We start from the raw sequence: 144,179 nt of genomic DNA on the forward strand, positions 1-144,179 counted from the left end.
CCCTCAAACCTGCTAAACTATGTACCAAGGGCCTGCAAATTAAATACTACTAGTGGACTGCAGCACTTATTGGGCCATCCACTAAAGTAGCACAATAAAACAGCAGTGCAGGAATAAAGAAAGGCACTGGCGGAAAGACTACACCGCCGAGGCTAAAACTAAGTATAAAGAAATGTTGGTCAGATATAAAGCTATGATTTTTGAGGCTAAGAAAAAATATTTTAGCGACAGAATTGAACTTGCAAGAAATTCTAGTAAGGCACTGTATGAAACTACTAAACAGTTAGCCGGCTGTTCTCCAAATCTAACCCCTCCACCCTCTCAGTCACTATGCGACTCCTTAGCCAAATTCTTCTATAGCAAAGTTAACGATATTTACGCTGCCTTTGCTAAGAACACCAACTCCCCTTTCAATTCATTGACTACCCCTCGGACTGGACCCACTCTTTCTCAGTTCAAAGACATCTCCAGCTCTCGGGTAGAGGATCTTATATCCACCATAAAATCAGGTTCAGCTCTGGATCCATGTCCTTTTAAAGTTTTACTTCCTGTAATTAAAGTGGTGTTGCCTATCATCACTTCCATCTGTAACTCAATGTTTACCACAGGAATCTACCCAACCACTTTAAAACAAACCCTCATTAAACCCCTGCTAAAAAAAACTCATCTCGACATGGACGACTTAAAGAGCTACCGACCAATCACCAATCTCCCAATCCTGGCTAAAATAGCCGAAAAGGCCATGAACCAACAACTGTCGGCCTTTTTAGAGGAACACCACCTCCTCGATGATTCCCAATTTGGTTTTCGCCAATATCATGGGACCGAGACGGCTTTGATCAAAGCTGCGGATGATATAAGATCCATCCGGGATGCTGGGGGGACCGCAGTTCTAATACTGCTGGACCTGTCGGCTGCTTTCGACACGGTCGATCATGTCACCTTGATCGGCCGTGTCGAAAACATTGGTGTCCAACACAACGCCAAAAAACTGCTGGCGTCCTTTCTGGCCAATAGAACACAGAGGGTTACATTGGGATCATTCCGTTCCCCTACTTTGTCGCTACCATGTGGAGTTCCTCAAGGCTCATCCCTAAGTCCGACACTCTTTAATATATATGTGTCGGACCTGGCCAATACCATTCGTGCCCACGGGATGAGCCTGACCACCTATGCCGACGACACACAGTTGGTTCTAGCCGTTAAGAATGATGGACACAAAAAAGCAGCTGACCTCAATCAAGGCATGGTGGCAATTGGAAACTGGATGGCTTCCAATTGTCTAAAATTAAATTCCGATAAGACGGAAGTAATCATTTTTGGTCATTTGATACCGGAATGGTCCTCTTGCTGGTGGCCCGTGTCATTGGGCCCTCCCCCTGAGCCCGTTGGCAAGGTAAGGAACCTCGGAGTCATTTTTGACGACCGTCTTACTTTTCTCCCTCATGCCAACCAGATCACATCTGCTGCCTTCCACAAACTGAGATTAATTAAGAAAATTCTTCCTTTTCTCCCAGACTCGGCAGGCAAAACATTGGTCACCTCTTTGGTATTGTCGACCCTGGATTACTGCAATGCTCTTTTCTTGAATGCTCAAGAAGGAGTCCTGAACAAAATGCAACTAATCCAGAACTCAGCAGCTAGGCTCCTGGGTAGAATTCCCAAATTTCATTCAGTCTCTGGGACCATTAAAGAACTGCATTGGTTACCCATAAGGAATAGAATAAAATTCAAAGTTTTATGCATAGTGTTCAAAGCCATGCATAACATGGGACCAGCGTTTTTTACTCAAAATCTGATCCCCTATTGCCCGCCCAGAACCTTACGCTCTTCTAGTCTGAATGATCTGGTCGCTCCACGTAGTAAATCCGTCTCCTGGGGAGACAGGAGATTTCTTGTCTCAGCCCCCAGACTTTGGAATACTCTGCCTCCCTCGATTAAATCAAGCCACTCACTCTGGTCATTTCGGAAACAACTCAAGACCTGGCTTTTTAATCAGTAGACCCTCCCTCCCCCTCCTTGGTTGAATTTTTGCAGATACTACAGCGCCGAGACGCCTAAGGGCCATTGTTCGCGCTTTAAAAATTTCATTAATAAATAATAATAAATAAAACATGGCTCCACACTCAGGCTGCCAATGCAGCCTGGGTGTGCAGTTTTAAAACTGCCATTTTGACCTTGCAAAACAAACCATTTGACTGGCCTAAATCTTTCTTTTTTATACTTAGAAATTCCCCTAAGGCAGGCCCTAAATACCCATTGGGCAGAGCACATGGTTTTAAAAATAAGACATGTATAAATTACTGCAATCCTACCAGTGAAAAACCTAAAACATTGTTTTTTATTATGGCAAGGCTCGCTCTCCCATAGGTGAACACTTGTTACACCATTACCCTTAATAAGTGTTAAATTCAAAACAGCTAGATGAATTGTTCAAGGACTCATTTTAATAGTAATTTAAAACCCAACTAACTGGCCAAGTCAAATTTTATGTGAATATTTTTAAAATGACACATTCAAAATGTGTAATATTCCCGCCTAAAACCAATAGGCTTTCCTTTCAGTGTCCAGGTGTCATCTGACCCACCAATAGCTCCCCTGTGGTGAGATGTGTATTGCTCCCAGACATAGAACAAAGGGCCCGGGGAGTGGGGAAGGGGGGCTTCTCATTTGACAGGATGGGGAGGGAGCTGTGCTCTTCATCACTTTCACAGCATACCTACCTTGTTAATGGCAGATAAAGCTCACACCAGACTTGCCTCCCCTTGCCGCCTCTCTAGTCAGGCTGGCACAACATCCAGTGGGGGTAGATGAACTGACTAGAACTGGTTTAGAGAGTGGACAAATACTTGCCCTCCACCAGCAGACTGGTATTGGGCATACAAGTGTACCTCACAGACCTCTCTCCAGAACACTTCTGGACCTTTGGAGAATCAGAAGAAAGAGTACCCTGCTGTCGGAAGAACTTGAAAGAAGACTAGATGTGCTTGCCTTTAATCCAGGACCCCAGAAGTGACTCCAAGAATCAGTTGGCTGATCCCCTGTTTGAGCTACATGGACTCAACATGCTTCCAGTGGCCTCTCTCCATGCAACTGCCCAGCTGATCAGTTCGAGCTGGAGCTGCCTTGTGCCTCCCTACTGGCTTCTGCTGGAGCTTGTCCTACCCCTTAAGAGGTGTCACCCATGTCCTGGACCCTTGACTGGTTTTAGAGTGCACTTTTTCTGTACCCCAACTGCAAGAAGTGGGACTTATTAACATTATGCTAACTTTCTACCTGGAACCCCCATATAAAAATTGAGGCCACAGTCAATGACATTGAATTCCTAGTCAGTCTCAGCTTGCTGACTTGCCCCGCTTAAGGAGATCTGACTTTCAGAAAGGTCCAACTCCGTATGTAGAACGCTTCACTCACACTGACGCTGAGCGGAAGCAATTGCACTGTGAGGCCTTCCTGGGCAAAAAACTCCAGACTTTGCCTGCTCTGAGCTTTCCCATCTTTCTCTGTGACTGCACCGGACACTGAGCTTCAGCTACCCACTGTGGTCAAGCCCCACTTCAGTTCAGTTTCATTTTCCCTGCAGACGACCCGTAGACAACCAGATTTTCTTCATAACAGTTTGTAAGTCTAAAAGTAAAATTTCCACCAGGACAATCCTGGTCCCTATATCCGACCCATGCTCCATTGTGGTTGGTTTAACTTTTGACTTTGACCCAGTCTAACACATTCAGATACCCGCTGTTTGCTTTTTGTGCTTTTTGGCACTATTTTTTAATTCAAACTTTCAAATGCATATCTCTGATTCTTCTTATAGGATTTTTGTCATTTTGGTGTAATTTTATTTATTAATATTTGCTCTATTTTTCTAAATTGGTTTGGGAATTTTTTTATTCAGTGTTTTGACTTTATTAGTGTTTGAGTGCTGCGTACATTCTTTATACATTGCCTCTAAGTTAAATCTGACTGCTTTTGTGCCAAGCTACCAGAGGATTAAGTACAGGTTTATTTAGGGACTTTAGTGGTTCACCCTGACAAGGATTGTGAATATTGTTCAAGGTGAGTTCTCAACACCCTTAACTAATAATTCAATTTCAAACAGTGGGGCATATTTACAAGGCCCTCTCGCCACCACAACTACACTCTCGGTGACGTTGCGATGGTGAGAAGGGCTTCGCCTTCTTTACAAGGCAGCATGAAGCCACTTAACGTTGTGGTGGGTGTTTCACAGCAACACCCATTGATTTTGACACTGCCGCCTATTCAAAAGAGCAGCGTAAATAGGAGACAGCACAAAAACCAAGGGGCATATTCACAAGGAGCTATTGCTGAATTAACTGCACTTTAGCGCAGCCAAAGTCGTGATAAATTTACCCCACCATTCACAAGCTGGTGCTAACAGCAGACATCATCAGAATTACTGCGATAACAGTCCCAAAACCAACTAACGCTAATGAGATGCAGAGTAGGCATTTCCATGCAGAAGAAACGCACGGAAAAACAACAACACAGCTTTCACAATAAAGTGACAGATCTGCAAAGCGAACCCAAAACAGGCGGTAAGCCGTAATAGCCCTAGGTATTTAACACCTGCCTCAAGCAGGTTTAAAGACGGGTGACTACCTGCAATAGGCAACGGAGCCCCGCACACAGCCACACCTGAAGAACAGAGGACGCCATGGAGCTACTCATCATGCAGCTCGGAGCCCCAACAGGGCCACAACACCCACTGCCACCCCCCCGGACGTCTACACCCCCAAGACCCAGACCCGCACCCCCGGACCACCACCTGAGGCATCGCTGAGTAAGACAGCGGACCTACTGAAAATGCACCACTCTCACAGACCTGAAGTCCAGGAAGTCATTGCCCACTACAGGCTCAAAAGGACAACCATTCACTGCATCATGACCCACATCGCTCAAAGGCTGATGGTCCCAACACAGCGGAGAACCAACATCCCTCTGCAGACAAAGCTGCAGTCTGTGCTGCACCTCTTGGCCTCTGGTACCTTCCAACCAACAACTGCCAGAGTCAGTGGGGTCTCACAGCAAGCCCTAACAAAGTTCATCACACCTGACCTGGATGCCATCCTCAGCTTTATACCCCAGTTCCTTCACTTCCCCAACACTGCGCAGGAATAGCTGGAGACATAGCAAGGCTTCTACGCCATAGCCGGATTCCCGGCCGTGTTGGGGGCAGTTGACTAAATTTTACCCCTACGCTATCCAACGCTTTCCCTACTGTTGCACTCACTGGAGTGGGAATAGTAATTTTTAACCCTACGCTATCCAACGCTTTCTCTACTGTTGCACTCTCTGGAGTGGTAATAGTATTTTTTACCCCTACGCTATCCAATGTTTTCCCTACTGTTGCACTCTCTGGAGTTGGAATAGTAATTTTTAGTCCTACCCTATCCAACGTTTACCCTACTGTTACACTCACTGGAGTTGGAATAGTAATTTTTACCCCTACGCTATCCAACGCTTTCCCTACTGTTGCACTCTTTGGAGTGTGAATAGTCATTTTTACCCCTACGCGATCCAACTCTTTCCCTACTGTTGCACTCACTGGAGTGGGAATAGTAAATTTTACCCCTACGCTATCCAACGCTTTCCCTACTGTTGCACTCACTGGAGTGGGAATAGTAATTTTTAACCCTATGCTATCCAACGCTTTCTCTACTGTTGCACTCTCTAGAGTGGTAATAGTAATTTTTACTCCTACGCTATCCAACGCTTACCCTACTGTTACACTCACTGGAGTTGGAATAGTAATTTTTACCCCTACGCTATCCAACGCTTTCCCTACTGTTGCACTCACTGGAGTGGGAATAGTAATTTTTACCCCTACGCTATCCAACGCTTTCCCTACTGTTGCACTCACTGGAGTGGGACTAGTGAATTTTACCCCTATGCTATCCAACGCTTTCCTACTGTTGCACTCACTGGAGTGGGAGTAGTAATTTTTAACTCTACGCTATCCAACGCTTTCCCTACTGTTGCACTCACTGGAGTGGTAATAGTTATTTTTACCTCTACGCTATCCAATGTTTTCCCTACTGTTGCACTCTCTGGAGTTGGAATAGTAATTTTTACTCCTACGCTATCCAACGCTTACCCTACTGTTACACTCACTGGAGTTGGAATAGTAATTTAAACCCCTACGCTATCCAACGCTTTTTCTACTGTTGCACTCACTGGAGTGGGAATAGTAATTTTTACCTCTACGCTATCCAACGCTTTCCCTACTGTTGCATTCTCTGGAGTGGTAATAGTAATTTTTACCCCTACACTATCAAATGTTTTCCCTACTGATGCACTCGCTGGAGTGCGAATAGTAATTTTTACCCCTACGCTATCCAACGCTTTCCCTACTGTTGCACTCACTGGAGTCGTTACAGTAAATGTAACCCTTTCGCTATCCTACGGTAAAAATATTGTATATGTTTTGTAAATAATATGTATATATATATATATATTCACAACACGCTCTCCTGGGAAAGCAATTTGAGACGCACACGAGACTTCTTTTTTGCCGCTTTATTATTTTAGTTGATTGAAACAGCATGTGGCATTTTCCTGACGCGTTTCGTTCGCTTCGAACTTTTTCAAAGGTAAGCCATTGTTCCTGGACACACCATTTGGCTGCTGCAGTTAATGTTATTTCAAAGTCGCTTCCTCTGGTGGAATTTAAATGTAGGGTCACTTCCTGTAAAGCGCTGCATTATGGAGCCTGTAGTGCCATAGGTTGTGTCACGTTTTAACCCTCCAGTGGGTAGTGTCATACACTGCTGCTTAAAATCTGATTACTATTCATTTTATGGGCTGAAGTCTCCCCGTGTCAGCTCACTTTGATAGCTGTCTCGGGTCCAATACCAGGGCAGGTCCTTGGCGGCACCGCATCCCCCTCTTCGTTTTCACGATGCAAACTGGAAAGCTCGGGTTGGAGGATGATGGCGCTCTTCTGGTGGTGCGTTACTCTTCGGCGGAGCCAGCCGATAATTATTCACAACACGCTCTCCTGGGAAAGCAATTTGAGACGCACACGAGACTTCTTTTTTGCCGCTTTATTATTTTAGTTGATTGAAACAGCATGTGGCATTTTCCTGACGCGTTTCGTTCGCTTCGAACTTTTTCAAAGGTAAGCCATTGTTCCTGGACACACCATTTGGCTGCTGCAGTTAATGTTATTTCAAAGTCGCTTCCTCTGGTGGAATTTAAATGTAGGGTCACTTCCTGTAAAGCGCTGCATTATGGAGCCTGTAGTGCCATAGGTTGTGTCACGTTTTAACCCTCCAGTGGGTAGTGTCATACACTGCTGCTTAAAATCTGATTACTATTCATTTTATGGGCTGAAGTCTCCCCGTGTCAGCTCACTTTGATAGCTGTCTCGGGTCCAATACCAGGGCAGGTCCTTGGCGGCACCGCATCCCCCTCTTCATTTTCACGATGCAAACTGGAAAGCTCGGGTTGGAGGATGATGGCGCTCTTCTGGTGGTGCGTTACTCTTCGGCGGAGCCAGCCGATAATTATTCACAACACGCTCTCCTGGGAAAGCAATTTGAGACGCACACGAGACTTCTTTTTTGCCGCTTTATTATTTTAGTTGATTGAAACAGCATGTGGCATTTTCCTGACGCGTTTCGTTCGCTTCGAACTTTTTCAAAGGTAAGCCATTGTTCCTGGACACACCATTTGGCTGCTGCAGTTAATGTTATTTCAAAGCCGCTTCCTCTGGTGGAATTTAAATGTAGGGTCACTTCCTGTAAAGCGCTGCATTATGGAGCCTGTAGTGCCATAGGTTGTGTCACGTTTTAACCCTCCAGTGGGTAGTGTCATACACTGCTGCTTAAAATCTGATTACTATTCATTTTATGGGCTGAAGTCTCCCCGTGCAAGCTCACTTTGATAGCTGTCTCGGGTCCAATACCAGGGCAGGTCCTTGGCGGCACCGCATCCCCCTCTTCGTTTTCACGATGCAAACTGGAAAGCTCGGGTTGGAGGATGATGGCGCTCTTCTGGTGGTGCGTTACTCTTCGGCGGAGCCAGCCGATAATTATTCACAACACGCTCTCCTGGGAAAGCAATTTGAGACGCACACGAGACTTCTTTTTTGCCGCTTTATTATTTTAGTTGATTGAAACAGCATGTGGCATTTTCCTGACGCGTTTCGTTCGCTTCGAACTTTTTCAAAGGTAAGCCATTGTTCCTGGACACACCATTTGGCTGCTGCAGTTAATGTTATTTCAAAGTCGCTTCCTCTGGTGGAATTTAAATGTAGGGTCACTTCCTGTAAAGCGCTGCATTATGGAGCCTGTAGTGCCATAGGTTGTGTCACGTTTTAACCCTCCAGTGGGTAGTGTCATACACTGCTGCTTAAAATCTGATTACTATTCATTTTATGGGCTGAAGTCTCCCCGTGTCAGCTCACTTTGATTGCTGTCTCGGGTCCAATACCAGGGCAGGTCCTTGGCGGCACCGCATCCCCCTCTTCGTTTTCACGATGCAAACTGGAAAGCTCGGGTTGGAGGATGATGGCGCTCTTCTGGTGGTGCGTTACTCTTCGGCGGAGCCAGCCGATAATTATTCACAACACGCTCTCCTGGGAAAGCAATTTGAGACGCACACGAGACTTATTTTTTGCCGCTTTATTATTTTAGTTGATTGAAACAGCATGTGGCATTTTCCTGACGCGTTTCGTTCGCTTCGAACTTTTTCAAAGGTAAGCCATTGTTCCTGGACACACCATTTGGCTGCTGCAGTTAATGTTATTTCAAAGTCGCTTCCTCTGGTGGAATTTAAATGTAGGGTCACTTCCTGTAAAGCGCTGCATTATGGAGCCTGTAGTGCCATAGGTTGTGTCACGTTTTAACCCTCCAGTGGGTAGTGTCATACACTGCTGCTTAAAATCTGATTACTATTCATTTTATGGGCTGAAGTCTCCCCGTGTCAGCTCACTTTGATAGCTGTCTCGGGTCCAATACCAGGGCAGGTCCTTGGCGGCACCGCATCCCCCTCTTCGTTTTCACGATGCAAACTGGAAAGCTCGGGTTGGAGGATGATGGCGCTCTTCTGGTGGTGCGTTACTCTTCGGCGGAGCCAGCCGATAATTATTCACAACACGCTCTCCTGGGAAAGCAATTTGAGACGCACACGAGACTTCTTTTTTGCCGCTTTATTATTTTAGTTGATTGAAACAGCATGTGGCATTTTCCTGACGCGTTTCGTTCGCTTCGAACTTTTTCAAAGGTAAGCCATTGTTCCTGGACACACCATTTGGCTGCTGCAGTTAATGTTATTTCAAAGTCGCTTCCTCTGGTGGAATTTAAATGTAGGGTCACTTCCTGTAAAGCGCTGCATTATGGAGCCTGTAGTGCCATAGGTTGTGTCACGTTTTAACCCTCCAGTGGGTAGTGTCATACACTGCTGCTTAAAATCTGATTACTATTCATTTTATGGGCTGAAGTCTCCCCGTGTCAGCTCACTTTGATAGCTGTCTCGGGTCCAATACCAGGGCAGGTCCTTGGCGGCACCGCATCCCCCTCTTCGTTTTCACGATGCAAACTGGAAAGCTCGGGTTGGAGGATGATGGCGCTCTTCTGGTGGTGCGTTACTCTTCGGCGGAGCCAGCCGATAATTATTCACAACACGCTCTCCTGGGAAAGCAATTTGAGACGCACACGAGACTTCTTTTTTGCCGCTTTATTATTTTAGTTGATTGAAACAGCATGTGGCATTTTCCTGACGCGTTTCGTTCGCTTCGAACTTTTTCAAAGGTAAGCCATTGTTCCTGGACACACCATTTGGCTGCTGCAGTTAATGTTATTTCAAAGTCGCTTCCTCTGGTGGAATTTAAATGTAGGGTCACTTCCTGTAAAGCGCTGCATTATGGAGCCTGTAGTGCCATAGGTTGTGTCACGTTTTAACCCTCCAGTGGGTAGTGTCATACACTGCTGCTTAAAATCTGATTACTATTCATTTTATGGGCTGAAGTCTCCCAGTGTCAGCTCACTTTGATAGCTGTCTCGGGTCCAATACCAGGGCAGGTCCTTGGCGGCACCGCATCCCCCTCTTCGTTTTCACGATGCAAACTGGAAAGCTCGGGTTGGAGGATGATGGCGCTCTTCTGGTGGTGCGTTACTCTTCGGCGGAGCCAGCCGATAATTATTCACAACACGCTCTCCTGGGAAAGCAATTTGAGACGCACACGAGACTTCTTTTTTGCCGCTTTATTATTTTAGTTGATTGAAACAGCATGTGGCATTTTCCTGACGCGTTTCGTTCGCTTCGAACTTTTTCAAAGGTAAGCCATTGTTCCTGGACACACCATTTGGCTGCTGCAGTTAATGTTATTTCAAAGTCGCTTCCTCTGGTGGAATTTAAATGTAGGGTCACTTCCTGTAAAGCGCTGCATTATGGAGCCTGTAGTGCCATAGGTTGTGTCACGTTTTAACCCTCCAGTGGGTAGTGTCATACACTGCTGCTTAAAATCTGATTACTATTCATTTTATGGGCTGAAGTCTCCCCGTGTCAGCTCACTTTGATAGCTGTCTCGGGTCCAATACCAGGGCAGGTCCTTGGCGGCACCGCATCCCCCTCTTCGTTTTCACGATGCAAACTGGAAAGCTCGGGTTGGAGGATGATGGCGCTCTTCTGGTGGTGCGTTACTCTTCGGCGGAGCCAGCCGATAATTATTCACAACACGCTCTCCTGGGAAAGCAATTTGAGACGCACACGAGACTTCTTTTTTGCCGCTTTATTATTTTAGTTGATTGAAACAGCATGTGGCATTTTCCTGACGCGTTTCGTTCGCTTCGAACTTTTTCAAAGGTAAGCCATTGTTCCTGGACACACCATTTGGCTGCTGCAGTTAATGTTATTTCAAAGTCGCTTCCTCTGGTGGAATTTAAATGTAGGGTCACTTCCTGTAAAGCGCTGCATTATGGAGCCTGTAGTGCCATAGGTTGTGTCACGTTTTAACCCTCCAGTGGGTAGTGTCATACACTGCTGCTTAAAATCTGATTACTATTCATTTTATGGGCTGAAGTCTCCCCGTGTCAGCTCACTTTGATAGCTGTCTCGGGTCCAATACCAGGGCAGGTCCTTGGCGGCACCGCATCCCCCTCTTCGTTTTCACGATGCAAACTGGAAAGCTCGGGTTGGAGGATGATGGCGCTCTTCTGGTGGTGCGTTACTCTTCGGCGGAGCCAGCCGATAATTATTCACAACACGCTCTCCTGGGAAAGCAATTTGAGACGCACACGAGACTTCTTTTTTGCCGCTTTATTATTTTAGTTGATTGAAACAGCATGTGGCATTTTCCTGACGCGTTTCGTTCGCTTCGAACTTTTTCAAAGGTAAGCCATTGTTCCTGGACACACCATTTGGCTGCTGCAGTTAATGTTATTTCAAAGTCGCTTCCTCTGGTGGAATTTAAATGTAGGGTCACTTCCTGTAAAGCGCTGCATTATGGAGCCTGTAGTGCCATAGGTTGTGTCACGTTTTAACCCTCCAATGGGTAGTGTCATACACTGCTGCTTAAAATCTGATTACTATTCATTTTATGGGCTGAAGTCTCCCCGTGTCAGCTCACTTTGATAGCTGTCTCGGGTCCAATACCAGGGCAGGTCCTTGGCGGCACCGCATCCCCCTCTTCGTTTTCACGATGCAAACTGGAAAGCTCGGGTTGGAGGATGATGGCGCTCTTCTGGTGGTGCGTTACTCTTCGGCGGAGCCAGCCGATAATTATTCACAACACGCTCTCCTGGGAAAGCAATTTGAGACGCACACGAGACTTCTTTTTTGCCGCTTTATTATTTTAGTTGATTGAAACAGCATGTGGCATTTTCCTGACGCGTTTCGTTCGCTTCGAACTTTTTCAAAGGTAAGCCATTGTTCCTGGACACACCATTTGGCTGCTGCAGTTAATGTTATTTCAAAGTCGCTTCCTCTGGTGGAATTTAAATGTAGGGTCACTTCCTGTAAAGCGCTGCATTATGGAGCCTGTAGTGCCATAGGTTGTGTCACGTTTTAACCCTCCAGTGGGTAGTGTCATACACTGCTGCTTAAAATCTGATTACTATTCATTTTATGGGCTGAAGTCTCCCCGTGTCAGCTCACTTTGATAGCTGTCTCGGGTCCAATACCAGGGCAGGTCCTTGGCGGCACCGCATCCCCCTCTTCGTTTTCACGATGCAAACTGGAAAGCTCGGGTTGGAGGATGATGGCGCTCTTCTGGTGGTGCGTTACTCTTCGGCGGAGCCAGCCGATAATTATTCACAACACGCTCTCCTGGGAAAGCAATTTGAGACGCACACGAGACTTCTTTTTTGCCGCTTTATTATTTTAGTTGATTGAAACAGCATGTGGCATTTTCCTGACGCGTTTCGTTCGCTTCGAACTTTTTCAAAGGTAAGCCATTGTTCCTGGACACACCATTTGGCTGCTGCAGTTAATGTTATTTCAAAGTCGCTTCCTCTGGTGGAATTTAAATGTAGGGTCACTTCCTGTAAAGCGCTGCATTATGGAGCCTGTAGTGCCATAGGTTGTGTCACGTTTTAACCCTCCAGTGGGTAGTGTCATACACTGCTGCTTAAAATCTGATTACTATTCATTTTATGGGCTGAAGTCTCCCCGTGTCAGCTCACTTTGATAGCTGTCTCGGGTCCAATACCAGGGCAGGTCCTTGGCGGCACCGCATCCCCCTCTTCGTTTTCACGATGCAAACTGGAAAGCTCGGGTTGGAGGATGATGGCGCTCTTCTGGTGGTGCGTTACTCTTCGGCGGAGCCAGCCGATAATTATTCACAACACGCTCTCCTGGGAAAGCAATTTGAGACGCACACGAGACTTCTTTTTTGCCGCTTTATTATTTTAGTTGATTGAAACAGCATGTGGCATTTTCCTGACGCGTTTCGTTCGCTTCGAACTTTTTCAAAGGTAAGCCATTGTTCCTGGACACACCATTTGGCTGCTGCAGTTAATGTTATTTTATATATGTATTAAAAATATATATTTTTTAAAGTTACATTAATTATTTCTCAATTTTACGTTTATTTAAGTATTTTAAACATGTTTAATTTAATTTAATTTATTATTATATTACTTTTAATTTACTTTTAAGACATTTAAAAAGTTCGATATTTTGACAGTCTAAATTTTTTACACTCGATATTTTGGAGTCAATATTTTTGTACTTACCTGTTTGAAGATAGGAAGTCGATATTTTTGCAGTCGATATTTTGACCTCGATATTTTGTCCTCTCGATATTTTGTTTGTCGATGTTCTGTCAGTGACCCATCGGTAGACTATCGCATGCTACCGCCGTGTTGTGAATTCCATGTTGTCACGGTGTTCTTTTGCTGCAATAGACTGCAATGTTGAAAGTTGTGTTAAGCGTTAAGCTACTCTTGGGGTAGTTATCACACATTCTTGTGAATATACCCCTAAGACCACTGAAACCCTGGTCTTAACCAGGCGAAATGAGGAGAAATGCTTTATTTCTCTATGTTTTTGCTGTTTCCATGTGTGCTGCTTTGTGCAGCACTCATAGAAACAGCAAAATGCCAATGATTGTTTATGTGCAGGAACGTGCTTTTTCCTGCACATAAACAATCATTAAAAAATGCCATTTTGCAACTTCTATGAGTAATGCATTAAGTAGCACTCAGTTACAAAACAGCACTTAAAGATTGTTTATATGATGGGAGGGGGAACTTCCTGCACATAAACAATCTTCCGCTCGCCACTTTATTGTGAATATGCCCCTAGGTGTGCTGGAATCACCATCAAGTAAGCAACAGCCCATACTGCATTGTTCTACTGCTCACCGTTCATTTAAATTCGTGCTGTCGAGGAAGGGATGACCCAAAGTGACTTTTCACGAAACAGAGGGATACACTCTGATGGACTTGTGCGATACTGAGCTCATCAGAAAATGTTCAACGATAGTTCAAGTTCAAGTTCTGACATTTATAAAGCGCACTACTCACCCAGAGGGTCTCAAGGCCCTAGGGGAAGGGGTTCATTATTTGTCAAAAAGCCAGGTTTTAAGTTCTTTTCTGAAGGAGATGTGGTTCTGAGTAAGGCGGAGGTGAGTGGGGAGTGAGTTCCATGTCTTGGCAGCCAGGTAGGAGAAGGATCTGCCACCTATGGTGGATTTCCGGATGCGCGGGACTGTGGCGAGGGCATGATTGGATGATCTGAGTTGACGGGTGGGTTTGTAGAAGGACAGTCGAGTGTTGAGGCATTCGGGTCCTAGATTGTAGAGGGCTTTGTGTGCATGGGTGAGAAGGCGGAAAGTAATTCTTTTGTTAACGGGAAGCCAGTGGAGGTCTTTTAGATGTCTGGAGATGTGATCTTGGCGCGGGATGTCTAAAATGAGTCTCGCTGATGCGTTTTGGATGCGCTGGAGTTTTTTCTGTAATTTTGCTGTGATTCCGGCGTAGAGTGTGTTACCGTAATCCAGTCGACTCATGACCAGTGCGTGGGTGACAGTCTTTCTTGTCTCGAGGGGGATCCAGCGGAAGATCTTTTTGAGAATGCGAAGTACGTTGAAGCAGGAAGACGAGACGGCGTTGACTTGTCTGGACATCGAGAGAGAGGAGTCTAAGATGAAGCCAAGGTTACGTGCATGGTCTTTGGGTGTGGGTGCTGCGCCCAGTGTGGAAGGCCACCAAGAGTCGTCCCAAGCTGAGGGGGAAGAACCTAGGATGAGTACCTCCGTTTTGTCTGAGTTGCGTTTTAGGTGGCTATGTTTCATCCATTCGGCTACTTCTTTCATGCCATCGTGGAGGTTGGTTTTGGCGGTGTTGGGGTCTTTGGTGAGGGAGAGGATTAACTGGGTGTCGTCAGCGTAAGAGATGATGTTGAGGTTGTGTTGACGCGCGATGGAGGCGAGAGGACTCATGTATACGTTGAAGAGGGTGGGACTGAGTGAGGATCCTTGAGGTACGCCGCAGATGACTTCGGTGGCCTCTGAATAGACTGGGGGAAGTCGGACTCTTTGAGTTCTCCCAGTGAGGAAAGAGATGATCCAGTCCAAGGCTTTTCCTTGTATGCCAATGTTGCTGAGTCGATGTATAAGGGTGCTGTGGCAGACTGTGTCGAAAGCGGCGGAAAGGTCAAGTAGGATGAGGGCCACTGTTTCTCCGTTGTCCAGGAGTGCTCGGATGTCGTCGGTCGCTGCAATGAGGGCGGTCTCGGTGCTGTGTTTGGCTCGAAATCCAGATTGAGATGGATCAAGGGAGTTGTTGGATTCAAGGAAGGTGGCGAGCTGGCTGTTGACGGCTTTCTCGATGACTTTGGCCGGGAATGGGAGGAGGGATATGGGTAGGTAGTTTTTAAGTTCAGAGGGGTCTGCTGTGGGTTTCTTCAGAAGGGCGCTGAGTTCGGCGTGTTTCCAGCTATCTGGAAAGGTGGCAGAGTTGAACGAGCCGTTGATGACATCACGGAGATGGGGGGCGATGATGGAGTCAGCTTTGTTGAAGATGTGGTGGGGGCAGGGGGCGGTTGGCGAGCCAGAGTGGATTGAGTTCATGAGGCGAGTGGTGTCTTCAGTGGTAATTGGGTTCCAGGCGCTGAGGATGTTAGTTGGCGGAGTAGGATCAGAGGGGGGTGGGGAGGGTTGATTGCTTGGAGAGTTCTCAAAGCTGTTGTGGATGTCGGCAATTTTGTTGTAGAAGAAGGAGGATAACGCATTGCAGAGGTCTTGGGAGGGAGTGATGTCGTTAGATGCTGCGGTGGGGTTGGTGAATTCTTTGACTATGTTGAAGAGTTCCTTGCTGTTATGAGTGTTGTTGTCGAGACGATCCTTGAATGCTGATTTCTTAGCGGATCGAATCAGTTGGTGGTGTTTGCGGGTGGCAGAATTGAGGGAGGCCATGTTGTCTGAGGCTGGGTTTTTTCTCCATATCTTCTCCAGAGTGCGGCATAGTTTCTTAGATTTTTTAAGGTCATCATTGAACCAGGGAGCCTTTTTGCTGGCTGGATTGATCTGGTGCTTTTTCAGGGGTGCTAATTCGTCAGCGCTGTGGGTGATCCATTGCTTGAGTTTGGTGGCCGCTTGGTTTGGGTCCAATGGGAGGGTGGGAGGGTTTTGGTTGAGTGATGTGAGGCGTTGGATGGAGCTGATTTTGTTCCAGTTTCTCCGAGGGATAGGATGAGGGCGATTGTGGGTTAGGGAGGTTTTGTAGCTGAAGTGAATGCAGCTGTGGTCCGTCCAGTGAAGAACTGAGGTGCGATCGAAGGAGATGTGCTTGCTGGATGTGAAGATAGGGTCGAGCGTGTGTCTGGCTACATGGGTGGGGGTGTCCACAAGTTGTTTGAGTCCGAGATTGGCCAGGTTGTCCAGAAGGGTGGTGGTGTTGCTGTCAAGTTTGTTGTCAAGGTGGTAGTTGAGGTCTCCTAGAAGAATGTAGTTTTCGGAGGCTAGGGCGTGTGGGCTAACGAAGTCCGTTATGTCATCGCTGAATTGGGTGCGGGTACCTGGAGGCCTGTAGATGAGGGTGCCTCTCAGTGTGGTCCTGGGGTCGGTGTGGATCTGAAAGTGGAGATGTTGGGCTGTTGCAAGATTGTCGTCGGAGCTGGTTGTGATTTTGATGGTGTTCCTGTGGATGATGGCAATGCCTCCTCCTGTTTGATTGGTGCGGTCTTTGCGGATAATCTTGTAAGTGTCCGGAATGGCTATGGCAATGTCAGGAGCTGATGATGTGTTCATCCATGTTTCAGTAAGGAAGGCGATGTCAGGTGACGCAGAGTCGATTAGGTCCCAGAGTTCTGTTGCGTGTCTGTGGACCGAGCGGGTGTTGAGCAGGATGCACTTTAGGCGGTTAGAGTCGGAGTTGTGTTTGGAGGACGTGGAATTGGTGAGGGTCCTGAAACAGTTGAACTTGCAGGTGAGGCAAGCGAATGGGCCGATAACACAGGGAAGCACCTTAAGTTGAATTCTTCAAGGCTCTACTGCTGCCGGGTTGTAATGGACTGAACAAAACTGAAATACGCCATTTTAAATAATTCTCTATCGGCAAAACCCGTATGCTGCACGGTGGGTGTGTCGCTCGTGCGGCTCAGTATTTGTCTGCCACTGGTCACTTTCATGCGGTGTGCCTGTCGATTCTGTTCTTCCACGGTGCTAGGTAGTTGTGGTGTACATGTAGCCCTCTGCAGCTGGCCAGGGTGCATCTGTGGTACTACGCTGTTGTTGGATTTTGTTCTTTGGCTTTTTCAGTATGCTGTTTCTGTGCTTTTTCCCATATTGCGCATGTGCATTGCTGCCTTCGCACTGGTTGTCACTGTTTTCTTATCGCGCTTTTGCCCATCGCAGGTTTTTTTGCGTTGGGGTTTGTGTTTTTATCTTTGTCAAGGTGGGTCTGTTGCGGGCATTGGCCGCGGTGTCAGCGGACTATCGCATGCTACCGCCGTGTTGTGAATTCCATGTTGTCACAGAGTTGTTTTGCCGCGATAGACTGCAATCTTGAAAGTTGTGTTAAGCGTTACGCTACTCTTGCGGTAGTTATCACACATTCTTGTGAATATACCCCTAAGACCACTAAAACCCTGGTCTTAACCAGGCGAAAAGAGGAGAAATGCTTTATTTCTCCTTGTTTTTGCTGTTTCCATGTGTGCTGCGTTGTGCAGCACTCATAGTAGCACACATTGAAACAGCAAAACGCCAATGATTGTTTATGTGCAGGAACGTGCCTTTTCCTGCGCATAAACAATCATTTAAAAAAATACTGTTTTGCAACTTCTGTGAGTAATGCATTAAGCAGCACACATAGAAGTTACAAAACGGCACTTAAAGATTGTTTATGTGAAGGGAGGGGGTACTTTCTGCACATAAACAATCTTCCCCTAGCCACTTTATTGTGAATATGTCCCTAGGTGTGCTGGTATCGCCATCAAGTAAGCAACAGCCTATACTGCATTGTTCTACTGCTCACCGTTCATTTAAATTCGTGCTCTGACGAAGGGATGACCGAAAGTGACTTTTTACGAAACAGAGGGATACACTCTGATGGACTTGTGCGATACTGAGCTCATCAGAAAATATTCAACATAAACACAGGGAAGCACCGGAAGTTGAATTCTTCAAGGCTCTACTGCTGCCGGGTTGTAATGGACTGAGCAAAAGTGAAATAGGCCATTTTTTATAATTCTCTATCAGAAAAATCCTTTCTGCTGTCGCATGATGATCTTGCCAAACAAATGTTGGTGGGTAAAGAAATAGTAATTATCCGACAATGCCGCTAGTAGTTAGAGGGCAGGAATGAATGATCACTATAGTTTTTGTCTGTGGCAGGAAACTGTAAATTTGCTCAGTCAGCTTCATCGTTTTTTTCGCAGCTCAAAGCAATTTGTGGTGATTTCACGCAGTCTGACTGTTGCTTAGTGTATGTCACTTGGCTCTTGCATGTGATGGAGCTCTGGGTCAAGAGGTCCTTTTCTGAATATCACTAGAGCAGGTGATTTATGGTATTGTTGTTAATAAGTAAACACTTTAAGCGTGGAATGTAACCCGACCATAAATAAATGCCTGCACATGTGTCTTAGATGCAGCATAAAGAGACGTGAGTTTGGGAGGCAAAATATATATATTTTGTGATTGCATAACAGTTTTCACGTATAAATCACATGATTCTTCATGATGTGGTTTGAATATTCAGCATTTGTATGTCTTGCGCTCACGTTTTTGTGTGTCTGTTTTTTTTTTATGCCATCTTTTCATTTAGTACTTGCATCTATTGAAAGTCTTTAAATTGCACCCCAACTACAGTTTTAAAATACAGTACGTATATATATTACATATTTAATACACAAAATTCAGTGGCATAATAAACCTTATTTCACATAAAACTATGAAACACGGTAACTATTTCAAAGGTTCCTATATGACATTTGGAACATTTTTCATGAGGCCATGATTAATACGCATTTCATCATCATGAATGCCACAAACCCCTTGGTTTATCTTTTTCATTGTTCCTTTTTAATCAATTTTCTATTCATGGAATATTAACGTAACCTTTATTTTCTAATTTTAATCATTGCCCATTGGTAGCGGAACCTTGCAGAGGATAGCTTCAACATTCTCTCTTTTGTAGATTGTCATGGTCATTTAGAACTTGGCGGCATGGAATTTCCAACATAAAAGACAGAATTGTCGGTCTGCCAAACTCTCAGCTCCCTACTCATTTAGAGGGGGGAACACGGGGTTTCTGACAGAAGGCTGGCCTAGCCAATGGAACCCTTTTCTCTGAAGGCCCCTTCGAACTTAGGCCCATCATGTCAAAGTAACGGTCGCCCTACCTAATTTGGTCGCCATCACTAGTGAATGTCTTTAGTCAAGCTAAAATGAAAATTATATTGCACAGTTTCTTTAAACTATTTTTTTTTTAAAAAGAACATATACAATTTTCAAATTACTTCAAAGTAAAAATAGGCATTACAATACCTTAAAAATACTGTTATATAAGAGTCGTATATTTTAAATGAATGATTTTCCATACGTGTGTTTTATTTTAAAACACTACTGCTAGTAAACCTTTTTGTTATAGCAGTAAAAAGAAACATACTCCAGATAAAATACAAGACACCTCACAAAAACTGAATTTTTGCAAGTGGAAATTCCTATATTTTATAAAGAACTGTCTTATCCAGTATCTTCTTTCTTAAGCTAACAACTTAGAGGTAGAAATTAGGCGTCAAGGTAACTAAAGTGCATCAAGAGGACCGTCCCAAAATGAGTCTGCACAGTCTTAGTGTGTCTAAATGATCACTCCAGTGTAGTCCCATAAAGCAGTAGGAGAACTTTGTAGTCCTACTTGTTGCCCCTGTCAAACCCTTGTTTCATAGTACAGTATTATATCCGGGTTGTGCAGAAATATCACATTTTTTCAATTTGCGGTAGGTAAAGGTAAAACAGTGGGCAATCCACCATTTTGGCATGCGATTGCACCATACTGAAAAAGGGAGAAATGCAGTCAAAACTGACATTATAACAATAATTCACCGTACTGCACATTAAGGAATGCTGAGTACGGGAAATTCTTATGCCACTCATGTCAAGGTCTGGAAAATGTAATTACTAGGCCCAGATGAAAATGTCATTATGCAAGCCTAAATTGCGTAATATCAGGAAGTTTGCAATACACTAATTCCCAAAATTACACCATTACACAACGTCAAGTAATTATGCACCGTCACGTCAAAATGTTACAGTGAAAGCTCATCTATAAAGTGAATGGGTAGAATATGGCCAGAATATTAGTGGGTGTTGCTCGTGAAACTTGTGTTATTTTGGTATATCTTTATCGCAAAGAGCACCCTTTAATAAAAAATCATCACTCATTTTTCTCTAAAATATAGCACTAAATGATGGATTCGGATGTTTCAGAATGACAACTATTTAGCTTCATTTTCCTCAAATTTCTCCTAATTACATGAAAGCACATTAAATAAAATTTTCACGTGGATACTTATCTTAATCATAATCTCATTAAGACAGGTGCAATGGCAAGCCCTTGCAAAGCAATTTACCATCAGTGTAGTTTATTTGAGGCTATCGCCTGCGAGAGCTCCAGGAAGATGCTACAGGTAGCCATGGCAAATAGATTTCTCTGGGAAAGCTGATTTGAATTGCACTGTGAGTGGTCTGGACAAATGTTGAATCTATCTCATCAGATAATCAATATAAAGCACTGACGCAGGATCGGGGACCAAGCATGTATGAGGCAATGTGTTCCTAAAGGGCACCCACATACAGAAGAAAACTAGAATTTCAAGGGAATAAAGGAGAAATTAATCCTCTGGAGTCAATAGTGAAATGAAAATCATGAAGGTTTATTAAGTAATGTAAGGAGCAATACAGAAGGCAAATGATAGTCAAAATGCATAGCAAATCAATATAGGGAACTAGCATAAGGCTTAAACAAAAGCAGCAAGATGATGACATGAGGTCAGGGCAAAAAAATTTTAAGTCCTAAGGATGAGATAAACCGAATGATTGTATGAGTGACTGTATCGAAAACTGTATACTTCTAATAGTGATTTTATAACACACTAAGTATGAGTTACTATCTATGTGAATACATGAAGTGGTATTTGGATAAGTGTGTAGCTTAGTAAATGTAAGTATGATTAATTGTTTGCATAAGTGAGTAGGATGACTGCCTAATTGAATAGGATGTGTGCTGGTGGGTAATGTCGATGTTGGTGTATAAGTATATTTAATAATGTTCTATTGATCTTTATTAGCATGTATGAGTGAATCTTTGGGTAAGTGTTTAGATGTGTATGTAGATGTAGGAATCACTGTGTGGGATTTTAGAAACTTGTATTGGTGTGTCAATGGTTTCAAATATGGTTCCCAATAGTGAGAATGAGTGTTGAAAAGTTATACTAGTGTATGATGAATTGTATTAGATTGTCACGTGGATGATGTCATCAGTGATGTCATCAGGGATGCCATTTGAGATGTCATCAGTGATGTCATCAGTGAGGTCACTGACCATGTCATGAATGATGTAATATGTGACATCATCAGCAGTGGATTGCAGGTGCACGAGTTATAGTTAGTAGAATTAACTATAACGGAGGAATTTCAATGGTTTTGTACGAGTGAAAAGTCCTGCTAACTATAACACCCTGAAACCTATGGTTTTTTCAGTGAATTTTTAAGGTTTTTTAAATGGTAATTCCTAACTATAACTTGTCTGAAACCTATAGTTTTACAGTGGATTCCAAAGGTTTTTTAAATGGCCATTCCTAACTATAACATGTGTGAAACCTATGTTTTTTCAGTTTTGTAAATGACAATTTTTAAATGTATGTATTGTTTTTTTATTTTTTTATACTGATTTACTACATTTTTTAAACCATTTATTTTTAGATATTTTATTTTTTAAATTACATTATACATAACATTACAAAATATACTTTCTCAGAATGAATTACTTTAGTTTAAATACTTTGCAAATAGGCAATAGACTTTTATGTACAGTAGTTACAGTTGTTGTAATGCGCAACACATTTTCAGACACAATGCAACATTGAGCTCAATGTGAATTTCTAGTAAATGCAATAAATTACTTTTTGGATTACTTTTCTAACCACAAAACTGGCTCCTATTTAGTCCTGGGACAGCTCCTGTAAACAGTTGAGGAAAAGATTTTTGGTTACTGTAGTGATTTCTGAGGAATATTATTGTATTTTAAAAGTTGACACTTTGAAACTTTTTCACATAGAATCATCAATGTTACCCCAGGGGAGGAAATTCACTTATCAGGTCAGTAGTGTTAACATTACTTTTTTTCTTACTCAGTGGTGGATGCTGGATCCAGCCCGGGGGTGCATCTCCTGTAAACAGTCGAAAGAATGCGTTTAAGTCATACAGGCAATTTTTAAGGAGTATTTTTAGTTTGTGAAAATAGAGACTTAGAAACTTTACTAGTGAAAACCACACAATGGATTCCTATGAAAGGAAGTTACTGGTAAGTACGGTTAGAATTACTTTTCAGGATCAGTACTGGGCTCAAAGAAGAAGCACTAAGGTCACTCCTGATAACAGGTGAGTAAATCAGAATTTGTAGTTCTGCTGATTTTATAGGAATTTTTTAAAGTTCAAAAACTGCATACTTTTCTGCTGTAAACCACACAATGGATTCCTATGGAAGAAAATACAAGTTACTGGTAAGTTGCTTAAAATTACTTTTCAAGGTCAGTGCTTGGCTCAAAGATGCAGCACTGGGTTTTCTCCTGATAACAGGTGAGTAAATCGGAATTCGTAGTTCGGCTGATTTTAGAGGAATATTTGTACTTTTCAAACATTGATACTTAGAAACTTTTCTACTGAAAACCACACAATGGATTCCTATGGAAGGAAATACAAGTTACTGGTAAGTACTCTTTGAATTACTTTTCAGGGTCAGTGCTGGGCTAAAAGATGCTGCACTGGGTTCTCTCCTGATAACAGGTGAGTAAATCGGACTTCGTAGTTCGGCTGATTTTAGAGGAATATTTAGACAATGGTGAAGGAAGGGGGTGGGGCCTGAGGTGAAATGTGTGCAAACAAGCCCTGTGGTGCGTTTTAAGTTGGGAAATTAATTCTTCTTCAATCCTGCTGTCCCCTGGGAGTCAACTAGCCCACCAGGTACCTCCAGTATGCGCCAGGGAGCTGCGTTGCAGAGAGGTGTTCAGAGGCCACGGCCCATTTTACAACACTCAGCAACACAGCTACGGGGCGCTTACTGGAGATACCTGGTGGGCTAGTTGGCCCCTAAGGGACCTCTGAATTGAAGAGGAATTAATTCCTCAACTTAAAACGCGCCACGGGGCTGTTTGAATACATATCACCTTAGGCCCCGCCCTCTACCTTCACCACTGTGCAAACGCGCCGTGACATGTTTTAAGTTGGGGGAATAAGTCCCCTTGAATCCTGAGGGTCCCTGGGGTCCAACTAGCCCAATAGGTACCTCCAGTAAGCGTCACAGAGCTGCATTACAGAGAGGTGTATAGAGGGGCTTGGCCTCAGAACACCTCTCTGCAATGCAGCCCCCTGGCATATACTGGAGGTTCCTGGTGGGCTAGTTGGCCCCCAGGGACCCCCAGTATTCTAGGGGAGTTCGGTCCCCTTCTGCAAACGCACCAGGGGGCGCGTTTGCAGAGTCGTGCAAGTAGGGGGCATGGCCTCCGGCCCGAACGCGTTTTTTTTTTGTAGAAGGGGGGCTTTGTGGCCCCGCTTCCTTTACTGTTTTTGGGCCCTGGGGACCCAATCCCCCAGAGCCTCACTCCTAACTATTATTTTTTTAAATTCTTAATCAGGAAGGGGCCGTGTGGGGCCCCCTCCTGAGGCCATTTTTGGCCTGGAGACCCCATCCCCCGGGCCATGGCCACTTTATTTTTAATATTTTTAGCAAGAAGGGGGGCTGCATGGCCCCTCTTGAGGTTTCTTTTAGCCCCGGGGATGGCTTTTCCATATGGGGAGCAGCTAACATGCTGCTCCCCATATATAAAAGCAATCTGCTTTCTTATTTGGAAGAGAGAGCAGGTTTCCTGCTCTCTCTTCCAAATAGGAAAGCAGTTTCCAATAGCAGGGTGGGAGCCCCTCCCGTCCTGCCACAAGCTCCAGGGGTGGTGGTCCCCAGGGGTAGTGGGTCCTCAGAGCCCCCCCTTTACAAATATTTTTAAGCCCTGTGGGGTTCGCAGTCCCTGGGGCTGGGGGGGCCTCAGAGCTCCCCCAGCTAGTGTTTTAAAGCCCTCGGGGGGTGGTGGTCCCTGTGGCTGGGGGTGCCTGAGAACCCCCCCACCCATTTTAAACAAGCCGCAGGGGTGGCGGTCCCCGGGGCTGTGGGGGGGGACCCTGAGACCCCCAAATATATTAACTAAGAGTTCCGGGGGTGGTGGTCCCCGAGGCAAAGTGGGGGGATTTGGGACCCCCCACACTATAATAATGCCCCCAGGATTTGGCCACATGGGCAAATTACCATTTTTCCCGCGGAAGACCGCATTCCTTTTTTTTTCTATCGCTAGGATGCACGGATCCTACATGCATCCCACAATTAAAAAAATAAATAAATACACTTTTGGGCCCTGGGGGTCCTTGTGGGGCCCCCTGAGCAGGCCTAGGAGGTCAGGGTGTGTCTACCCTGCCCCCTTTTTGCCTTTTGCGGCGTTTGTTTTAGGTTTCTTGTACCTCAGGTCTACAGAGGCACAGATGGCTGCCAACACTTCCTGGTTTTGACTGTTGACAGCCAATTAAAATTCAGCTCGTGTACGGCAGGATGCTTGTAGGCTTCGCGTAGGGGGCGCGATAGATACGGGATCCACCGCGCCCATAGATATATATGTACTTTTAAATGTCATTTTCTCAGGAACTACTCAACGGATTAAAACCAAATAAGCAAAAGGCAAAAGTCTGAATCAAGGACTAGCTCTTTGCCAAATTTGGTGTAATTCCGTTCAGCAGTTCGGGCTGCAGCTGCGGCTAAAGGTCCTATGGGATATTGCATGGAGAAAATGCGTTTTGGGACCCCATTTTTGGCCGCGAGCCCCCCACATACATAACAATAAAGCCACCCCGTGAGCCCCCCACATACATAACAATAAAGCCACCCCAGGGGCTCCTGCAGGATGTGGGGAGCCGGCAGGGACCGTGGGGGGATTGGGGATCCCTCCACTGTCCCGATTGAGAGGCCAGGCCCCATGGGATGGGGTCCCTGGTGCCAGAAGTGGCCCAGGAGGGAGGCCACACAGCCCCCCTCCCCAAATTGAATATTTAAAAAAAAACAAAGGAAGGCCCGGGGAATGGGGTCCCTGGGGCCATAAGTGGCCAAAGTAATGTGTTTAAAAAAATGAGGCAGAGCCCCGGGGGATGGGGTCCCTGGGGCTAAAATAAGCCTCAGGTGGGGGTCCTTGCAGCCCCCCTCCCCATATTTTATTTTAAAAAAAATAGGGGGTATGCCTTGGGGGATGGGGTAAAAAAATAGAAAATGAAGGGGGGGCTACAGTGATGCCATTTGAGATCTCATCAGTGATGTCATGAGTGATGTCACTGAACACGTCATGAGTGATGTAATATGTGACGTCATCAGCAGTGCATTGCGGGCGCGCAAGTTATGGTTAGCTGAACTAACTATAACGGGGGAATTTCAATGGTTTTGTATGAGTGAAATGTCCAGCTAACTATAACGCCCCTGAAATCTATGTGTTTTTCAGTGAATTTTTTAGGGTTTTTAAATGCTAATTCCTAACTATAACGTGCCTGAAACCTATGTTTTTTTCAGTAAATATATATAAATATATATAAAAAAATATATATATCTATATATATATGTATATATATATATATATCCAAACACCTCCCTCCGCTTAGATATATATATATTCATTCACTGAAAAAACCATAGGTTTGACACATGTTATAGTTAGCTGGACATTTCACTCATATAAAACCATTGGAATTCCCCCGTTATAGTTACTTCAGCTAACTGTAACTTGTGCGCCCGCAATGCACTGCTGATGACTTCACATATTACATCACTCATGACATGGTCAGTAACATCACTCATGACATCACTCATGACATCATCTATTAAATGGGTTAGTTCTGAAAATTGAATATATTTTATATATGTATATCTGAAGGTTGGTGGAACAAGAATTGAGTATATAAGTATATAAATGGCTGCTTTTTTGATGAAAAATAGATTGTATAACGGACTTGTGGTAAATAAAGTATTGCCCTGTCATAATTTCTATACTTAAACAAAGGGTCATTAAATGAGAGGCAGAGTCTGTGGTGTCCGATTCAAAAGGGCTTTATTTCAATAACTCGAGTTAAGGGAGAATCGGTTCCATCACCACTAAGGTTCAGGAAGGGTCTTCTAAACTTTATTCACAGAGTACAATATTTATACATTCAATCTCGTACATAGGGAGGAGCGCTCCAGGCAGAGCAAGAGAAAGAGAGAGATAAGAGCATGTGGGCGTGCATGAGGGCGTACATGTGGGCGTTCACTTGAGGAGTCATAGGAGACAGTGGAGAAGTGTGGCTCAGGGGTTAGAGGCGGCAGACCTGGAGCTTGAGTTCGGCCCTGGACCAGGGTTCAATTCCCCGCCTCGGCGGGTCTTGGGCTCAAAAATTTCACGGACTCGATAATTCTCGCTCCGGTGCCTTCTCGATTCACGGGTTCACACTCTGCGACTCTGGGCAATAGCTTGCTTAATCTCCACAACGGCCCCTCGCGGTGGGATGCCTGGCTTTCACCTTGTGGATACCCTGCCAGGGTTATCTCACAGGGGAATACCAGGACGGGTTCCCTAAGCAAGCGCGGAGAAGCCCCAGGGTAAGTCGTGCGCTATATAAGTTTCATTCATTTCATTTCATTTCATAGGTGAGTCATAGGTGGGTGGATACATGGAGGGGGGTTGCATGGCTAGCTGGAACCTTTGCCCTACTTGTGTGCGCAACTTGATCATGACGTGCAACTGACGTGTAACTGGGGGAAGCTGACTTTCGGTCTAGTAGGGAGGCCTTCAGTGTCAGGGCGACCAGAACGTCTGGTATTATCTGATATCTTATGTCCAGGGATGTATTATCTGAAGCAAAGGTCGCTCATCACCAAGAGCCAGTATGGGCATATATTTCTTCGTTCATTGCGTGGGGGCCGTGGGCTTTCTATGGATGCGAGCTCTGCAAATCACTTAAACGGAGACAGAAAGGCTAGGCCCTATCTCGGCAGACGGGTTCTGTTTACCTTCTTCACCAGGCAAGAATGTGAGTAAGCAGATAACTATGTGCAAAATACTGTCTTGGCACCCCGGGCTGGGCCCCTCTCGGCTTAGCCAAAAGTATGCGAGGTCAGGGATACGGAGCTGCAGCCCTCAGAGTGCCTGGAGGCATGAAACCTTAATTCGGGTCCTGGCTCAGGCTGAGCCACAAAATGGGTTCATCTCGATTTAAAAAGTGCACAATGCAAACACATGGGCCACCTGGGCCTCAGTGCAAAATTAACGTTTCTTTCATGGGAGACTTGGTGACTGACATCCTAATGTGGAACGTAAATGCAGAGGCCTCATTATTCAGGCCACAAAGGGAAAATGCATGGGTGACATGCACATACACTAAACGTTGGGGTACACGCAGGGGACACATAGGCCATGTAAAATTTCATTTTCCTCATTCCCTCCTTGTCCCCTACTGTACCCTTCAGGACACATCTATTTTCATGAGACTGTATATTTGATCATACAGCATCATTTGTTCATTCTTGATCCTTTGTATACGTGGATGGGGGACACAGGCAGTCGCACACAGGCCGCAAATGGCCGGGCAACACTGCAGGCAGAGACAGCAGCCGAATATCATAAGCAGTATCATTCCTAGGAACGACAACACTTTCCATCCCCATGCCGATATTACACCCCAGAGCCAACTGGACCAAGTCCATGTGCCTGGGTCTTGATGTATATCATGAGCAATCTTGTGGAGCCTCGTTATTGCTGCGTACACAGATGGCGCGTTATTTGGAATGAAAACGCAGCAACTGGAGCCGATCACTCTACAGGCCCCGCCCCTATTCGCCAGGATGACGTTAAGAACAAGGCGGTTCTGAAGAACAACCAATCGCATGGCAGACTGCTCCTGGGTCAAGTTCGCCAGGGCAGATGCAGTCTCGTTCACTACTGCTTCCAGAGTTCTTGTTAACCTGCGTATGAGTTTACTGTTTTGGACGGGACTTATGAAGAAAAAGAATTCTCTATTGAAATCTGTATATTGCTCCCAGGCTGTCTCAGTCTGATCAATCACTGAGGCATCGGTCGCCCTTCTGTGTCTAACATGCTCTAGTTGTGAATCTCGATGATAATGGGATGGGGCTAGAAAGACGGGTGGCAGCAGGAACGCTATATAGCATGTCCCACCCCAGTCTAAGGGCAGATGTACATAGGCTGTCTGACCGCAAATGAAATAGGTATGGCGTGATGCTTTGAAAGAAGACTTTCCTTTATCATTAAACTCGACTACAGCATTACATTCGCTGTGTCCCATATGTACTGATCCTTTCTTTCTAACGCACAATTCACCTTTTACTGGTAGGACTGAAATAGTCGGTGGACCTGCATTTTGCATGGGCTGAACATTTAGCATTATAAAGTTAAGGGAAGCATTTCCTTGCTCGTACTCTTCATTCTCTAGATCGGTCCCCTTCCTTTGGGGGAGTCCGTCTTCGTCTGGAAAACATACCTCATTCATTACTTTATTCAAGTTTCCCCATATCCAGTCACCCTGGTAAACTGTGGACTTTCTGTCTAGTGATGACATTATGGCAAACCATGCTCCGCACGAACCATTGTGGGAGAACGGAAAAGGGAAGAAGGGCAGAACTCCCTTCGTCTTTTGATAAGGTGGCAGTTGGCCACATACCCAGCAATCTGTCGTATTGCTGGTCTGATGAGAACGGTGCAACATTCGAATAAAAGTATTGTTGCGCAGGGCCAGTCGATATGATAGTTCATGGGGTGGCAGATCACTGAATGTATGCTCTACGGTGTCATTAATGGAAGAATGTATACGTGAGGCAATAGGAGGAGAGAAAACATGTAGTGTTAAGCTGATACTGATTATGGTGATGCACAGAAGAGACAGAAAAATCAGTGATACTATACATCTACTTCGTAATATCTTGCAGTATTTCTCTTTCATTTTGCTCTTTTTACTATTCTGGTCTACGATCTTATACATGTCAGAATCCTGTCTAACCGATTCACCACCTAGTGGACTTAAATGATTAAACGCTGTCTCGCTTTCTAGATCGTAATTTGGACCTGTACTCTTGCTGTGGAGTCTTTTCTAGCAAAGGGGGCTCAAAGTCTTTAATGTCTTTATTCTTTACCAAAGTTCCAGAGCCTCCAAAGTACTTTTTGCAATGATGGGCATGGAGCCACCCTTTTCTCCCTTCGACCTTGATGGCTGTCCTCGTGGTTAGTAACACTAATTTCGGCGTCTTCCAACGCGGCTCAAGGGGGCTTGATCGATCAAAATTCCGGACGAGGACGTGGTCGCCTGGGACTATGGCGTGCTCCTTGACCTGGGTGTTGTCAGGGAAGGCGGCGGCAACCTGTGAACGACAAGAGAGTAGTGCAGACATCAAGGAAGCCAGGTAATCTGTCAGCATGTTACTGTCAACATCAGTTATTTTCTTTGCATAGGCGTACCCCACATATTTGGCGGTCTACCGAAAACCACTTCATATGGTGATAGGCCTGTTCTGGAATGGGCTACCATACGCATGTAAAAGAGGGCAACCGGCAAGGCTACCATCCAATCCACGCCTTTTTCTGCACAGATCTTTGCTAGTTTCGTCTTTATTGTCTGATTATGTCTTTCTACCAGGCCTGCTGCTTCAGGGTGTCGTACACAATGGAACTTCCAGGTATATCCTAACAGAAGGGACACTTGTTTCATTAATTCAGAAGAAAAAGGCTGACCGTTGTCTGAGTACACGACACGGGGCAATCCGTATCTAGGGAAGAATTCACGCACCAATTGCCTGGCTGTTGTCACAGCAGTATAATCTGGGACTGGATACGCTTCTGTCCATCTAGTCAGTGCACACACAACTACCAGCACATACTTGTAACCTCTACATCTGTCCATTTAGATATAATCCATCTGGAGGACCTCAAAAGGGTGGTCAGGAGGATGAAATCCGCCTTGTTCCACCGGGATGCCTTTACCTGGATTGAACTGGCAACAGATCATACATGTTCTTACTTTTTGTTTCGCTGCTGCACGCAGGTGCTTGTTAAACCAGATATTCTGTAAGCTGTCTCACATTGCCTTCTCTCCCAAGTGTGCTGGACTATGTGCTGTGTTTATGATCACTTGTACCATGGAATCTGGAAGGAACCATGTTGCTTTGCCCTTTGTCATCCAACCTTGGTCAGTCTTGACCCCTCCTTGTTCAGTCCATTTCTTTATTTCATCTGAAGTGGCATGTGTCTGTATGTCGAGTACATCTTGAGAAGGATCCCTGACTGTCATACTTTTTATCAGTAATGGTACTTCTGTCTTTGTCGTGTCTGTTGGTGTCTGGGCTGTAAGTTTAGCAGTTCGGTCTGCCAGGTCATTACCCTGGGAAATGGTGTCTGTAGCTTTCGTGTGTGCTATGCATTTCAGGATAGCTATGGCTGCAGGTAAATGTATTGCTTCCAACAGGGCCTGAATAAGCGGGCCGTGCTGAATTTTGGCCCCATGAGAGGTCAAGAAACCTCTCTCTCTCCATAATACTCCGAAGTCATGAACAACGCCAAAAGCATACTGTGAATCTGTATAAATGTTCACTTTCAAGTGCTTAGCTCTTATGCAGGCTTGTGTCAGAGCGATGTGCTCTGCTGCTTGTGCTGACAGTATGTCTATTCTTTGTGTCTCTATGACTTCAGTAGCAGTGGTCACGGCATATGCTGCCACTAACTCTCCTGAACTCGTTCTCATGCATGATCCATCTACATAGAGTGTCAGGTCAGGGTCTGGAAGTGCAATGTCTGTCAGGTCTTGTCTTGCTTTCGTCACTATATTCATTATTTCCACACAGTCATGTGGTGCGGTGTCTACTGTACTTGAGGGCAAAAGTGTAGCAGGATTGAGAATGGTACATCGTCTGATCACTATGTGTGGCTGAAATAACGTCAGTTCATATCCTGTCAGTCTCGCTACGGTCAAGTGTTGTGTCTGTGTCCTGTTCAAGAGAACTTTCACTGCATGCGGTACCTGTACTGTCAGGGGGTGTCCCAGCACTATGGAGTCACTTTGTCTTATGGCTAGGGCTGTTGCTGCAACTGATTTCAGGCACGCAGGCAGAGCCTGGGCCACTGGGTTCAGTGTACTAGAAAAATAAGCACAAGGCTTGTGTTTTCCTGCTTGATCTTGTGTGAGGACAGATAATGCTGTTCCATCCCGTTCAGTTACAAAAAGTGTAAAAGGTTTGCTGTAACAAGGAGTCGCTAAAACTGGCGCTTGACATAAGGCTCTTTTTAATTCTTCAAATGCCAAGGTATGTTCTTGTGTCCAAGGGAGGACAGTCGAAGACGCTGCCTCCTGTGTTGTCAACTGTATGAGTGGTTTGGCTAGATAGGCATACTGGGGAATCAACTGCCTACAGTATGAAGTGAGGCCAATGAAGGCCTGCACTTGCTTTTGTGTCTTGGGCTGTGAAAGGTTAGAAATTAACTGAATACGTTCTTGTGTTAGCTGTCTACCCCTCTTGGACAGCAAGTGTCCAAGGTACACCACTTGCTGTGCACAGAATTGTAACTTTGAAGGGGACACTTTGTGCCCCTTGTCTGCCAGAAAGTGTAAAACCGTCAGTGATGCTTCTTCGCAGTCTGTTTCTGATCGTGCTGTAATTAGGATGTCGTCTACGTACTGGAGCAGTGCTGTATTGGTGGGCATATTAATACTGTCCAGCTGTCTTTTTAATGCTTGACTGTAAATGCTAGGACTCTCTGTAAAACCTTGGGGTGCTCTCGTAAATTTAAAACTGCATCCTTTTAAACTGAATCCGAAGAGATACTGGCTGTCAGGATGAATTGGAACACTGAAAAAGGCATTCGTCAAGTCAATGACAGTAAAGTACGTTGCCTCAGAATCAATAGCAGTCAGTAATGAAGAAATGTCTGGGACTACTGGGTACTGTGGAACTACACATTTTTTTAATTCTCGAAGGTCAACAACTAGTCTGTAAACTGGTGATGCATTAGGGACTGATTGTTTAAGGATAGGAATAACAGGTGAGTTACATACATTCGAGTCAGTCTCCACCACCACCCCTTGTGCAATGAGTTCATCAATAATTTTCAATAAGGCCACTTCGGCATCAGGTGGTAACTTGTATTGTCGCATACGTGGTAGTACTACTCCTGCTTTGAGAGTGACACGGTGTGGTGTTATGTTCATGTAACCTACGTCAGTCAGACCTTGTGCCCATAGGTGCTATGGTATATTCTGGAGACTGCGGTCAAAATCTGTCAACACATAATGTCCCTTAAAATCACGTAAGAACAGTCGCACTCCCTCCGGAGAACAACAGATAACTGCTCCGAGTTCTTTTAATGTCTTTATACCAAGTAAGTTTTCTGGACATGACTTAGTAAGTAGCAAGTCTGTGGTACGTGACAGTGGACCGACCCCCAGGGAGACTGGTTTCGATACTTCATTAACAATCGGCTTTCCCGAAAATCCCAGGGAAACATTCTGTGAGCCCGAGAGAGGAGCCCCTGGAACCTCGTCATGGCTGATGGTAGTTCTGCTCGCCCCTGTGTCAATCAGAAACTTTCTGTCTTGTCCCAATACACAACTATGTACATAGGGACCCTCTTGATCTACAGGAACCTCAATAAGGGGCAAGCCAACTTCCCTCTCAAGGCTGTTTCATGAGTATGATTGGTATTCTGGATAGTCTGACTGTGTGTACTGATACATTTGTTGTGTGGCATGAACAGGCGGTGGTGGGGGTGGAAAAGTCGCTACTGTCTGTTGTGTGCTCTGTGGGGTGCTATTTTGCCTAGGAACCTGTGTTCGTTCTTTTGTTTTGCCTGTGGCTATATTGTGTTTCAGGACAGCACATTCCTTTACATAGTGACCTGGTTGTTTGCAATAATTACAGTTCCCCTTGATAGGTGTCGTGCCAATTTTGTTCGTGTTTGCCGGAACCGTTTGGGCAACCAGCACCTTCATTTTTGTCTCTTTCATGCGTCTCTTTTCCTGATCCTGCTCTTCTCTAATCCTGTTCTGGTGATATTGTAGCATTTGCAACATTTGTGAAGGGCTGTTTGCTTGCCAAGTACTCTCAACCTTCAGTACTCTGTTCTTGATCAGGGGTAGGGAATTCTCTACTAATTTGCTCACGAAAAGATGAGGATATGATTCGCTACTGGGCTTAAGGCCACTATTAATAGCAAAGCATTTCTCGAATCTAGAATAGAAATCACTTGTGTCCTCTTCTGGTTTCTGTTTACAGGCTGAAATAGCATCCCAATCTTCCTTTTTAGTAATCAATAGTCTCGGCAAAACCTGTGTTAGGACTTCAGGTAGTTCTTTAGCTTTGTCACCAAGACCAACCCCCGGGCCTCTATCTTTATCCTCTGTTTCCAATTCTGCCCTACTTAACTTTTTCTCTCCCACCTCCCAGTCTTTTTCCTTAAGCTTTTCATAAATGCCTGCAGGCAATAGTACTTTCAATAGTTTCAGAATGTCAGCGTACGTATAATCTCCGATGCGGAGAATGTCTTTTAATTCTCGGTGAAACCCCTCCGGGTCTTTATCATGGCAGGGCAACATCTTTTTCATTTCCAGTATTTCTAATTTCGTCAAGGGGGTGTAAACATACACCCGTTGAAGCTCATTGTTTGCATTTTTGACGGGATGTACCTCTTGTAGGGGGTTCTGTCTGTCTATGTATAGGTGCTTTCTGTCGTGGTGTGGGGTGGGAAGCATGCATGTCGTCAGAGAATTTAAGTACTTATGTCGTTGATCCAAGATGACGTTAATTAATTCAGAACCCAGACCTGTCCATCTGTCTAGAAGTATGTCGTCCAGTAATTTATACAAGTGACCAGGATCAGAATATTGACTCTCATACAACGTTAATAAATGTTGGACCATGTAAATACCTGCCAAACGCTGTTCATTCGGCGGAAGGCTCAAGAAAGTTTGAGCCACTATATCATTGCTATATATATTAGAATTGGACACCCACTGGGTGGCTGACCGGGCCAACTCCATTTCGTGTGGGGTGTGAGATCCCTCGCTCTCTGTCCATCGTTTCAGTGCTTTTTCAGTAGCTTGAAATAGATTCTCAAGGGAATATCTTTACTTTATAGCCGGCCCCTGTTTACGGTAGTCGAGGCACTTGGGCCTGTCAAACTGTCGTGCCTTGCCTACATAATTTATCTTGTCCTTCGCCTCGTTTTCTAACTCTAACTCTTCCGTTGATGACCCACTCTTCTCGTCAGACTCTACTCTGTGTATTGCTAATATTTCCTTTCGTATTTTCTTCGTCATGCTATCTGTCTGTCCCTGTTTATCATGCCGACCGTCATCTATGTTATCACTCCATTCTATCAAACCAGGCTTTACATCTCCGTCTCCTTCGTCTTGTTCTCTGATCAGGCAGTTAATAATAAAACGGAGGATGTTGTTCTTAACCCCTACCTTTCTGCTTTGCATGGCCTCTGCTATACTCTCGGGTCCCTCCCCCGTCCTAATGAAACGATACATTTTATCTAGATGTTCCTTCATATCTGGTAATTTGTCCAAATAGGCGACGGCTTGTCTTAGTCTTAGTGAAATCACGAGCATTGAGCCCTTTCCTGGTTCTGGATCGTATATACAGTGTGGGATTGCTACATCTACAGTCGGCCCCCCTCCCCCTACGGCCCCTTGCCCTACGTCGTCTTTCACGATCTGCTGGAACTGTTGGAGCTGGTCTGCTGGTGGGGGCGGAGGGAAATCTGCGTTTATGTAGTACGGTGGGGTCTCTTCTAGATAGGAGGAAATAAACGCCTCGGAGGCTGTCGGCTTTATTCTACGTACTCTATAGGGTACAGGTGGTGGCGTTCGCGACCTACGGGGTGTTTCTGAGGGGGTCACTTTAGCTAGTTCTTCTGAGAGGACGGGATAAATACCAGTAATGACGGCATTTCTTTCTCTATCAGCCTGTTCTGCTTTGACCCGTTCCCCCTCCTCCCGCAGTTCTTTTTCTTTGGCTTTTTCCGCTGCTTGTTTAGATCTCTCTGCTTGGTGGAATTCTTTCTCTGTTCTCCTATGTGACTCTTTGCGCCATAACTCAATGGCGTCTTTCTGAGAGGGTCTTGATTTCCTTTTCCATAGCGCTTCCTCTACTCTCATAATGCATTCAGAATCCCACGTTCCAGTGACAGGCCATCTGTACTTTTCCTCTAAATCCTTCGTGTAATCTATCCATCGTTCTAAATACAATATGGCATCTAGCCCATGCTTATTATACATAAAATGACCAGGTGTGTCTCTAGGCGGGATGTTAACTGGCTCTTCTAATATACCTTTCCTGGTCCCTATCTGACGTAATTTCGAAAACAGTGGCATGTTGAAACCAACGTAATGAAAACACAATACACACAAAAATCGACTGACTGAAACAATCATTCACACTACAACATTAAAACACTAAAACAGATACAGTTTAACTTGATACATGGAGTTAAACATGTACTTGAAAACAGTTAACTTTATGCACTGGAATACAGCACAACCATACCAGTCTCGTAAAGAGACACGTCTTTACCGTGTCCACGTTTACCGTGAACCCGTCTTTACCGTGTTCGTGTGAACGGACACGTCTTTACCGTGTTCAAATAAATGAACCTGTCTTTAATCTTTATGCGTTCCCAATAGTGGTACTCACCGGAAAGCAGAACTTGAAGGCCTCGGAAACTTGATACTGCGCATGCGCCGCGGAACAGGTGGACCTTCGGAAACCTCGGACCTTGCTCTCTCACAGGTTGGGCTCTGGTTGGGATGATCCGCGATCCTCACCGCCTCGTGTGGATGCCTGGTCGCAGTCCGTCTCCTCCGTGGGCCTGAGAGAGTAAGCAGGAAGTCCCGCTGGCGTGTACACTTTGAAGTCCGTCACGGCTGTAGAAGGGGGCAAGGGCTGGACCTACATCTCCGGCGCGTGGGGAAGGGGATTTGTCCCTATTCGGGCGCCATATTTATGTGGTAAATAAAGTATTACCCTGTCATAATTTCTATACTTAAACAAAGGGTCATTAAATGAGAGGCAGAGTCCGTGGTGTCCGATTCAAAAGGGCTTTATTTCAATAACTCGAGTTAAGGGAGAATCAGTTCCATCACCACTAAGGTTCAGGAAGGGTCTTCTAAACTTTATTCACAGAGTACAATATTTATACATTCAATCTCGTACATAGGGAGGAGCGCTCCAGGCAGAGCAAGAGAAAGAGAGAGATAAGAGCATGTGGGCGTGCATGAGGGCGTACATGTGGGCGTTCACTTGAGGAGTCATAGGTGAGTCATAGGTGGGTGGATACATGGAGGGGGGTTGCATGGCCAGCTGGAACCTTTGCCCTACTTGTGTGCGCAACTTGATCATGACGTGCAACTGACGTGTAACTGGGGGAAGCTGACTTTCGGTCTAGTAGGGAGGCCTTCAGTGTCAGGGCGACCAGAACGTCTGGTATTATCTGATATCTTATGTCCAGGGATGTATTATCTGAAGCAAAGGTCGCTCATCACCAAGAGCCGGTGTGGGCATATATTTCTTCGTTCATTGCGTGGGGGCCGTGGGCTTTCTACGGATGCGAGCTCTGCAAATCACTTAAACGGAGACAGAAAGGCTAGGCCCTATCTCGGCAGACGGGTTCTGTTTACCTTCTTCACCAGGCAAGAATGTGTGTAAGCAGATAACTATGTGCAAAATACTGTCTTGGCACCCCGGGCTGGGCCCCTCTCGGCTTAGCCAAAAGTATGCGAGGTCAGGGATACGGAGCTGCAGCCCTCAGAGTGCCTGGAGGCATGAAACCTTAATTCGGGTCCTGGCTCAGGCTGAGCCACAAAATGGGTTCATCTCGATTTAAAAAGTGCACAATGCAAACACATGGGCCACCTGGGCCTCAGTGCAAAATTAACGTTTCTTTTATGGGAGACTTGGTGACTGACATCCTAATGTGGAACGTAAATGCAGAGGCCTCATTATTCAGGCCACAAAGGGAAAATGCATGGGTGACATGCACATACACTAAACGTTGGGGTACACGCAGGGGACACATAGGCCATGTAAAATTTCATTTTCGTCATTCCCTCCTTGTCCCCTACTGTACTCTTCAGGACACATCTATTTTCATGAGACTGTTTATTTGATCATACAGCATCATTTGTTCATCTTTGATCCTTTGTATACGTGGATGGGGGACACAGGCAGTCGCATACAGGCCGCAAATGGCCGGGCCACACTGCAGGCAGAGACAGCAGCCGAATATCATAAGCAGTATCATTCCTAGGAACGACAACACTTTCCATCCCCATGCCGATATTACACCCCAGAGCCAACTGGACCAAGTCCATGTGCCTGGGTCTTGATGTATATCATGAGCAATCTTGTGGAGCCTCGTTATTGCTGCGTACACAGATGGCGCGTTATTGGGAATGAAAACGCAGCAACTGGAGCCGATCACTCTACAGGCCCCGCCCCTATCCGCCAGGATGACGTCAAGAACAAGGCGGTTCTGAAGAACAACCAATCACATGGCAGACTGCTCCTGGGTCAAGTTCGCCAGGGCAGATGCAGTCTCATTCACTACTGCTTCCAGAGTTCTTGTTAACCTGCGTATGAGTTTACTGTTTTGGACGGGACCTATGAAGAAAAAGAATCCTCTATTGAAATCTATATATTGCTCCCAGGCTGTCTCAGTCTGATCAATCACTGAGGCATCGGTCGCCCTTCTGTGTCTAACATGCTCTAGTCGTGAATCTCGATGATAATGGGATGGGGCTAGAAAGACGGGTGGCAGCAGGAACGCTATATAGCATGTCCCACCCCAGTCTAAGGGCAGATGTACATAGGCTGTCTGACCGCAAATGAAATAGGTATGGCGTGATGCTTTGAAAGAAGACTTTCCTTTATCATTAAACTCGACTACAGCATTACATTTGCTGTGTCCCATATGTACTGATCCTTTCTTTCTAACGCACAAATCACCTTTTACTGGTAGGACTGAAATAGTCGGTGGACCTGCATTTTGCATGGGCTGAACATTTAGCATTATAAAGTTAAGGGAAGCATTTCCTTGCTCGTACTCTTCATTCTCTAGATCGGTCCCCTTCCTTTGGGGGAGTCCGTCTTCGTCTGGAAAACATACCTCATTCATTACTTTATTCAAGTTTCCCCATATCCAGTCACCCTGGTAAACTGTGGACTTTCTGTCTAGTGATGACATTATGGCAAACCATGCTCCGCACGAACCATTGTGGGAGAACGGAAAAGGGAAGAAGGGCAGAACTCCCTTCGTCTTTTGATAAGGTGGCAGTTGGCCACATACCCAGCAATCTGTCGTATTGCTGGTCTGATGAGAACGGTGCAACATTCGAATAAAAGTATTGTTGCGCAGGGCCAGTCGATATGATAGTTCATGGGGTGGCAGATCACTGAATGTATGCTCTACGGTGTCATTAATGGAAGAATGTATACGTGAGGCAATAGGAGGAAAGAAAACATGCAGTGTTAAGCTGATACTGATTATGGTGATGCACAGAAGAGACAGAAAAATCAGTGATACTATACATCTACTTCGTAATATCTTGCAGTATTTCTCTTTCATTTTGCTCTTTTTACTATTCTGGTCTACGATCTTATACATGTCAGAATCCTGTCTAACCGATTCACCACCTAGTGGACTTAAATGATTAAACGCTGTCTGGCTTTCTAGATCGTAATTTGGACCTGTACTCTTGCTGTGGAGTCTTTTCTAGCAAAGGGGGCTCAAAGTCTGTAATGTCTTTATTCTATACCAAAGTTCCAGAGTCTCCAAAGTACTTTTTGCAATGATGGGCATGGAGCCACCCTTTTCTCCCTTCGACCTTGATGGCTGTCCTCGTGGTTAGTAACACAAATTTCGGCGTCTTCCAACGCGGCTCAAGGGGGCTTGATCGATCAAAATTCCGGACGAGGACGTGGTCGCCTGGGACTATGGCGTGCTCCTTGACCTGGGTGTTGTCAGGGAAGGCGGCGGCAACCTGTGAACGACAAGAGAGTAGTGCAGACATCAAGGAAGCCAGGTAATCTGTCAGCATGTTACTGTCAACATCAGTTATTTTCTTAGGCATAGGCGTACCCCACATATTTGGCGGTCTACCGAAAACCACTTCATATGGTGATAGGCCTGTTCTGGAATGGGCTACCATACGCATGTAAAAGAGGGCAACCGGCAAGGCTACCATCCAATCCACGCCTTTTTCTGCACAGATCTTTGCTAGTTTCGTCTTTATTGTCTGATTATGTCTTTCTACCAGGCCTGCTGCTTTAGGGTGTCGTACACAATGGAACTTCCAGGTATATCCTAACAGAAGGGACACTTGTTTCATTAATTCAGAAGAAAAAGGCTGACCGTTGTCTGAGTACACGACACGGGGCAATCCGTATCTAGGGAAGAATTCACGCACCAATTGCCTGGCTGTTGTCACAGCAGTATAATCTGGGACTGGATACGCTTCTGTCCATCTAGTCAGTGCACACACAACTACTAGCACATACTTGTAACCTCTACATCTGTCCATTTGGATATAATCCATCTGGAGGACCTCAAAAGGGTGGTCAAGAGGATGAAATCCGCCTTGTTCCACCGGGATGCCTTTACCTGGATTGAACTGGCAACAGATCATACATGTTCTTACTTTTTGTTTCGCTGCTGCACGCAGGTGCTTGTTAAACCAGATATTCTGTAAGCTGTCTAACATTGCCTTCTCTCCCAAGTGTGCTGGACTATGTGCTGTGTTTATGATCACTTGTACCATGGAATCTGGAAGGAACCATGTTGCTTTGCCCTTTGTCATCCAACCTTGGTCAGTCTGGACCCCTCCTTGTGCAGTCCATTTCTTTATTTCATCTGAAGTGGCATGTGTCTGTATGTCAAGTACATCTTGAGAAGGATCCCTGACTGTCATACTTTTTATCAGTAATGGTACTTCTGTCTTTGTCGTGTCTGTTGGTGTCTGGGCTGTAAGTTTAGCAGTTCGGTCTGCCAGGTCATTACCCTGGGAAATGGTGTCTGTAGCTTTCGTGTGTGCTTTGCATTTCAGGATAGCTATGGCTGCAGGTAAATGTATTGCTTCCAACAGGGCCTGAATAAGCGGGCCGTGCTGAATTTTGGCCCCATGAGAGGTCAAGAAACCTCTCTCTCTCCATAATACTCCGAAGTCATGAACAACGCCAAAAGCATAATGTGAATCTGTATAAATGTTCACTTTCAAGTGCTTAGCTCTTATGCAGGCTTGTGTCAGAGCGAAGAGCTCTGATGCTTGTGCTGACAGTATGTCTATTCTTTGTGTCTCTATGACTTCAGTAGCAGTGGTCACGGCATATGCTGCCACTAACTCTCCTGAACTCGTTCTCATGCATGATCCATCTACATGGAGTGTCAGGTCAGGGTTTGGAAGTGCAATGCCTGTCAGGTCTTGTCTTGGTTTCGTCACTATATTTATTATTTCCACGCAGTCATGTGGTGCGGTGTCTACTGTACTTGAGGGCAAAAGTGTAGCAGGATTGAGAATGTTATATCGTCTGATCACTATGTGTGGCTGAAATAACGTCAGTTCATATCCTGTAAGTCTCGCTACGGTCAAGTGTTGTGTCTGTGTCCTGTTCAAGAGAACTTCCACTGCATGCGGTACCTGTACTGTCAGGGGGTGTCCCAGCACTATGGAGTCAATTTGTCTTATGGCTAGGGCTGTTGCTGCAACTGATTTCAGGCACGCAGGCAGAGCCTGGGCCACTGGGTCCAGTGTACTAGAAAAATAAGCACAAGGCTTGTGTTTTCCTGCTTGATCTTGTGTGAGGATAGATAATGCTTTCCATCCCGTTGAGTTACAAAAAGTGTAAAAGGTTTGCTGTAACAAGGAGTCACTAAAACTGGCGCTTGACATAAGGCTCTTTTTAATTCTTCAAATGCCAAGGTATGTTCTTGTGTCCAAGGAGGACAGTCGAAGACGCTGCCTCCTGTGTTGTCAACTGTATGAGTGGTTTGGCTAGATAGGCATACTGGGGAATCCACTGCCTACAGTATGAAGTGAGGCCAATAAAGGCCCGCACTTCCTTTTGTGTCTTGGGCTGTGAAAGGTTAGAAATTAACTGAATACGTTCTTGTGTTAGCTGTCTACCCCTCTTGGACAGCAAGTGTCCAAGGTACACCACTTGCTGTGCACAGAATTGTAACTTTGAAGGGGACACTTTGTGCCCCTTGTCTGCCAGAAAGTGTAAAACCGTCAGTGATGCATCTTCGCAGTCTGTTTCTGATCGTGCTGTAATTAGGATGTCGTCTACGTACTGGAGCAGTGCTGTATTGGTGGGCATATTAATACTGTCCAGCTGTCTTTTTAATGCTTGACTGTAAATGCTAGGACTCTCTGTAAAACCTTGGGGTGCTCTCGTAAATTTAAAACTGCGTCCTTTTAAACTGAATCCGAAGAGGTACTGGCTGTCAGGATGAATTGGAACACTGAAAAAGGCATTCTTCAAGTCAATGACAGTAAAGAACGTTGCCTCAGAATCAATAGCAGTCAGTAATAAAGAAATGTCTGGGACTACTGGGTACTGTGGAACTACACATTTGTTTAATTCTCGAAGGTCAACAACTAGTCTGTAAACTGGTGATGCATTAGGGACTGATCGTTTAAGGATAGGAATACCAGGTGAGTTACATACATTCGAGTCAGTCTCCACCACCACCCCTTGTGCAATGAGTTTGTCAATAATTTTCAATAAGGCCACTTCGACATCAGGTGGTAACTTGTATTGTCGCATACGTGGTAGTACTACTCCTGCTTTGAGAGTGACACGGTGTGGTGTTATGTTCATGTAACCTACGTCAGTCGGACCTTGTGCCCATAGGTGCTGTGGTACATTCTGGAGTCTGCGGTCAAAATCTGTCAACACATAATGTCCCTTAAAATCACGTAAGAACAGTCGCACTCCCTCCGGAGAACAACAGATAACTGCTCCTAGTTCTTTTAATGTCTTTATACCAAGTAAGTTTTCTGGACATGACTTAGTAAGTAGCAAGTCTGTGGTAGGTGACAGTGGACCAACCCCCAGGGAGACTGGTTTCGATACTTCATTAACAATCGGCTTTCCCGAAAATCCCAGGGAAACATTCTGTGAGCCCGAGAGAGGTGCCCCTGGAACCTCGTCATGGCTGATGGTAGTTCTGCTCGCCCCTGTGTCAATCAGAAACTTTCTGTCTTGTCCCAATACACGACTATGTACATAGGGACCCTCTTGATCTACAGGAACCTTAATAAGGGGCAAGCCAACTTCCCTCTCAAGGCTGTTTCATGAGTATGATTGGTATTCTGGATAGTCTGACTGTGTGTACTGATACATTTGTTGTGTGGCATGAACAGGCGGTGGTGGGGGTGGAAAAGTCGCTACTGTCTGTTGTGTGCTCTGTGGGGTGCTATTTTGCCTAGGAACCTGTGGTCGTTCTTTTGTTTTGCCTGTGGCTATATTGTGTTTCAGGACAGCACATTCCTTTACATAGTGACCTGGTTGTTTGCAATAATTACAGTTTCCCTTGATAGGTGTCGTGCCAATTTTGTTCGTGTTTGCCGGTACCGTTTGGGCAACCAGCACCTTCATTTTTCTCTCTTTCATGCGTCTCTTTTCCTGATCCTGCTCTTCTCTAATCCTGTTCTGGTGATATTGTAGAATTTGCAACATTTGTGAAGGGCTGTTTGCTTGCCAAGTACTCTCAACCTTCAGTACTCTATTCTTGATCAGGGGTAGGGAATTCTCTACTAATTTGCTCACGAAAAGATGAGGATATGATTCCCTACTGGGCTTAAGGCCACTATTAATAGCAAAGCATTTCTCGAATCTAGAATATAAATCACTTGTGTCCTCTTCTGGTTTCTGTTTACAGGCTGAAATAGCATCCCAATCTTCCTTTTTAGTAATCAATAGTCTCGGCAAAACCTGTATTAGGAGTTCAGGTAGTTCTTTAGCTTTGTCACCAAGACCAACCCCCGGGCCTCTATCTTTATCCTCTGTTTCCAATTCTGCCCAACTTAACTTTTTCTCTCCCACCTTCCAGTCTTTTTCCTTAAGCTTTTCATAAATGCCTGCAGGCAATAGTACTTTCAATAGTTTCAGAATGTCAGAGTACGTATAATCTCCGATGCGGAGAATGTCTTTTAATTCTCAGTGAAACCCCCCCGGGTCTTTATCATGGCAGGGCAACATCTTTTTCATTTCCAGTATTTCTAATTTCGTCAAGGGGGTGTAAACATACACCCGTTGAAGCTCATTGTTTGCATTTTTGACGGGATGTACCTCTCGTAGGGGGTTCTGTCTGTCTATGTATAGGTGCTTTCTGTCGTGGTGTGGGGTGGGAAGCATGCATGTCGTCAGAGAATTTAAGTACTTATGTCGTTGATCCAAGATGACGTTAATTAATTCAGAACCCAGGCCTGTCCATCTGTCTAGAAGTATGTCGTCCAGTAATTTATACAAGTGACCAGGATCAGAATATTGACTCTCATACAACGTTATTAAATGTTGGACCATGTAAATACCTGCCAAACGCTGTTCATTTGGCGGAAGGCTCAAGAAAGTTTGAGCCACTATATCATTGCTATATATATTAGAATTGGACACCCACTGGGTGGCTGACTGGGCCAACTCCATTTCGTGTGGGGTGTGAGATCGCTCGCTCTCTATCCGTCGTTTCAGTGCTTTTTTAGTAGCTTGAAATAGATTCTCAAGGGAATATCTTTTCTTTATAGCCGGCCCCTGTTTACGGTAGTCGAGGCACTTGGGCCTGTCAAACTGTCGTGCCTTGCCTACATAATTTATCTTGTCCTTCGCCTCGTTTTCTAACTCTAACTCTTCCGTTGATGACCCACTCTTCTCGTCAGACTCTACTCTGTGTATTGCTAATATTTCCTTTCGTATTTTCTTCGTCATGCTATCTGTCTGTCCCTGTTTATCATGCCGACCGGCATCTATGTTATCACTCCATTCTATCAAACCAGGCTTTACATCTCCGTCTCCTTCGTCTTGTTCTCTGATCAGGCAGTTAATAATAAAACGGAGGATGTTGTTCTTAACCCCTACCTTTCTGCTTTGCATGGCCTCTGCTATACTCTCGGGTCCCTCCCCCGTCCTAATGAAACGATACATTTTATCTAGATGTTCCTTCATATCTGGTAATTTGTCCAAATAGGCGACGGCTTGTCTTAGTCTTAGTGAAATCACAAGCATTGAGCCCTTTCCTGGTTCTGGATCGTATATACAGTGTGGGATTGCTACATCTACAGTCGGCCCCCCTCCACCTACGGCCCCTTGCCTTACGTCGTCTTTCACGATCTGCTGGAACTGTTGGAGCTGGTCTGCTGGTGGGGGTGGAGGGAAATCTGCGTTTACGTAGTCCGGTGGGGTCTCTTCTAGATAGGAGGAAATAAACGCCTCGGAGGCTGTCGGCTTTATTCTACATACTCTATAGGGTACAGGTGGTGGCGTTCGCGACCTACGGGGTGTTTCTGAGGGGGTCACTTTAGCTAGTTCTTCTGAGAGGACGGGATAAATACCAGTAATGACGGCATTTCTTTCTCTATCAGCCTGTTCTGCCTTGACCCGTTCCCCCTCCACCCGCAGTTCTTTTTCTTTGGCTTTTTCCGCTGCTTGTTTAGATCTCTCTGCTTGGTGGAATTCTTTCTCTGTTCTCCTATGTGACTCTTTGCGTCATAACTCAATGGCGTCTTTCTGAGAGGGTCTTCATTTCGTTTTCCATAGCGCTTCCTCTACTATCATAATGCATTCAGAATCCCACGTTCCCGAGACAGGCCATCTGTACTTTTCCTCTAAATCCTTTGTGTAATCTACCCATAGTTCTAAATACAATATGGCATCTAGCCCATGCTTATTATACATAAAATGACCAGGTGTGTCTCTAGGCGGGATGTTAACTGGCTCTTCTAATATACCTTTCCTGGTCCCTATCTGATGTAATTTCGAAAACAGTGGCATGTTGAAACCAACGTAATGAAAACACAATACACACAAAAATAGACTGACTGAAACAATCATTCACACTACAACATTAAAACACTAAAACAGATACAGTTTAACTTGATACATGGAGTTAAACATGTACTTGAAAACAGTTAACTTTATGCACTGGAATACAGCACAACCATACCGGTCTCGTAAAGAGACACGTCTTTACCGTGTCCACGTTTACCGTGAACCCGTCTTTACCGTGTTCGTGTGAACGGACACGTCTTTACCGTGTTCAAATAAATGAACCCGTCTTTAATCTTTATGCGTTCCCAATAGTGGTACTCACCGGGAAGCAGAACTTGAAGGCCTCGGAAACTTGATACTGCGCATGCGCCGCGGAACAGGTGGACCTTCGGAAACCTCGGACCTTGCTCTCTCACAGGTTGGGCTCTGGTTGGGATGATCCGCGATCCTCACCGCCTCGTGTGGATGCCTGGTCGCAGTCCGTCTCCTCCGTGGGCCTGAGAGAGTAAGCAGGAAGTCCTGCTGGCGTGTACACTTTGAAGTCCGTCATGGCTGTAGAAGGGGGCAAGGGCTGGACCTACATCTCCGGCGCGTGGGGAAGGGGATTTGTTCCTATTCGGGCGCCATATTTATGTGGTAAATAAAGTATTACCCTGTCATAATTTCTATACTTAAACAAAGGGTCATTAAATGAGAGGCAGAGTCCATGGTGTTCGATTCAAAAGGGCTTTATTTCAATAACTCGAGTTAAGGGAGAATCGGTTCCATCACCACTAAGGTTCAGGAAGGGTCTTCTAAACTTTATTCACAGAGTACAATATTTATACATTCAATCTCATACATAGGGAGGTGCGCTCCAGGCAGAGCAAGAGAAAGAGAGAGATAAGAGCATGTGGGCGTGCATGAGGGCGTACATGTGGGCGTTCACTTGAGGAGTCATAGGTGAGTCATAGGTGGGTGGATACATGGAGGGGGGTTGCATGGCCAGCTGGAACCTTTGCCCTACTTGTGTGCGCAACTTGATCATGACGTGCAACTGACGTGTGACTGGGGGAAGCTGACTTTCGGTCTAGTAGGGAGGCCTTCAGTGTCAGGGCGACCAGAACGTCTGGTATTATCTGATATCTTATGTCCAGGGATGTATTATCTGAAGCAAAGGTCGCTCATCACCAAGAGCCGGTGTGGGCATATATTTCTTCGTTCATTGCGTGGGGGCCGTGGGCTTTCTACGGATGCGAGCTCTGCAAATCACTTAAACGGAGACAGAAAGGCTAGGCCCTATCTCGGCAGACGGGTTCTGTTTACCTTCTTCACCAGGCAAGAATGTGAGTAAGCAGATAACTATGTGCAAAATACTGTCTTGGCACCCCGGGCTGGGCCCCTCTCGGCTTAGCCAAAAGTATGCGAGGTCAGGGATACGGAGCTGCAGCCCTCAGAGTGCCTGGAGGCATGAAACCTTAATTCGGGTCGTGGCTCAGGCTGAGCCACAAAATGGGTTCATCTCGATTTAAAAAGTGCACAATGCAAACACATGGGCCACCTGGGCCTCAGTGCAATATTAACGTTTCTTTCATGGTAGACTTGGTGACTGACATCCTAATGTGGAACGTAAATGCAGAGGCCTCATTATTCAGGCCACAAAGGGAAAATGCATGGGTGACATGCACATACACTAAACGTTGGGGTACACGCAGGGGACACATAGGCCATGTAAAATTTAATTTTCCTCATTCCCTCCTTGTCCCCTACTGTACCCCTCAGGACACATCTATTTTCATGAGACTGTATATTTGATCATACAGCATCATTTGTTCATCTTTGATCCTTTGTATACGTGGATGGGGGACACAGGCAGTCCCACACAGGCCGCAAATGGCCGGGCCACACTGCAGGCAGAGACAGCAGCCGAATATCATAAGCAGTATCATTCCTAGGAACGACAACACTTTCCATCCCCATGCCGATATTACACCCCAGAGCCAACTGGACCAAGTCCATGTGCCTGGGTCTTGATGTATATCATGAGCAATCTTGTGGAGCCTCGTTATTGCTGCGTACACAGATGGCGCGTTATTTGGAATGAAAACGCAGCAACTGGAGCCGATCACTCTACAGGCCCCGCCCCTATCCGCCAGGATGACGTCAAGAACAAGGCGGTTCTGAAGAACAACCAATCGCATGGCAGACTGCTCCTGGGTCAAGTTCGCCAGGGCAGATGCAGTCTCGTTCACTACTGCTTCCAGAGTTCCTGTTAACCTGCGTATGAGTTTACTGTTTTGGATGGGACCTATGAAGAAAAAGAATCCTCTATTGAAATCTGTATATTGCTCCCAGGCTGTCTCAGTCTGATCAATCACTGAGGCATCGGTCGCCCTTCTGTGTCTAACATGCTCTAGTCGTGAATCTCGATGATAATGGGATGGGGCTAGAAAGACGGGTGGCAGCAGGAACGCTATATAGCATGTCCCACCCCAGTCTAAGGGCAGATGTACATAGGCTGTCTGACCGCAAATGAAATAGGTATGGCGTGATGCTTTGAAAGAAGACTTTCCTTTATCATTAAACTCGACTACAGCATTACATTCGCTGTGTCCCATATGTACTGATCCTTTCTTTCTAACGCACAAATCACCTTTTACTGGTAGGACTGAAATAGTCGGTGGACCTGCATTTTGCATGGGCTGAACATTTAGCACTATAAAGTTAAGGGAAGCATTTCCTTGCTCGTACTCTTCATTCTCTAGATCGGTCCCCTTCCTTTGGGGGAGTCCGTCTTCGTCTGGAAAACATACCTCATTCATTACTTTATTCAAGTTTCCCCATATCCAGTCACCCTGGTAAACTGTGGACTTTCTGTCTAGTGATGACATTATGGCAAACCATGCTCCGCACGAACCATTGTGGGAGAACGGAAAAGGGAAGAAGGGCAGAACTCCCTTCGTCTTTTGATAAGGTGGCAGTTGGCCACATACCCAGCCATATGTCGTATTGCTGGTCTGATGAGAACGGTGCAACATTCGAATAAAAGTATTGTTGCGCAGGGCCAGTCGATATGATAGTTCATGGGGTGACAGATCACTGAATGTATGCTCTACGGTGTCATTAATGGAAGAATGTATACGTGAGGCAATAGGAGGAAAGAAAACATGTAGTGTTAAGCTGATACTGATTATGGTGATGCACAGAAGAGACAGAAAAATCAGTGATACTATACATCTACTTCGTAATATCTTGCAATATTTCTCTTTCATTTTGCTCTTTTTACTATTCTGGTCTACGATCTTATACATGTCAGAATCCTGTCTAACCGATTCACCACCTAGTGGACTTAAATGATTAAACGCTGTCTGGCTTTCTAGATCGTAATTTGGACCTGTACTCTTGTTGTGGAGTCTTTTCTAGCAAAGGGGGCTCAAAGTCTGTAATGTCTTTATTCTTTACCAAAGTTCCAGAGTCTCCAAAGTACTTTTTGCAATGATGGGCATGGAGCCACCCTTTTCTCCCTTCGACCTTGATGGCTGTCCTCGTGGTTAGTAACACTAATTTCGGCGTCTTCCAACGCGGCTCAAGGGGGCTTGATCGATCAAAATTCCGGACGAGGACGTGGTCGCCTGGGACTATGGCGTGCTCCTTGACCTGGGTGTTGTCAGGGAAGGCGGCGGCAACCTGTGAACGACAAGAGAGTAGTGCAGACATCAAGGAAGCCAGGTAATCTGTCAGCATGTTACTGTCAACATCAGTTATTTGCTTAGGCATAGGCGTACCCCACATATTTGGCGGTCTACCGAAAACCACTTCATATGGTGATAGGCCTGTTCTGGAATGGGCTACCAAAGGCATGTAAAAGAGGGCAACCGGCAAGGCTACCATCCAATCCACGCCTTTTTCTGCACAGATCTTTGCTAGTTTCGTCTTAATTGTCTGATTATGTCTTTCTACCAGGCCTGCTGCTTCAGGGTGTCGTACACAATGGAACTTCCAGGTATATCCTAACAGAAGGGACACTTGTTTCATTAATTCAGAAGAAAAAGGCTGACCGTTGTCTGAGTACACGACACGGGGCAATCCGTATCTAGGGAAGAATTCCCGCACCAATTGCCTGGCTGTTGTCACAGCAGTATAATCTGGGACTGGATACGCTTCTGTCCATCTAGTCAGTGCACACACAACTACCAGCACATACTTGTAACCTCTACATCTGTCCATTTGGATATAATCCATCTGGAGGACCTCAAAAGGGTGGTCAGGAGGATGAAATCCGCCTTGTTTCACCGGGATTTACCTGGATTGAACTGGCAACAGATCATAACTGGCAACAGATCATACATGTTCTTACTTTTTGTTTCGCTGCTGCACGCAGGTGCTTGTTAAACCAGATATTCTGTAAGGTGTCTAACATTGCCTTCTCTCCCAAGTGTGCTGGACTATGTGCTGTGTTTATGATCACTTGTACCATGGAATCTGGAAGGAACCATGTTGCTTTGCCCTTTGTCATCCAACCTTGGTCAGTCTGGACCCCTCCTTGTTCAGTCCATTTCTTTATTTCATCTGAAGTGGCATGTGTCTGTATGTCGAGTACATCTTGAGAAGGATCCCTGACTGTCATACTTTTTATCAGTAATGGTACTTCTGTCTTTGTTGTGTCTGTTGGTGTCTGGGCTGTAAGTTTAGCAGTTCGGTCTGTCAGGTCATTACCCTGGGAAATGGTGTCTGTAGCTTTCGTGTGTACCTGCAGCCATAGCTATCCTGAAATGCAAAGCAAATGTATTGCTTCCAACAGGGCCTGAATAAGCGGGCCGTGCTGAATTTTGGCCCCATGAGAGGTCAAGAAACCTCTCTCTCTCCATAATACTCCGAAGTCATGAACAACGCCAAAAGCATACTGTGAATCTGTATAAATGTTCACTTTCAAGTGCTTAGCTCTTATGCAGGCTTGTGTCAGAGCGATGAGCTCTGCTGCTTGTGCTGACAGTATGTCTATTCTTTTTGTCTCTATGACTTCAGTAGCAGTGGTCACGGCATATGGTGCCACTAACTCTCCTGAACTCGTTCTCATGCATGATCCATCTACATAGAGTGTCAGGTCAGGGTCTGGAAGTGCAATGCCTGTCACGTCTTGTCTTGGTTTCGTCACTATATTCATTATTTCCACACAGTCATGTGGTGCGGTGTCTACTGTACTTCAGGGCAAAAGTGTAGCAGGATTGAGAATGTTACATCGTCTGATCACTATGTGTGGCTGAAATAACGTCAGTTCATATCCTGTCAGTCTCGCTACGGTCAAGTGTTGTGTCTGTGTCCTGTTCAAGAGAACTTCCACTGCATGCGTTACCTGTACTGTCAGGGGGTGTCCCAGCACTATGGAGTCACTTTGTCTTATGGCTAGGGCTGTTGCTGCAACTGATTTCAGGCACGCAGGCAGAGCCTGGGCCACTGGGTCCAGTGTACTAGAAAAATAAGCACAAGGCTTGTGTTTTCCTGCTTGATCTTGTGTGAGGACAGATAATGCTGTTCCATCCCGTTCAGTTTCAAAAAGTGTAAAAGGTTTGCTGTAACAAGGAGTCGCTAAAACTGGCGCTTGACATAAGGCTCTTTTTAATTCTGCAAATGCCAAGGTATGTTCTTGTGTCCAAGGGAGGACAGTCGAAGACGCTGCCTCCTGTGTTGTCAACTGTATGAGTGGTTTGGCTAGATAGGCATACTGGGGAATCCACTGCCTACAGTATGAAGTGAGGCCAATGAAGGGCCGCACTTCCTTTTGTGTCTTGGGCTGTGAAAGGTTAGAAATTAACTGAATACGTTCTTGTGTTAGCTGTCTACCCCTCTTGGACAGCAAGTGTCCAAGGTACACCACTTGCTGTGCACAGAATTGTAACTTTGAAGGGGACACTTTGTGCCCCTTGTCTGCCAGAAAGTGTAAAACCGTCAGTGATGCATCTTCGCAGTCTGTTTCTGATCGTGCTGTAATTAGGATGTCGTCTACGTACTGGAGCAGTGCTGTATTGGTGGGAATATTAATACTGTCCAGCTGTCTTTTTAATGCTTGACTGTAAATGCTAGGACTCTCTGTAAAACCTTGGGGTGCTCTCGTAAATTTAAAACTGCGTCCTTTTAAACTGAATCCGAAGAGATACTGGCTGTCAGGATGAATTGGAACACTGAAAAAGGCATTCTTCAAGTCAATGACAGTAAAGAACGTTGCCTCAGAATCAATAGCAGTCAGTAATGAAGAAATGTCTGGGACTACTGGGTACTATGGAACTACACATTTGTTCAATTCTCGAAGGTCAACAACTAGTCTGTAAACTGGTGATGCATTAGGGACTGATCGTTTAAGGATAGGAATAACAGGTGAGTTACATACATTCGAGTCAGTCTCCACCACCACCCCTTTGTGCAATGAGTTTGTCAATAATTTTCAATAAGGCCACTTCGACATCAGGTGGTAACTTGTATTGTCGCATACGTGGTAGTACTACTCCTGCTTTGAGAGTGACACGGTGTGGTGTTATGTTCATGTAACCTACGTCAGTCGGACCTTGTGCCCATAGGTGCTGTGGTACATTCTGGAGTCTGCGGTCAAAATCTGTCAACACATAATGTCCCTTAAAATCACGTAAGAACAGTCGCACTCCCTCCGGAGAACAACAGATAACTGCTCCTAGTTCTTTTAATGTCTTTATACCAAGTAAGTTTTCTGGACATGACTTAGTAAGTAGCAAGTCTGTGGTGCGTGACAGTGGACCAACCCCCAGGGAGACTGGTTTCGATACTTCATTAACAATCGGCTTTCCCGAAAATGCCAGGGAAACATTTGGTGAGCCCGAGAGAGGTGCCCCTGGAACCTCGTCATGGCTGATGGTAGTTCTGCTCGCCCCTGTGTCAATCAGAAACTGTCTGTCTTGTCCCAATACACGACTATGTACATAGGGACCCTCTTGATCTACAGGAACCTCAATAAGGGGCAAGCCAACTTCCCTCTCAAGGCTGTTTCATGAGTATGATTGGTATTCTGGATAGTCTGACTGTGTGTACTGATACATTTGTTGTGTGGCATGAACAGGCGGTGGTGGGGGTGGAAAAGTCGCTACTGTCTGTTGTGTGCTCTGTGGGGTGCTATTTTGCCTAGGAACCTGTGGTCGTTCTTTTGTTTTGCCTGTGGCTATATTGTGTTTCCGGACAGCACATTCCTTTACATAGTGACCTGGTTGTTTGCAATAATTACAGTTCCCCTTGATAGGTGTCGTGCCAATTTTGTTCGTGTTTGCCGGTACCGTTTGGGCAACCAGCACCTTCATTTTTGTCTCTTTCATGCGTCTCTTTTCCTGATCCTGCTCTTCTCTAATCCTGTTCTGGTGATATTGTAGCATTTGCAACATTTGTGAAGGGCTGTTTGCTTGCCAAGTACTCTCAACCTTCAGTACTCTATTCTTGATCAGGGGTAGGGAATTCTCTACTAATTTGCTCACGAAAAGATGAGGATATGATTCGCTACTGGGCTTAAGGCCACTATTAATAGCAAAGCATTTCTCGAATCTAGAATAGAAATCACTTGTGTCCTCTTCTGGTTTCTGTTTACAGGCTGAAATAGCATCCCAATCTTCCTTTTTAGTAATCAATAGTCTCGGCAAAACCTGTATTAGGAGTTCAGGTAGTTCTTTAGCTTTGTCACCAAGACCAACCCCCGGACCTCTATCTTTATCCTCTGTTTCCAATTCTGCCCAACTTAACTTTTTCTCTCCCACCTCCCAGTCTTTTTCCTTAAGCTTTTCATAAATGCCTGCAGGCAATAGTACTTTCAATAGTTTCAGAATGTCAGCGTACGTATAATCTCCGATGCGGAGAATGTCTTTTAATTCTCGGTGAAACCCCCCCGGGTCTTTATCATGGCAGGGCAACATCTTTTTCATTTCCAGTATTTCTAATTTCGTCAAGGGGGTGTAAACATACACCCGTTGAAGCTCATTGTTTGCATTTTTGACGGGATGTACCTCTCGTAGGGGGTTCTGTCTGTCTATGTATAGGTGCTTTCTGTAGTGGTGTGGGGTGGGAAGCATGCATGTCGTCAGAGAATTTAAGTACTTATGTCGTTGATCCAAGATGACGTTAATTAATTCAGAACCCAGGCCTGTCCATCTGTCTAGAAGTATGTCGTCCATTAATTTATACAAGTGACCAGGATCAGAATATTGACTCTCATACAACGTTATTAAATGTTGGACCATGTAAATACCTGCCAAACGCTGTTCATTCGGCGGAAGGCTCAAGAAAGTTTGAGCCACTATATCATTGCTATATATATTAGAATTGGACACCCACTGGGTGGCTGACTGGGCCATCTCCATTTCGTGTGGGGTGTGAGATCCCTCGCTCTCTGTCCATCGTTTCAGTGCTTTTTCAGTAGCTTGAAATAGATTCTCAAGGGAATATCTTTACTTTATAGCCGGCCCCTGTTTACGGTAGTCGAGGCACTTGGGCCTGTCAAACTGTCGTGCCTTGCCTACATAATTTATCTTGTCCTTCGCCTCCTTTTCTAACTCTAACTCTTCCGTTGATGACCCACTCTTCTCGTCAGACTCTACTCTGTGTATTGCTAATATTTCCTTTCGTATTTTCTTCGTCATGCTATCTGTCTGTCCCTGTTTATCATGCCGACCGGCATCTATGTTATCACTCCATTCTATCAAACCAGGCTTTACATCTCCGTCTCCTTCGTCTTGTTCTCTGATCAGGCAGTTATTAATAAAACGGAGGATGTTGTTCTTAACCCCTACCTTTCTGCTTTGCATGGCCTCTGCTATACTCTCGGTCCCTCCCCCTTCCTAATGAAACGATACATTTTATCTAGATGTTCCTTCATATCTGGTAATTTGTCCAAATAGGCGACGGCTTGTCTTAGTCTTAGTGAAATCACGAGCATTGAGCCCTTTCCTGGTTCTGGATCGTATATACAGTGTGGGATTGCTACATCTACAGTCGGCCCCCCTCCCCCTACGGCCCCTTGCCCTACGTCGTCTTTCACGATCTGCTGGAACTGTTGGAGCTGGTCTGCTGGTGGGGGCGGAGGGAAATCTGCGTTTACGTAGTCCGGTGGGGTCTCTTCTAGATAGGAGGAAATAAACGCCTCGGAGGCTGTCGGCTTTATTCTACGTACTCTATAGGGTACAGGTGGTGGCGTTCGCGACCTACGGGCTGTTTCTGAGGGGGTCACTTTAGCTAGTTCTTCTGAGAGGACGGGATAAATACCAGTAATGACGGCATTTCTTTCTCTATCAGCCTGTTCTGCCTTGACCCGTTCCCCCTCCACCCGCAGTTCTTTTTCTTTGGCTTTTTCCGCTGCTTGTTTAGATCTCTCTGCTTGGTGGAATTCTTTCTCTGTTCTCCTATGTGACTCTTTGCGCCATAACTCAATGGCGTCTTTCTGATAGGGTCTTGATTTCCTTTTCCATAGCGCTTCCTCTACTCTCATAATGCATTCAGAATCCCACGTTCCCGAGACAGGCCATCTGTACTTTTCCTCTAAATCCTTTGTGTAATCTACCCATAGTTCTAATTACAATATGCCATCTAGCCCATGCTTATTATACATAAAATGACCAGGTGTGTCTCTAGGCGGGATGTTAACTGGCTCTTCTAATATACCTTTCCTGGTCCCTATCTGACGTAATTTCGAAAACAGTGGCATGTTGAAACCAACGTAATGAAAACACAATACACACAAAAATAGACTGACTGAAACAATCATTCACACTACAACATTAAAACACTAAAACAGATACAGTTTAACTTTATACATGGAGTTAATCATGTACTTGAAAACAGTTAACTTTATGCACTGGAATACAGCACAACCATACCGGTCTCGTAAAGAGACACGTCTTTACCGTGTTCACGTTTACCGTGAACCCGTCTTTACCGTGTTCGTGTGAACGGACACGTCTTTACCGTGCTCAAATAAATGAACCCGTCTTTAATCTTTATGCGTTCCCAATAGTGGTACTCACCGGGAAGCAGAACTCGAAGGCCTCGGAAACTTGATACTGCGCATGCGCCGCGGAACAGGTGGACCTTCGGAAACCTCGGACCTTGCTCTCTCACAGGTTGGGCTCTGGTTGGGATGATCCGCGATCCTCACCGCCTCGTGTGGATGCCTGGTCGCAGTCCGTCTCCTCCGTGGGCCTGAGAGAGTAAGCAGGAAGTCCCGCTGGCGTGTACACTTTGAAGTCCGTCACGGCTGTAAAAGGGCGCAAGGGCTGGACCTACATCTCCGGCGTGTGGGGAAGGGGATTTGTCCCTATTCGGGCGCCATATTTATGTGGTAAATAAAGTATTACCCTGTCATAATTTCTATACTTAAACAAAGGGTCATTAAATGAGAGGCAGAGTCCGTGGTGTCCGATTCAAAAGGGCTTTATTTCAATAACTCGAGTTAAGGGAGAATCGGTTCCATCACCACTAAGGTTCAGGAAGGGTCTTCTAAACTTTATTCACAGAGTACAATATTTATACATTCAATCTCGTACATAGGGAGGAGCGCTCCAGGCAGAGCAAGAGAAAGAGAGAGATAAGAGCATGTGGGCGTTCACTTGAGGAGTCATAGGTGAGCCATAGGTGGGTGGATACATGGAGGGGGGTTGCATGACCAGCTGGAACCTTTGCCCTACTTGTGTGTGCAACTTGATCATGACGTGCAACTGACGTGTAACTGGGGGAAGCTGACTTTCGGTCTAGTAGGGAGGCCTTCAGTGTCAGGGCGACCAGAATGTCTGGTATTATCTGATATCTTATGTCCAGGGATGTATTATCTGAAGCAAAGGTCGCTCATCACCAAGAGTCGGTGTGGGCATATATTTCTTCGTTCATTGCGTGGGGGCCGTGGGCTTTCTACGGATGCGAGCTCTGCAAATCACTTAAACGGAGACAGAAAGGCTAGGCCCTATCTCGGCAGACAGGTTCTGTTTACCTTCTTCACCAGGCAAGAATGTGAGTAAGCAGATAACTATGTGCAAAATACTGTCTTGGCACCCCGGGCTGGGCCCCTCTCGGCTTAGCCAAAAGTATGCGAGGTCAGGGATACGGAGCTGCAGCCCTCAGAGTGCCTGGAGGCATGAAACCTTAATTCGGGTCCTGGCTCAGGCTGAGCCATAAAATGGGTTCATCTCGATTTAAAAAGTGCACAATGCAAACACATGGGCCACCTGGGCCTCAGTGCAAAATTAACGTTTCTTTCATGGGAGACTTGGTGACTGACATCCTAATGTGGAACTAAATGCAGAGGCCTCATTATTCAGGCCACAAAGGGAAAATGCATGGGTGACATGCACATACACTAAACGTTGGGGTACACGCAGGGGACACATAGGCCATGTAAAATTTCATTTTCCTCAGAATGATTAAGTATATCTTAATGAGTACATGGGTTAGTGAGTAATGGTTAAATATATATATATCTGTGTCAGTCTGTCAGTTTCTGTGTAAGTGGCTGCATGTGTTGGTGAGTAGCTATATGAATGATACATTATGTCTATATAGGTAATTGTTTGTTTGATTATTAGTTAGAGTGTCTGAGTGTTTAAGTGTTATTATGCTACATTAGGAGATCTTTCATAGTGCATACATGCATGAATGAGTGACATACTGTTTCTATGTGTTGTAGGCAGCATATGTCCTAGACTGTATGGGTGAATTACTGTGTGTGGGTAGTAGATATATAGGTTATTATTTCTTTCTTTTCTGTATGAATGTATATATCACTGTCTAAGTGAATAAATTATGTTTTGAATAGTGTTTTTCTGACTAAGTACATATGTTTTAAACTAATACATATAAGTTATGTGTGAGTAACTCTATGGTTGAGTGTTGTGTGTAACAGGATGATTTGGATGTATCAATGTATAAGAACATATGATGACTGAATACATATATAAGTCACTGTATTTAATATATGAGTGACTGTATATGTCTGTTGATGAATAAGTGGTTGTGTATATATGTTTTCAAATTACTAAATAGGTGTGTTCTAAGTGGCATTGGTATGCTTATTGTATTTAAAATGTTATTTTCTATTTTTGAGTGTGTGTAATAAAGGTTATATTAGGGTGAGTAAAGGTCTGCCACTCTTCTACAAGGATGATGTCATAGGTGATGTCATTTTAGATGTTATCAGTGATGTCATGAGTGATGTCACTGACCATGTCATGAGTGATGTAATATGTGAAGTCATCAGCAGTGCATTGCGGGCGCGCGAGTTATAGTTAGCTGAAGAAACTATAACGGGGGAATTTCAATGGTTTTATATGAGTGAAATGTCCAGCTAACTATAACATGTGTCAAACCTATGGTTTTTTCAGTGAATTTCATAGGTTTTGCAAATGCTATTTCCTAACTATAACGTGTGTAAAACCTATGTTTTTTTCAGTGAATTTCATAGGTTTTTTAAATGCTACTTCCTAACTATAACATGTTTAAAACCTTTGGTTTTTCCAGTGAATTTCAAAGGTTTTTTAAATGGTAATTGTTAACTATACCGTGACTGCAACCTATAGTTTTATCAATGAATTTCGGCAAATGTTTTTATCCGAAAAAAAAGTTTTGTTGACTGTCAGAGTTATTTAGGGACTCCTTGTAAAGCTCTAGAGGATTAGGGATTCTCCACCTTGCCTTCTTTTTAACGTTTTGTAACGTGTCAGTAAATGGAGGAGAACGCCTTTTTAAACTTTCGTGCGTGACCGGGTGCGCGCACCCCGCTATATTTTTGGGAAAATCATTGGGTTTTTCAACCCATCGAGATTCTTCATAGACCCCCAGAGAAGCTGTAATAGGTCAAGGAGTCTCTACCTTGCCTTCTTTTTAACCTTTTGAAACTTTTCACTAAATGGAGCAGAACGCCTTTTTAAACTTTGTGCGCGCACCCCGGTATTTTTTTAAGAATAAAAAAGGTTTTATAGTTTATCAATATTCTTCTTGGAGCCCCCTGAGAAGGTGTACAAGATCAGGGAGTGTCTACCTTTCATCCTTTTCACGTTTTGAAACTTCAGTAAATTAGACCGATACTTCCAAATGACGTACGTGACCGGGTACTGTCACCGTGTACACGTCCTAATGCGCGCATGTCAAGTCATGTGACTCGAAAACAACACTTCCTATTGGTTCATAGTAGTTTCTGTTCTGGAATTTTCCAGAACCCCACCCACTTTCCTCACTATCTTTTTTACTCTCAAGGGAGAAGAACCTTTCACATCTTTCCGAAGACTTTGCTGAAATGGCTGCCGCACAGAATTCATCTTCTGAATCTGAGGAAAATTATCGGCTACCTCTAACAAAAAGGAAGGAATCTTTCATCTGGCAATTTTTTACTTATCCTAAGGAACAAAAAAAAGTGAATGCCCCGAAAGTCACTTGCACAATATGTGAAGCAGTTCTTTCAAGAGGAAATCCTTCAAAAAAGTATTCCTTTTCGATACGTACGATGATGAGGCATGTCAGACAAGTGCATCCTGAGAAATTTGCACAGGCATCAACAAGAGCTCTGGCAACTACCATCAGCTGTGGCCAGCACATCATCTGGAGGACGACCTGCATCTCCATCCACTGCACAGTTGGACTTGAGACCATGTTTGTCATCAGTGCATATGAAATGCAACTTGTGTTCAGAAATTATTGTGTACCGAGAGCAGAGCCTCACTCTTATTGAAAAAAGAATGAATGAACATCAATGCTTCGACAGAAGATGATTTTTTTCAATTTATTTTGTTCCTGTTTCAGTTGTACAGTTCAAAATTTCGGTTCCAGTTTAAAAAATCAAAAACAATATAAAACTTGTCAAACATAAAAAAAACTTAAAACTACAACAACAAAAAAAGTTATTTTCAGAACTAACTCATTGTACCAAAAAGAGCTCTATTCACAAGCTGAAGTATCGCCGCTTTCTCAGCACAATTATTCAAAAACGCGGCGATACTTGGGGCATATTATGAAGGAGACGTGATACGTTATCGTCGCTTTTATCGGCAGGACACTGCCGATAAAGCGACGATAATGGCCTTCATAATATGTTCTATGAATTCCAATCGAAACCTATGTTAGATGTCTTTATATCTAACATTAGGTTCGATTGCAATTCATAGAGTATATTATCAAGGCTGTTATCGCCGCTATATCGGCAGTTTCCTGCCGATAAAAGCGGCGATAATGTTTTGCCTATCCTTGTAAATATTCCCCAGCACCTTATTGAAAACGGCATACAACGCCTGCCGTAAGACCACTTTGCATGTCTGCCGCACAGAAAGTTAATGACATGCAAAGTGGGCGTACGTCAAACCACATGCAAAATGTGGTTGGAGGGGAAAAGACCCTATCACGAAGACAGGCGTTGTAAGATAAAGAGCTGGAATAAACTTGTTTATCGTATGACTGCCAAGGCCTGCTCTGATAAAGCATTCGGCATCGTTAACATGGGGGTGTGAAAAATAAAACTGAATCCACCCCCTCCCCTAATTACAAGGCACACATTAGTGTGTGAAAACAATGCTTGTTTTCACGCTGTAATGTTAACTGCCGCCGGCTTTTACAGGATTTACTATCACATATGTTTTCACATTGATAATAACGCGCTAACACCTCGGAAAATTCCGGCGAAAGCTGGCAAAAGTCAAATGTGCGATCTTCGGGGCATATTACCAACAACTAGTGATAATTATCGCTATGTTGGTTTAGCGGCGATATTTTTATCGCCGAGCTGCGGCGATTTTTATCCCTTAGGAGCCTTGCTATTATCAAGGTTTATCTCCTAAGCCTGTGGTTCCCAAACTGTGCACCGCGACTCCGCAGTGCGCCATAATGAGGTGCCAGGGGCGCCGTGCACACTAGGGTGACCAACCGTCTGTAAATTCAACGGACGTCCCTACCCTGTTATCTGTAATTGTGGCCATCACAGGGAGCAGCGCTGCTCCCCTGTGAGAGGCCTCACCCCCACTACTGGAGCGGTCTCGCACTCCTCCAGGAGCAGAGGAGCAGCCCCTCCCACCCATTGAAATTCTGTATGGGGCTGATTGCCACTTACTAAATGAGAATGGGGCAGTCAGGGGTGTTCAAGCATGTGGTGCTCCTCCTGCCTCAACGTACAGAAGGGATTCTGTTAGATAAAAAAAAGTAAAACGCCCACGCTGCAATGTTAGAGAACACTTCATTTAAAGAAGCCTGTGAAATAAGTTTTAAAAAACAGGTTAACGTGCTTTCACTGTCTCATCATTTTTTAACAGAAGTATTTTCAATATTATATTAAACAATGCCATGGTTGCTGCTGTTTTATTTTAAGGAACTAGCAACCATTGCCAAAGCCAATAGTCCTGGCTTGTTGTTCGTGTAAAGATACTTGCTGTATTATATATCTGCATGCAATGACAGAAACAACATAACACCAGTCGGGCGCAACACTATGCTAAGCGCACATTTTTAGCCTAGGTGTTTTAAACTGCGTTCTGACTTACATCCAACACCCCCTTTGAAAAAACCCTCTCATTTTTTAAACACCGCTTAAAGCCCTGGAAACAACACCATTTTACAGTAGCCTCACATCCTGGCACTGTACATCATGTGTGACTCATGACTTCTACGTTTTCAGTCTGCCTATGTGCAGGGGCATAGTGAACTCTCCCCCACCGTAACCCACCCCTTGCTGTAGTTCGTTCTTGATAGGCCTCTTCTCCCTGCAACTCTGCGGACAAAGGCACAGCTCATAATGTGGAAAGGTGGGTGAGTAAATAAGTATGGAATGTCTGAATGGCTGGATGGATTACAGAAAGGATAAATGGATGAATGAAAGAGGAATGGATAGATAATGAAAGAAAGGACGGATGGATAAGCGAATGAGTAGAAGTATGGATGACAGAAAAGGTAAATAGATGGATGTATGGATGGAAGGGTGGATGGATGGGTAAAAGGGTGGATGGGTGTGTTAAAGGATGGACGGATGAGTAAAAGGGCACCTGATGGGTGGATGGGTGTGTGAAAGGATAGATGGATGGATGAATGAAAGGGTAGATGAAGGGCAAGTGAATGGGTGGATGGATTAATTGATAAGTGAAATGGTGAATGGATGGATGAGTGAAAGGGTGAATGTAAGGATTGATAAGTTAGTGAAAGGGGGTAGATGGACAAAAGGATGGATAAATGAGTGAAGTGAAAGGGTGGATAGATGATAGAGCGGATGGCTGGATGAGTCAACGGATGGTTGGATGAGTGAAAGAATGCGTCCCATTTACTTTAAGGAAGATAACAGGAGGTACATACCACCCACCCACCGATAAAAAAAATGGTGGGGAGCCACAGCCAACTGCCGATTAGGTCAAGGGAACCACAGGTCAAAAAAGTTTGGGAACCACTGTCCTAAGCAATAAAAATCAGTCGAAATGCATGAATATTGCTGTAAAGTCAGTGATATTCATGCATTACCGAGCTACTGCTCTTAGTCATGTTATCCACCTACCATTGGAAAACATAGCTAAGAACTGCTCAGGGGCAGGTGTTAGCTTTTGGAGATATTCACGCTTAGCGCGAATATCTCCAAAAGTGGGTAATAGGAGATAGCAATGTTAGCGACTGTTTCCAGTTGCTAGCATCTTGGCACGCCCACTTTGCATGTCATTAGTGATAAATATCACTGACAAGTCATAAAATAAAACAAAGTAGAAGTGAATGAGACAGAAAGTTAAAGAAAAAAAGACTGAGGGAGAGAGAGAGACAGAGACAGAATGTGTAGTATATAAATCAATGAGTAAGATAATTAATTGAAAGAGATAATGGCACTGAAGGAATGACCGTCTAAAGGAAAGTAAAGTGAGAGTGAAAATGAGAGTATGATCAGTGATAGTACACGAAACAAACAGTCTCTAAAAGAAACGGACTAAGAGTACGGGAATGTCTTAAGAAGATAGATAAAATAAAGGAAGAACACTAAGATAAACAGAGTGGAAAAGGGTGAGTAACAGAAGATGAACGGGGTAGAAACAGACAAGGACTGTAAGAGACAGATAAATAGCAATGAAGTAGGGTAAGGGAACAAAACTATAGATTTAAGTTTGGGAATTGAGCATAATTAATGAAAGCAGAGTAAGGGAACAAATATTAAGGTACGGTAAGACAAAGGAATTGAAATTCAGGAAGCAAAGGTGATACAGGGTCAATAAAGGTGAGTCACCATGAGACAACGGAAGTAACAAACTGAAGAGATAGATAGACTGAATGAAATAGTGACAGAAAAGATGTAAGAGAAACAGGAAAGAAAATTAAACAATGCAAAATGTGGATGAGTTAAAGAGAGTAAGCGTGACTGAACAGCACTGACAAAGGAAGGGGATGTAAGGAATTAAGAGAGAGGCAGAGGAAACTCTCGGATGTTATTAGTTGCACTTACCTTATAAATGTAATATCTGTGGAAGACAATAAACAAATCTGTTATAATAAATATTTCTAAATCCAATGTAACAAAATAACTTAGACAACATATTACATGGTTTATTTTTGCTATCCTCGGTATATATTGATTTTCACTATAAACAGTGATTTCAATAGTAATCATCATGTAACAGCGGGGAAAAAAAACTAAATCTAAATGATTGTGTTTAAAACACCCGTACAAGCTCTCTATACATAATATAAATACCTGAAAAAACATGTCTTAAATGTTTTTCTCTAATTTGCAATTTCTTGAGTAAGCACAGTATATATTCCACAGTTACAAACTAATTAAACCATACCACTTACTTTTAAATACCTCTCAACAAAGTACCGTGCAAGTATGTTCTAAAAACATTTATCTCAAGTACACATTTTGTTGTCTCATACTTTTCCACGTGGCCAAATAGTATGAGTTAACTCGTTATTTTTTAAATACCTCTCAAACAACTTCCTTTGCAAGTATGTTCTAAAAACATTTATCTCAAGTACACATTTTGTTGTTCCATACTTTTCCGTGTGGCCAAATAGTATGAGTTAACTTGTTATTTTCCCAAATTACTTAATCGTAGTCTTATCCATTCTTTTCTCAACCTTTCGAGTAAAAATTCCAACGTGTTCTGTACCATCAAACATTAAGTAAACCTGTACCTGATTCTCTCACTATGCCAAATACAAGTTTCATTTCTAGATTTGCACACCTTCAGTCACATGATATTTCTAAGCAACAGAGTTCCATATCTTTACAGTATTAATCTTCCTACACCAAGTAATTTTACTGAAATTTGGGTTGCAAAAATAGCAGATAAGAATTTGTTAAGTCAAAAGGCAAACGTTTCTTAAAAGTCAATTGACTATCATTGCAGAGTGTCCAGCCTGTTGGAGACTTCAAATAAGCTGTGCAATGTCCTGATGATGTAGAAGGCTCTTCATGTAAAATAATTGCTACAGTTACAAATGTTTTTCTAGAAATAGATATTTGAGAAGCCACAATATTTTTAATTAAAGTTGACAATTTACTCCCATCAGCTCTGCATTGTTGCAACATTAATATTAGATACTGTCCATATCTGTGGATAAATAATGTTGATAACATTTCTGAGTTACATTGAGAGCAGACCATGTTCTGATACGCATCTTTAACTAGTTTATTAAAGGACACTGCTTTACAGTCTGGTAATGTTAAATATATAAATCTTTCTGTGTGTATGTCAGTACTACTTGAAAATGAAGAATTGTCGCAGTTATCTTGCCGTTTATAAGAAAGGCCAAAAAGACTATCAGTATCTACACCTTCATCTTCCAAAACAATAAGCATATACATAATAAATTCCTGACAATCTTGCTGAATATTCTGAGAAAATTGATTTAGTCCTGCACATATGTCTAAAACATTCCTTAGTTCTGAAACATTTGCTACTTCACTATTACCACTGCTACATTTTTCAAAGACAGAATTTAACGAACAACAAAATGTTTCCTCCCGATTTTGTACAATCTGTTGCTGTAAATTTTTTAGAAAAAAAACTACATTAACCACTACATTTGCATAGCAGTTGACACCAGACCTGTTTTCAAATTTAAATCCAACAATCTCTCCAATACTAACCTTTTTCTTTCTGCTACCAATGACAGCTTCATCTTTTTTTCTTCGTTTCTCTACTACTTCATTACATTTTTCCTCATTTCTCCTTTTTTAACCAACCATACACTTTTGAATTAAAGGATATTGAGGTAAACTTGGAGCATATTCTCTTCTTAACCTATTATACTCCTTCACACAATTTAAATCTGCACTAATCTTTGTCTCATCAAAATCAATTAGATAAAGTCCAGATAAAGTTCTAACTCGAGATAAAGCAACATACGCCATACTCTCTTTGAATACAGTGCTTCCAATATTTACCAAAGCACAAACTACACCTAAACCTTGAGATTTGTGAATAATCACTGCATATGCCAAACAAATTGGAAATTGCTTCCGACGGACATATAAGTCTTTCACAACCAAAAAACGAGTTGAACCGCGACTGAATTGTTGAACTTCCTCAATTCCATCAAATTTGATTCTTAAAAATTCAATCTCATCTCTATTTGGGTAATTCACAAAACCAACAACATTACCCATTGCTCCATTCACCAAACCTCTTTCGACATGTAAATTTCTCCGTAAAATAATCCGACAATTTAATCATACATACAGATTCTTTTCTAAGCCAGCAGTTTTAGATATAGATTTCTGAAGAGAATCCAATTTCAACTTCAGCTTTTGAGACAAAACAATAGTACTTCCTTCATGCTCTATTCTATCTTTAGCTTCCAGATTCTTAATTTCTTGATTTTCTAACTTCAAAAGTTTTTCATTGAAAACCGAACATTCTTTTAGAGTTGGCATCAAGCATATGACTGACTTATCTTCTACCTCTTTACTATATGTTTTCTCGGGTACATTATCTTCATTGGGAAACAACTTGGAAAGTAATCGTGTTTGTAGAGTTTCTTTCGCATCTTCAGTTAGTTTTCCAATCCTTATATCTTGAAGAATATTTCCATATTTAGTATCCTTTGCCTGTCACATATTTTGAATCAGTTCAGTATATTTGAAATGTGACCATATATTAACATTTCCAATACTGCCCAGGCACTTTCTGGTGTCTTCATGTGTAACAGTTTCAAATACAGGTTGTCCTTTCACAGGAGTTAGCTGCAGTAGATCTCCAAAAACTATGACATGTTTGCCTCCAAATAACACATCATACTCTGTTTTAAGTATCTGTTGCATTCTTAAATGCACAAAAGCAAGCATTAAATTGGATACCATGCTTACCTCATCAATAATGAGAAGTTTAATTTTTTTAAGGATTCTAGAAACTTCACAACACGCTTCTACAGATAGCTTGTGATATTGTAATTTATTTTCATGTTCAATTGGCAGCATCAGAAAACAATGTAAAGTAATACCTTTAATATTATGGGCTGCCAATCCAGTTGGAGCAGTAACAACACAAGACAGTGTTGACTGAGTTCTTTGCTGTAGATATGTAGTAATTCCTTTAATTAGAAAACTTTTACCTGTTCCAGCTTCTCCACTTACATATAGTCGAATAGGTTCAAATGACATACATGAGCATTCTTTTTTCTCATGACGAAAACCATGCTCAATGTGCTCTGTCACTTCATCATATATCTGTCTTTGCTCAAGATTAAGTTGCTTCTCCAATTCTTCTAAGTTTATTACATCCTCTTGTGCTTGCTCCATTGCTCTTTCCACCTCATCCATGGCAGTGGCTGCTTCATTTTGGATAATTGGTTGTCCCAGTGGATCTTGACTCAACGAAGCAGAACTTTGACTATCTAGAGAACTGTCTCTAGCAATCTCCGCTGTAATTGTTGCTTCTTGCTCTATTTCGTCGTTCAACATTTGGAGATAATTACTAAAAACAGGACATTCTATACTACTTTTAGATGCGTTAAATGAATCTTCATATCTATCAAAGTCACCAAGTAGTTCCTCTTCTGTACGCCATGGTTTAAAGAGTTGCAAAAGAGCTAAATAGCAAAAATTCTCTTTTGTCAAGAGTTTCGCAACTCAGTTTTCGGTGATTAATCAAGTGTCCTTTTCTTTGTTTGACCAGACATCCTTCATGTCCAATTACAGCGTATACACCTTTATCAATATTCTCTGTAATATTCCTTTTAAAACTGTAGTTTTGAAGTATTTCATACAGACAAATGTTTTCAAGCAGAGTACTTCTATTTGGATAGTATGTATCCAACATATTTGTTTTCAGAATGTCTGTACTGTTTGGTTCTTTCTGTGCTAAATATTCAATTTCTTGCACAGGTTTCAAAACACGGTTTCGTGTTCCTGCAAGACCTAAACTCACCCACAGGATAGTTCTAGATTTCGCATAAAGACTTGCTGATGATAATCGATCACATCATTCATATGCTCCAATTTCTCGATGAGATAACCTCTTCAAACTGTAGGTATACAATTTCTTGCTTAGGCTCTTTTCATGAGAAATGTCTTCCCACATCTCCTTCAGTTCCATCTTTTCAGATTTGGTGATGTAAGACGTTACATATCGAGCCACAGCAATAGAGTTGTCTGCAACATATTGTATATCCATGTTAGCATTCCACATGGACAAAATGACTGGGTTATAGTCATTTATATATTTGGACTCTTCACCTCTTCTTAAATTGTAGGTGTTTTTGGGTGATCTCCTTGTGATAAAGATGACATAAAATTGTTGACTCTTCCTTTTTGAAAGTACCGGTCATGCAAATCCAAAACGACATTTGGTATAGAACTTATTCTTTGATTTGAATTTTCGCCGACAATATTTTCCACAACGATGGCTTTGAAAGCGTAACACTTTTCCTCTTAAGTCCTTATCAGTTGTACTATTAGGTATCTCACAAGTGGCATATTGTCCAATAAAAGAACAGTGTCATCCGAGTCTGTTCCAAATTTGGGAGCATCCTTGATCCATAATAGCATATGAATATGAGGAGCACCTCTCGCTCGATACTCTTTTCTCCAAAAGAAATCCAGAACTTCACCAAGAGGTGGATTTTTTTATGGTAATAAAAGAAATCATAGCTTCAAATCTATGATTAAAATATCAACATTAACCGGATCCAACGAACACAGTTCTCCAGGTGTCTTGTAAATCTTCCCAAGCATACTCTGCACAGCTTAGAGTTAAAAACCATGTAGGTGCTCCTAAGTTTCTTAGCATGCATTTCAAATCTCCATGACGACGGTACCAATACTCATTAGTACCACGCTGACATGCCATTAAATTAATTAGGTGAGAATCCAAAACACTGTCTTTCTGTTGCACTTTATCCATAAATTCCTTTGCTGAAACATTTTGCAGATGCACTCCACTTTTTAAGATATGGTTTACTGCATATGAAAGACCAGATAAGTCACTCTCAAACAGAAGATGAAACAAATATGGAATACATTGACGAAATCTCGGATCATCTGCATATAATCTTGTTGGCCGGTACTCAGATGCAGGAATCTGCATAGGTCCATCATCATATTGTGCACCTTGACCTGTAGTTAATAACTGTGGGAAACAACGACCTTCCAAACTTTCTTCCCAGACACTAATAGGACTTCCTTTTGCTTTTTCCTTCTGAAATAATTCAATAGCATTCCTCATTGCTTCTTTGGAATGCAGTGGATGAACACTGTAATGTTCATAAATTTCTTCACTTCTAGACAAGTCGACTTTTTCAATTTGTCCAATAGACAAATCATTATCCTCTTCTTCACTTACTTCCTCTTCTTCTACATATACATTTTTATAGTATTTATTGTTTTTGACTAAATACAACGTTGCCTTTTTGACTTTTCTAACATCCACTAAATCTTGCCAGATTTTCTTACTCTTTGTAGGTACACCATTAACTAGAATAACTAGAGGTTCCTCTTCTACATTTTCAACACCAATTGTCTCCATATTTCTTTTTAAATCAAGTGGCAAATATACAACTCTACCCTTTAATCCTTTTTGTTAAACTGAAGGATTTCATTTCGCCGTCTTAGGCTCCATACGAATAGTAGCCTGAAAAGGATGTACATATTGAATCAGAATAGTCTCATAAGTATTTAAATCCATCAGTTCCGATGGAATATTTATCAACTCAAGATTATTATGTACAGCTCTAGCAGGCATTCTATTTTCATTTAATTTATTATAACAATATTTACAAATACGTTGCTCAAAACCCAAATCAAAATAGTTTTCTATCAACAAATTAGTCGCAAAATCTTTCCACAGACTATTATTTTCATCTTCACTTTTTAAATATAAATCAACTAACCTAGTTTGACTTTTGTAATGAATGCGTCAACAACACACACAAGGAAAATTTGGTTTTTCACCTGCAATGACCTTAAACTTTGTTATTTCCTGTTCAACATTTTCAGTATTAAAATTTCCGACATTTTCAAACACATTTCCTTCTACATCAGTTTCTGCATTGTCTTCATCTGGACCAAAATAGCTTACCTCAAGTTCTGCACAAATCTTCTTAACATCTAATTCACATCCATGCAAAAGAGCACTATTTAACTGTTTAAGTTTAAGTGCTGGACTTTTTGCATAATACAACTTTCTCACTAATTTTCTCATTTTGGTATGATGCACTGCTAACATTCTGAAGTGATGAAAAACACTCTGGCATATTTTTTTAGAAAGACAAGCCAGAGAATGGCCGTGCAGACCTGTTTTTTCTCTCACTCTGCAACGGTCTAATTCTTGCAACATTACAATTTTTTTTTAGACTTTCTTTAGTGTACTTACGTAAGAAATTGCAAAAGAAATCAATTGAATCCTGTCATACACTGGAAATACTACTACAATTCCAACTGTAAACAGGAACATTAGGACGTCCCTATAAAACTTCTCCAGCTATCACCTCTTCTGCATTTCTAACCACAATTTTCTCTTTCTCAATAGGACAACCATCCTTCACTTCATATGCTCGACCACTGGTGCCAACTGCATGCAACAAATCGTTACTTTGAAAGTAACTCTCTTCATTAAAAAATGGCTCAGAACTTGAAGTATGCATCCATTTTCCAGAAAACACTTTACAAAAATGACTTCTATTTATGTGTCTCTTCCATTTACTCTTAGCTTTTAAAACTCTGATTGCCTTATTCAGTGTATTTATTCTATTAATTACTAAAATAAATTTTAAAAAAATGTGTTTCAAACGCGCGCTCAACAACATCCTCTATATATTTTTTCTTCTTATAAAAAGCAGATTTCCTTTTAGAAACTTTTTCCTTTTTTAATAAATTCGAAACTACTCTGTTATAAAACATACGCTTCCTGATTTCCGCAAACTGATTAGTACGTCTTTTACTGTACATATTTTCCTCACCGCTGATTTCAGAAAGATTTTTCTTTTTTCTCGCATTTCTCCTTGTAGATACTGACAACTATTTTTCCTTTTGAACATTTTCCAATTTACTTTTCCTTTGAGACAACTTTTTTATAAAGTCCTTGCTTCTCTTACTAGGAACACTTGTTTTTATCCGTCCTTTGTTGATTAGGTAATTCTTCTAATTCTTTCCTCTTCAAATGGTATTTCCGTTTATACAGCTTTCTTTTTTCATTTCTGGTCGGCATACTGATTTATGTTTCTGATAAAAATGACAATCTGTTAAGAAAAAAGTAAAAAAATATTATAGACCTCTACTAGCATATAACATACAAATTATAACCACTGGTTTATTTTATAAGTAGAATAAAGACAATGAAACAGTCTCTGAACAGAGTAGGAAATATTGTAGTGAATGTTGGTTCTAAATTTATGACAGTCCATAGCTGTGTCAGCTTTATAGACGTATTTTCTGATTCTAATTTTTCAGGCATATGAACAGTACACTGATTTTCAAGCACTGTAGTTGATCCTAGTGCTTTTAATTTTTTTGACTATAATCTCTTATACACTTCATGAAAACATTTATTCTCATTCTCAGAAAGCAGATCAATGACGAATAGTACAAGAAAACTGTCTTCAAGAATGTTTTTGTATCAAAAATATTTGTATTCATTTAAAAAATCATATTCTAAATGGACTTGTAGCATAATTTCATCAGGTTCTTCTTCATAAGCAAACATTTCATTATCCAAATTCTGTTCTTCCCCTTCCACCATTTCTAAGTAAGCACTGTTGAACGTATTGTCCATAAAGTCCTCATTTTCTGACTCAATTTCCTCTTCAAATACTCCATCTAGTAATTGCTCTATCAATTCATTAGCAATTTCAAAATGTAAATCAGTGTTGTCGGAGTAATTTTCCATTATAGGAATCTTTTTGTTTCTTCTGTATCCTTTTAAAAAAATATAAAGACTAAATTATATCTTTTTCATGAATAGATAACTAAAAACTACCTTTACTAATTTTTAAACTACATACATTTTCATGCTTTGTAACATATTAACTACATAGATTAAGATAGCACCTTCCCCTTGTTTGAAAACAAACTGACACTATGATCCTAGACATTAACACTATCCCTTTTAATTTTTCAAAAATAATTACTGCTGTAAAAAGACATCTTACTGTGAAATTTGTTTTTACGTTTTCTGGACTGTAGAACTGTTGATAGACTTTATAATTTATTTTTAGGGATCGATTTTTTGAGTTCACCACCACAAACTGCTATTCAAACTATATACAGTCTGAAGGGGGGTCTCACAATGTACAAATCAAAACATTCACTAAACAGATTACTACTTCTCACAGAGACAGTTGCTTTTACGTTTCAACAGCATACTCAGCATGTGAATTTCATAGCATGTACAAAATTTCATGCTAACCATGAGGAACCACATCATAATAGACCTCTGCAAATGCATATAAAAGGGTGCAGACAGATAGTACAGTCACAGATATGCAGAAAAGATGCCCATCACACCAACAGCCATATCATAATACACCTCTGTAAATGAAGAAAAACGACTGCACACAGATAATACAGCATGAGTTAGAGAGATAATGAAGACTTAGCAAGAATTAATCCACGTAAACAGCAAACTCTTACAGTCAAAGGATAGATGAACCAGAACAGCATAGAAAATAACACATGGACCAGGCCCATAAAAAGATAGTGCCAACAGACAGTGGAAACCTATGTCAAAATACATAACTAGTGCAAGTAGATACAGACATGGTAAAAATAGAAGATAAAATCCTCCAGCAAAAGAGAAACAGTGCAAATATTCTAAAAAATCGTGCTTATTATTTTATTCTGCACAAAAAAAATTGCCTTTAAAAATACCAACTCACCTGTAAAAAAGAATTTGATTGTTGAAAAGTCTATCAAGTAGAATACAGGTTGTTGCTTTTCAGCACCAAACACTATAAAAAAGAAAAATACGGAAATTTAATTAACATATTACAGACATACACCCCTTATAGCAAACAACAAGCCTAACAGATATATTCCCTAAGATTCTCTACCATTATATATCCTAAAACCTAACTAAGTTCAATAATTGTTTTTTAAACACATCAAATAACCAAATTTTTCACCCAGATTTATTTAAAATCAAACTTCATTTACAGTGTAATCTCCCACACATTTCCCGGATACTACATGCAATCTTTATGATTTGGACTGCTAGACAATCTTACTTAGCATATCTGTTACCCATCTTACTTGCCAAAATAAATCACCATGGAACACCAACATCACACTGTGATTAAAGCTTCTTTTTACATAATTTTGGGTGAATAATTTGCTTTCGAGTTTTATATTTATATTCTGCTAATTATAGTGATTTGTTTTCTTTCCAACATTTTGACAATCACTAGTTGCACAAAACTAATGACAGAGATGGAGAGATGTAGAGTAGGAAAGAGACACAGGGCAGGGGGGACACAGACCACAGGAGAGAGAGAGACTGTAGCAGGGAGATGAACATGCAGAGAGAGACCAGCATTGAAAGCACAAATGGAGAGAGAGAAAAGTAACAGGAGGCAGAGAAAAGTCAAAAAAGAGAGGGAAGGTACAAAAAAGAAAAATATGAACATGGACAGGGAGTCACAGAGTAGAAACAACAGACAGGGCACAAAGGACACAAATGGCAGGAGGCACAGGGACAGAGAGGACAGCAGGCAAACAGTACAATAGGGAGAGAGAGAGCAGAAGGAACGCAGAGATGGACAAGCAGAGCAGAAGGGAGAGAGAGATGGAGAGAGGTGAATAGGAGGGAGATAGAGATACACCACCATAGAGACAATGCAGGAGAAAGACTGAGAGCAGGAGACAGAGAGAGATACAAAAAGAGCACGGGAAGGAGAGAGAGATCACAAGGGAGAGGGAAGGCAAGAGCGTGATTCAGGCCAGAAAGGAAAAGAAGGACAGAAGGGAAAAAAAGAATAGTAAAAAGGACAACAAAGAGAGGGAGAGCAAGAGAAACAAAAAGAATAGGACAAAGAGTGAGGGAGAACAAGAACAGAACAGGATAGAGAGAAAATGCATGAGAGACAGGAAGGGTATAAATCAGAGGGTAGGCAACATGGAGAAAAACTGCACAATAGACAGAGATACAGAGGGCGATCCGGACACACTGAAATATATGAAGGAAGCAGCACAAAGACAGAGATGTTGAAAAAAGGGAAGGAGGAACACAGATATATGTATGCTGACTCCACTACCTTAGTGCATAAAGGCATCTGCTGCAGGAACTTCTGCATAACCTCATAGTCACAACTCTTTGTTTCCCTTTAGCCCCACCCCTTTCCCCTCTGACCTCTCACCCACCAGTGCAGCCCTCGGCCACAAACCACACTGTAAATGTTGCCCTCCATATCATTGCATGTAGGTATGGTACAACAAGTAACATCATACCTACAGCATCTGAGGACTATTGCCTTTGACACAGATTCATAGCTGCACAAGTTAAATAAACATAAATGTTGACCTCTCATTAATTTTCAGAAAACTTCAACTTACAGTCCAGGTGACGCCACAACAATATTCTTGTACCTGAGTTTCAGAAAAAGAAGGGAAATCCACACTAAAAATGACTCTCTTTAAAGAATTTCCCTTCCTTTACTAGACTCACCTACCATGATCTCATTGCGTCACTTCTCCACTAGTCACAACTAGGCAGTGTCAAAAGTATCAATACCACACATAATCTAACCTGCAGTTTCTGAACGTGTCTGTATCGGGCTCTGTTTTTTGCTCTGCCACTTTTTCTTGAACTACTGCAATAGCAGGCTGTCACTACAGGCCGGCAAAAAAAACAGTCTGCCTATGCCAGGGCTCAAACGTGGAGCCCGATAGACACCGTGCCTACCTTTAAGAAACTGCCTGTGCTGAGACCCGAAGAGACCCGGCCAACTTAAAGCCCTGAAACTATCTTAATGTCTCCTCTCTCTTTGCACCTTTAAATTTGACTTTCAAACCACGTTTGCTTTCCATGACACACACTTCTTTTTCGGTGTTCCATATTCAACGCCTAGACACTTTACCTTTTTTAGTATTAGAAGCCGCAGCTGCAACATGGCTAATCCTCAAATTAATTAGTCTATCTTTCGCGCTTTTTCAGTGTTCAAATTCCATAATTTATTTTCACATAAATAGATACGAGCGGCTCAGTACCTCCTACTGGCATGAACCCAAGTCGCTCCCTTTCACTTACAAATGCCTTAGAGACGGCAAAAAATTATATCTGTATAGAGATGAGTGTACTGAAACATGGGATTAGTCGTTTACATCCAGGCACTTCCAATTGCATGACTTATTTAACTAGAACCGCTGTAATGTTGCATGTGTTTTCAAAGGTACACCAGTGCCTGCTATAATGCCGACTTTTACCTTATTGGTCAACAGTGGTTATTTATTTTCAAGCAATGAGAATTGCTATGAGTTATTAAACGACAAACATTACGCTGTAATAGTCACACTGCATATGCTTCCCTGTAAGAATGTAGTTTATCCACCCCCGCATGGGAACCTTGATGTTTCCATCTGGCCGCGAATTCCGGCCTTGAATTCAATGTTCAATCACAAGACATGAACAAGAGCCTTATTGTCACAAAAAGAAGTTACCATAGCATCTGTTCACAAACATATCTCCTTCACTTAGCTAACACTCGCAGAGAAGTGCATACCTTATTAAATAGTGACCTTCCTTTACAATTTGCTGAGGTGACTCCCATAATCTTTAACGCATCCTCCACTTCAGGGCTGGCCTATTTTTTTTATAAGTACTAAGCAATGGTTTAGTGACTTCTTTACCAGAAATTATTTGAAGTCATTCTGCTACTCTTCACTCCATATTCTCCGACCTATTTTTGTGGACTTCCTGTTTTACTACCAGTGGCTGCTGCTTTTGTGTTCCTATTTCGTTTATTACAAAATGGATGTCCATCCTGTCTTCGCAAACGAGCCGGAGAACTTAGAACTGTTTCGCCACAGGATGCTTGAGTACTATGGCATCCTGCCACTCGCGACTTTGAGTGCATCATATGGATTATCATTTCGATTTTCCTATTTCACCTGTGTGCAGCCTGTATTTCATTGCCTGAGCTGTGATTTCATGTGGGCCCTAGACTTATGTCTCTGCAACTTGGTATCTCCTGAAGTGAATTACAATCATCTCATGAATCCGTTAATTGATCATGAACAGCTTTGTTCCGACGGAGGAATTATGGCCTCTGCAGCGATATATGGAGTTCTGGGTCATTGGAATATATTTGCAGCGACGCAAGATTTCTTGGCACACAGCTACATAGAAAAGTCGCCGAGTTGTCCTCTGATGGTACTAGAGGCTCCGGTAATTGAAGAGCATGTATGTTCTTTTCCTCTTTTCAATTGGATGGCTGACTTGTTTTCGGATGATAACAGTGACTTCCTTTTAGAACCGGTTGCTGCTTATTTCGCCTATTCAGTTGTTGGATGACTCTTATGCAAGCCATTGACGTCTTAATTTTTTTTTCCCTCCCTATCTTTCTCACATTTTTTGGACTTCTTTTTTTATATAAACAGACCTATTGGCTTTACTAACAGTGGACAATACAATTTCGTGCTGGTCAGATTTTCGTGTTTTATGTGGACTAAATTTTTTTTCCTCACCTACTCGATTTCAAACTAAACATTTCATTGAACTCTAATTTCAACAATTCAGTTGCTTATCTTATCTTATCTTATTTGAAACATACTCAGAGCAAGGCAGGGTAATATATGGTTAAATGTACCCTGATTAATGTGTAAAGTTAGCATGAGTTTTTTATAAGTTTAAACACCATTTTCCCTTTCTGCTGCTTATTTGCGCCTGACACACATCTGCTGCTTTACTTTTCTGCCTAGTGAAATATTTTCGATTTATACGAGAAAAATATGTTGTTGCACTGATATTAGCCTTGCTTATCGAGCTGTATCTGATATCGAGTACTGAAACCTTCAAAAGATATCTCAATACAGTAGTTGTTCTCAACACTGATTTTCGAACGTCCCTACAGATAACATACATGCAGCTGCAGCCAAGTTCTTGCTTTTGGCGCGTTTTTTATTTCCTTACACAATAGCATAACACAAACTTGATAGTGCTTCGCATGTAGAGAGCTGATTGCTAATGAGGTGATGTCTAACCACTCGCATTTTTATATATGGTTGCTGAACTTAAAGTCAAAAGACACCTTCTTAGATTTAATATAATTTAATATACTTTCTCAGGAGGGTGTAGAATATGTTTTGTTAAAAAGAGAATGGACACTAGTTTCTGCAAAAAACCAAATAGTTTTTTTATCGAGAACCCTCATAGACTTCCTGGAATTTTATCGTAGCGGTATATCTTTTTTCCGCCCCGTCAGGAGTCATGGCATAGTCATTGGGTCAACGATTAACGTGCAGGATGCCTGCCTCACCAGAGGCTACTTCTGGTGTTTACAGAAGTGTCCAGAAATAAAAAGTGGGAATGAAAAAATTAAAAATAATGACTAGGTCAAAACTATAAACTTTAATTTCAAAACAGGAGACTAGTCACTATAATTAAAACCGTTGTGATATAAAGGCAGTCGAGTTATTGGACTACCATATCGTTTTCAAAAAAGTGTCGACATGTTTCAGCTCTCGGGGCCCTACAGGGTCAGGGGAGCTTTCGTCAGGACAAGGACAGATAACAACATACAAAAAAGAGAGCACACACAATTGTTGTGTGGTTCGAACAATTGATGAATTGGAATTTCCAAGCTGTATATAAGAAAAAGAAACCAACAAGCAAAGTATGAGTTGGTATGTATGTGAGGTATGGCATTCTAGAGCACACATTATGTACAAAGCATAATTAACGCTATACACGACTACCCTTATTGTGGAGGTAATCTAGAAGAAAGGAGAAAAATGGAGAAACGGAAGGTCTAAAAGGGGTGGGATGCAGCCAGATGGCCGTCAGATGATCAATGTCTTAAAGACGGTTGTCATGCAGAAGTCTTTATATGATGACAGAGTAGGGAACAGAACATGGGGTAGTGATCATGTTCAAAGTTTTTTACACATAGTCGCTGTTCTGTAACCACACCATACATCAGGCAATCAGTGACTGTTTTAACCTGCCTTGTACAACGTATCCAAAGGATACCCATGCATTCATTAATGTTTTACCTTGTTAGTTGAGTTTTTTGGCATCAACAGGGACTAGGAGTCGCTCCTGGAGTATTACTGAGTGGGAGACAACAGAGCGTCTATGGTTATTAGCAGAGGCGGTCTTACCTGATTACTGAAGGAAACATCAGGAAACGCCATTCTTACCCATGCGGCGCGGATTTCGTGCCTAGTGCTGACTCTGCCCCTGGTTATGGGTGGGTCTTAACTCTCTGTGTTTATATACTGGTCATAGACACTAAAAAAGGACTAATAACTGGATAATCGGCAAGCACCGTAAGATGGTGGATTCGCTGGTGGAGTATTACGGTATCCTATGAGTGTACTGATTGGGTCCGTATGGTGATCACTCCTATGGTTGGAAGGATTAACTGAACTGATGCCATGGAATGTGGTCATTCATACCTACTACGTCGGTTCTCAAGCGATCGACCCATCTCTGTTCTTTGTTGAACAGGACTCGCTCAGCATTTTGGTCTTTGAAGTCTAGCATTTCCAGAACTGTCCATTTTAGTTCATCACATGTATGGCCAGCTTCTACAAAGTGGGCACACAGTTTGGTTGTGTTCTTTTTCAGCCTTACATTGCTCCGGTGCTCTCCTATACGGAGTTTGACTTTGCGGCAGGTCATGCCGATGTATTGTTTTTGACAGGGGCATGTGATTAAGTAAATCACATGTGTGGAATTGCAATTTGTATGACTCCTTTGGGTCCAGAGTAGATTGTCATTCAATTGAAGAGTTTTAGTGCTGGTGGTAAATTTACAAACCCCGCAAGTGCCACAAGGGTAATGTCCAGTAACTGGCATCATATTGATGTCTCTGATGTTCGACCTGGGTAGCAATTTTTTCGGTCTAGTGTGGACAAGAACGTCTTTTATGTTTTTAGTTCTTCTGTTTGCAAACCTTGGTTTAGGCCAATTCAAGTTTCCTGAGGTGAGTATTTGCCATTTTTTCTTTATAAGTTTTTGGACTTCATAGGTGGCTGGGCAGAAAGTTGTCACACAGGTCACGAGATCTTTCACCGGTTCTTTAGTGGTGCTTTGTAGGAGGCACTCTCTCGGCTGGTGTTTTGCTCGTTTCTCGCACTTCCTTATTATTGCCGGTGTGTAGTTTCTTTTCTTTAATTTGCGACTGAGTTCTTCGGCTTGTTTTTTGTAATCCGCTGTTTTGCTGCAGTTACGTTTGTGTGTGAGAAATTGGCTGTACGGAAGGTTATCTCTGAACGGCCGGGGGTGGTAACTGTAGTATGACAGTAAGCAGTTCTTGGCCGTGGGCTTCGTGTAGGTCTTAGTTTCTAGTCTTCCATTCTCAGAAAAAATGGTCAGGTCCAAGAAATCGATTGTTGTTCTGCTGGATGTAAAGGTGAATTTCAGCCAAGGATCTCTGCCATTAAGCCAGTCTATGAAGATGGTGAGATCCGATTGTGTGTCCCATATGAGGTACTTCGTCAGATGGCTCAGAAACAAGTTTCGATGGGTCTACACCGAGGAGAGGTCGGAATAACTTCAGATTCCAACGCCATTTTTTGATCTCCAAACCAACTTTACAAATTATATGGAAACGCTTCCAAATCACTCAAATAATTACTGTCTATTTTAAACATATTTTATATACCATTTTTTCAGTATACCAAAAATATATGCAAAACTATAATTCACACTTGAAAGAAAGTGAAGAAAGGGCACGCAACCCCCAATAAATTCACAGGACTTCAGCCCCCCCCCTCCCATCTGGTGCGGCAGCCCAAGATAACATACATCCCAGATACACACAGAGCTGCACCTGAACGTTTCACATCTCTGTAAAGAACCATGTGAATGTTAATTAGGCCTTGCAGTTGTTTTACCCCTTCTAAGACCCCTGCAGCTTTACTCTGCCTACTAATTAAACGTTCATGTCCCCGTAACAAAAACATTTTTGTTTGCCCCCCCTGAAATTTCGTTTCAGTTCCGTCGCTGACTGACAGTGAATAAAAAGAACTAACAGTAAGGGAATACATAAGAACATGACTGAAGACCATTGAGCTTAATCAAATGTATCAATCGAAATTTAAAACTAATAATTGCAAACAAATAATGTATATAAAGAGTGATGAAACGAAATGGAAGAATAGATGAAAAAATACAAAACAGTGCCAAAGTCAAAAATGAGGTTACTCAGAGATTGTGAGGGAAATAAACAATTATAGTGACTAAACCACATTTTACGGTACATCACAAAAGAAACAGTTAGAGACTCACCTTTACCAATGCTTTATAAGATGTAGAACAATGACAGTCACAAAACAGATATTCGTTTGACGGAACTCTCAATAATGCTTCTATCACTGCAACCAAAGATTAATGGCACAGATGTCCTCTCAATACATATACTCATATATGTCTCTTCAACCAATCATATTTGTTCCCGCACAATTTTAAAATCAAATTAACATTTCAATTGGTTGTCCCTTTCAATATTTTCAAAGTCACATAAAGGTCACCCTTCACCCTCTGCCTTCTCTGGCTGTTACCATGGTAATAATGCACCTGGCTGAAGGCACAGGTCAAAAGTTCATATCTCAATGTTCTAAATCAAAGCAAGAAGGCTGATTTCCCTACAAAAACACCTGCCTATCCACTGCTTTGTTACATTCATTTTTTTTCACAACCAATAGTAGTTTTCGTTTTAAAAAAACATTAACATGCAACATAGTCTTCAATCTTGAGGTATAAGAATCAACCAATCATTTTTAGTTTTTCAACCACACCAAACCTCATCGACTTTTTTATCCTGACTTTCAGCTTCTAACTGCCATTCCACTTCCAGAACCCATCGGAGTACTACTGCATCTGCCTTGAAAATGAAGGTTTGGCTTTTAGGACACAGCTATATTCACTGGAGTGAAAAATATGCAGCAAACAGACAAATTTCCAACCTTGATTTACCAAATGTGCAGATTACGTGGATTGGCCAGAGAGGATTGAGATGTCCCCAATTGGTGAAAACTTTTATGCATCTCCCAGAACCTGACCTTATAATTATGCACTGTGGTGGGAACGATCTAGGCACATTGACTGGGGTAGGTCTGGAAATGCTTCTAAAGGACACCTTTCGGCAATTGATGACACTTTTTCCTCGAACTGTCTTGGTGTATTCCAATATATGCCACAGACAGAAATGGAATTGGTCCAATCAACATTGTCCACAGATTGAGAAAGCAAGGAAACATGTAAATAAATCTGTTTCTGCTTTCCTCAGAGAATATAGCATGGGTTCTATATACCACAACAACTTGCGTTACAACATGGAAGGCATCTATAGGAGAGATGGTGTTCATTTCACGGATGAGGGAAATAGAATCTTCCTCTGTAACATGAGACTCTGCATCGGTACTTACTTATAAGTGCAGAAAAAACTCAATTAACACAAGGGCTCTTTTAAGAGCCACCTTACATCTAAACACTCAAACTTGTAATTTATCTCCATCTTTCTTTATTTTATTGTTCGCCGTGCGCGACAGGGTGCGCGCACCCCGCAACTTTTTTGCAAAAAAACGCAACTTTTAGACTTTCGGCGTCCTTAATAAACCCCTGAGGAAACCTACGAGATCAAACAGTCTCCACCCTGCTCCCTTTCCATGCTCTCCACTATAGTTTTTCACACTCTTGTAAATAGCGGTGCGCGACCGGGTGCGCGCACCCCGCAACTTTTTTGCAAAACATTTTTTTTTTCGCGTTCAGGGTCCTTACTGCACCCCCTGAGAAAACCTACACGGCCAGACAATCTCTACCTTGTCCCCTTTCAATGTTCTTACCCTTTGTTCTGTACAATATATTCACTCGCACTAACAAAATGGCGGTCAACACTTCCTGATTTCCTCTGAATCGAATGTTGGCAGACGTTAAATAGCAAATCAAAATTCCGGTCACGCACATCCGCACTAGTGCGCGACCCATGCACGCTTACAGATATATAATTGAGTTCAACTTTAATTTTCTCAGCAACTACTGAACGGATTTACACCATTTAAAGAAAAGCGTAACCTGCGATCCGGACTCTACCTTTTTGCCAAATTTCTTATAAATCCATTCAGCCGTTCGAGCTGTAGCCGTGTCTAAACGTCCTATGGAAAATAACATGGAGAAAACACGTTTTGGGACTCCCCTTTTATCTCAGCCCCCACTTGACGAATCCCCCCCAAAACTTTCAGGGAAGGAGCGCAGCGGACCGAGCCATCTTCTTTAAGAAATTCGCAAAGATTCGTCCACCGGGGCCAAAGTTAATCCAAATAGAATGTTGTGGATTTCCTATGGAAACTAGGTCCTAACTATAACTACCTACTGGCGACCGCCAGTAGGATGGATTAGGATGGATTAGGATGGATATGGATATATATATATATATATATATATATATATATATATATATATATATATATATATATATATATATATATATATGAGACGAACTCCGTAATGCAGCTTCACAACAAAAACGAAAACCGGACCCAGATGGAAAGTTGCATATTTATTTTATTTTCATCCTCGTGCAGAAAAACACGCCACCATGACGCGTTTCGGGACCTCAGCCCCTTGATCACATGACATGGTTTGGCATTCCACCAATCAATTTAAAGTGCAAGTGCGTCATCAGCTGACCCCTCAGCCTGTGGACATAAAAAACAGACTTCAGCCTGGTCCAGGATCGAATGCACGACACATTACATGTAGAATTCCAGTGCATAAATTAATCAGTCATGGTCCATATGTACTATTATACAACATGTACAGGTAAGAGATCAAACATTTAAAGAAAATTATTACTATTTCAACACATGTAGACTCTTTATCCTCATGTCACCCTCACGCATATTCCCATTAATTGAATTGATTCGAATATAAAATCAATTAAAAGAATAAAATCACACTGTATATTGCATGTTAAAATCATGACTAAAAAATACATTTCATTAATTCTGTGCAAATTCGCTCTATTCTGTGCAAATTTCGCAAATGGAAAAAAGCATAAGTATACTGCTGAGGAATTCATGTTGAGGACCATTTCTCAAAATTGAGCCCAAGTGGGCATACCAACTCCTGTCACCACTGCGTCCACACTGCTGTTTACTGGGAGAAAGCTTCTAATGCACTCTAAACAGCTTTAACTTTTTCTTTGTTTCAGTGAAAAAAACTATACCCCAGTGGTTAAAATAACACTATACCCATCACCAGCAAAATTTGTTAAAAAAGCCATCTAATGTTCGACATTATTTCATGTATATACAATCCACTTAAGCTCCATTACAGTACTGATGTTTTGCTAATTACAAGACCCCACAATTTTCATATTTAATACAGACACGAATGTAAATCTTCGGTTTGTTTCAGACCATTAGGAGTTTTTGAATTGAGCTCTAAGATGTATTGAGTCTCCAACATTCTAAGCCGGGCCTCCCTATCGCCCCCTCTTCGAAGGGGCGGAACCATATCTATAGCATAGTACTGGAGACACCCAATGTCGCCCCGTGGCATGAATTCACATGTCTAGCCACAGGGTAAGTCTCATCCCTGTTGCTAATTGCCCTTAAATGTTGAAGAATGCACTTGTGGACCTGCAGTTTCGTGCTGCCCACGTACCGCAGACCACAAGCGCATTCCAACACGTAAACTACAAAGTCTGATTTGCAGGTGATTTTCTTTTTGATGCTCATCACCTCGTCAGTGAAAGGCGTGGTATAGGAAGTACGACTTTTCCCTATCCTACATGCCTTGCAGACAGCACATTTAATAAAGCCCTTACTCTTCCCAAGCCAGTTGTCATCAGCCACTTCAGGACTACTGCTCACCAACATATCGCTCATAGATCTGGCACGACTGTATGTTATAGCTGGCCTATCAGCTAAGATCCCCCCAATGACCGGATCCCCCTTGATGACCTGCCAGTTCTTGCGAATTATGTTGTGTATCTGTTTGTGCTGCCAGCTATAAGCTGTTATCAACCTAGGCTGACCAGACTCCTTGTCTTCTCGTGCCTGTGTTGGTTCAACATTGGCAATCAGAGGGTTTGTTGGCACGTCTCATGGCCCCTTCCACCATTGCTCTAGAGTACCCTCTCCCCACAAATCTTTCCCTGCTTGCACTCTGGGCTCTGGCACAGTTTTCAACCGTACTACATATCCTCCTGATCCTTAGCATCTCCCCGTAGGGGATGCTCCGAATCTGGTGGGCTGGGTGATGGCTGGTGGCGTGCAAAACCGTATTGCCCGCTGTCTCTTTGCGGTGCAGATCCGTTACTATTCTTCCGTTAGCAATGCTAACCTCCACATCCAAAAAGGTAACTTTTGTGCTACTGATCTGACCAGTGACCTTAAGTTCAAATTGTTTTTGTTAATATCCGAAATGAACATGGATGCCTCAACCTCTGACCCTCTCCAGATAATGAAAAGGTCATCTATGAACCTATACCAGGCTATGATGTTACTAGCCACTGTTTTCTCATAGGTTCCCCCAAGGACCTGCTCCTCCCAAAGCCCCATGTGCAAGCACGCGTAGCTTGGGGTGAAGCAGGCCCCCATCGCATCTCCCCTCAGTTGTTGAAACACCTGCTTTTGAAACAGGAAGAAGTTGCTTTTCCTATGGAAACTAGGTTCTAACTACCTAACTATAACTACCTACTGGCGACCGCCAGTAGGATATATATATATATATATATATATATATATATATATATATATATATATATATATATATATATATATATATATATATATATATATATTACCTACTGGCGGTCGCCAGTAGGTAGTTATAGTTAGGACCTATTTTCCATAGGAAATCCTCAACATTCTATTTGGAATACCTTTGGCGCAGGTTTTCGAATCTTCGAGAAATATTCAAAACTGGTGGGCTGCTCGGGTCCGCACCTATTCTGAAAGTCTCGGGGGTGATTCGTGAAGCGGGGGCCGAGAAAAAAGGGGGTCCCAAAACGTGTTTTCCCCATGTAAATTTCCATAGGAACCGTTCATCGCGGCTACAGCCCGAACTGCTGAACGCAATTACACCAAATTTGGCAAAGAGGTAGTCTTTGGTTCAGACTCGTGCCTTATGGTTAAATGGTGTGAATCCGTTCAGTACTTCCTGAGAAAAGTACAATTAAACTTACATATATATCTATGGCCTCGGTGAATCTGACTATCCTGTGCGCACTCTAAGCGCACCGTCCCGATCACGCACTGAATGCTAATTGGCTGTCAAGTGGTTGTCAACATTCGAAACGAGGAAGTGTTGGCAGCCATTTTGTGCCTCGGTAGAATAGAGGATCTTGAAATCATTGGAACAAGTGTTCAAAACGTATAAAGGGGGCAGGTAAGAAATATTTTGACCATCTAGACCTGCTTAGGGGGTCCTACAAGGACTCCTAGGGCCCCAATTATTTTTTTTTTTAATGAAAAAACAGAGAGATGTGTGCTGGGTGCATGGATCCGCTGTAAAAAAACATGAAAACAAAGCACAGGCTCCTGTGCTTGTTAAAAAAAATTCGTTACCTGGAAGGGCCAAATCCCGGTGTCTAAAATATTACTTTTGATGGGGGGTTCAGTGGGGCCCAGTAGCCCAGGGACCGCCATTCCTCGGTGCTACAAAATTAATGAGTGAGAGAGTTCAAAGGTGCGTCTAAGCCCTGCGGATTACCACCCTCCAGGTCTTTTTATATTTTGGGAGGGGGCAGCTTGGTCTCCATTCCGGAGCTGTTGAAATCTTTGGGAAACACCACCCCCCAGGAGAGGCTCCTGATGTGTCTTGGGGTGCCTACCCTCGGGACACTGCTGTTTGCTATGGCAGGGCGAGATTCGAGGTTCCCGCTCTATCATAGCAAACTTGAGGACATATTATCAAGTTCCATTTTTCCACAATTTTCAAACAAAAGCCAAAAATTCGGTGAAAATTGTATCGCCCTATTTACTAGCCGAAGCTAAGATGTATTAATGCATGTTAGCAGCCGGTTTGCTTACGGCTCACCTCGTATCTCCAATGAGTTGCAATGAAGGCATTCCCAGTGGCAAGGTAGGTGTTCCTATGACAATATAACATGGAAGAGGGAGGTATGACAACAGCGTTGTATTTACAAGGCGGACCTGGATTTGAGGACCAATAGCAAAACTCTTAGTAATTGTGGTTTAGGTCAGATTATAACATCTGTTCTGAAGTAGACTTAAGCATGTTTAATATGAGAGGTGGATTGATATGTTAAGTCCACAGTCTTATATTAACAAGCTTTTCACTTGTGAACATGAATTATCGCTGTATTTCTCGTGATATTGGGGGCATATTTACATGGACAGTGTTAAAATTATCGTCGCTTTAACGTTAGGAAAATGCTGTTAAAGTGGCAATAGTGATCTTAATAATAGGCATTTGAGAATTTGTGAGAATTCCAATAGAAGCCCAGGTGTACACCAGAACATTTTAACGCTGACTTGTAAATATGCCCATTACAGACTCCTAATTTTACTGTAAAAAAAATGATCACCTACTCCTAATTTTTATTCTTCCTCTGAATCCCATCCCATATGTGTATATTCAACTTTGGGGAATGTGGGTGGACACCCAATGTCCTTCAGAAGCTAATATGCAGCTCCCCATGGGGAACATTTTTTTGCTTTGCATTTTAAAAGAGAGAGTAGGTTTTTGTGTTCTCTCTTTCAAACTGCAAACCAAGTTTGCATTGGCAGGGCGGGAGCCTCGCTCTCACCCTGCCAAAGCAAACAGCAGTGTTGAATTTTTTTTCCGATAAGACATCAAAGGATTTTGAAGTCCATTATCGCTGTTTTAGCTGTAGTTTGCTGCCGTTAAAGTGGCGATAACTTTAACACCCTCCTTGTAAATATGCCCCTAAGTTTTGGAATGTCGACAATCCTGTCTCCCATTTAAATAGGCACAAAGTATTAGTGAAGTGCACACTGTGAATCGTGAAGCAACAGTGTCTGATTGTGATTGATAAATAATTGCCCATTGTTGAGTACAGAGTAGGCAAATTGTGCATGGGGTTTGGTAACATAAGTGGCTATTCCTCGAGCCTTCTCTTGAGGTTAATTTGAAGAGTTGTGCACTTCTTTTGTTTGTAATATACATAGTGTTCTGTCATCTCAGTTTACTTTCCCCTCTGTCATGTAGAGGATCCTGGGTAAATATAGCGGCTTTTGTATAGCCAGTACCTTCAACCCTACCCCCAAACTGCTCAATGCCTGTTACCATAGTAATAGTTCATTGAACACTTAACTGAGCACACAAGTCACACATTGACCATACAATGTTGCTAATCCAAACATCAAGTGTGCTGGTCTTTTTAAAATTTTCCATAGGAACCATTCATCGCAGCTACAGACTCTGTTAAAGAGTTAGCCTCAGTATTATACTTCTAGTTATCAACATCATTTCTACTTTTTAAATCTTCTCTAAGCACATGATTATCACACTAAATAATAGTGAAATGTTGTCAGAAAAAGAAGACGTCTACACTCAGTTTTTTCAGAATTAACTTTTATTAAAACAAAAACAAATAAATAGAAACTTAACTTTAACATAACAGTATAATGAACAAAATGTGAGATGGACTCCAACGGTAGGAGCGTTGGTAACCTTCAAAGCGAAAATGAAAATTTGTTTTTAAAATTAGATCGATGTGATTGAATGAGGTGAGAGATTACATCTTTACGAAAGGCAACATCGTTTTTTCTCACATGCACACTCAGGGTAGTGCACCCTACCCCTCCTACAGAATCACCCTCAACAGGAGTCTGTAGGGCAGCGCTGCTTGTATGCTTAGGCCTATCTTATGGTATAGATGGTATTAAAATGAGATAGAGATGTGACTGAATGAGGTCAAAGATCACAAATTAACATAACACTTGGCAATATTGCTTATCCGCTCGTGTGCAGTGTGCCTGATACATCCCACCCCTCTCATAGGCCTGCGCAGGAGAGGTGTCTGTAGGGAAGAGCAGAGTACATATAACTAACTGCACACGTATATTTCTGCGTTATGCCTTTGGACTCTCAGGATACCGTCTTAAATCAACTTCCACTGCAAGGAGGTGTAGTCAACTTGCTGCACATTATTCAGTCTCTCCGCCCACAGATGACTTATCTTTGCTTCGGAAACATGCTTCTTTGCTTACCTTGTGCCATTGGCGTGATTCAAAGAGGGTCATCCACGTGTCGAACAGCCTTCTTATCCGTTGTTACGATGGCCACCCATCATCGCAGAATCCTCAAACATTGAGATTTGGAGGTGTTGGGGTGGCGGAACGTCAATTTGTGAAACATAACCTGTTAGATAAAAAGGAAGATAAGATTGTGCGTCACTTCTTTATCAAAGGAGTGAGGAAGTGAGAGACTGACTGAAAAGAATATTCACAGCTCACCTTTCTGTCACAAGTGTGTCTTCCACCACGTGCTGGGACATAGTGCACCTTGAAGCTCTACATCTAAAAAGATAGTAAAAGAAAGATGTTATGATTGGTAATTATTACTATCTTAATGTGGAGTAGAATAACATGCCCCCTTCACACACCTTCCCTCCCGCATTAAAAATACAACTATTTGAACAGTTCCAACTTGTTTAATGGGCTTCAATTTATGAAGAATTAGTAGAGTAGGAATGTTTTCCATCTGGTTATAGAGAATAACTGGTGCGCAGTGATCCACGTGGTTTCAATCATCACGAACGACTGAAAAGAATATTCACAGCTCACCTTTCTGTCACCGGTGTGTCTTCCACCACGTGCCGGGACATAGTGCACCTTGAAGCTCTACATCTAAAAAGATAGTAAAAGAAAGATGTTATGATTGGTAATTGTTACTATCTTAGTGTGGAGTAGAATAACATGCCCCCTTCACACACCTTCCCTACAGCATTAAAAATTCAACTATTTGAACAGTTCCAACATGTTTAATGGGCTTCAATTTATGAAGAATTAGTAGAGTAGTAATGTTTTCCATCTGGTTATAGAGAATAACTGGTGCGCAGTGATCCACATGGTTTCAATCATAATGAACGAGGGACTTTTGACCGACTATAAAAACTTTCCTGCAATAGGAAAAAAAATACAAATGCAATAATATAGGTTTATAGAAGTGCGTACACCTAAATCGCTGCGTTGCCTTTTTGTATCCAGCCTGCTACACCATATCTACTCCCTCTGCTGTGCACCTAGGCCTCACTGTTCACCTTTTCGCAGACAGGGTACCTTCTACATCATGCAGTCCCGCTCTGCCACCAAGAAGTCTCACATTTGGTGCTTAGTCTTGATATTACTAAGGCAAAGGACATACTCGTGCACCTATCTTCATCGCAGGTTCCTCACCCGTTCAGTCCTTGCGGTACCACTAACTCAGTAACCAAAGAGGCCACGCACGTGGAGGTGGGCCCCCTGTTTGGTAGTTCGGGCCTACATGCGGTGTCCGAACCATCAGGACGGGCCATCACAGCGTTTGCGATGGGAGCAACTCTAAAATGGCGTACAGCACGTGTTCCCCGTCTTTTTTATTGGTAGGGTAACGTGTGTTGTGGCGTAGTGCTGGATGGGTGCGGTGTGGGTGTATACCAGCCATGAGGGAGTGTGTTTGCTGTTCTGACAACTAGACCTGGAACTAAGAAATCACTACAATGAAATCTGGGCCATGTAGTGTTGTTGTGTTTTCCTGGAAGAGTAAGCAAAATGGGCTGGACTGACGTATGGCAGTGCTGTGCGAGGCTGTGAATGGTGACTCCAGAGCTATGGGCGTGGTTCCGTCGTGAGCTAAGTGAGAAATCAACTGATTCAGGTGTCTGTGTTGTAGTGCTGCTGTCACCCGGGTCTTACACGTAAATGTGCCATTATGTCTGTAAAGTCCCACATCATGGCCAACATGGAAGGTACGGGGAATCACTAACCCTACATTCATCCATAGTTGCACACATAAAAGATGGTGGATATTGACCCATTTCTGCGAATATGAATGTTTGTTGTACATTCTGTGGAGTGTTGTAGCTGTAATAATACTGGGCTATGAAAGCTTTAGGTTGCAGTTTTTGGCACATGAAGGGCAGCTAATATATACACGTATGTGGTCATTCGGCTATAGCGTCAAATTTGATGCTGGAAATCGCGTCCACATCCTGTTATTGTAGAGAAATGACGTAATCTACACTTGCCTGAAAATGTACTGTAAACAAGGTGCGCATGTAAATTGCTGATGTAGTTTTGGATCAAGTGTGCACTATATAAATATGCAAAACAAAATATTTGAGCAATAGCACACACTTATAAATTTACTATACACTTTGTTTGCAGTATTGTAATGATCCAGTTTGTACTTCGTATTTGTAGAATGAACGAGAGAAAGTTATATAATCGAAGTTTTTGTTACTGGCAGAGGTAAGATGGTTGCATACGCTACTTAGAGCACAATATAATATGGTAGGGCGCAGGAGCAGCATTTTTACAAACATAATAAATACACAGACACAGATAGATAGTTGAAGTGGGTACAGGCACGTGCGCTTGACTCCATTTTATTACGTTGCTGTTGGTGACAAGTATAATATTAATCATGATGTCATACACAGATATTCACTCATAAACGGTTTATGACTTCTGCTGTACAAAATAAGGAGCACTATATGTGAAATAATACACAGAAGATTCTATCGTAAAGGGTTCATGAGTTGTAGTGCACTGAGGTAGGGGCGCTTTGTGTGGAGCCTGCGATGATGAGTGGTTCAGGCAGACTGCACTGGTAAGAATGTCTTTTGACTACTGATTTTTGCCTTAATAAGGCTATGTGGCGATTGTATATGGTGTACTGAGTTAATGGTACGTCCGGTGTTTAGCGTGTGCTCACCCTGCGATGATGCGTGGTCTGAACGGGCTGCACTCAAAGCATTGACTGTTGCATTCTGGACTGCATGAACTTTAAGGGGAAAAAAACTACCATTGATGGTTATCAATTGCTCTGCAAACTAGATCTACTGATTGCTCCCCATAACAAATTAAAGGATTGCACGTCACGCAGTGCATTCTAACTTTTTCAAAATGGGGACCTATGTCTGGGGGCGATGTTGAAGGTGATGCTCCAGAGGTATTTGGTATTGCTGGTGGTGGAGGTACATTTCGGCGCAGTCTTCTACATTCTTTGTGAGCATAGTTCACTGGAAGCAGGGATTGAAGGTGATTGCGCATACTAGCAGTGCCACAGGAGTATTTTTTGTCTCTGCCTTAAATAAATCGAGGCTGAATTCAATCCTGTCTGTAGTATAAATCCAAGGCTGAATTCAAGTAGTGAACCCTAATGTCCACAATGTACATGGAAGGCAGTAGTTAGCACAGTTGTATAAGAATGTTTTTTTTCAATTATTTTAACAAAATCTAAATACATACAGTATGATTGTCTCTGCATTAAGTAAATCAAGGCTGAATTCCCTACTGTCTGTAGTGTAGACGCAAAGCTTATTTCAAGTTGTAAAACTGCTGTCTGCAGTCTAGATCTTAGACTGGACTGCATCATGTGTAATCACGATTGAAATAACAGATGAAACATGTATGGAATGCATTGTCGAAATATGTATGTTTTAGAGACATTATAGTTCAAATTGTGACCTGTGCGGCCTGCAGTGTAGACTGTCATTACGTGTGCCTTTGCACTTGCAGCGTGAATTTTATTATTCAACTAAATCTATAAGTGAAGTTTTTGAAGGAAGCATACTAAAGGGACATTGTATAGGTTTGATAGGTGTTAAACTTAGTTAGGTATTGTGCTCTGCAAATAATGAATCAACAGACTATTTAATTGTTGATGACCGCAGTGTAGGCAGGAGGCAGTGGTTAGCAAGAGCCCACAGCCACGTGGGGTTTAGTAGAGCTGCACAGTATTGGTAATTTAGCGTGTGTGCAGTCAGTGATGATAAGTGGTGCACTGAGTTAGTGGCACCTGAAACAGCAAGGTTCTGTGGAGCCTGCGATGATGCGTGATCCGGGCAGGCCGTACTGATAGTAATGTTTATTGTCTTGTGAATTCTGCCTTAGTAAGGCCACCTGGCGATGATTTTTGGTGCACTGAGTTAGTAGTACCTTTGGTGCTTAGCATGTACGTACCCTGCAATGTTGCGTGGTTGAGGGGAGGCACAGTAATTGGAGTAATGTCTTTTGTCGATTGAATTCTGCATGAATTCCATTTAAAAGTGATAGTATGCCTCATTGCTGACATAAAACTGTTCACTCTTCGTTGCGAGGATTTATGGTGCACTGAGTTAGTAGTACCTTTGGTGCTGAGCTTGTACATACCCTGCGATAATGCGTGGTCCAGGGTGGGCCAATTCGGACCAATGTCTTTTAACTGTTGAATTCTGCCTGAATACAGCCACGTGGCGATGAATTATGGTGCACTGAGTTAGTAGTACCTTTGGTACTGAGCCTGTACATTACCTGCGATGATGCGTGGTCTGGGCAGGCCGCACTGGGAGCAATGTTTTTTGCCCAGTGAATTCTGCCTCAATAAGGCCACGGGGAGATGACTTGTGGTGCAGCGAGTTAGTGGTACCTGAAGAACTCAGCGTGTGTGCACCCTGCGATGATTCGTGGTTCAAGCGGGTCGCACTGGTACAATGTCTCTTGCCTATTAGAATGCATCATGTGCAATCGCCATTCCACCTGAATCATGAGCCTTCATCTTCATTTAACACAATCTGAGGACATAGAATACAATTGTCTCTGCCTTAAATAAATCAAGGCTAAATTCAATGCTGTCCGTAGTGTAGATCCAAAGCTGAATTCAAGTTGATCGAAGGCAGTAGTCAACACAGACATCAAGAATTTTTTTTTGTCATATCCTTTAAATGATTTTTGTCACTTATTTTAACAAAATCTGAACACATACAGTACAATTGTATCTGCATTAAATAAATGAAGGCTGAATTCCCTACTGTCCATAGTGTAGATGCAAAGCTGAATTCAAGTTGTGAACCCTGCTGTCCAGAGTGTAGATTTAAGGCTGTAGTCGACACAAACATCGAGGAATGCTTTTTGTCACATACTTTGACAAAATCTGAGGACTGAGTACAATTGTCTCTGCCTTAAATAAATCGAGACTGAATTCAATGTTGTCTGTAGTGCTGATGCAAAACTGGTATCAAGTTGTAAACTCTACTGACCGCAGTGTAGATTGAAGGCAGTAGTCAGTACAGATATTGAGGAATGTTTTTTGTTGCATCCTTTAACAAAATCAGAGGACTGAGTACAATGGTCTCTACCTTAAATAAATCGAGACTGATTTCAATGTTGTCTGTAGTGCTGATGCGAAACTGGTATCAAGTTGTAAACTCTACTGACCACACTGTAGATTGAAGGCAGTAGTCAGCACAGATATCGACGAAGAATTTTTGTCACTTATTTTAACAAAGTCTGAGGACATAGAATACAATTGTCTCTGCCTTACATAAATCAAGGCTAGCTTCAATGATGTCCGTAGCATAGATCCAAAGCTGAATTCAAGTTTTGAACCCTGCTGTCCGCAGTGTAGTTGATACAAACATAAGTCTGCGTCCTGTATCGAGGAGGCACGTGGCATGGCGGCAGCCACATGTCAGAGTGAGGACCTTGGCTGTGGCAGAGTCTTTTCTCTTTGCAGAGGTGAACCACGCCCAAGGCGTAGGCTAATTATTTATACTCTTACGCTGGAGTTGCGTATGTTGGACCACCCCACTCTTCTTCTGCTTCCAGGGGGGGGAGACAACACAGCTACATGACCAAGATATTCCCCAGAGTCTGAGATAATATGGTTGCGTCCACTGTGCAGGAAACTACACGTATCAATAGTATATCTACACATAGAAACGTTTTTGGCTTGTATAGTGAGTTGTGTATAGCATATCACCGGTAGTGTTAGCATTGTGTATATTATTGTTGATGTGTGAGTTCCTTCCCTTATACAAAGTTAATTGCCACATCTCTGAACATTGAGCTAGTGTGCTGTTGAGGGAATATATTATTTTGGGAAGGTCCGTTGTCCTGTTTTGCGCTGCCAGTGGGATAGTAGAGGGGGAGGGGTCAGTAGGGGTGATTGTAGTAGTGGTGGCACTAGGTGTTGTGATTTTGTTGGGTGTTGGAAGTGTATAATTAGTACCTCTATTACATATTTGTCTTTAGATATGAGTGTGAGTTGGATGTAATTCACACAGTACATAGTCGACGTCCTTACAATAGTTAAATGTTGATATTAATTTGTTAGTGTTAAATGGAACTATCGCCTGTTTTTGTAGGTAGCATTGTAGATTTGGTTTGTTGTTGAAAGTGTGGGAAGTGGTGTTTTTTTGGGGTTTTTTCTTCGAGAATGTCTAGTTTGTATATTATTAACGTTAGTTGTAGATCTTGGTTTGTAGCGATTTTCTTGGAGGAAGGAATAAATTGAAGAGATGTAATATTTGACGTTTTTTCTACGTTGAGAACAGAAAGGTAGAAAAAACAGATATGCTTAATGAACATTATAATTAAGAATTATCATTTAAAAAACCTTTGAAATTCACTGAAAAAAACATACGTTTCAGGGGTGTTATAGTTAGCTGTCCTATTCACTCAAACAAAACCATTGAAATTTCTCTGTTATAGTTAGTTGTACTAACTGTAACTCTCGCGCCCGCAATCCTCTGGTGATAATGTCACATATTATATCATTCATGACATGGTCAGTGACATCACTGATGTTATGTTATGTTATGTTAAATAGGTCTTTTATAGCGCACGGCTACTCCGAGGAGTGTCCCGGCGCTTTATACTACATGACCTAAAGGAGGACGGACAAAACATAACAGTATAGATTGAAGAAAAGGCTCAACAAGGTTCAGAAACAGAGCAGGAGATCCCTAGCGGGCAAAGAGCCATGTCTTTAGGCCCTTCCTGAACGCGAGCAGATTAGATGTAGAGCGCAGGGTCAAAGGTAAGGAGTTCCAAAGCTGCGGAGCTAGCAGCCTGAATGAACGTCCGCCAATGCGGGCTTTTTTTATTCGGGGCACCACAGCCAGAAAGAGGGACTCCGATCTCAGGGATCGTGCCGGATGGTAAAAGGCCAGCCTCCTTTGCAAATATTGAGCTCCCGAGGCGTGCAGAGCCTTGTGGGCCAATGTCATAGCCTTGAATGCTATCCGCTTCCAGATAGGGAGCCAATGTAGCACTTGCAATAGGCTAGAGGCACTGGCCCGCCTATGGAGGCCGAAGATGGCTCGAGCAGCCGCGTTCTGGGCTACCTGCAGGCGTTGTAAAAGGTACTCCGGCAGGCCAAGATATAAGATGTTCGAGTAATCCAATCTTGATCCAATTAAGGCCTATACTGTCGTCCTCCTATGTTCCTCAGAGAGTAAAGGGAAGAACTTCCGGAGCATCCTAAGGATGCCGAAGCACGTTCCTGTAAGAGCCAGAACCTGGGATTTAAGCGTCAGCCCGTTGTCGATTTTAATTCCCAAGTTCTTAGCTGACTGGGACGAATGAGCTGGGGGGAACATGTCGGCGGGCCACCACCCATGCCAGTCCGGATCAGATGGACATCCGAAAAAGAGTATCTCAGATTTATCTGAGTTGCACTTGAGGCTGTTTAGGTGGAACCATTTAAAAACAGCCCCAAGGCACTCACGGATACTCTCTCCATCAAACTCTTCTCCCTTCCGGCAGGTGAAGAGAAGCTGGGTATCATCGGCATAGGATACGATCTGGGCCCCGAAAGACTCCACCAGTGTCGCCAAAGGGGTCATGAAGATGTTAAATAGAGTCGGGCTCAACACGGAGCCCTGGGGAACTCCGACTCCCAGTGGCGACATCTCGGCGGAGCCGGGGGAGGCCCAGACCGTTTGTCGGCGGTCGGCTAGAAAAGAGCGAAACCAGCTGAACACCGTCCCCCTCAGACCGATTTCATGGAGTCTTGCGAGGAGACCATCATGGGGGACGATGTCAAAGGCCGCCGACAAATCAAGCATGACCAACATAACCCTGCCTCCTGAATCCAGCGCCTCCTTGACGGCCTCCGATACCTCCAATAGCGCCGTCTCGGTGCTTAAATTGGTGCGGAAGCCAGATTGGGAGGCATGTAATAGCTTGTGAGACTCCAAAAAATTGGAGAGCACACCATGTACATGCTTCTCAAGGATCTTAGCCAATGCCGGAAGAAGCGAGATGGGCCTGTAATTGGCGGGGACTTCTGAGGCAAGGCTCGGTTTCTTAAGAAGGGGGATGACCATAGCCTGCTTCCATGTCTGCGGGATTACCCCCTGACTCAGGGAAAGGTTAAAAATTGGGTTAGCTAGAGGATTGACAATAGGAATTTGGCCGGACAGGGATCTAGGGTTGAGCCAGATTTGAGATTTGTCATAAGTTTCAGCGACGAAGGTATCGAGAGTGGCGGGAAAACAGCCAGGACTGGGCCTGAAGTAATTGGGTGGACTGGCCCCTCGGCCTAGTAGGAAAAGAATCCTGTATTAAACTGATTTTAGTGGTGAAGAAGTTGGCAAGGGTGGCAGCCCATGTTTCAGAGGGAGCAGCCTGAGCTGAGTTAGGGCGCAAGGTTGTAAATTCCCTAACAATCGAAAAAATCTCTTTACAGGAGTTGGCTGCATCCTCGATTCTCCTAGCGAAGGAGCATTTTCTTTCCTGAAAAACTTCCCGATGGTAGGCTTTGATCATTGATCTATAGGTAAGCCTTGCCTCTGCATCATACTGAGACCGCCATGCCCTTTCAGCCTCTTTACACTGCCTACGGGAGTGCGCCAACACTTTGGTGAACCAAGGGGCCGAGACCCGTTTCAAGGTGGTCCGAGGGGGAATCACAGGGGCTAGATCGTTCAACCTATCTACATGCCACATCTGCAGGGTTTCAAGATCTTTATCCAGATCACCGGTATAGGAGACGGGGTGGTCCTGTAGGGCCTGGGCCAGCATCTCCGGGGTCACCCGATGATACGCCCTTGAGGCTGTTCCCTGATGTCTCATGGCAGTGGTTGCTGGTTTCTTAGTGCCTAGTATGTAAAAGTAGGCTAGCCGATGGTCGGACTATAAGACCGGCAGCACTGCTGTCACCTCGACCCGGGATGTAGAGAAAACCTGATCTAGAGTGTGGCCTTTATCGTGGGTTGGTCCAGAAAGATAGGGGAGCAGGCCCAGAGAGGCCGTGATATCGATCATTTTGGAAGTATTCTGGTCAGAGCTGTCTTCCATATGGAAATTAAAATCTACGGCCAGTACACAGTGCTCTGCTCTTAGGGCCAATGTTGAAATTAATGACTGAAGTTCCTCAAAGAAAGATCCTGCCGGACCTGGAGGCCTATAGACTACGAGCCCCTTAAAAGATTGTTGGGATGACAGGGATATGGAGAAAGCAAGGGATTCAGCGCCCGTGATGGCCTCCGTGTGGATGATAGAACACGTAAAGGCTTTTTGTACCACGAGAGCCACACCCCCCCTCTTCCCATCACTCTGTCTTGCCTGAAGATGTTATATTCAGGGGGGATCGTGGTGGCAATGTCGGGGTGTGAAGACTCACTCAGCCATGTCTCTGTCAACATCAGGCATACAGGTTTTTCAGTAGCCAGGAGATCAAAGATTTCCTGGGCATGTCTGTGGACAGATCTGGTGTTAAGGAGTAAGCAAAGATGCTTAACGTTCCCCACCTCCCTGCTGGATATAGGAGGCGGGACACTGGCGAGATGCCAACTACAACCCGGACATTTGCGCTTGCCCCTAAAGGGGCCAGGGAATACCACATGACAGGCGTAAGAAGGTTTTTGGAAAGAGCGAAGCTCCAAAGACGAGTAGCGTATCATAGTAGTGCTGAGATAAAAGTATGTAGGGAAAGAGCCAATCTGCCACGCCGTACGCCACCGGGACGCTGGCGGGCGCAGACGGGCAGGACTCTGGCACGACTCCGGTGCAGGTCCGGCACGTCCACTGTACGCGTCCGCTGCGCGAAAGAGAGTATGTGCTTTTTATAGCGCTGATGAGCGGGTGGACAGCGAGGCCTACACCCAATATGGCCGCCAAAGTCAGATCCCAGCCCTCGGCGTCAATGCTCAGCCGAGGGCGTTCTGAAGATCAAGGAAGGGTGAGGGAGCAGAGAAGCGCCAAGGAGCGCTGGGAAGTCTCTAAACTCTAAACTCTGACGCTTATTAATCAAGCGCAAAGCAAAAACGGCACAACATTAAAAGTCAAATACACAAGTTTAAAAAGTGCAAAAAAAAAGGGAGACCTCCCGGCTTCCGCCTCAGAAGGGAAAAGGTCGTAGCAGTTGGTAATCCCTGAGCAAATAATCTATTTCCTTTTTATAGGGCTGCTAGAGCACGTGGACGGCGAGGCCTACACCCAATATGGGCGCCAAAGTCAGATCCCAGCCCTCGGCGTCAATGCTTGGCCGAGGGCAGTCTGAAGATCAAGGAAGGGTGAGGGAGCAGCGAAGCACCAAGGAGCGCTGGGAAGTCTCTAAACTCTAAACTCTGACGCTTATTAATCAAGCGCAAAGCACTGATGACATCTCAAATGACATCACTGATGACATCATCCACGTGACAATCAGATACACCACATCATACACTAGTATAACCTTTCATCACTCACTGTAAAGTATAGAGTACCATATTTGAATCCTTTGACACAGCAATACAAGTATCTAAAAGCCCACTCAGTGATTCCTAGATCTACACACACATCTAATCAATTACCTATAGATTCACTCATACATGTTGTCAATGATCAATAGAACACTATAAAATATACTTATGCACCTATATTGACATTACACACAAGCACACATCCTATTCAGTTATACAGTCATCCTACTCACTTTTGTAAACAATGTATCATATTTACATTTACTCAGTTACACACTTATACAAATAGCACTTCATTTATTCATATGGATAGTAACTCATACTTAGTGTGTTATGAAATCACTATTACCAGTATACAGTTATCTATACAGTCACTCATCCAATCAATAAGACTTATGTATACTTATTTATATACAACAACTGTCACATACACTGCCTTTTATTTTTTCTACTTTGTTGGACATGTACCATTGAGAAATATATTTGCTCATCACCACACCCATAAAGATATTCACTCACCCAAACAACTGTTATAACACATAGTATTAACGTCATATATCTACTGAATTAACTATTCACATATCTTTGGGCAGTAACAGATCCCCCACTGAACCACACACACAGTCACTCTCCCATAAAATAGTCAGTTTATTAATCAATAACTAATATAGACTTTCACATAGCTAGTAACTAACTGGTGCAGCAGTTTGCACAATAACTGACAAAGTAATACAGATATTCACACAGTTTATTCACTATCCAATATATTTATTGAGACAATTTAAATTTAGTCAAGTAAACAGTCAATCACACTGCTACTAAATCCTCCCTCAAGATAGGTATATATCCACTGATTCTCACCTGCAGATTGCTATATATATTACATATTTAAATAGCAAACCGAACCACATTCACTGGATGATGTCATCAGTGATGTCATCAGTGATGTCATTTGAGATGTCATCAGTGATGTCATCAGTGATGTCATCAGTGATGTCACTGACCATGTCATGAATGATGTAATATGTGACATAAACACCAGTGGATTGCAGACGCGAGAGTTACAGTCAGTACAACTAACTATAACGGAGGAATTTCAATGGTTTTGTAAGAGTGAAATGTCCAGCTAACTAAAACACCCCTGACATCGAGGGTTATTTTCAGTGAATATATATATATATATATATATATATATATATATATATATATATATATATATATATATATATATATATATATATACATATATATATTTACTGAAAAAAACATAGGTTTCACACCAGTTACAGTTAGGTGGAAATTTTACTCGCATAAAACCATTGAAATTCCACGTTATACTTAGTTGGACTCACTATAACTTGCGCGTGCAATGCACTGCTGATGACATCACATATTACATCACTCATGACATAGTCAGTGACATCACTCATGACATCACTGATGACATCCTAAATGACTTCACTGATGACAACATCCTTGTGACAAAGTGGCAGACCTCCTATCAGCATAAAATAACCTTTGACACACACATTCAAAAATAGAAAATAACATTCTCTTAAAAAAGGAGAAACCAATACCAATTACAACAACTTAATAGGTAATTCCAACATCTACATACACATCCACTCATTCACCAACAGTTCTATATAGTCACTCATGCATGTACTCACTCATCGTATGTACTCATACACCTATACATCCTGTTACACACTAATACTCATCCATATAGTTACTCACACACAAATTCACACATGCAAATAAACTATCAAAAAACTATTTACTTGATTATACTGCTATATACACACCACTACACATACTTCTACAGAAACGGAAACATATTTACTCTCTTAAACAATCAATTATAAAAACACATACTCACTAACCCACCCATACACACAATCATCCACCCATACAGTCTTGCACACATGCTGTCTTCAAAATACATACAAATAGTGAGTCACTCATTCATGCATCTGTGCTCTAAGTAATATCCCCCACCGAACCATACAGACTCTGCTACTGATACTCAAAAAAAGAACTAATAACCCATATACACACTCATGTAGCTACTCACCAACCCATGCAGCCACTTATACACAACGTGAGACACAGATACAGATATTTAAATATTTAAACATTACTCGCTAATATATGTATTCACTAAGATACATTTTAACCAATTAATTTTACACAAAAAAACATCAATTTAGACATTTATTTACCCATTTATTCTTCCATCAACCTTTAGATATACATATATATATATATATATTCACTGAAAAAACCATAGGTTATAGACCATATATAGTTAGGAATTCGCATTTACAAAACCTTATTTTACTCACACAAAACCATTGAAATTCCATATATAGTTAGTTGCACTAACTATATATCGCGCACCCGCAATCCACTGCTGATGATGTCACATATTACATCATTCATGACATGGTCAGTGACATCACTGATGACATCACTGATGACATCTCAAATGACATCACTGATGACATCTCAAATGACATCACTGATGACATCACTGATGACATCTCATTTGACATTACTGATCACATCACTGATGATATCATTCATGTGATAATACAATGAACCTCTTCAGACTCTAATATAACCTTAGATACAATCAGTGTAAACAGACACTCACAGACTGTCACTCATCCATGGAGTTACTCACACACCTAGTCAGTCATGCAAAGAATCAATCACACCTCCATTTCCTCAACTATACAGTTATACAAACTTTACTTATTCAAACATATACTAACACATATTTACTCTCTTATACAATCCCTGATACAAGTTCACAATGATCCATACAGCCACTCACACATTCACTGGCTCTTATGCACAGTTATTTATATATGTCAACTCTCACATGTACTGTGTTTTACATATGTACTTACTTTGACATGTAGCACTGAGATATCCATTCACTCACCAATACACTCATGCACACAGTCAACCGCCCATACAGCTGTTTCCACATGCACTTTTGAAACCATACATCTAGTGAATCAACTGCTCACACATCTATGCACAGAGTCATACACCTCCCAGCCACCCACACACACACTCAGTCTCCCATACAAATACTTGGGCAACCAATCAATAACCCATATAGTTACTCATCTAGCTACTTATCAACACATGCAACAGTTTACAGAACAACAGACATAATGATGCAGATGCACAAATTAAGACAGTTTAGTCACTAACCCATGCACTCAGTGAGACACATTTAATCACTCACTCATACAGTCAGTCATGCACCCACTAAATCCTCCATCCAGACACTTATACATCCACTCATTCTTCAATATGTAAGACATATTTTAACTTTACAGAAACATACAGTCACTGGATGTTGTCATCAGTGATGTCATCAGTGATGTCATTTGAGATGTCATCAGTGATGTCATCAGTGATGTCACTGACCATGTCATGAATGATGTAATATGTGACATCATCAGCAGTGGATTGCGGGTGCGCGATATATAGTTAGTGCAACTAACTATATATGGAATTTCAATGGTTTTGTGTGAGTAAAATAAGGTTTTGTAAATGCTAATTCCTAACTATATATGGTCTATAACCTATGGTTTTTTCAGTGAATTTTCAAGGTTTTGTAAATGCTAATTCCTAACTATATATGGTCTATAGCCTATGGTTTTTTCAGTGAATATATATATATACATACATATATAAACATGTATCATCTGTATATCTATATAAATACAAACATAAATGCATGCATACATATACTTATATGCATTTTAGGGTTGTTAGGGCGTTTTCGTGTGTATTATGTTGCTTTTTTAGGGCTTTTGGGTCAATTAAGTAGGGTTCCCGGAGCCTAGGGCTGAGGGGCCGGTTCAGTTTCGTGCGTATTGGTGTTGGCAAGGTTTTGAGGGATTTTGGCGGTTTTTGGTCGAGATTTGGCCGTTTTATGGCTTTTTTTTGTGTTTGCGGGGGGGCGCGTATTCGGGTTGAAATTCGTCCCCGTTCCAGTGGATGGATTGGGCTGACTTTTGGTGAGATGTTAGGGAATCGCTGGAACTAGTGTACAGCCAAGTTTGAAGCGGATCAGAGCAGTGGAAGTGCTTTAAAGAGCAATTTTTGTGCGGAGTAGCGAATTGCCATGTTATTCAATGGGAGTTTTTGGTGCGCATGGAGAAGGTGAATTTGGGGTGTTCCAGTTGCGCTAGAGGGACGGGGCTTGGGTGAGCTGTAGGGAGAGTGGATCGGCAGGTGTGCCGAATTTTTGGGATTTGTTGGCCGAAAGGAAGGGTGTGCTTGGGCAAAGTCGATTTGGTGAAAACGGTGCGTTATTTACATGAAAGTTGAAAAAACACTAATAAAAGCAAAGCTAAAAAGCCGCCTCATTACAAACAGAATGGCTTTAACTTAAACGAGGGCGAGATCTATTGCATTTTCAATGCTTGTTTACTTTGGTTCCATCAAGAAGGCATTCAGATGTGTCACACATTTGCCATAAATTCTGAATGTTAGCACTCTAGTTGCACATTAGATCACTGTAGTAAAGCTACTGCTCACCAGGGACGTCTGCTGCTGGTATTCAAAGTGCATGTTTCAGTCTGCATGTCAGAATTTTTTTAATGAAATAGAAGAGGATTTGAGAAGTCACTCAAATTGATCCCTAATTTTTCTTTCTGAAGCACTAATCATACTTTCTATGACAAAATTAACCCCCTCATGTTGTTCCTTTTTAAATTGAGTGTTTTCAGACTTACCACTTCATTCCAATCAAGATGGCTTCTGGTGTGCCATACTTTTGTCATAAGTAAGACTATTAGCGCTCTAGTTGTTCTTTAGAACACTCTGGGACATTCTGTCATTGGGCTATACTTGGGGTACATCTGGGTGATATTTGGGCTACATTTAGGCTCTTTTGTCTCTGGTGGCCATCTTGGGAGACTATGTCAGAATTTTTTTATGAAATTGAAGAGGGTTTGAGAAGTCACTCAAAATGTGCCCTAATTTTTCTTTCTGCAGCACTGATCATAATTCATATGGCAAAATATACCCCCTCATTTTGTTCCTTTTTAAATTAAATGTTTTAAGAGTTACCACTTTATTCCAATCAAGATGGCTTCAGGTGTGCCATACCTTTGTAATAAGTAGGACTGTTAGTGCTCTAGTTGTTCTTTAGAACACTCTGGGACATTCTGTCATTGGGCTATACTTGGGCTACATCTGGGTGATATTTGGGCTACATTTGGGCTCTTTTGTCTCTGGTGGCCATTTTGGGAGACTGCATGTCAGAATTTTTTAATGAAATAGAAGAGGATTTGAAAAGTCACTCAAAATGTGCCCTAATTTTTCATTCTGCAGCACTAATCATACTTTCTATGGCAAAATATACCCCCTCATGTTGTTTCTTTTTAAATTAAATGTTTTAAGAGTTACCACTTTATTCCAATCAAGATGGCTTCAGGTGTGCCATACCTTTGTAATAAGTAGGACTGTTAGCGCTCTAGTTGTTCTTTAGAACACTCTAGGAGGCTGCAGTAGAACACAAAGGAATCAACTGACAGTCTCTGTCCTTGTTGGATGTACATGTTTTACTGAGAATGTCAGACTTCATTTTCACATGACTGAGAAATATAATGTGAATTTACAGAAAATATGCTTTCAGTTTAGCTTATAGATCCCCTTCCAAACCACTGTGGGAAAATCATGAGATATTAGTTTTCTTTCAAACAATATTCATGATATCACAGCAGAAGGTTTTTTCACATGGTAAAATCACCTTAGAACCCACCACAATTCCTAAAACGAGTATGGTACCATCAACAAATGATTTATAATGTAACTAAAGTCCTAAAACCCTCTATTAACTACAATGCTTTTTAATGAGGTGCTATCATGTATATTGGTCCCAAGATGGCTGCCAACACTTCTTGGATGAAGTGCTGACAGCCAATCAGATCAGATGTGTGGTTAGGCTCCGCCCAGATATATATCTTTTTTTGAACCTAAATTACTCAAAATCCACTGGAGCACATATATTGAGACCTAGCAAAGGCACATCGGGCTAACAGTCCCTACAATTTTGCCAAGTTTCGTGCAAATCCATTCAGCCATTCGAGCTAAAAGTGAGGCCAACCGCCCTATGGAAATTAACATGGGAAAAACACGTTTTGGGACCCCCCTTTTTTCTCGGCCCCCCCTTGATGAAACCCCCCCCAAATTGTCAGGGACTGCTCAGAAACAAAATGTTCCATTTTCCTGAAAATTTCAGCCAATTTCGTCCACAAACGCCAAAGTTATTAGACATAGAATTTTCAAAAATCCCATAGAGAAAAAATCCTAACTATATATACCTACTGGCGACCGCCAGTAGGTAATATATATATATATATATATATATATATATATACATATATACATATATACATATATATATATATATATATATATATATATATATATATATATATATATATATATATATATATATATATATATATATATATATATATATATATATATGTATAAAATTTCTATGTCAAAATGAAACCCCTCATTTTGTTCCTATTCAAATTAAATGTATTAAGTGTTACCACTTTATTCCAATCAAGATGACTTCAGGTGTGCCATACTTTTGTCATAAGTAAGACTGTTTGCGTTCTAGTTGTTCTTTAGAACACTCTGGGACATTCTGTCATTTGGCTATAGTTGGGCTACATCTGGCTGATATTTGGGCTACAGTTGGGCTCTTTTGTCTCTGGTGGCCATCTTGGGAGACTGCATATCAGAATTTTTTTTAATGAAATATAAGAGGATTTGAGAAGTCACTCAAAATGTGCCCTAATTTGTCTTTCTTCAGCACTAATCATAATTTCTATGGCAAAATGAACCCCCTCATTTTGTTTCTTTGCAAATTAAATGTTTTAAGTGTTAACACTTTATTCCAATCAAGATGACTTCAGGTGTGCCATACTTTTGTCATAAGTAAGACTTTTAGCGCTCTAGTTGTTCTTTAGAACACTCTGAACATTCTGTCATTGGGCTATAGTTGGGCTACATCTGGCTGATATTTGGGCTACGTTTGTTTTTTTTTGTCTCTGGTGGCCATCTTTGGGCTACATTGGGCTACATTGGGCCACATTTGGGCTCTAACATATATATAGCCCAATGTAGCCCAATATATATTTTTTCAAAGGTAATTTTCGTAAAAACCACTGGAGCACATATCTTGAGACATAGCAAAGGCACATCGGACTACCAGTCCCTACAATTGTGCCAAGTTTGGTGGAAATCCATTCAGCCGTCCGGGCTAAAAGTTAGGTTGACCGCACTATGGAAATTAACATGGGGAAAACACGTTTTGGGATCCCCCTTTTATCTTGGCCCCCGCTTGACCAATCCCCCCGAAACTTCCAGGGAAGGACCAGAGCTCCGCGAGGCAAATTTGAGGACTTTTTCAGGCAGATTCGTCAACCGGCGACAAAGTTATTCACAATAGAATTTTGAGATTTTGCATTAAAAAAATCTTAACTATAACAACCTGCTGGCGACTGCCAGTAGGTAATATGTATATATATAAATATATATATATATATATATATATATATATATATATATATATATATATATATATATATATATATATATATATATATGTAGATATACATATATATATTACCTACTGGCGGTCGCCAGTAGGTATATATACTTAGGATTTTTTTGAATAGGGATTTCTGCAAATTCTAGGTTGAATAACTTTGGCGTTGATGGACGGAATTGGTTGAAATTTACAGGAAAATGGCACATTTTGTTTCTGAGCGTCCCCTGAAAGTGTGGGGGGGGTTCTTGAAGTGGGGGCCGAGAAAAAAGGGGGGTCCCAAAACGTGTTTTTAACATTGAGTTTTCCATAGGGCGGTTGGACTAACTTTTAGCTCGAACGGCAGAATGGATTTCTATGAAACTTGGCAAAATTGTAGGGACTGGTAGTCCGATGTGCCTTTGTTAGGTCTCAAGATATGTGCTCTAGTGGATTTTGAGTAATTTAGGTTAAAAAAAATATATATATCTGTAAGCGCGCCCCGGTACGAGCACCGGAGAGCACTCTGGGCGCGCTTCGCGACTTGCGCGCGGAAAGCTGATTGGCTCTTGGGTGTCTGTAAACATTCCAAACAGTCCGGAGCGGCCGCCATCTTGTGTCTCGGTAGGATCGAGACACAAGAGGTGGCCAAAACAAAGGGGGAAATGACCAAAAGGGGGCAGAGTAGATCTTCCCTGACCCCCTAGGTTTGATGTGGGGGCTTTAAAAAGGCCCCGCGGGGCAAAAAAAAAAAAAAATTTTTTCGGTTTTTTTTGCGGGGGGAGCGCCCGGGAAGCGCACCGGGAAGCGGTCCGGGGAGCGTACTATGGGGAAAAAAGAATGATAGACTTTTCAAATATTGTATGTTTATTGATTGTTCTTTTTGTTGTTTTTTTTTTGTTTTTTTTATTAAAGTAGCAACATGTAGGTACCAATGCAGAGTCTAAAAATTAATATACACCGTCTCCTTTGTAGATATCTTGCATGTTGTTTCAGTACTTATTGTGGTATATGGAATGCATACAATAGTCTTTCAGGAAAGCAGAAACAATATGGAGGCAGGAGATGATAAAGAGATGTTAAATACACATTGGAGATAATATAGTTGGAGAAAGGAAGTAACTATGAGCAAACTTACTATGTAACACAAAAAAGTTGCACAGTATATTTTAAGTCTCACTTTATATTATATCTTTTTGGGTACTATTTCATAATTTTCATATAAAAAAGAATAATAACTCAAACAATTTTAACTTTTAAAATTTAAATTTATTGTTCTGATTTTTCAAAATCTAAACAAATTTGTAACATTAATTCATCTGGTATGTTCTCCTTTTCATTCCATGATTCACATTCTTCAACACATTTAATTAATTCTTGGTCTACAGTGTCATCCAAAAAAGTCTATTTCTTCATTTTCTTCCTTAGGATTGTTTTCAATCTTAATTTGAAATGAAATATTATTTTCTTTTTGTTGTGCTTCCATTTTCTTGCTGTAAATTGCATAAAAAATAAATATATCAGTAGAGATAGGGCACTGTTGGGTTTAAGTTCAGACAGGTACTTGTGAGTTTTTAACAGTGAAGTTATCTTTGGGCACTGTATGGTTTCAGGCAGGAAGTAGAACTATTAAAAAGTGCCTGTGATGAAGCCTAAGTAAATTCATAATTATACCACAGAAGCCTAACTCAATCAATAATTTAAATAATTAAGCCTTTCTCAATGACTAACTCTTATAGAGGGACAGTATATAACTATCTGAAAACGTTTTCCTAAATTAATTTAAAGTGCATAACATAGTTCTCCTTTCAAATTTTTAAAATAACATCTTACCTTTCAAAAAGAAGTTTAAGTTGTCAGTGAAAAAGCTCTTGAAATGTACTTCAGGAAGTAGTAGTCAAAATGGCTGTGTTTCTCTCTCGTTCTTTATATATATTCAGGTACATAACCAATCAAATGTCATGGAATAATAGTAGAAAATGAAAGTAACATTTTAATTGGTTGTCAATTCTAACACTTCATATGTGTTTTTGTCATGTAATTTACCTTAGGATATTTAGTCAGGCCTACAGCATAAATGTCTCAATGGAATTCCATCAAATTTGGGTAAATGGTAGGGACTGCTAAGTAGTAGGGCCTATTCTATATTTGATGAAAGTGTCTCCAGTGGTTTTTCTGTAAATTACTTTCCCACCTTTTTTTAGCGAGCGCTTACCGGTGCGCGCCCCGGTACGCCTACCGGCAGCGTTACGGGAGTCCTCCATTTTGTGTTTCGGTAGAATTGAGACACAAGATGGAGGGCAAACAATGTTCGGAATGGGTAGAAGGGGGCACGGTAGACACTTCCTGACCCTCTAGGTTTTCTGAGGGGGGCTTAGGACACTCATATAGGCAAAAAAAAAAAAGAATCCCGTGGGGAGCGCCCGGTACGCGCACCGGTAAGTGTACCGGGGAGCGTGGTGAAAAATAGTGAAAAAATTTAGAAAAGGATAAACGTTTTGAATGATCAGAGGTAGGGTAGCTCTGAAAAGAGCTATTGGGTTCTGTGGCTGATTTAGGTACCTACAAGTAGGTTCCAATGCACAGTCTTAAATTCAGGAGGAATATTCTATTCCCCTCATCTGAGAAGTGCACACCATCTCCTCTGTAGATGTCTTGCATGTTGTAACGCAAGTTATTGTTGTATATTGAACCCATTCTAAAGTCTCTCATGTAAGCAGAAACAGATTTATTCACATGTTTCCGTGCTTTCTCAAATTGTGGACAAAATTGGTTGGACCAGTTCCATTTCTGTCTTTGGCATATATTGGAATATACCAAGGCAGTTTGGGGAAAAAGTGTCATCAATTGATGAAAGGTGTCCTTTAAAAGCATTTCCAGACCAACCCCAGTGCCCAAATTATTTCCACCACAGTGCACTATTAAGAGGTCAGGGTTTGGCCGATGCATAAAAATAATATATTAAAAACATATAAAATATATGTTTCATTTAAAAGAATAGTACATTTTATAGCTTTTGATATTTGCTATTAAAAAACCCTTGAAATTCACTGAAAAAACCATAGGTTATAGACCATATATAGTTAGGAATTAGCATTTACAAAACCTTGAAAATTCACTGAAAAAACCATAGGTTACAGACCATATATAGTTAGGGATTAGCATTTACAAAACCTTATTTTACTCACACAAAACCATTGAAATTTGCATATATAGTTAGTTGCACTAACTATATATCGCGCACCCGCAATCCACTGCTGATGATGTCACATATTCCATCATTCATGACATGATCAGTGACATCACTGATGACATCACTGTTGACAACTCAAATGACATCACTGACAACATCACTGATGACATCATTCATGTGATAATACGATGAACCTCTTCAGACTCGAATATAACCTTAGATACACTCAGTGTAAACAGACACTCACAGATTGTCACTCATCCATGGAGTTACTCATACACCTAGTCAGTCATGCAAAGAATCAATCACACATCCATTTCCTCAACTATACAGTTATACACATCTTACTTATTCAAACATATTCTAGCACATATTTACTCTCTTATACAATCACTGATACAAGTTTTCAATGATCCATGCAGCCACTCACACATTCACTGGCTCTTATACACAGTAATTTATATATGTCAACTCTCACATGTACTGTGTTTTACATATGTACTTACTTTGACATGTAGCACTGAGATATCGATTCACTCACCAATACACTCATGCACACAGTCAACCACCCATACAGCTGTTTCCACATGCAGTTTTGAACCCATACATCTAGTGAATCAACTGTTCACACATCTATGCACAGAGTCAAACACCTCCCAGCCACCCACACACACACACTCACTCTCCCATACAAATACTTGGGCAACCAATCAATAACCCATATAGTTACTCATATAGCTACTGATCAACACATACAGCAGTTTACAGAACAACAGATATATTTATGCACAAATTAAGACAGTTTAGTCACTAACCCATGCACTCAGTGAGACACATTTAATCACTCTCTCATACAGTCAGTCATGCACCTACTAAATCCTTCATCCAGACACTTATAAATCCACTCATTCTTAAATATGTAAGACATATTTTAACTTTACAGAGAAATACAGTCACTGGATGATGTCATCAGTGATGTCATCAGTGATGTCACTGACCATGTCATGAATGATGTAATATGTGACATCATCAGCAGTGGATTGCGGGTGCGCGATATATAGTTAGTGCAACTAACTATATATGCGAATTTCAATGGTTTTGTGTGAGTAAAATAAGGTTTGTAAATGCTAATCCCTAACTATATATGGTCTATAACCTATGGTTTTTTCAGTGAATATATCTATATATATGAATGCTCCTTTGCCATACCCAAAGATGAGTTGCACTCAAACGCTGTAAGGTAGCAGGCCTTTAATAAGCAATACAGACAAGATGATGCTGGTAGGTATAATTTGACAGCTGCAATCGCGATAAGCCTGACACGTTTCGAAGGCAAAATCCTTCTTCCTTAGAGGCGGTCGCAGTCACAAATGCGTGCTTGGTTCTGCATCCATTGCGGGGGGAGCGCCCGGGAAGCGCACCGGGAAGCGGTCCGGGGAGCGTACTATGGGGAAAAAAGAATGATAGACTTTTCAAATATTGTATGTTTATTGATTGTTCTTTTTGTTGTTTTTTTTTGTTTTTTTTATTAAAGTAGCAACATGTAGGTACCAATGCAGAGTCTAAAAATTAATATACACCGTCTCCTTTGTAGATATCTTGCATGTTGTTTCAGTACTTATTGTGGTATATGGAATGCATACAATAGTCTTTCAGGAAAGCAGAAACAATATGGAGGCAGGAGATGATAAAGAGATGTTAAATACACATTGGAGATAATATAGTTGGAGAAAGGAAGTAACTATGAGCAAACTTACTATGTAACACAAAAAAGTTGCACAGTATATTTTAAGTCTCACTTTATATTATATCTTTTTGGGTACTATTTCATAATTTTCATATAAAAAAGAATAATGTCTCAAACAATTTTAACTTTTAAAATTTAAATTTATTGTTCTGATTTTTCAAAATCTAAACAAATTTGTAACATTAATTCATCTGGTATGTCCTCCTTTTCATTCCATGATTCACATTCTTCAACACATTTAATTAATTCTTGGTCTACAGTGTCATCCAAAAAAGTCTATTTCTTCATTTTCTTCCTTAGGATTGTTTTCAATCTTAATTTGAAATGAAATATTATTTTCTTTTTGTTGTGCTTCCATTTTCTTGCTGTAAATTGCATAAAAAATAAATATATCAGTAGAGATAGGGCACTGTTGGGTTTAAGTTCAGACAGGTACTTGTGAGTTTTTAACAGTGAAGTTATCTTTGGGCACTGTATGGTTTCAGGCAGGAAGTAGAACTATTAAAAAGTGCCTGTGATGAAGCCTAAGTAAATTCATAATTATACCACAGAAGCCTAACTCAATCAATAATTTAAATAATTAAGCCTTTCTCAATGACTAACTCTTATAGAGGGACAGTATATAACTATCTGAAAACGTTTTCCTAAATTAATTTAAAGTGCATAACATAGTTCTCCTTTCAAATTTTTAAAATAACATCTTACCTTTCAAAAAGAAGTTTAAGTTGTCAGTGAAAAAGCTCTTGAAATGTACTTCAGGAAGTAGTAGTCAAAATGGCTGTGTTTCTCTCTCGTTCTTTATATATATTCAGGTACATAACCAATCAAATGTCATGGAATAATAGTAGAAAATGAAAGTAACATTTTAATTGGTTGTCAATTCTAACACTTCATATGTGTTTTTGTCATGTAATTTACCTTAGGATATTTAGTCAGGCCTACAGCATAAATGTCTCAATGGAATTCCATCAAATTTGGGTAAATGGTAGGGACTGCTAAGTAGTAGGGCCTATTCTATATTTGATGAAAGTGTCTCCAGTGGTTTTTCTGTAAATTACTTTCCCACCTTTTTTTAGCGAGCGCTTACCGGTGCGCGCCCCGGTACGCCTACCGGCAGCGTTACGGGAGTCCTCCATTTTGTGTTTCGGTAGAATTGAGACACAAGATGGAGGGCAAACAATGTTCGGAATGGGTAGAAGGGGGCACGGTAGACACTTCCTGACCCTCTAGGTTTTCTGAGGGGGGCTTAGGACACTCATATAGGCAAAAAAAAAAAAGAATCCCGTGGGGAGCGCCCGGTACGCGCACCGGTAAGTGTACCGGGGAGCGTGATGAAAAATAGTGAAAAAATTTAGAAAAGGATAAACGTTTTGAATGATCAGAGGTAGGGTAGCTCTGAAAAGAGCTATTGGGTTCTGTGGCTGATTTAGGTACCTACAAGTAGGTTCCAATGCACAGTCTTAAATTCAGGAGGAATATTCTATTCCCCTCATCTGAGAAGTGCACACCATCTCCTCTGTAGATGTCTTGCATGTTGTAACGCAAGTTATTGTTGTATATTGAACCCATTCTAAAGTCTCTCATGTAAGCAGAAACAGATTTATTCACATGTTTCAGTGCTTTCTCAAATTGTGGACAAAATTGGTTGGACCAGTTCCATTTCTGTCTTTGGCATATATTGGAATATACCAAGGCAGTTTGGGGAAAAAGTGTCATCAATTGATGAAAGGTGTCCTTTAAAAGCATTTCCAGACCAACCCCAGTGCCCAAATTATTTCCACCACAGTGCACTATTAAGAGGTCAGGGTTTGGCAGATGCATAAAAATAATATATTAAAAACATATAAAATATATGTTTCCTTTAAAAGAATAATACATTTTATAGCTTTTGATATTTGCTATTAAAAAACCCTTGAAATTCACTGAAAAAACCATAGGTTATAGACCATATATAGTTAGGAATTAGCATTTACAAAACCTTGAAAATTCACTGAAAAAACCATAGGTTACAGACCATATATAGTTAGGGATTAGCATTTACAAAACCTTATTTTACTCACACAAAACCATTGAAATTTGCATATATAGTTAGTTGCACTAACTATATATCGCGCACCCGCAATCCACTGCTGATGATGTCACATATTCCATCATTCATGACATGATCAGTGACATCACTGATGACATCACTGTTGACAACTCAAATGACATCACTGACAACATCACTGATGACATCATTCATGTGATAATACGATGAACCTCTTCAGACTCGAATATAACCTTAGATACACTCAGTGTAAACAGACACTCACAGATTGTCACTCATCCATGGAGTTACTCATACACCTAGTCAGTCATGCAAAGAATCAATCACACATCCATTTCCTCAACTATACAGTTATACACATCTTACTTATTCAAACATATTCTAGCACATATTTACTCTCTTATACAATCACTGATACAAGTTTTCAATGATCCATGCAGCCACTCACACATTCACTGGCTCTTATACACAGTAATTTATATATGTCAACTCTCACATGTACTGTGTTTTACATATGTACTTACTTTGACATGTAGCACTGAGATATCGATTCACTCACCAATACACTCATGCACACAGTCAACCACCCATACAGCTGTTTCCACATGCAGTTTTGAACCCATACATCTAGTGAATCAACTGTTCACACATCTATGCACAGAGTCAAACACCTCCCAGCCACCCACACACACACACTCACTCTCCCATACAAATACTTGGGCAACCAATCAATAACCCATATAGTTACTCATATAGCTACTGATCAACACATACAGCAGTTTACAGAACAACAGATATATTTATGCACAAATTAAGACAGTTTAGTCACTAACCCATGCACTCAGTGAGACACATTTAATCACTCTCTCATACAGTCAGTCATGCACCTACTAAATCCTTCATCCAGACACTTATAAATCCACTCATTCTTAAATATGTAAGACATATTTTAACTTTACAGAGAAATACAGTCACTGGATGATGTCATCAGTGATGTCATCAGTGATGTCACTGACCATGTCATGAATGATGTAATATGTGACATCATCAGCAGTGGATTGCGGGTGCGCGATATATAGTTAGTGCAACTAACTATATATGCGAATTTCAATGGTTTTGTGTGAGTAAAATAAGGTTTGTAAATGCTAATCCCTAACTATATATGGTCTATAACCTATGGTTTTTTCAGTGAATATATCTATATATATGAATGCTCCTTTGCCATACCCAAAGATGAGTTGCACTCAAACGCTGTAAGGTAGCAGGCCTTTAATAAGCAATACAGACAAGATGATGCTGGTAGGTATAATTTGACAGCTGCAATCGCGATAAGCCTGACACGTTTCGAAGGCAAAATCCTTCTTCCTTACAGGCGGTCGCAGTCACAAATGCGTGCTTGGTTCTGCATCCATTAATGCTTGCAGTACGCCCCCAGATGGGCGGGTCCAATGTCCCAGAGCATCATGGATATGTAGTCCCAAAATTTAAACCGCTGATGGTGCACTAATTTCTGTCCTTTTCGAGCCCACAAATGGGTCCCCACCAACAACCTGCCGTAGTCCGCAGTCAGCATTCCACTTGGGTGGCATGGCATATATCCAGCCGCATGGCCCCCTAGTTCTTGGGGTGGTGCAACTCGACGGCGGGCCGCTGGCAAAAATTAATGCTCCTTTGCCATACCCAAAGATGAGTTGCACTCAAACGCTGTATATATGTATATAAATATATGTATTCACAGAAAAAACATAGATTTCAGGGACGTTGTAGTTAGTTGGACATTTCACTCATACAATACAATAGAAATTTCACTGTTATAGTTAGTTGAGCTAACTATAACTTGCTCCCCCGCAATGCACTGCTGGTGACGTCACATATTACATCATTCATGACATGATCAGTGACATCACTGATGACATCTCAAATGACATCACTGATGACATCATCCACATGACAATCTGATGTACTTTATCAGACTTTAATATAACACTTGATACACCCACTCTAAAATACAGACTATATTTTTCGAAACCATCAACACACCAATTCCAGGTAGTAAACATTCACTGATTAATTCCCAGGACTACACACACATCAATTCATTCACCCATACAGTCACTCGTACATACAATCAGCCATCAATATCGAGTCACATATCTATACAGACACTCAGACACCGCCTCTCATTCATAAAATTATTTACACATCTAGTCAGTAGTGGAAATAATTAATCACAATTTTATTTACTCACCTGTACAGTTATACACATAACACCTCACTTATTTAAACATATACTAACACATACTTTCACTCTAATACAATAACTAATACAAGCACACACTTATCCATAGAGGCACTCTCACAATCACTCACTCTCACATATAGTCATTTATACAGTCCAACACTCACATATACTGCCTTTCACATTTGCAGTTACTCACGCATGTATGACTGAGGCCTCCATTCACTCACCAAGACACCCATACACAAACTCAACCAGACATGCAGCCTTTCACAGATACAGACTTGAACACAAATACCCAGTGAATTATCCACTCACACATTTATGCAGAAAAACACACCCCCACCCACCCACACAGACACTCAGGCATCCGAACAGATACTCAGACAAGCAATCAATAGCCCATATAGATCCTCATTTAGCTGCTAACCAAACCGTTGCAACCGCTTACACACCATATGACAACCTAAACAGTGTGAATGTCTGTATCAGTCGCCAACAAATGCATTAAGTAAGACACAATTAATCTCTCACTTATGCAGTCAGTCACACACCTACTTAATCATGCATCCTGACTCTTATACACCCATTCATTCTTCACTACACCTTGGCATATATATATATATAAAAAGAATTTACATTTTATAGAAACACATAGTCACTGGATGATGTCATCAGTGATGACATCAGTGTTGTCACTAACCATATCATGAATGATGTAATATGTGACATCATCAGCAGTGCATTGCGGGGGCGCGAGTTATAGTTAGCTCAACTAACTAAAACAGTGGAATTTCTATTGTTTTGTATGAATGAAATATAACGTCCCTGAAACCTATGTTTTTTTCTGTGAATTTTTACGTTTTTTTAAATACTAATTCCTAACTATAACGTCTGTAAAACCTATGTTTTTTTCAGTGAATTTCAAAGGTTTTTTAAATGCTAATTTGTAACTATAACATTCCTGAAACCTATGGGTTTTTCAGTGAATTTCAAAGGTTTTTTAAATGCTAATTTCTAATTATAATGTTCATTAAACATATCTTTTTTTTCCATGTTTTTTAATTATCATCCCATTCTCAACCTGGTGAAAACTGCAAATCTCACCACTGTTCCATCGATACCTTCCACCATCAAAATCGCCACAAACGAGAGCCACAACTTAAGCTAACGATATGCAAAGTATGCATTCTCGTGCAAAAAAACACAAAAACACTACTTTCCCATATTTTCAACAACCAGCCAAATCTGCAATGTGATCCAAAAAGCAGATGATGAGCCGACTTAACAGTAACAAACTAACATCAACCTTTAACTCTAATGCGCTAAACTAGTCTCCCCATATAACAAGTAGGCCCTGTCCCCTGCGCAGCCGGCACGCCAAAGGCGTGCCAAATGCAAGCCCGTCCGCTACAAGACCACGCCAGGGGCCAGGGATGCTGCCTACCTGCCATCAGTTTCATGCCCCAGGCTGATGTATTGGAGGGGGGTGCTTTTAGAATTGGGAAGGAGGAACCCACCGTGCTGTGATGGTGTTATAACATTGAAAGGCTGCATAGTAAGGGGCCCTCTGCCTGAACGAAGTGCTACATATGCTGCTTTGGAGGACAAGTGAGCAGTCACTTGGGCAGAGCAACTAGCGAAAACCCCATTAGAAGTAGCAAGCCTCTACAGGGTTTTCTCATTAACACTAGGTCCCTGATTAAGAATAACGTGGCGTTTAAAGACTTTGTTCTCTAACATTCCCCTGACTGGGTATTTATACCCGAAACTTGGGCAAATCAGTTTTCTGGTCCGGGGCTTGTAGAGCCTATTCCAGCCGGCTCCCGACTTTTTAGACTAGATAGGGAGGGGCGCCGGGAGTGGCTTAGGGATCTTGCTCAGGGATTCCTTCTCTTTTAGATCTGAACCTCTCACTTCGTCGCTGGATCCTTACCAGGCCTTATATTTTTCAATAAATTTTATCCCTACGGAGAGCTTTTCAGGGGTCCTATGTTATAGATCCCTGGGCTCTAGGGCTCTGTTTAGTCAAGACCTGTGCATTAGGTTAGAACCCTATTTGGAGAGAGCCAATTTCACTCTTCTGGGGGACATTAATTTTCATTTAGAAAATAAAGTGAACCTGGACACGCAAACGCTCATGGAATGCATGAATGGCTGAGGTTGTGCACAACTAGTTGAATTCCCCACACATTCAGTGGGCCACACCTTAGATGGAATTTTCTCCAATGATCATCAGGTGGTGGTGGGTGTGCCACTCCCGTTAGCATGGTCGGATTATTATGCCATTCCCTTTCAGCTAAGAGGCACTAGATCAGGCTTCTACAGCTCTGCCAGTAGGGAGGTGGGCGATAAGCGAAATTTCAATCTAGTTACTAATGAAGAGGTTGCCACTGCTTTTGTTGATTTTCAGTACTTGGAACATTTAAGTGCTATTGCAGCTGCTGACATCTTCTCTAAGAAGATCTTAACTGTGAGGGATACCCTGACCCCTATAAACCCTTATTACTCGGCAAGGAAGAAGGCTTCTGCACCTTGGTTCTCTGACCGTTTACGTAGGATGAGACAAGGGTGCAGAAGAAAGGAAAGGATTTGGCGGAGGGACTTGACACCACGGGGTAGAGATTCACACAAGCATTCCGTGAAAGCTTATAGAGCAACCATCATCGTAGAAAAGGCAAGCTATTTTTCTAAATTATCAGAGAGCCTGTTGACTTCCAAGGAGAGTTTTAACATCTTTAACTCCCTTGTTGCACCCACGGTCACAGATGTGGGGGAGCCATCCCAGGCGCTCTGAGATAGGTTAGCCTCCTTTTTTTGCTCCAAGATATCAGACATTTATGCGCAGTTAGAGATCTTAAATGTGAATCAGACACCCAGTGGTTTCCCTGTAACCGATGCCAGTGATAGTCCGAGTAAGGTGATTTCAGCAAGTCTCTCTTCTTTTCCAATCCTCTGTCCGGAATTAGTCGGGAAATTACTTTAGGGAGTTAAATAGGGGTCACCCCTGGATCCCTGCCCTCTTAAGGTCCTGAAAGCAGCCAAGGTGGCCCGTATCCCCCATCTTACTGCGGTCCGGAATTTAGCCATCTCACAGGGCCAGTATCCCCTAAGTTGGAAGGCAGCTGTTGTCAGGCCTCTCTTGAAAAAGCCTTCGCTAAACCCGTCTAACTGGACACATTTTCACCCCATTTCCATCTGCCGGTTCCAGCAAAAATCCTCGAACTCCACCTGAACTCTCATTTGAGTGCCTATCTGAGGGAACATCAGATTTTGGATAGCTCACAACATGGCTTTAGAAGGTTTCACAGCACGGAGACAGCCCTCACTTCAGTTGTTGATAAGATTCGAGTACAGGTGGATGCAGGGTACACCACACTCCTGATCTTACTTGACCTCACTGCGGCATTCAATACCCTATACCCCCAGAGTCTAGTAAAGCATCTCAGGGAGATAGGGGTTGGGGGCTTGGCCTTGGATCTTCTAACCTCTTTCTTGGAGGAGCGGTCCCAAATAGTCAAACTGGGAAGCTTCCACTCAGAGTCTTCTCCCCTAGTCTGTGGGGTTCCTCGGGGCTCCTCCCTGAGCCCCACCTTATTTAATATCTATGTACCCTCTGGCAGGTGTGGTAAAGTCCTTTGGGTTGGAAGTTCTGTCCTATGCGGACGACACCCAAATGATGGTGTCTATCACGCATAATGTCAAGGATTCCGCGCGCAGAATTTTAAGAACTTCATGTTAGCAGTCTCGTCCTGGATGGTGCAAAACTATCTCAAATTGAACGGCGAGAAGACAGAGGTCTTGGTCTTTGGAGATAACCCTAACATTTGGTCTAGGGAGTGGTGGCCTGATGCCCTGGGTGCCTGTTCTATCCCGGTCTCCCATGGTCAGAATCTGGGAGTTGTGGTAGATGTCTCCCTCTCCATGAATCTGCAGGTCTCCAGGACAGTGGCCACCTGTTTTGGGCTCATCCGGATCATAAGGAAAATCTCTCAGTTCCTCTCACTGGAAGCTTGTAAAAATGTGGTGGTTGCGTTAATACTGTCCAGACTGGATTATTGCAACGCCCTAAATTTAAGCATCAACAAAGGTTAGCTGCGACGTTTACAACTTGGGCAAAATGCTGCTGCCAGGTTGGTGATGGACATCCCTAAACATCATTTGGTCTCATCCTCCCTTAGGGCGCTGTACTGGCTTCCGGTGGACCGCAGATTTATGTTTAAAACCCTCTGCCTCACTCACAGCACATACTATGGCCTGGGCCCTCTGGGCTTAAAGACCATTTTTCAACAGTTATGTGCCTTCTAGAAACCTGAGGTCTGCAACAAAGAATCTGCTTGTGGTTCCTAAGGTTAAAAGGATGAGATGGGGCAGGAGGGCCTTTTCATTTGTAGCCACAAATGTTTGGAACTCTCTCCCGGACTCTCTTTCGGGGCAACAGGAATATTCACTTTTCCATACAGCCCTCAAGACATGGCTGTTCCCCTGAATGTTGGTTTAAGTAGGAACTCGGCTTTGCCTGTAGGATGTCTGTTTTAGCGCCTTGATGCCCTTGTGCTTAGTTTGCGCTTTAAAAGTCGCATATTCGACCCAACTCTCAGCCACATCTAAAGACCAACACATGATAGAGCTACTGATCATGCAGCTCCTACACCCAGCAAGGCCACAACACCCAGAGCCACCACCACCAGAACATCCCCCTGGGCCACCCCACTACTACCACCGATGCAGCACAATACAGGGCAACGGACCTTCCCAAAAGAACATGGCCCCTCAGCTGCAAAATAGCTGAATGTTGGGAGATGTGGCTACCAACTATATATGAAGAAGGCAAGTCACCAATCAATAATAATGCACACAATGCCAAGTGGAAAGCTGATGTGCTGCACAGACCTCACTATGCAAATTACAAACCTCTCCATGTGGAGAAAAACTATTGATACTTGTAGTATAGTGCACAGTGGATGCAACCATGTTACCTCAGGCAGTGGGGAAGATCTCGTCATGTAGCTGTGCTGTCCCCCCCCCTGGTAGCAGAAGCAGAGTGGGCTGGTCCAATGTACACCACTCCAGCGTAGGAGTATGAATAAATAGGCCAGGCCCTGGGTGTGGTTCACTTGTGGGAAGACCAACAAGTCTACAGAGCGCCTGCCCTCACTCTGGCACATGGCAGCAGGGTTTACAATTTGAATTTAGCCTTGATTTATTAAGAATTGTACTCAAGAAGAAGTGACAAAAAGCATTCCTCAATGTATATGCTAACTACTGCCTTCAATCTACACTGCCGACAGCAGGGCTCACAATTCAGATACAGTTGCGATTGCAGATGACGCAGTCCAGTTCGCAAGACACGTTGCTACCAGTGCGGCCTGCTGGCAACACATATCATCACAGGATGCACACACGCTGTGTGCTTCAGGTGCTACTAACTCACTGCACCATAAGTCGTTCTCCACGTGGGCTCATCAAGGCAAGACATTGCTCCCAGTGCGGCCTGCCGGGACCATGTGTCATCACAGGGTGGGCATATGCCGAGGACTCCAGGTGCCACTAACTGTGCAGTTCAACTCAAAGCCACGTGGCTGTGCGCCCATCCTGACCTCTGCCTACGCCCTACACTGGGGTTACACAGTTCACAGTTCAAGATTAGTAGTATTGACGCAAATTGTGTAAGAGACTATAATGGGTTAAGAAGATCAAATGCTCCCAATCTGTGCAACTCAAGTCAACCTCACCTGCACCTCACCTGCCTGTGAGCCTTTGCTGACCACTGCCTCAGGTCTACAGTGCGGAAGACCGGTGACACGTGGTGCCAACTAACACTCTTAAACAGAATCCGATCCCACATGTGTAACTGTGTCCTGAGTCCTGAATAGCAGTGACCCCCAACTCCGTGAGACAACTACAGCAGCAGACTCCCTTCAATCAGTGAGGCATATTGCCATATGGAAGGCTGGCGACACGTGCTGCCACTAACTCTGTTCAACACAAGCCGATCCCACATGTGTAACTTTGTCCTGAGTCCTAAATGGTAGTGACCCCAAGTCTGTGGCAGTCACCACAGCACCAGACTCCCTCTGATCAGCGAGGCATATTTCCATATGCAATTGCGGCAACACGTGGAGCCACTAACTCTCTTTAACACAAGCCGATCCCACATGTGTAACTGTGTCCTGAGTCCTGAATCACACTGACCCCAAGTCCATGGCAGCGACCACAGCACCACACTCCCTTCGATCAGTGAGGCATATTTCAAAATGCAAGGCCGGTGACACTTAGTCCCACTAACCCTCTTCAACACAAGCTGATCTCCCATGTGTAACTGTATCCTGAGTCCTGAACTGCAGCGACCCCAACTTTGTGTCAGCGACCACAGCACCTCACTCCCTTCGATAACTGAGGAGTATTTACAGATTTCTTGTTCTTTTCTTTAAAACCATTGTTCATATGTAAATCTATACATGACTAACATTCTTCTTTCTCCAACCGCACAGGGACACTTCCGGGCCCAAGAAGGTTGTTGAGGGTATGTTGGTTATGTGGGAAGAAGGTACGTTACCTGCTAATGTGGGGAGAGGGAGCGTCAAAGGGGCATCACTCACAGAAATAACTCCGATATGTTTCCACAAATGCCTCGGACAGATGCCAGCTGACGGACGGAATCACAAAATGTTTTTTTAATACTTGTGTAGTGTGAGTTACGAACAGTTCGGACCCAGGCTCGCAGAGGGACAGCTGTGGCCCGTCCACTCAACTTCCTGATGCAGTACTACGAGCCGTCTATGTCAGTGTCTATCCCTGCCCTGTTCCGTCATACTCCACACCACGCCACTCCAATTACGTTCCACCGTTGGCTCCACATAGCTACCTGTCGCAGGCGTACTCGCTGTTGGTGTGCATGTCAGTGGTCTAGTTCTCAACATCTCAAGGCCACTCCCTGAGGGCGGGTTTGCACACATACCACACCCAGCCGGCACATGCATCACAGACCATGCACTCCATCTGCTGTCAATCATTGACCACAGCGTCAGTCCCAGACAGCTGGAAGTTGGCTATTGTAACACCTTTGTTGAAAAAGGCTTCTCTGGACCCTCTCTGTTCGGCTAATTACAGGCCAATTTCGCTATTACCATTTGCGATAAAAATTCTCGAGAGATGGGTCACAAGAGCCTTATCCAACTTCCTGGAAACAAATCTATGTCTGGATGCTGCACAATTTGGCTTCAGGCCAGCGCACGGCACCGAGACGGCCTTGGTCACCGTGTTGGATGATCTGCGAACGCGAGTCGACAAGGGCAAGTCTGCATTCTTGGTGCTACTTGACATGTCGGCCGCGTTCGACACGGTGGACCATGAAGTACTACTTGGCCGTCTTCGGAGTGCGGGAGTGAGCGGTCTGGCCCTAGACTGGCTCACTTCCTATTTGGATAACCGACAACAAGCCGTGGCATTACCACCATTTCGATCAGCCACTAGACAGGTGAAACAGGGAGTCCCTCAAGGATCGGCAATTAGTCCGATCCTATTTAATATATATCCCCGTCCCTTGATAGCACTGATAAAGTAATTCGGCATATCTGTTGTCAACTATGCCGATGACACTCAGTTGATTTTTTAATTTGAGGGTTCAGAGTCTATTTCAAGGGATGCTTTTCACCGTTGTATGGCAGCCACAGCAGCATGGTTGCGAGCCAATGCGTTGCAATTCAATGGGTCAAAAACAGAGGTACTCCACTGCTCCTTGGACCGAACTCCCCGTACACTACCGGCCGATTTTTGGCCAGTGTCCATCCCGGGCTCGGTGGAGGCGGCAGAGTCAGCTCGCAACCTGGGAGTTCTATTCGAACCCAATTTGCAGCTTGATGCCTCCGTAAACAAAACGGCAGCAACGTGTATGGGTTTGCTCCATGCTCTACGGAAAATCTTGCCACTTCTCCCTCGGGGCTCCAGAGCTGAGGTAGTGCGTAGTTCCATTCTCAGTAGGATCGACTACTGCAACGCACTACTTCTGGGTGCCCCGAAGATTCTGGTCCTAAAGCTCCAAAGGATACAGAATATGGCCGCTAAATTGGCCTTGTCTCGACCGCGGTCCGCCTCCTCATCGGCAGCTTTGGCCGATTTGCATTGGCTCCCAGTCCAGCAGAGAATTGCGTTTAAAGCTCTCTGCCTTGTTTTTAGGGCCCTGCATGGACTAGGACCAATACCTCTTCAGACTCTTTTCCTCTGGTATCAGGCAGCCAGACCTCTAAGATCATCTTCGGCGTTCCTGGTAAAAGTCCCTAAAATCAATAGAATGAGAATGGGTGGTCGCGCTTTCAGTTTTACGGCTGCCACGCTGTGGAATACTCTCCCCCTGGCATTAAGGAGTTGCCCTGATCTGCTTACTTTTAAAAAGGACCTTAAAACTTACTTGTTCCCCAGAGTAATGTAGCTTTTTTAATAGATGCATGGTTAGGTCTCAGCGCCAGGATACCCTTTGGGTGACAGCTGCGCTCAATAAGCAATAAATACAATTAAATACAATGTGACCACGCAAATTTTATAGATCGACAACATCACATCCTTTATTGCCGACTAGTGCTGACTAGCAGGTGAACGCTCCATGGGTCTCAACCATAAAGAGTCCATAAAAAGTTGCACAGAAGGTTAGGTGCACCCTCAGCTGTATGGCCATCAGCAGCCTACAATCCCCTTGGCACGGACTTCATATGCATAGGGTCAGTGCCACCCCAAACTCATGTGGCCATCAGGAGCCTACCACCACGTGGCATGAACTTGAGTTTCACTGGCTTAGCAGCACCAAACCCTGAGGTGGTCTCCGCCATTGACGATTCAGGACTCAGCGACATGTGTGAGATCTGCTGGGCCGCCGGGAAGCTGTAGTGGTCTCCACCATTCAGGACTCAGTGACATCTGGGAGATCCCCGAAGAAGCTGATGTGGTCTCTGCCATTCAAGACTCAGGACTCAGCGACATCTGTAAGATCCGCGCAGAATCTGATGTGGTCTTCGCCAGTCATGACTCAGGACTCAGCAACACATCTGAGATCGGTGGGGTTTTGACAGGTACGTGGAGTCCGCCCACTGCTGCACACTCCCCTGGCACCAGATAATTATTTGCTCCTGGATACGCAAAGGTGAAAGTCTCTCTCTCTCTCTCTCTCTCTCACTTCCCTCTCTTCTCTCACTCTCTTCATTCCTTTCCTTCTATCTCTCTCTCTCCCTACTCCCTTTCTTTCCTTCCCTCTCTTTTTCTCTCTAGGTTGTTTTTCCTTCTCTGTTTCTCTCTCACAGTCTTTTGATATGCACTTTACCAGCATCCTTATTTTGTGTGTTATTATACAGGCTCTGTCATCGACATCCATGGTCCCCACAGGACTGTTCCACCTTGTTGTTTTCTATTATGTTTGTTAAATTTTGTTTATTGTTTAATTTTTATATATATATATTAGAAAAATACAATTTAAAAATAGTTTATGGTTTATATATGTTTATGATAAAATTAAGTTTGACAAAAAAAATTATTAACCTTTTCGGTTGTTTTCTTAACTGCTGTGTGACTATTTTTTTTTCTTATTACTGTTATTTGCTGGTATCCACCATGGTGTTTTGAGCATCGCAGCAATACGGGTGATCTCTGCAGTTTGCACCAACTTCTAAATACTTTGTTAGATTTATCTCAACTTTATTTGCATTAAAGCTAAATAGCCGTCCCGTACAAAAAAGACACAAGGTACACCTTTGCGATTTATTCCAAATACTAAAATCCTGTATTGAATTGCACTGAGGTAGTGCCTGCACTTACAGTGCACACACAAAATCAATGAAGAAATCTCATTGTATTTATATTGATTAGGAATAGTGCATCAGGTGCTGGATCTTGACGGATACACTGCCCAGTTTGTATGTTGTTCTGCACATGAAAAAAGGGCATCACAACTTTCACAACTGTAATGCGAAATTCATCCCGGCGATAACCCACGTTACCACCAGGAATTTTACACCTGCTTTCTGCTGGTGTTAAGCAGAATTACTACCTGCAGCATGAAAGGAAAGACAGCCAAGAGCCACTCCAGAACACCCACAAGTTGCAATAGAGTCAATTAGCATGATACAGGGATACCTATGAGGGCCACAAGGCTCATCGCAACAACACCAAGACCACCGAGGCCCCCCAAACCCACATCTGAGCAAGTGTGTCTGTGTGGTCATTGTGTTAGCATGATAGGCATGGGCTTTGCAACATCACAGTGTGCTGTCTTTAGCAGACGTTATCATGTCACCTCAGCATTGGCAGTGACCCTGGATATGTAGCTATGCATGCATCCTCCTTCAAGCACAACACACGTGTGCTGGTCCAGAGTACACAGGTCAGCGCAGGGGTGTGCCTATCTGACAAGGGAAACGGGGTGTTTCGGACATGTCCATGTGCAGGAAGTGTGGTAAGTGTGTCTCTGTGTTCCAGTGTGGCCTGCTACAAGGGCCACAGCAGACTATGTTGTAAAGTCGGATACACCACCACCAAATGGCACTCTCATGGTGTAGTTCCAACGCCGCAGGACATGCCGGAATAGGCATTACAATGCTGTGCCGTAAGACTGCACGGGATACAACAGCGTACCATACAAAAGTGTGTGGGCTCATTGGAAGGAGGAGCAGCTGTTTGGCAACGTAACACACAGTGAACCCCCCCCATGTGCCAAGTGCTGGGCATCTCATCCATGATGGCCACAGTCGCAGACATCCCACAACACCCACGGTCGGCCTTTGTACACATCCTGTATGAATGCAGAGTGGTTTTCACTTCCATGCTCGTTCAGTGGTGTGATGTTGTCAGGTTGTATGACTTATGCTCCTTGTTGGTGTGTTTCATTTTGGCCATTCTTTGTCTATACTTGTGCTGTACTTCATTGTACATGTGTGCCATTGTGCCCATATCCCCCGTCCCCCCACTCCCTGCTTCCTCCTATTCCTGCTGCTATTTCTATAATGTTGTTCCTCCACACATTAATACAAGTAAAGAACAAATTAGAATACTTCCTTCATTTTTTTACGTTTCAAAACTTATCTCTATTAGTTTCTTTTTAATTTTCCATATAAACATTTTTTTTCATACTCAACAACACATCGAAGTCAGCAGTGCAACGTATTCCATCAACACACTTTCTAGAACATTCTACAACACGTGCAGGTTAAAAGTTCATCAATTTTTTTCAGCCTAACGATATTTTTTTGCAACATTTTCTCGAACATTTAACGCACACGCAAGTTAAAAGTTCACAATTGTTTTAAGTTCGAACTGTGCATTTCAAATGCAAGTAGCAGGTGTGGTTGAGTTGAGCAAATTTTATCCTATAATATGTTCTCCAGGTTCAAACTGCTTTTTCTTAACTAATCACAAACATGCTTTTCCATAAAACGAATGTGCAACCTACTTTTAAAAAACAATGCTTTTCATCTCTCAATCAGGTATCGTTTTGAATGTGAAAAAAAACTAGTTCCCCATCTTTAGACATATCCCTTATTCTACGAAGGAACTGCATGAGCTACAGACATCTTTCCATACCTTTCAGCCATACCTTCAAAATGCTATTGTGGATCGTAGGACATAGCTATGTTTTCTGGTGCAAGAGGTATGCAGAACAGAGATGTATTTACTTAGAACTAGGTTTACAAAATGTGGACATTAAATGGTTTGGATGGAGTGGATCGAAGTGGCACCAATTGCTGCCTTTGGTTAAAATCTGTTTGCATCTCCAACACCCTGACCTCATGTTTGTGCACTGTGGTGGAAACGACCTAGGCACATTGAATGGGGTAGGTTTGAAAACTTTTTGAGATAATTGATGTTACTTTTGCCTCAAACTGTCTTTTCCTCTGGTATCAGGCAGCCAGACCTCTAAGATCATCTTCGGCGTTCCTGGTAAAAGTCCCTAAAATCAATAGAATGAGAATGGGTGGTCGCGCTTTCAGTTTTACGGCTGCCACGCTGTGGAATACTCTCCCCCTGGCATTAAGGAGTTGCCCTGATCTGCTTACTTTTAAAAAGGACCTTAAAACTTACTTGTTCCCCAGAGTAATGTAGCTTTTTTAATAGATGCATGGTTAGGTCTCAGCGCCAGGATACCCTTTGGGTGACAGCTGCGCTCAATAAGCAATAAATACAATTAAATACAATGTGACCACGCAAATTTTATAGATCGACAACATCACATCCTTTATTGCCGACTAGTGCTGACTAGCAGGTGAACGCTCCATGGGTCTCAACCATAAAGAGTCCATAAAAAGTTGCACAGAAGGTTAGGTGCACCCTCAGCTGTATGGCCATCAGCAGCCTACAATCCCCTTGGCACGGACTTCATATGCATAGGGTCAGTGCCACCCCAAACTCATGTGGCCATCAGGAGCCTACCACCACGTGGCATGAACTTGAGTTTCACTGGCTTAGCAGCACCAAACCCTGAGGTGGTCTCCGCCATTGACGATTCAGGACTCAGCGACATGTGTGAGATCTGCTGGGCCGCCGGGAAGCTGTAGTGGTCTCCACCATTCAGGACTCAGTGACATCTGGGAGATCCCCGAAGAAGCTGATGTGGTCTCTGCCATTCAAGACTCAGGACTCAGCGACATCTGTAAGATCCGCGCAGAATCTGATGTGGTCTTCGCCAGTCATGACTCAGGACTCAGCAACACATCTGAGATCGGTGGGGTTTTGACAGGTACGTGGAGTCCGCCCACTGCTGCACACTCCCCTGGCACCAGATAATTATTTGCTCCTGGATACGCAAAGGTGAAAGTCTCTCTCTCTCTCTCTCTCTCTCACTTCCCTCTCTTCTCTCACTCTCTTCATTCCTTTCCTTCTATCTCTCTCTCTCCCTACTCCCTTTCTTTCCTTCCCTCTCTTTTTCTCTCTAGGTTGTTTTTCCTTCTCTGTTTCTCTCTCACAGTCTTTTGATATGCACTTTACCAGCATCCTTATTTTGTGTGTTATTTTACAGGCTCTGTCATCGACATCCATGGTCCCCACAGGACTGTTCCACCTTGTTGTTTTCTATTATGTTTGTTAAATTTTGTTTATTGTTTAATTTTTATATATATATATATATTAGAAAAATACAATTTAAAAATAGTTTATGGTTTATATATGTTTATGATAAAATTAAGTTTGACAAAAAAAATTATTAACCTTTTCGGTTGTTTTCTTAACTGCTGTGTGACTATTTTTTTTTCTTATTACTGTTATTTGCTGGTATCCACCATGGTGTTTTGAGCATCGCAGCAATACGGGTGATCTCTGCAGTTTGCACCAACTTCTAAATACTTTGTTAGATTTATCTCAACTTTATTTGCATTAAAGCTAAATAGCCGTCCCGTACAAAAAAGACACAAGGTACACCTTTGCGATTTATTCCAAATACTAAAATCCTGTATTGAATTGCACTGAGGTAGTGCCTGCACTTACAGTGCACACACAAAATCAATGAAGAAATCTCATTGTATTTATATTGATTAGGAATAGTGCATCAGGTGCTGGATCTTGACGGATACACTGCCCAGTTTGTATGTTGTTCTGCACATGAAAAAAGGGCATCACAACTTTCACAACTGTAATGCGAAATTCATCCCGGCGATAACCCACGTTACCACCAGGAATTTTACACCTGCTTTCTGCTGGTGTTAAGCAGAATTACTACCTGCAGCATGAAAGGAAAGACAGCCAAGAGCCACTCCAGAACACCCACAGGTTGCAATAGAGTCAATTAGCATGATACAGGGATACCTATGAGGGCCACAAGGCTCATCGCAACAACACCAAGACCACCGAGGCCCCCCAAACCCACATCTGAGCAAGTGTGTCTGTGTGGTCATTGTGTTAGCATGATAGGCATGGGCTTTGCAACATCACAGTGTGCTGTCTTTAGCAGACGTTACCATGTCACCTCAGCATTGGCAGTGACCCTGGATATGTAGCTATGCATGCATCCTCCTTCAAGCACAACACACGTGTGCTGGTCCAGAGTACACAGGTCAGCGCAGGGGTGTGCCTATCTGACAAGGGAAACGGGGTGTTTCGGACATGACCATGTGCAGGAAGTGTGGTAAGTGTGTCTCTGTGTTCCAGTGTGGCCTGCTACAAGGGCCACAGCAGACTATGTTGTAAAGTCGGATACACCACCACCAAATGGCACTCTCATGGTGTAGTTCCAACGCCGCAGGACATGCCGGAATAGGCATTACAATGCTGTGCCGTAAGACTGCACGGGATACAACAGCGTACCATACAAAAGTGTGTGGGCTCATTGGAAGGAGGAGCAGCAGTTTGGCAACGTAACACACAGTGAACCCCCCCCATGTGCCAAGTGCTGGGCATCTCATCCATGATGGCCACAGTCGCAGACATCCCACAACACCCACGGTCGGCCTTTGTACACATCCTGTATGAATGCAGAGTGGTTTTCACTTCCATGCTCGTTCAGTGGTGTGATGTTGTCAGGTTGTATGACTTATGCTCCTTGTTGGTGTGTTTCATTTTGGCCATTGTTAGAACCGGCTGTCTCCAGTTGGCAGAGGTATACACTTCTGACAAATAGGGACACTCCTTTTCTAGTCAGGGCAAGGGGATCACACCCTTCGATAACCCCTGCTCACCCCCTTGGTAGCTTGGCAGAGCAGAACAGGCTTATCTCAGAGGCTGTGTGTTAAGCAATTATGACCACATACAGTAATACAGTGAATACACTACAAATGGACACGACACCGTAGTATTATAAAAATAAGTATTTTTATATAAGGCTTAGCACAAGACCAAAATAACGGCAAAACTGTACACAATCGGAATAAATACGTTCGGGAAGGAAAAAGGATAGTTCAAAGGTAGTTCTTCTTTAGCACAAGAGTCTTTTATATCAAGCAAATCTTCTTCTTGGAAACACAGTTCTTTAGCAACAGGGTAACTCACACGGGAGCTACACAACGCTGGGCAAAGATAATCCACAGGTTCGGCGTCGACCGCGAGGAGCGCTGCGTCGGGCCTGGAGCCACACGGACCTCCAACAACACAGTACCTTAGGAAAATGAAGCACACGATGATCAGCGGCGTCGAGCAATCCGGCGTCGCGTCTCCGGTGTCGATCAGGCCTCAGCAGGCGTTGTCGATGATGCAGTTGCACAGAGTGAGCAGCGCTCACGGCGTCGAAGGGCACACGGTTGATGCGATCAGCAGCGGAGCAGACACGAGGTCCCCTGGAGTTAGAGCCGTACTCCTACTCACTGGCGTTGCTGCTTGCGTCGGTTGGGCCCAGCGTCCGATCGTCGTGGTTGCTGGTTCTTTCAGAGATGCTGGATTCACACTTCCAGCAGATAGCACTTTGTAGCAGGTGAAGACCTTTAGCCCTGTGACTTCAGCAGGAGACTGGCACTCTTCCAGTCCTTGGAGATTTTCTTAGCAAGCGTGAGAGTACACACACAGTTCCTCTCTCCTGGTTCCTTGGCAAAAATAAAGAAGCGCTGCAGGATTCCCCCAACAACAGCACACTGGCAGAAGGGGTAAGCAGTCCTTTAGATCAGCAGGCTTCTTGTCCTTGGTTACAGGGTTCCTTGTCAGAAGTGATCTGATTTCCTAGTTCAGGGGTCCTTCTCTTATACCCCTTTTCGTCTTTGATCCCTTTGTCTATGCCGGGGATTTCCCAACATCCTGGGTCTGTGGTGGGTGGAGCTAGGCAGTAGCACCTGGCCTATTCATTGAGCCGGGCCGGGTCCTCAGACGCCCCGCAGGAGGTGGAGCCAGCATTGACACTGGCAGGAGCAGAGCTATCGCCCTCCTGGCAGGAGGTGGGGCTAGGATCGTCCATGGCAGGTACAGAGCCATCAGTCGCTCGGCAGGAGGTGGAGCCAGCATTGTATCAGGCAAGGCAGGCTATCAACAACTACTCTCCCCCTACTCTCAACGTAATGTCCCACTCATCCCACACTGACTCATCCAGACCTCTTGGAGCCACCCAGCTCCTGTCACATACACGCAAGACCAGCAGAGACCAGATATGGTTAGACAAGAAAATAGACACTTTCTAAAAAGTGCTATTTTCGAACCCAGAGTCCAAAAACCATCCACACCAACGGATGCGTAATTAAACCCCGAGTTCAGGGATACCAAACTCGACATTGCACCATGCTCCCCGAGCCAGCTAGGATTATAGCGTTAATAACCCCGGCGGCCCATTCTATCCAACGGAGAGCAGGCTACCTCGCAATAGTGAAGCCCTAAGATGGCGGCACTTCACTATCAGGACATGCCAACTTGGTCAGGCTTGTCCTACCTTACACTTACAATGCACCCTGCCCACGGGCCTACCATAGGGGTGACTAACATGAAGCTAAGGGAAGGTTGGAGGGGCTGGCAGGTAGGTATACCTGCGCAGCCGACGTGACAGTGCAGGACTGCACGTGGGTCTCGCAATGACCGACCCGTAGACATTCGTTTGCAAGGCCGCTCCTGTGGGTGGCACAACACGTGCTGCAAGCCCACGAGCGGCATTTGTATTTACAAGCCCTGGCACTCCTGGTGCACTAGACTAGGGACTGACAGTAAACCAAATAAGCCAAACATGGATACAATAGATACATCATTTTAACAGAGGGAGCACTTGCGCTATGGCACTGATCAGCAGTGACACGGCGCCCAAAGCATATACCAGCAAAACATCGTAACACAGTAGAGGCAAACAGAAAAAATGGAGGAGAGACTCAAGCCAATGATGTCAGGTCTAACACGTGTCCCCTCCAGCTGAAATGTGGGGAGAACTACCCTTAACCTAGGGAGTCCTCATCACTAAGGCGGAAAAATCTGGACAGACCATCAGCATTGGCGTGATCTGTACCAGGGCGGTGTTCCACCGTAAAGTAATTCCCCTGTAGAGCAATGGACCACCTCAACAGTTTTGGATTCTCACCCCTCATTTGCATTAACCATCTGAGGGGCCTGTGGTCCGTCTGAACCCGGAAGTGAGTCCCAAACAGGTAGGGTCTTAGCTTCTTCAGCGCCCAGACCACAGCAAATGCTTCTCTCTCTATCGCACTCCACCTCGTTTCCCTGGGAAGTAACCTCCTACTGATGAAGGCTACAGGCAAGTCTCGGCCCTCTTCATTCACCTGAGCTAGAACAGCCCCCACGCCATGCTCTGAAGCGTCCGTCTGAACAATGAATTCTTTCGAAAAGTCGGGTGCTTGGAGTATAGGTGCTGTGCACATTGCAGTTTTCAGGGTGTCAAAGGCCGTTTGACAGGCATCAGTCCAGATCACGTTTCGTGGCTGCTTCCTGGAAGTCAGCGAAGTCAAGGGGTGCACAATGTTACCGTAATCCTTGACAAACCTCCTGTAATAACCCGTGAGTCCTAAGAAGGCTCTCACCTGTGTTTGGGTTTTGGGCGGTGCCCAAGCCAGGATGGTATCAATCTTGGGTTGCAGGGGGGCCACCTTACCGCTCCCTACTTGGTGCCCCAAGTACACCACAGAACCCTGCCCAATCTGGCACTTACTGGCCTTGATTGTGAGGCCTGCTCCGCGCAGGGCCAACAACACTTCCTGGAGGTGGCGCCAGTGTTCCTCCCAGCTGGCGCTGAACACTGCGATGTCGTCCAGGTAGGCGGCGCTGAATTCCTCCAGTCCAGCCAAGACCTGGTTGACCAACCTCTGGAAGGTGGCGGGGGCATTCTTCATCCCAAAGGGCATCAGCCGGAACTGGTATAGCCCATCTGGTGTGGAGAATGCTGACCTCTCTTTTGCCCCATCATTCAAGGCGATCTGCCAGTACCCAGACGTTAAGTCAAACGTACTAAGGTACCGGGCAGCCCCCAACCGATCGATGAGCTCATCAGCTCTGGGGATGGGGTGCGCGTCAGTCTTCGTGACTGAATTGAGCCCTCGGTAGTCCACGCAGAACCGGAGTTCTGGTGAAGCACCAGGCGCTGCAGCCTTCGGGACCAAGACCACTGGGCTGGCCCAAGGACTGCTAGAGGACTCAATCACCCCCAATGCGAACATTTTGGAGACCTCCTCCTTAATGTACGCTCGGACCTTGTCAGTCACCCTGTAAGCCTTGTGCTTCACAGGAGGGCTGTCTCCGGTGTCAACGTCATGGACACACCAATGCGTGACACCCGGAACCAAGGAAAACAGATCCGGGAATTGTCCCAACAGGTGGCGACAATCCTGTTTCTGCTCAAGGGTCAGTGTGTCAGAGAGGACCACACCATCCACTGACCCGTCTTGCTCCTTAGCATACAGGAGGTCAGGAAGAGGCTCACTCTCCTCCTCCGTTCCATCATCTGTCGCTAAGAGCATGCCCACTTCGGACCTTTCTAAGTGGGGCTTCAAACGGTTGACATGCAGGACCCGCAAGGGGTTCCTGGGAGATTTCAAGTCCACCAAGTAGGTGACATCGCTCTTTTTCTCCACAACCTTAAACGGTCCCGTCCACCTGTCCTTGAGCGCACAAGGTTCCACAGGGGACATGACCCACACTTCCTGACCAGGCTGAAGCTCTACCAGAGTGGCATTCCGGTCGTACCATCGCTTCATCTCCTCCTGGCTGGCCTCCAGATTTGCCTGAGCAAGTTCTCTGAAGCGCCGAGTCTGGTTCCGAAAGGCCAGCATGTAGCTGTATACATCCTGGGGAGGTTTCCTGGGAGATTGCTCCCAGCCTTCCTTGACCAGACTCAAAGGTCCTCTTACCGGGTGACCGTATAAGAGCTCAAAGGGGCTGAACCCTAGAGCCTTCTGCGGCACCTCACGGTAAGCAAACAACAGGCATGGCAAGAGGACGTCCCATTTCCGCCTCATTGGTTCTTCAAGACCCATAATCATGCCTTTCAGGGTCCGGTTGAATCTCTCAACCAGCCCGTTTCCTTGCGGGTGGTAAGGAGTGGTGAACTTGTAGGTTACCCCACACTCCTTCCACAGAGACTTCATATAGTTCGAAATGAAGTTGGTGCCTCGGTCGGACACCACCTCTCTGGGGAACCCCATCCGGGAGAAAACACCCATCAGTGCCCGTCCCACCACGGGGGCCGTCACTGTCCTGAGAGGGATGGCTTCCGGGTACCTTGTGGCATGGTCCACCAAGACCAGGATGAACCTGTTGCCCAGGGCTGTCTTGGGGTCCAGGGGCCCAACAATGTCAATACCCACCCGGTCAAAGGGGGTGCTGACCACCGGAAAAGGTTGGAGGGGAGCCTTCTGCTTCCTTCCGCTTTTCCCACTTGCCTGGCAAGTGCGACAAGTCTTGCAATGGATGTCTACATCCCTACGCATCTGAGGCCAATAAAAATGGGTGACAAGCCTGTCATAGGTCTTGTCCTGCCCCAGATGTCCAGCTAACGGTACGTCATGAGCCAAACCCAGTAGGAAGGCTCTGAAGCGCTGGGGTACCACCAGCACACGGGCTGACCCAGGCTCAGCAGCCTTAGGCTCGCTATACAGGAGGTCGTTCTCCCAGTACACAAAATGTGACCCTGCCTGATCACCTGAGGATTGGGCTGAGGCCTGCTGCCTCATGTCCACAAGAGAAGGGCACTCTTTCTGTTCCGCACAGAATTCCTCCCTGGAGGGACCACCATCCTGCTGCCAGTGGGTCAGCTCGGGCAGATCTCCCAGTTCGGCAATTTGTTCCCCTGTGGGCTCCAGGGCATCCCCCTCAGGGTTTACCTCCTTCTGGACCACAGGAACAACGGGGGCCGGTTTCCCGCGCCTCCTGCCTCTTCTCTTCACAGCTGGGTCCTGGGCCGTACTTTCAGGCTCCGGGACCCCATCAACACCCTTACTCGCTGTCATGGATCGAGTGGTTGCACACACCCACTCTGGCACACCCAACATTTTCAAGTGCGCCGCTCTCTCCACCTTAGCCCAAGGGGAGTCTTCCAAATCATTGCCCAGGAGACAGTCGACAGGCATGGCGGGCCTCACAGCAACTTGAAGAGTACCTGAAACTCCCCCCCATTCAAAGGAAACCTGAGCCACCTCACACTCTTTCTGGGAGTTATCGGCAGCTATCACGGGGTAGAATGCGTGGGGAACCACCTGCTCTCTGGACACCAAGTGACACTTGACAGCTGTCACACTCGCTCCGGTGTCTCTGAGAGCTTCCACTCTATGGCCATTAATGGTCACCCACTGCCTATATTTACTAGTGTTACTAGGCAGAGGGGGTGGAGGGACCATTTGCATGTCTCCTAGCGAGACCAGGGACATTTCTGCGGGACCCCTCCCACCATGGACAACCATCTCCTCCCCTCCCAAGGCTACACTTGCCAACTGACGAGGGGGTGCACGCGGCGGTGCATTCGAATCCTTCTTGGGACACTGGGGGTCATAAAACCGGTGTCCCACCTGCCCACAACCGTAGCAGGTTAGGGGGCCCCTATGAACAGGTTTACCCGTCGGGGCCCCTGACTTCTTCTCAGGGGGAGGCTGGGAACCCTTCCCTTGGTTCCCTTGGGGATTACTTTGGGGCCCTTTCTGAGACTCCTTCTGTTTACCCTTGTCCCCCCCACTCTTCTGCTGGGGACCCTGCCCACCTTTGGCTGAGTCTCCCACTGGACCCTTGTGGACCCTGGTACTGACCCAGCGGTCCGCCTCCTCAGCAAGTTTTCTAGGGTTAGATATCTTGCTATCAATCAGGTGCTGGCGCAGCTCTGGAAAACAGTTATTAGACAAGTGCTCCCACGCAAACAAATCATAGAGAGCTTCATAACTTTCCACTTTGCTGCCCTTTACCCAACCATCCATGGCTCTGCAAAAATAAGACACATATTCAACCCACGTCGTACCAGGCAACTTCTTACATTCTCTAAAAGCTTGTCTATACTGCTCGGGGGTTAAACCATATCGCAACATTAAAGCATCTTTCATATGAGCATACGACATCCTATCCGCAACAGGCATGTCTAACAGGGTATCTCTTCCCTCATTCACAAAGCGACCCCACAACCCCGCTCCCCAATTCTTTTCAGGGACCTGGTGGGCCAACAATGCTAACTCATATGCTTTAAACCATTGACCAATATCTTCATTCTTATTGTAATCTTTGATCACATCTTTCGGGAAGTAAAACTTACTCTCTGCAGGCTCGGATGGAATGCTGCCACCAGAGGGATTCAACTCTAATTTTTTAGCTTGGATATCCAGTTCCCTCAACCTGGCTTCACGCTCCAAAGCTAACTTCTCTCGTTCAAACTCCAACTTTTTGATCTCTAAATCAGCTTCCCTTCTAGCTCTTGCATTTTCTAACTCCAACTGCCCATTTATCTTTAGCCTTGCCATCTCCATGTTGTAAGCTCGCTCTTTCGCCCTTTCTTCTCTTTCTTCAGGGGAAAGACCTTTAGAGGAAACACTGCTTCCGGGAGAGGGCACAGGTCCATTCACTGGCACCTCCTCATCCCCTTCCTCTGTGGGTACCACCACCACATCAGAGGGATTTCTGGACTCCCACCAGGCCTGCAATGCTTTATAAAAATCATCTTTTCTCGAGAGGCCGGTGGTAGGAACTTCAAACTGGTTGCAAAAGTGTTTCAGCTCATCTTTCTTGTATTTCTTTAGCTTACTCCTTTCGAACTCCTCCACAACAACGATAGCAGGGGCAGTGACTCCGTTGTCACTCATGGGTAAACTGGCAGTGTTCAGAAAATCAAGTTTCCGAAAAGCGGAGAACAAAAATAGGATCCTTCCGAATCAGATTGTGACTGCGTTATGGTCTGCTTTCACTACGTAGCGCACACTAATCACTGTACATGGGTCATAAATGCAAGGTCCAAATCCTCACCGCTGCATCCAATGTTAGAACCGGCTGTCTCCAGTTGGCAGAGGTATACACTTCTGACAAATAGGGACACTCCTTTTCTAGTCAGGGCAAGGGGATCACACCCTTCGATAACCCCTGCTCACCCCCTTGGTAGCTTGGCAGAGCAGAACAGGCTTATCTCAGAGGCTGTGTGTTAAGCAATTATGACCACATACAGTAATACAGTGAATACACTACAAATGGACACGACACCGTAGTATTATAAAAATAAGTATTTTTATATAAGGCTTAGCACAAGACCAAAATAACGGCAAAACTGTACACAATCGGAATAAATACGTTCGGGAAGGAAAAAGGATAGTTCAAAGGTAGTTCTTCTTTAGCACAAGAGTCTTTTATATCAAGCAAATCTTCTTCTTGGAAACACAGTTCTTTAGCAACAGGGTAACTCACACGGGAGCTACACAACGCTGGGCAAAGATAATCCACAGGTTCGGCGTCGACCGCGAGAAGCGCTGCGTCGGGCCTGGAGCCACACGGACCTCCAACAACACAGTACCTTAGGAAAATGAAGCACACGATGATCAGCGGCGTCGAGCAATCCGGCGTTGCGTCTCCGGTGTCGATCAGGCCTCAGCAGGCGTTGTCGATGATGCAGTTGCACAGAGTGAGCAGCGCTCACGGCGTCGAAGGGCACACGGTTGATGCGATCAGCAGCGGAGCAGACACGAGGTCCCCTGGAGTTAGAGCCGTACTCCTACTCACTGGCGTTGCTGCTGGCGTCGGTTGGGCCCAGCGTCCGATCGTCGTGGTTGCTGGTTCTTTCAGAGATGCTGGATTCACACTTCCAGCAGATAGCACTTTGTAGCAGGTGAAGTCCTTTAGCCCTGTGACTTCAGCAGGAGACTGGCACTCTTCCAGTCCTTGGAGATTTTCTTAGCAAGCGTGAGAGTACACACACAGTTCCTCTCTCCTGGTTCCTTGGCAAAAATAAAGAAGCGCTGCAGGATTCCCCCAACAACAGCACACTGGCAGAAGGGGTAAGCAGTCCTTTAGATCAGCAGGCTTCTTGTCCTTGGTTACAGGGTTCCTTGTCAGAAGTGATCTGATTTCCTAGTTCAGGGGTCCTCCTCTTATACCCCTTTTCGTCTTTGATCCCTTTGTCTATGCCGGGGATTTCCCAACATCCTGGGTCTGTGGTGGGTGGAGCTAGGCAGTAGCACCTGGCCTATTCATTGAGCCGGGCCGGGTCCTCAGACGCCCCGCAGGAGGTGGAGCCAGCATTGACACTGGCAGGAGCAGAGCTATCGCCCTCCTGGCAGGAGGTGGGGCTAGGATCGTCCATGGCAGGTACAGAGCCATCAGTCGCTCGGCAGGAGGTGGAGCCAGCATTGTATCAGGCAAGGCAGGCTATCAACAACTACTCTCCCCCTACTCTCAACGTAATGTCCCACTCATCCCACACTGACTCATCCAGACCTCTTGGAGCCACCCAGCTCCTGTCACATACACGCAAGACCAGCAGAGACCAGATATGGTTAGACAAGAAAATAGACACTTTCTAAAAAGTGCTATTTTCGAACCCAGAGTCCAAAAACCATCCACACCAACGGATGCGTAATTAAACCCCGAGTTCAGGGATACCAAACTCGACATTGCACCATGCTCCCCGAGCCAGCTAGGATTATAGCGTTAATAACCCCGGCGGCCCATTCTATCCAACGGAGAGCAGGCTACCTCGCAATAGTGAAGCCCTAAGATGGCGGCACTTCACTATCAGGACATGCCAACTTGGTCAGGCTTGTCCTACCTTACACTTACAATGCACCCTGCCCACGGGCCTACCATAGGGGTGACTAACATGAAGCTAAGGGAAGGTTGGAGGGGCTGGCAGGTAGGTATACCTGCGCAGCCGACGTGACAGTGCAGGACTGCACGTGGGTCTCGCAATGACCGACCCGTAGACATTCGTTTACAAGGCCGCTCCTGTGGGTGGCACAACACGTGCTGCAAGCCCACGAGCGGCATTTGTATTTACAAGCCCTGGCACTCCTGGTGCACTAGACTAGGGACTGACAGTAAACCAAATAAGCCAAACATGGATACAATAGATACATCATTTTAACAGAGGGAGCACTTGCGCTATGGCACTGATCAGCAGTGACACGGCGCCCAAAGCATATACCAGCAAAACATCGTAACACAGTAGAGGCAAACAGAAAAAATGGAGGAGAGACTCAAGCCAATGATGTCAGGTCTAACAGCCATTCTTTGTCTATACTTGTGCTGTACTTCATTGTACATGTGTGCCATTGTGCCCATATCCCCCGTCCCCCCACTCCCTGCTTCCTCCTATTCCTGCTGCTATTTCTATAATGTTGTTCCTCCACACATTAATACAAGTAAAGAACAAATTAGAATACTTCCTTCATTTTTTTACGTTTCAAAACTTCTCTCTATTAGTTTCTTTTTAATTTTCCATATAAACATTTTTTTTCATACTCAACAACACATCGAAGTCAGCAGTGCAACGTATTCCATCAACACACTTTCTAGAACATTCTACAACACGTGCAGGTTAAAAGTTCATCAATTTTTTTCAGCCTAACGATATTTTTTTGCAACATTTTCTCGAACATTTAACGCACACGCAAGTTAAAAGTTCACAATTGTTTTAAGTTCGAACTGTGCATTTCAAATGCAAGTAGCAGGTGTGGTTGAGTTGAGCAAATTTTATCCTATAATATGTTCTCCAGGTTCAAACTGCTTTTTCTTAACTAATCACAAACATGCTTTTCCATAAAACGAATGTGCAACCTACTTTTAAAAAACAATGCTTTTCATCTCTCAATCAGGTATCGTTTTGAATGTGAAAAAAAAACTAGTTCCCCATCTTTAGACATATCCCTTATTCTACGAAGGAACTGCATGAGCTACAGACATCTTTCCATACCTTTCAGCCATACCTTCAAAATGCTATTGTGGATCGTAGGACATAGCTATGTTTTCTGGTGCAAGAGGTATGCAGAACAGAGATGTATTTACTTAGAACTAGGTTTACAAAATGTGGACATTAAATGGTTTGGATGGAGTGGATCGAAGTGGCACCAATTGCTGCCTTTGGTTAAAATCTGTTTGCATCTCCAACACCCTGACCTCATGTTTGTGCACTGTGGTGGAAACGACCTAGGCACATTGAATGGGGTAGGTTTGAAAACTTTTTGGGATAATTGATGTTACTTTTGCCTCAAACTGTCTTTTTAATATTCCAATATATGCCAAAGACAGAAGTGGAAATGGTCAAAACTATTTTGTCCTCACATTGAAAAATCTAGGAAGAAAGTCAACAAAGCTGTGTCTGCATACCTCAAAGACCACAAAATGGAGTCCATCTACAACAACAACATACGTTTTGATATGGCTTATATCTAAAGAAGTGATGGAGTACACTTCACAGATCAGGGAAATCGAGTTTTCCTGAATAACTTGAAGCTGTGCATCTGCACTTATTAGAGCCACCCTATAACTTACCACTCAGGCATGCTATTTTAGGGTCAGGTTACGGCAACTCCCAGACCTTTGCTAAAATGTATTCTCCACACAGCTGTGGCACAGCGACCACACCATCTCACTTTGTAGCACAGAGCTCTCACTTTGATCACCAGCTCTACTCACCCATAGGGGTCAGTAGGTTGCTCTTTACAAATACTGTATTTATTTACCTGTGCACTCCCTATACAACAGCACGTAAACACCATATACAAGTTGGACAGTTGTGACACAGCACCCAGAGCACATGACTTCATAGCATAGCATAGACAGTTTAGGCTAATGGTTTTATCCTCGAGTCCAGCAGCAGCTCAATTTAGCAGCATGACATTCTAGGCAATACCTCACTTAATTTCCGTACCCAGCACAATCAGACCGGTAGGGGTCAGTAGTTCAGCAACTTTACCCCGACTCCTTTAGTAGCTCAGCGTACGCCCCCAGCGCCATCACACCCGTAAGAGTGAGTAGTTTGCACTTCACAAATACCAAATTGATTTGATACACGCAAATTTACCTTCACACTCCCTGTATAACACCCCTAAGCACCATACACAAGTTACAATGTTCAAATCAAAAGTTCATCATCCGAGTAGCTATAACTACATGCTCACACTACTTGGACAGAGGTGGTACAGTGGCCAGAGCACATGACTTCACAGCATATGACACACAGTTTTGACTCACGCTCTCATCCCCGAGTCCGGCAGCAGGTCAGCTTAGCAGCATGAGACTTTAGATAGTACCTCACATATGTTCCGTACCCCAGGACTTTCAGACCAGAAGGGGTCAGTTGTTCGTCCTAGTAGGTATAAACACATGCTGACACTACTTCAAAAGGTGTAGTACAGCAGCCACGGCACATGACTTCACAGCATAAGACACACAATTTGGACTCGCGCTTCAATCCCTGAGTCCCGCACCAGCTCACATTACCAACATCAGAATCTATGCAATACCTCACAAAATTTCCGTAGCCCAGCACCTTCATACTGGTAGGGGTGAATACTTTGCTTTGCACCCCCCTAGCACACCCTAAACACCCCACAAAGGTTACAGTGCTCCTCAATAACGACATATATTGGAGGAGGGTCAAATGGGATTTTTAGAGACCACACTCTGATACGGCCCCAACAGTATTTAAGAAACAGAAAGTGTCAGAGGGTCTAAAAACAACATGAATAAGAATGCTACATGTGCGTCTCCAGGAGATTCACACAACCATGTTAGATATTGGAAAAATAAGGGTCACCCTTACATTAAGCCCAACAAATGATCATGTGAGGATGCCCATCAGTCACCACACGGAACCGCCCTTCATCATTTGGGTTCCTTCTAAGACCACTGATGGTGTTATCTCTTATGTTACTCATGGAGGGCTAGGATTGTAACAGCCCTCTCATGGTCAATGAGATTAACATGGTCCTACTTCTCAACTGAGAGGATGTTTAAGAGAAGGGGACTGATGTCGTAGTGCAAAAATGGTGGTGAAAAAACAAGAAAGAAGTGTCCAAATTATAATATCAAACCCGATCACGGAATTTGAGTGATAGAGTAAATAGTGCGTCTGGCGCTCATATTTGTCTGTCTGTAAACACGAGATATAGGGGGCATTTTTCAGCTTCGCTGTTCTCTGCCCTTCTTTCAGAGCGGTGCTTCCCTTACACCCTGAGCCGTGGCCAGGTGGGGTGAGGTTGTTACATCTTCCAAGTGGGGTACGAGGCTCATCTCCTTTGATGACTTTTGATAAATCAGCACAAAGTTTGAGAACATGGCACTTAATAAGATGTTTCTATGACTGTGCCTTCACAAATGTTTTTTTAAATCTTGGATTTTACAATTTAAACCGATAATGCTTAAACTAGGATAAGAATGCTGTGCTTCCCCTATCAGATTACTGTCTAACAACTCTATGTTTTCACTATTCCCAGCAATTTTCCATTTTGGAACGGTGACAGTTCCGATACAGACATCTAGTGGACACAGGTGATCCAAGTATCGGGTTTGATATTATAATTTGGACCACTTTTTTCTTTAATGCACATTAGTTCGTAGTAGCAAATAAGTGTATAGTGGTCCTGATGAAAGCAATGACAACATAAGTCATATATTGCAGAAACATGTTGACCCTAGAATACCTTAGATGATCCAAGTTGGATTGTCCATGTCTACTTTTTAATATTGGAAAAGCGGGTAGCAACAGAATAAAGTTATGTTTAGCACCCTCCTATCCAATTTTATTTCACACACTTCTTTCTTGTTTTTTCACCACCATTTTTGCACTACGACTTCAGTCCCCTTCTCTTAAACATCCTCTCAGTTGAAAAGTAGGACCACGTTCATCTCATTGACCATGAGAGGGCTGTTACAATCCAAGTCCTCCATGAGTAACATAAGAGATAACACCATCAGTGGTCTTAGAAGGAACCCAAATGATGAAGGGCGGTACAATGCTCCTCCCCTCCTCTTTCCTACTTTTTTCCCCTTTTTTCCCCTTAATCACTTCAACGGAATCACATCGTTGTGGGCAACACTTCCTAGTTGCAAACGCTCGCAGCGCTTGCAGCCAATAAGCAGCAAGCTCTTGCTCATAATGCCTCACCAAATCAGATGGCAGAATTCTCAAATATCGATATCTGTAAATTTTTATATTTCTCAAAAACTACTGAACGGATATACACCAAATAAACACAAGTGTGGTTTCTAGACCAAGACCCTTCTCCCTGCCAAATTTGGGGTAATTCAGTTCACCCGTTCGACCTGTAGCCTTGTCTAAAGTTTCCTTTGGAAATTAACATGGAGAAAACACGTTTTGGGACCCCCCTATTTTTTCTCAGCCCCCCTTGACAGATCACCCCCAAACTTTCAACATAGGAGCTGATATGAACAAAGAATATGTTTGGAAACTTTCATGAAGATTCATCAAACAACGCCAAAGTTATAAACAAAACAAAAAATGCTCTTCCTATGGACACTATGTCCTAACTCTAACTACCTACTGGCGACCGCCGGTGGGTAATATATATATTACCTACTGGGGGTCGCCAGTAGGTAGGACTTCATTTCTATTCAAAAAGCATTTATTCTTTTCCAAATAAATTTGGCACCGGTTGACGAATCTTCGCGAAATTTTCAAAACTCGTGGGGCGCTCCAGTCAGCTCCTATCTTGAAAGTTTTCTCCATGTTAATTCCCATAGGAAACTTTAGACACGCCTACAGCCCAAACTGCTGAATGGAATTACACCGAATTTGGCAATTCCAAAATGGTCCCCAGGGCCATAAATGGCCTGAGGAGGGAGACCAAGCAGCCCCCCTCTAAATAAAAAAAAAACACTGGCCATGCCGCGGGGATGGGGTCCCCAGGCCGAATATGGCCTCGAGAGGGGAGCCACACGGCCCCCTTCCATTAAAAAAAAAAATAGGGGGCAAGTGCTTGGGGAGGGGGTCCCCAAGGCCCATAAAATAGAAAAGGAAGGGGGGCCACACATCCCCCCTTTTTAAAAAATATAAAAATAAAATAGACGCGATTGTGCCGGAGGCCCGCCCCCTCTAGCAACACTCTGCAAACACGCCCTGTGGCACATTTTAAGTTAGGGAATTAATTCTCCTTCAATACTGAGGGTCCCTGGGGGCCAAATAGCCCGCCAAATACTTTCTAGTTAGCGCCACACATCTGCATTGCAGAGTGGTGGTCAAGGCCACACCCTAATTTACACATCTCTGCAATGCAGCTCTGTGGCGCGTACTGCAGTTACCTTGTGGGCTAGTATGGACCCCAGGCACCCTAAGGATTGAATGGGACTCAATCACCCAACTTAAAACACACCATGGAGTGTGTTTACACAGTGGTGAAGGGAGGGGGCGGGCCTGATGTGACGTGTGCAAACAGGCCCTCTGGTTCATTTTAAGGTGGGGAATTAATTCCCCTTCAGTCTTGAGTGTCTCTGGGGTCCAACGAGCCCACCAGGAACCTCCAGTAAGTGCCATAGAGCTGCAATGCAGAGAGGTGGCCCAGGCCGTGCCCTTTTTACACCTCTCTGCAATACAACTCTGTGCCGCTTACTGGAGGTACCTGGTGGACTAGTTGGACCCCAGGGGCCCTGAACATTTAAGGAGACTTAATTTCTCAACTTAAAATACACCACAGGGTGCGTTTGAAAGTGGTAAAGGGAGGGGGCGGCCTGAGGTGACATGTGTGCAAACGCGCTCGTGGTGCGTTTTAAGTTGGGGAATTAATTCCCCTTCAATCCTGAGGTCCCCTGGGGGCCAACTAGCCCATAAGGTACCTCCAGTAAGCGCCACAGACCTGTGTTGCAAGGAGGTGGTCCAAGCATGCCCCTTTTTATACCTCTCTGCAACGCAGCTCTGTGGCACTTACTGGAGGTACCTGGTGGGCCAGTTGGACCCCAGGGACCCTCTTTATTCCGGGGGACTTAATCCACCAACTTACAACGCACCAGGGGGCATGTTTGCAGAGTGGTAGGGAAAGGGGGCATGGCCTTTGTATACCTCTCACCAATCCCACTGTGTGGGTCTTACTGG

This window comes from Lissotriton vulgaris, chromosome 1_1 (genome assembly GCF_964263255.1).
Source record: "Lissotriton vulgaris chromosome 1_1, aLisVul1.2, whole genome shotgun sequence".
Lineage (NCBI taxonomy): Eukaryota > Metazoa > Chordata > Amphibia > Caudata > Salamandridae > Lissotriton > Lissotriton vulgaris.